This window comes from Salmo salar, chromosome 25 (genome assembly GCF_965601325.2).
Source record: "Salmo salar chromosome 25, fSalSal1, whole genome shotgun sequence".
Taxonomy (NCBI): Eukaryota; Metazoa; Chordata; class Actinopteri; order Salmoniformes; family Salmonidae; genus Salmo; species Salmo salar.
Genome location: NC_138315.1, coordinates 4395018 through 4539196, shown reverse-complemented (window position 1 = coordinate 4539196; position 144179 = coordinate 4395018). Strand labels below are relative to the sequence as shown.

General features: G+C 47.2%; 12 non-coding genes and 8 pseudogenes across 12 annotated transcripts; all 20 read right to left on the bottom strand.

The window, feature by feature from the left end:
* Positions 1–53360: 53360 nt before the first annotated feature.
* LOC123730638 (U5 spliceosomal RNA) lies at positions 53361–53477 on the bottom strand. The gene has a single exon (XR_006762073.2). It is a non-coding gene; the product is annotated as a U5 spliceosomal RNA (small nuclear RNA).
* A 428-nt stretch (positions 53478–53905) lies between these two features.
* Positions 53906–54099, bottom strand: LOC123730576 (U2 spliceosomal RNA). The gene has a single exon (XR_006762032.2). It is a non-coding gene; the product is annotated as a U2 spliceosomal RNA (small nuclear RNA).
* Positions 54100–59539: 5440 nt separating this feature from the next.
* On the bottom strand, positions 59540–59656 carry LOC123730637 (U5 spliceosomal RNA). The gene has a single exon (XR_006762072.1). It is a non-coding gene; the product is annotated as a U5 spliceosomal RNA (small nuclear RNA).
* A 598-nt stretch (positions 59657–60254) lies between these two features.
* LOC145864152 (uncharacterized) lies at positions 60255–60434 on the bottom strand (annotated as a pseudogene).
* A 5664-nt stretch (positions 60435–66098) lies between these two features.
* Positions 66099–66215, bottom strand: LOC145864180 (U5 spliceosomal RNA). Its single transcript, XR_014382762.1, has one exon. It is a non-coding gene; the product is annotated as a U5 spliceosomal RNA (small nuclear RNA).
* A 581-nt stretch (positions 66216–66796) lies between these two features.
* LOC123730597 (uncharacterized) lies at positions 66797–66972 on the bottom strand (annotated as a pseudogene).
* A 5689-nt stretch (positions 66973–72661) lies between these two features.
* LOC123730633 (U5 spliceosomal RNA) lies at positions 72662–72778 on the bottom strand. The gene has a single exon (XR_006762068.1). It is a non-coding gene; the product is annotated as a U5 spliceosomal RNA (small nuclear RNA).
* Positions 72779–73393: 615 nt separating this feature from the next.
* On the bottom strand, positions 73394–73563 carry LOC123730586 (uncharacterized; annotated as a pseudogene).
* A 6070-nt stretch (positions 73564–79633) lies between these two features.
* LOC123730652 (U5 spliceosomal RNA) lies at positions 79634–79750 on the bottom strand. The gene has a single exon (XR_006762087.1). It is a non-coding gene; the product is annotated as a U5 spliceosomal RNA (small nuclear RNA).
* Positions 79751–80128: 378 nt separating this feature from the next.
* On the bottom strand, positions 80129–80308 carry LOC123730694 (uncharacterized; annotated as a pseudogene).
* A 5655-nt stretch (positions 80309–85963) lies between these two features.
* Positions 85964–86080, bottom strand: LOC123730631 (U5 spliceosomal RNA). The gene has a single exon (XR_006762066.1). It is a non-coding gene; the product is annotated as a U5 spliceosomal RNA (small nuclear RNA).
* Positions 86081–86619: 539 nt separating this feature from the next.
* LOC123730562 (uncharacterized) lies at positions 86620–86796 on the bottom strand (annotated as a pseudogene).
* A 5655-nt stretch (positions 86797–92451) lies between these two features.
* LOC123730634 (U5 spliceosomal RNA) lies at positions 92452–92568 on the bottom strand. The gene has a single exon (XR_006762069.1). It is a non-coding gene; the product is annotated as a U5 spliceosomal RNA (small nuclear RNA).
* Positions 92569–92994: 426 nt separating this feature from the next.
* On the bottom strand, positions 92995–93173 carry LOC123740385 (uncharacterized; annotated as a pseudogene).
* Positions 93174–98844: 5671 nt separating this feature from the next.
* Positions 98845–98961, bottom strand: LOC145864178 (U5 spliceosomal RNA). The gene has a single exon (XR_014382760.1). It is a non-coding gene; the product is annotated as a U5 spliceosomal RNA (small nuclear RNA).
* A 696-nt stretch (positions 98962–99657) lies between these two features.
* On the bottom strand, positions 99658–99834 carry LOC145864157 (uncharacterized; annotated as a pseudogene).
* A 1979-nt stretch (positions 99835–101813) lies between these two features.
* LOC123736308 (U5 spliceosomal RNA) lies at positions 101814–101931 on the bottom strand. Its single transcript, XR_006766045.2, has one exon. It is a non-coding gene; the product is annotated as a U5 spliceosomal RNA (small nuclear RNA).
* Positions 101932–102492: 561 nt separating this feature from the next.
* Positions 102493–102672, bottom strand: LOC123736321 (uncharacterized; annotated as a pseudogene).
* A 5666-nt stretch (positions 102673–108338) lies between these two features.
* Positions 108339–108455, bottom strand: LOC123736307 (U5 spliceosomal RNA). The gene has a single exon (XR_006766044.1). It is a non-coding gene; the product is annotated as a U5 spliceosomal RNA (small nuclear RNA).
* A 501-nt stretch (positions 108456–108956) lies between these two features.
* Positions 108957–109139, bottom strand: LOC123736311 (U2 spliceosomal RNA). The gene has a single exon (XR_014382732.1). It is a non-coding gene; the product is annotated as a U2 spliceosomal RNA (small nuclear RNA).
* Between the last annotated feature and the right edge of the window lie 35040 nt (positions 109140–144179).

The window sequence follows — 144179 nt, the reverse complement described above, 5'->3', positions numbered from 1 at the left end:
ACCTCAGTCCAGTAGCCGACAGGGAGAGAGGAACGGAGGGTGTTGGTGGGGAACCCAGGATGCAGGGCACTCAAAGGCCTAACACCATGCCTGCATCCTGGGTTGGAGAGATGGAGGAGGACGGGGGGACGTTGGGAGAGGAGAGGACGTTCCCACCGGATGAGACGGAGCAGGGGAGCATCAGGTGAGCCTCCTGTGTTTTTTTGTTGTTATGGGTTTATTTGTGCTGAAGTAAGGATTTTTGTTTTATAAATGATACATTCTGTTAAGTTTTTTAGTTTAAATGTAAGGGGTTTGAGGGACTTTGTTAAAGTGTGCCGAGTTTGTATTCAGCCTGGCCACGTAGTCCGGAACTGCCATGATTTTTTATGCCGGCGATGCAGAATACAAGGGCATTATGTGAGAGTGCGTCGCGAAAGCGGAAAGACCTTGCAATGGCTGTGGTGAGTGCGGCATCCGCTGCATGTGTACTGGGCCGACAGACGGTGTTGACATTGAACAACAGGAGGAGGTGGTAGAAGAGAGTGTGACAGAGGAGAGGACGGGAGGGAGAAAAAGGAGGCCAGGATGGTGAAGGAGAAGAGGGTGATGAATCTACTGTGGCAGATGGAATTGGGTCTAGCATGAACGGAGAGTTCTTGGACGCCGTCATCGAAGATGGAAAGGAGCCTGAGGGTGGAGGAGGAGTGTTGGCCAAGGATCCGTCTGAAGGTGCAGGAGGTGAAGGGTGAATCCTCTTAGAGGAAGGACTCTGTACGTGACGTGTCGACAGATTGAAGTCCAAAGAGTGAGGAAAGAAGCGAAGGAAAGGAGACTGGTCAAGCGGTGGATGGATTTGCTTTATTTTAATAATGGTAGGGAGAGGACGTGTGGGGTTGCTATTTTAACTTCTTGGGGCGCTAGCGTGCCACCCGTGGTGCATTTCAAGAGCAGCAAATTTGAAACCAAATAAATGTCAAAATTCAAATATCTTACACCCTTTGAAAGATAAACATCTCCTTAATCTAACCACGTTGTCCGATTTCAAAAAGGTTTTACGGCGAAAGCATAAAGTTAGATTATGTTAGGAGAGTACATTGACAATAGCTGTGTGTAATGTTTTGTCAATTCAAAGACAGGCGTCACCAACACCATAAAACCAGCTAAAATGATGCACTAACCTTTGACAATCTCCATCAGATGACACTCCTAGGACATTATGTTAGACAATGCATGCATTTTTAGTTCTATCAAGTTCATATTTATATCCAAAAACAGCGTTTTACTATGGCGTTGATGTTCAGGATATCGTTTCCCTTCAATAACCGGCAGTCAAGTCAGCACCAGAAATTAAATAATTAAAATTAGAAAACATTGGTAAAATATTATATTGTCATTTAAAGAATTATAGATTTACATCTCTTGAACGCAATCGACTTGCCAGATTTAAAAATAACCTTACTGGGAAATCACACTTTTCAATAATCTGAGCACTGCGCCCGGAAAAATACGCTTTGCGATACAGACAAACGGCCATGTTGGAGAGATCTAAAATCGAAAATACTATGTAAATAATCCATTACCTTTGATTCTCTTCATCAGATGTCACTTCCAGGAATCCCAGGTCCATAACGAATGTAGTTTTGTCCAAAAAGCTCCGTGTTGTTAGCACATGATCTAAGCCCGCCGGACTTCACTTCATGAACGAGGGGAAAAAAATATTTACGTTCGTTCAAACATGTCAAACGTTGTATAGCATAAATCATTAGTGCCTTTTTTAACCAGAACATGAATAATATTCAAGGTGGACGAATGCATTTTCTTTTAAAATGTATTGGAACGAGGGTACCCAACATGACCTCGCGAGCAAGAGTCTAATCGGCCATCACCGTTCCAAGGCTCTTGTTCGGTCAGATCTCCTAGTAGAAGATTCAAAACACTTTGTAAAGGCTGGTGACATCTAGTGGAAGCAATAGGAAGTGCCAAAACATTAATCAGCCCCTGTGCGTTTCAATGGCATAGGCTTAAAGGTAATTCAACACATCAGGTATCCACTTCCTGTCAGAAAATGTCTCAGGGTTTTACCTGCCAAATGAGTTCTGTTATACTCAGACACCATTCAAACAGTTTTAGAAACTTTAGGGTGTTTTCTATCCATATATAATAAGTATATGCATATTCTAGTTACTGGGTAGGATTAGTAGACAGATTAAATCGGGTACGTTTTTTTATCCAGCCGTGAAAATACTGCCCCCTAGCCCCAACAGGTTAATAACGACCCAATCAGCTCCACCTGTCCCCAATCTGCAAATATAAACACAGAGAAGGAGGCAGGGAAACCGAGGGGGTGTAACACCCCATCCTATGAAAATCAGGAACTAACAAAGCCCTGAAAACAAAACCCACAACCACACCAATACACCTTGTCAAAAACCATAACTAGTAAAGGTTCAGACACAAAATACTATAAAGGTAAGAGGCCCATCGGATGCCCACGGTACCTGGAAGCAATTTAAGAGAAAGAAATGGAGACCAAGTGACAGGAGAGTAGAAGCCAGAGCAACAGTGTTCGGTCGCGTCAATTCGAATCTGGTATCAGAACAAAATAGTCAGCACATAGTAACTTCTGATTTCTTTGTACTTTAATTAATGCAAACACATTTATGGTAAATATGATGTTCGTATATACGGGGTCGCTGTGTCACCACGCAGGGCAGACAGAGAACTGAGTTACACATCCTTTGCTTCTCATTAAATACTCTGACAGAGATAGTTCCCGATCACTGCTGGCCTGTCAGAGGGAGAATGAGCGTGGTTTAAACTTACTCATCCTACCGTTGGCGTGCAGGTTGGTCCCAACCTCGAGACGCCTCCTGTTGCCGGGCGTAGTTATCTTTGGCAGTCGATTTATCTTGTGACTGCACAATGCACAGTTCTCTAAAACCCCGACACCCCTCTGCATATACATTTCACCCATATCCTGCCGTTATCTTTTAACAAGCTCTTCCACATCCCTGATTTACAGCATCTGCATTCTTTCCATATGACTCACCATCCCATGAGCCCATTCCTCTCACACAGCAGTATGCTCTTATCATATAGAGTATAAACTTAATATTATAGCATAGCTTTTTTGTTATATTATATAGGTTATGCAAACAAATAGTTGGTCAAATCCTAACAACAGGAATGACAAAATAAACCCTGTACAGACCACCAACCAAAAATGAAAACAAACAACGAAGGCGTCCGAAGATCGACTAAATCGGTGCACGGGAAAGCACATCAGCCACCACATTATCCACACTTTTTTACATGTCGTACATCCAAATGGAACGCCTGCAGGAACAAACACCAGCGCATAATCCTGTGATTTGGGCAAAGCATGGTGTGCAGGAAAGTAAGTGGGTTGTGGTCAGTGTAAACCACAATAGGGACCACACATATGCTGCAACGCCCAGATTAAAGCAAGGGCCTCCTTCTCCCCCACTGAATAATTAAACTGATAGTTATTTCTCCCAAAAGTTTAACAGCTAACAGGATGTTCAACACCCCCATCTGCTTGAAGCAACACTATACCTAAGTTACTGGCATCCACATATAGGCTGAAGGCAGTTCCAATCATGGGTCTGCCAACACAGGGTCAGAGCTAAGAAGCAGTTTCACATTTTCAAAAGCACTCTGACAGCAGGAAGACCAGATTCATTCCAAGATGGCGTAGCAGTCAGACGTCTTTGTCTTTTTGTGTGCCTTGTATATATCTTTTTTAAATATTTTCTTAAACCTCAACTTCTAAATACTCTCCTGCATCCCGCCTCACCCAATGTGGCGTGGATCAGTTTTATCCATTTACTTCGGATCTGGAATCCCTCAACTGAAGCTAGCCAGCTAATTTATCTACCTACCTGCTAGCGGTCATCAGCTAAACTTTCGCTCGGAAAGCTCTCGCCAGTTCGTACAACGTAACTCAAACCAGAGCATAACGGACCTATTTTTTTTCTCTCGATATCCCTGGATTCCTACCGCAAACTCAATATTTTCATCTGGATCTTCGCAACTAGCTAACCGCAATCCCGGGTGACGACTCCTGGCTAGCGTTTCCATCCCGGAGCAAGCACCAATTAGCCTGAAGCTAGCCCGCTTGGGCTCCTGGGCTACCGCTGAAGCTACAATATCCGGACCTCTTCTACTGCCGGTACGGGGCACGGAACCCCGCCGATCCACTACGACTGGAATACCGGCATAATCTGCCTGAGGATTCAACAGGCCCCTCAGGCGCAATGTCTGCTGAAGACCAGTAGCTACTTGGAACCCTACTAATCCACGACTGGTCTATAGATGTCACCGCACGAAGAGGCAAAAACAGACTTACCTCCATCGTGACATCCCCCAAAGGCCCTTCTGCTAACTTGCTAGCCCTGGTCAACTAACTGCTAGCTTGTTAGCACCGGCCTGCTGACTGTCTGAATCGCCGTGTCCCCAGCCAGCCCAACCACTCACTGGACACATATGTTCACTTGGCTATGCATGCCTCTCTCTAATATCAATATGCCTCGTCCATTACTGTCCTGGTTAGTGATAACTGTCTTATTTCACTGTAGAGCCCCCTAGTCCTGCTCAATATGCCTTAACCTACCATGTTGTTCCACCTCCTACAAATGCAATGACATCATCTGGTTTAAAAGTCACTAGAGACTATATCTCTCTCATCATTACTCAATGCCTAGGTTTACCTCCAATGCACTCACATCCTACCTTACCTTTGTCTGTACACTATGCCTTGAATCTATGCTATTGTTCCTAGAAACCTGCTCCTTTTACTCTCTGTTCCGAACGTGCTAGACGGCCAGTTCGTATAGCCTTTAGCCGTACCCTTATCCTACTTCTCCTCTGTTCCTCTGGTGATGTGGAGGTTAATCCAGGTCCTGCAGTGCCTAGCTCCGCTCCCCAGGTGCTCTCATTTGTTGACTTCTGTAACCGTAAAAGCCTTGGTTTCATGCATGTTAACATTAGAAGCCTACTCCCTAAGTTTGTTTTATTCACTGCTTTAGCACACTCTGCCAACGCGGATGTCCTAGCCGTGTCTGAATCCTGGCTTAGGAAAACCACCAAAAACCCTGAAATCTCCATCCCTAAATACACTGCTCAAAAAAATAAAGGGAACACTTAAACAACACAATGTAACTCCATGTCAATCACACTTCTGTGAAATCAAACTGTCCACTTAGGAAGCAACACTGATTGACAATAAATTTCACATGCTGTTGTGCAAATGGAATTGGAAATTATAGGCAATTAGCAAGACACCCCCAATAAAGGAGTGGTTCTGCAGGTGGTGACCACAGACCACTTCTCAGTTCCTATGCTTCCTGGCTGATGTTTTGGTCACTTTTGAATGCTGGCGGTGCTTTCACTAGAGTGGTAGCATGAGACGGAGTCTACAACCCACACAAGTGGCTCAGGTAGTGCAGCTCATCCAGGATGGCACATCAATGCGAGCTGTGGCAAGAAGGTTTGCTGTGTCTGTCAGCGTAGTGTCCAGAGCATGGAGGCGCTACCAGGAGACAGGCCAGTACATCAGGAGACGTGGAGGAGGCCGTAGGAGGGCAACAACCCAGCAGCAGGACCGCTACCTCCGCCTTTGTGCAAGGAGGAGCAGGAGGAGCACTGCCACAGGGTTCAATTCTCGGGCCGACTCTTCTCTGTATACATCAATGATGTCGTTCTTGCTGCTGGTGATTCTCTAATCCAGTTCTACGCAGACGTCACCATTCTGTATACTTCTGGCCCCTCTTTGGACACTGTGTTAACAAGACATTTGTGGAGTGGTTGAAAAATGAGTTTTAATGACTCCAACCTATGTGTATGTAAACTTCTGACTTCAACTGTACGTACTGACCCACAAAGGCAGTTTTGGAGGGTCCCGTATGCGAGATTGGGGGCAGAGGACAGTTCAAGTGGATTTCGGTGAGCAAACTCCTTTGGTTCTGGTAATGACGCATTTCCATCTAGATCCGAACATGGTTCATGTGGACAGAATGATGTAAGTAAAATCTGTAATTATTGTCAAGGTAAAGGCCACTGGGAGAATGAATGTCCTGTTCTTGGTAAAAGCTCAGCAGATTGGCCAGCACAAACGTAAAACCTGTTGCGTTAGCTGTGCCTGTTCCTCATGTTAATCCTGTTGTGCAAGCTCAAGAATTGTCCAAACATTTTTAGTACTAATTATTCGCCATTTGTCACAGAGGGTTATGTTTCACTATTGGGAAGTGATGTGCCAGTAAAGATTCTGTGAGACACTGGTGCCTCTGAATCGTTTGTTTTGGAGTCTGTTCTTCCTTTTTCTTTGTAGACAGGAACCAGTGTCCTGATTCAAGGGATAGGTTTGAATACATTGTCTGTACCCTTGCACAAAGTCAAACTTATATCTGACCTAGTGCAAGGTGAAGTTTCCCTTTGGGTGTGTCCCTTTTTGCCCATTAATGTGATTTTCGTAACAACTTTGCCTGTAGTGATGTACCTCCTCTGGTGGTATCTCATACCCCATCCCATGTAGGGATTATCGATGAAAACGTACAGCGAATCCTGGAGGTATTCTCTGCATGCGGTGCTGACACTACGGTCAAAACGGAATTTATACAACACGTAACCGAACAGTTAGGCAAAGGTTAATAATTTAATGGATTATCCATGTCCTGTAGTGATCTTGTGATGGAGCAGTCCGCTGATCCTACCTTAACCTGTTAGGGCTAGGGGGCAGCATTGACACGGCTGGATAAAAAACATACCCGATTTAATCTGGTTACCACTCCTACTCAGTAACTAGAATATGCATATACTTATTACATATGGATAGAAAACACCCTAAATTTTCTAAAACTGTTTGAATGGTGTCTGTGAGTATAACAGAACTCAAATGGCAGGTCAAAACCTGAGAGATTCCTTTACAGGAAGTGGCCTGTCTGACCATTTCTGGAACTTCTTTGCCATCTCTATCATTTACTAAGGATCTCTGCTCTAACGTGACACTTCCCACGTCGTCCATAGGCTCTCAGAGCCCGGGAAAAAAGAGAATGTCGTCATTCCAGCCCCAGGCTGAAACACATTATCGCCTTTCTCAAGTGGCCCATCAAGAGACACTAGCTTATGCGCGTGACCCCGACCGCCCCCGCCTTTGGGATTTTTTCCTCTGTTTGCCGAAAAGGAGATTCCCTGTCGGAATTTTATCGCTTTTCTACGAGAAAAATGACGTAAAAATTGATTTTAAACAGCGGTTGACATGCTTCGACGTACGGCAATGGAATACTTTGAATTTTATTGTCAGGAATTGCGCCAAGCGCGCGACACTTCTTTACTATTTCGGATAGTGTCTGGAACGCACGAACAAAACGCCGCTATTCGGATATAACGATGGATTATTTTGGACCAAACCAACATTTGTTATTGAAGTAGACGTCCTGGGTGTGCATTCTGACGAAGACAACAAAAGGTAATGACATTTTTATAATAGTAAATATGATTATGGTGAGTGCTAAACTTGCCGGGTGTCTAAATAGCGAGCCCGTGATGCCTGGGCTATGTACTTAGAATAAGTGCTTTCACCAAAAAGCTATTTTAAAATCGGACATATCGAGTGCATAGAGGAGGTCTGTATCTATAATTCTTAAAATAATTGTTATGCTTTTTGTGAACGTTTATCGTGAGTAATTTAGTAAAATGTTAGCGAATTCCCCGTAAGTTTGCGGGGGGTATGCTAGTTCTGAACGTCACATGCTAATGTAAAAAGCTGGTTTTTGATATAAATATGAACTTGATTGAACAAAACATGCATGTATTGTATAACATAATGTCCTAGGGTTGTCATCTGATGAAGATCATCAAAGGTGAGTGCTGCATTTAGCTGTCTTCTGGGTTTTGGTGACATTATATGCTGGCTTGAAAAATGGGTGTCTGATTATTTCTGGCTTGGTACTCTGCTGACATAATCTAATGTTTTGCTTACGTTGTAAAGCCTTTTTGAAATCGGACAGTGTGGTTAGATTAACGAGAGTCTTATCTTTAAATGGCTGTAAAATAGTCATATGTTTGAGAAATTGAAGTAATATGATTTTGAAGATTTTGAAAATCGCGCCACAGGATGGCAGTGGCTGTTACGTAGGTGGGACGAATTCGTCCCGCCGGTCCCATAGAGGTTAAGGTTTATTTGATCAAGTACTTCCGGTTGAGGTAAGGAGTATTGCCCAGGGTTACAACGTTCAAGATCAGTTGTTGATGAGGAAATGGACGCCTCACAGCAAAAGTTGTGGGTGATGCTATTGTTCAGATCGCGGTTCCTTCTAAGCTTTGATCTAGTTTTGAAAACATCTCATGACGTTTCTGATCACTTAGGGGTTAGTAAAACCTATGATCCAATTGTACGTCATTTTTATTGGCCTCGTTTAAAGACATTTCCGCTTACATCAAAACATGCCATGTTTGTCAGCTGACTGGGAAGCCTAATCAGATGTTAAGGCCCATCCCGCTACAACCTATTACTGTTACAGGCTAGCCATTTTAGCATTTGCTTATTGATTGTGTTGGACCCCTACCCCGTTCTAAAGCTGGTAGCACCTACATGTTAACTGTGGTGTCAGGCTAAGAGATCCTGCAGCCTATCCACTTCGCAACATTACCACTAAATCGGTTGTGAAGGCTTTGTCACCGTTCATCTACATTTTTGGAATACCTCAGTTGATTCAGAGCCATCAGGGTTCCAACTTCACTTCGCACATATTTTTACAAGTCTTGTGACAATTGTGTTTAAAACATAATCAGGCCAGTGCTTATGTGCAGAGTCAATGGGCCCTTGAGTGTTTATCAGACTTTGAAGTCACTGTTACGTGTGTACTGCACTGAATTAAAACGTGACTGGGAAGAGGGGTTACGCTGGTTGCTACTCGCTGTTAAAGAAGTATCACGAGAGCACTTGTTCTAGTCCTAATGACCTTGTTTTTGGTCATACTGTGCATGGCCCTCTTGCTGTATTAAAGAAGGATTGGAAGGTGGTTGAGGCTCCCCCAAATGTGTTGTCATATGTAGCTTGTGAAATGGCTAAAGAAAAACTAGCTTCCTCTCAGGTGAGGATGAGAAGGTTGCTGAGCCGCGACAATTTAGTCCAGGGGACCAGGTTCTGGCTCTGCTGCCCATTGTTGGTTCTCCTTTTCAGGCCAAATTCAGCAGCCAATTGTCCGATCTGATTGCTACCCCTGAGTGCAGAAAGGCAAATCAGCTCTGCTATGTCAATTTGTAATAGCCTCATTATGCTCGTTTGTCTTCTGAATTGACTAAAGCAGAACTATGTGCTAAAACTGACTTGGTTAGTCCTGTTCTTTTGGTGGAATCCGTTGATCTGAGGTCAGTCACTTCACCTTCACATGCAGTGTGATGAACAGGGGGTGCCGGGCCCTGATGGTGGTATTTTGCAGGGTAGGTTGAATTCAGAGTCCCTTGGGTCACCCGTCTCATTGTCAAGCAGAGTTGACTGAAAATCAGTGATCAAATCAGTTTTGCTTTGCTGACACATTGATATGGTATGAGAAAATCCAAAGGAAAACCAACCTGAATATTATTTTTTTTGAGAGCCCATGCTCTTACAATGGAAAGCATAGGGGCATATCCAATTCCAGCTCCTGTATGGCTTCCGCTAGGTGTCAAGGCTTCAGGCTTGTAACTTGAATAACAAATATGAGTTTTAGTACAACTACACCAGTTTGGAAATCCTTGTTTACACGTGCTTTGAAGAGGACACGAACATACTTCTTTCCGTATGAAATATTATAGTTTAGGGTACCTGAGGACTAAATTGAAACGTGTTTAGCCGCAGATTTTCGAATTCCTTTCTCTGCATGTTGAACGAGTGGATTACTCAAATCGATGGCGCCAACTAAATCGACTTTTTGTGATATGAAGAAGGATTTTATCTAACAGAAGGACAGTACATGTTATAGCTGGGACCCTTTGGATGACAAATCAGAGGAAGATTTTCAAAAAGTGAATATTTAATCGCTGTTTGATGTGGGGCGCCGTCCTCAAACAATCGCATGGCATGCTTTCACTGTAAAGCTGACAGTGCAGTTAGATTAACAAGAATTTAAGCTTTCAACCAATATAAGACACTTGTATGCACCTAAATGTTTAATATCCATAATTTAAGATTATTTATTTGAATTGTGAGCCCTTCAGTTTCAGCGGAAGTTGTCCCGCTAGCGGGACGCCAAGTTTGAAGTTAAGTACATTCTGGTTAATGATATCGGTGTACCATCATTCTCCAGTTGGGCCTCCCCGTGTCTCTTGGTGAGCAAGCCAGATGGTTCTCTGAGATTTTGTACTGACTACCGGAAGGTTAGTGTGACACAACCAGACTGTTATCCACTCCCACGGATGGAAGATTGTGTTTACCAGGTTGGCTGCCTAGTTTTTCGGCAAGTTTCATTTGCTGAAGGGTTACTGGTAGGTGCCTTTGTCATCAAGAGCTCGTGAAATATCTGCTTTTATTATTCCTTCAGGTCTTTTCTCCTATACGGTCAGGAGTTTAGGCCTGCGCAACGCTCCTGCTATTTTTCAGCGTCTTATGAATAGGGTGATATCTGGCCTTGAAGGCTGTGCTGTTTACCTAGATGATGTGGTTGTTTTATAGTGTCACTTTGAAAGTTTGACTGAGGCCTGTCTCAGCCAAATGTGAGTTTGCCCAGGCAACAGTGACCTACCTCGGCAGAGTGGTCGGGCAGGGTCGTGTCCTCCCGGTGCGGGCTAAAGTGGCCGCTATCGATCTGTTTCCACCGCCCACCACCAAGGAGGAGCTGCAACGCTTCCTAGGTATGGTTGGGTATTATTGGCGGTTTTGCTTCAACTTCTCCATGGTTGTTGCACCTCTGACTGATCTGTTGAAGGAGAGGCCTGATTTTATTGTTTTATAATCCATTAGAAAATTTGTGGGCAGAACTGAGAAAGCGGCCAACAAACCTGATTCATTTACACCAGATCGGTCAGGGGGAATGGGCCAAAATTTACCCAACTTATTGTGGAAGGCTACCCAAGTTAACTTCTTTGGGATAGGGGGCAGTATTTTCACGGCCGGATAAAAAAACGTACCCGATTTAATCTGGTTACTACTCCTGCCCAGAAACTAGAATATGCATATAATTAGTACATTTGGATAGAAAACACTCTAACGTTTCTAAAACTGTTTGAATGGTGTCTGTGAGTACAACAGAACTCATATGGCAGGCCAAAACCTGAGAAGATTCCATACAGGAAGTGCCCTGTCTGACAATTTGTTGTCCTTCTGTTGCATCTCTATCGACATTACAGCATCTGTGCTGTAACGTGACACTTTCTAAGGCTTCCATTGGCTCTCTAAAGCCACCAGAAAGTGTAATGGGGTGTCTGCTGTCTCTGGGCAAAGTACAACAGCTCTGTTTGTAAGTGGTCAGCCTGGGGACAGTGAGACTGAGATGCGCGTTCACGAGACTTCTCCATTTTTTTTCTTTCAGCCTTTGAATGAATACAACGTTGCCCGGTTGGAATATTATCGCTATTTCACGAGAAAAATAGCCTAAAAATGGATTTTAAACAGCGTTTGACATGCTTCTATGTATGGTAATGGAATATTTTGAATTTTTTTTGTCACGAAATGCGCTCGCGCGTTACCCTTCGGCTAGTGACCTGAACGCACGAACAAAACGGCGGTATTTGGATATAACTATGGAACCAAAACAACATTTGTTGTTGAAGTAGAAGGAGTCCATTCTGACAAAGAACAGCAAAGGTAATCCAATTTTCCTAATAGTAATTCTGAGTTGTGAGCCCCAAACTTGGTGGATGTCAAATTAGCTAGCCTGTGATTGCCGAGCTATGTACTCAAAATGTGCTTTCGCCAAAAAGCTATTTTAAAATCGGACATAGCGATTATATAAAGGAGTTCTGTATCTATAATTATTAAAATAATTGTTAGGTATTTTGTCAATGTTTATTGTGAGTAATTTAGTAAATTCACCGGAAGTTTTCGGTAGGTATGCTAGTTCTGAACATCACATGCTAATGTAAAAAGCAGTTTTTTGATACAAATATGAACTTGATTGAACAAAACATGCATGTATTCTATAACATAATGTCCTAGGAGTGTCATCTGATGAAGATCAAAGGTTAGTGCTGCATTTAGCTGTGGTTTGGGTTTATGTGACATATATGCTTGCTTGGAAAATGGCTGTGTGATTATTTGTGCCTATGTACTCTCCTAACATAATCTAATGTTTTGCTTTCGCTTTAAAGCCTTTTTGAAATCGGACAATGTGGTTAGATTAACGAGAGTCTTATCTTTAAAATGATGTAAAATAGTTGATTGTTTGAGAAAATTGAATTGTGGTATTTTAGTTGGTTTTGTATTTCATGCCATTGGCTGTTGGCTAGGGGTTCCGCAGGCGGAACGGGGTTCCGCTAGCGGAATGTTTGTCCTCAACAATTTAAAGGCAATGCTACCAAACACTAATTTAGTGTATGTAAACTTCTGACCCACTGGGAATGTGATGAAAGAAATAAAAGCTGAAATGAATCTGTACAATTTTTTCTGACATTTCACATTCTTAAAATAAAGTGGTGATCCTAACTGACCAAAGACATTTTTACTAGGATTAAATGTCAGAAATTGTGAAAAACTGGGTTTACATGTATTTGCCTAAGGTGTATGTAAACTTCCGACTTCAACTGTACTCATCTGCCAAAACAGCAGCTTCAGATGCAGTCCGTATGATGGGTACAATAAACATCATACTCCAACTCATGGTGAGCGTTATCTGTCAATATTAATGAGACTACGACATATGGAAAAGTTAGACCAGACAGTAAGCCTACTTCAGGCTGGTATTTTATGTCTTCAAGAGATACTGGACTGACATTATGATGGATGGAGTAAGAAAGCGGTGGATGGATTTGCTTTATTTTAATAAATGGTAGGGAGAGGACGTGTCGGGTTGCTATTTTAATTAAGCGGGATAGTGTGCAGAATATTAGGGAAGTGCACACGGGTAAGGGTAGGCTTTTGAATGTTTATGCACCTAATAATGAGATTGACCGAGCCGTGATTTTTCAGTCACTTGAGCAACATTGTGTGTGTAACTGTATATTGGTTGTGGGATTTTAACATTCGTTTGACTAAACTGGACACGTCAAGGAGTACATTGTTGTGCTCTGATCCGTCTAGGCTAGTCTTGCTGGGGGTAATGAAGGATCATTGAGTGATGCATGTCGGGGTATACATCCAGGTGAGAGCTTTCTCAAGGAGGCAGGTTGTTTTAAAACGGTCTCAGGCAAAGCCACATTGATTATTGTTTAGCGGCTGTAAATGTGGTGCAATATGTTCACAAGATTTGGTATGATTTACATTTAAGTGATCACCCCTCTCTTGGGTTCCTGCTGGGTCATAGTGTGCCTACTAGAGGGGGTGGTGTACGGTGTTTGAAAGCTGAGCTACTAAAAAAAGAAATATATATTAATATGATTGACGATTGTTTTAAACGTGTTTATATTGGATTGTGGTGGGAGGGTCTAAACGAGAAGATTAGAGGGTTGAGTGTTGACTATTCAAGACAGAGAAATTTTCTTTTAAAGAGGGAGCGTATAGCTTTGAATAAACGACTTGACATTGAGCTGGAAAAAGTCGACACGGTGGAGGGTTATGATGTGGCAGGCTTTATGGAAGCTCAGGTTGCTGTACATAACTTTGAAAAGAGTGCATGTATGGGGGCAATGGGGGGGGTGGCGATCAAGGCTGTAGTGTGGAGGTTTTAGGTTTTATTGATGCTAAATTATCTGATGCTGAACGAAAAATGTATGACAACGATATGACGGTGATTGAGATACGGGAGGCTGTCTTGGCCAGTAATAGGGAGAAAAAAAAAGTCTGGGGTCAGATGGGCTGAAAAGTGAGTTATCATCAATTTGTGGATAATTTAGCACCTGTATTGTTGGACGTGTACATGGAACGGGCACAGGTAGTTCCAGAATCATTGTCCACAAGATCGTTAAATATTATAAAACAAATTGAGCAGGGAGAAGCTGGAAAATTTTAAGCCTTTAAGTTTATGGAATACTGATAAGATTTTGGCAAGGGTTTTCGCTAACCGTGTTAATAAAGCGATGGGGAGTATCATATCTGAGTCAGACGTACAGTGTTCCTGGGAGGGATATTACTTGTACAATAAGGGATGTTGTGAGGCATAGTGCTTAGCCTAGATTTGAACAAGAAAACTAACTTGTGAATGTAGGCATGTGAGGGAAATGCATGGATGAAGGTAAAATGTGTGTAAGTGTTAAAGGTGCACCTAATCAAAAACAATCAACCAGATCAAAACAAAATGGTGCTTGTGGAGAGAGAGAGAGAGAGAGAGAGAGGCAGGACTGGGCATCAGGACCTTTTATCACCTAGTTGATCCCAAACCCAGGTGCAACTTGTCACCTTAATAACGACCCAATCAGCTCCACCTGTCCCCAATCTGCAAATATAAACACAAACACAGAGAAGGAGGCAAGGAAACCGAGGGGGTGTAACACCCCATCCTATGAAAATCAGGAACTAACAAAGCCCTGAAAACAAAACCCACAACCACACCAATACACCTTGTCAAAAACCATAACTAATAAAGGTTCATACACAAAATACTATAAAGGTAAGAGGCCCATCGGATTCCCACGGTACCTGGAAGCAATTTAAGAGAAAGAAATGGAGACCAAGTGACAGGAGAGTAGAAGCCAGAGCAACAGTGTTAGGTCGCGTCAATTCGAATCTGGTATCAGAACAAAATAGTCAGCACATAGTAACTTCTGATTTCTTTGTACTTTAATTAATGCAAACACATTTATGGTAAATATGATCTTCGTATATACGGGGTCGCTGTGTCACCACGCAGGGCAGACAGAGAACTGAGTTACACATCCTTTGCTTCTCATTAAATACTCTGACAGAGATAGTTCCCGATCACTGCTGGCCTGTCAGAGGGAGAATGAGCGTGGTTTAAACTTACTTATCCTACCGTTGGCGTGCAGGTTGGTCCCAACCTCGAGACGCCTCCTGTTGCCGGGCGTAGTTATTATCTTTGGCAGTCGATTTATCTTGTGACTTCGCTATGCACAGTTCTCTAAAACCCCGACACCCCTCCGCATATACATTTCGCCGTTATCTTTTAACAAGCTCTTCCAGATCCCTGATTTACAGCATCTGCATTCTTTCCATATGACTCACCATCCCATGAGCCCCTTCCTCTCACACAGCAGTATGCTCTTATCATATAGAGTATAAACTTAATATTATAGCATAGCTTTTTTGGTATATTATATAGGTTATGCAAACAAATAGTTGGGCAAACCCTAACAACAGGAAGGACAAAATAAACCCTGTACAGACCACCAACCAAAAATGAAAACAAACAACGAAGGCGTCCGAAGATCGACTAAATCGGTGCACGGGAAAGCACATCAGCCACCACATTATCCACACTTTTTACATGTCGTACATCCAAATGGAACGCCTGCAGGAACAAACACCAGCGCATAATCTGGTGATTTGGGCAAAGCATGGTGTGCAGGAAAGTATGTGGGTTGTGGTCAGTGTAAACCACAATAGGGACCACACATATGCTGCAACGCCCAGATTAAAGCAAGGGCCTCCTTCTCCCCCACTGAATAATTAAACTGATAGTTATTTCTCCCAAAAGTTTAACAGCTAACAGGATGTTCAACACCCCCATCTGCTTGAAGCAACACTACACCTAAGTTACTGGCATCCACATATAGGCTGAAGGCAGTTCCAATCATGGGTCTGCCAACACAGGGTCAGAGCTAAGAAGCAGTTTCACATTTTCAAAAGCACTCTGACAGCAGGAAGACCAGATTCATTCCAAGATGGCGTAGCAGTCAGACGTCTTTGTCTTTTTGTGTGCCTTGTATATATCTTTTTTAAATATTTTCTTAAACCTCAACTTCTAAATACACTCCTGCAACCCGCCTCACCCAATGTGGCGTGGATCAGTTTTTTCCTAAAGTATTTCTATTTACTTCGGATCTGGAATCCCTCAACTGAAGCTAGCCAGCCAATTTATCTACCTACCTGCTAGCGGTCATCAGCTAAACTTTAGCTCGGAAAGCTCTCGCCAGTTCGTACAACGTGACTCAAACCAGAGCATAACGGACCTCTTTTTTTTCTCTCGATATCCCCGGATTCCTACCGCAAACTCAATATTTTCATCTGGATCTTCGCAACTAGCTAACCGCAATCCCGGGTGACTACTCCTGGCTAGCGTTTCCATCCCGGAGCAAGCACCAATTAGCCTGAAGCTAGCCCGGCTTGGGCTCCTGGGCTACCGCTGAAGCTACAATATCCGGACCTCTTCTACTGCCGGTACGGGGCACGGAACCCCGCCGATCCACTACGACTGGAATACCGGCATAATCTGCCTGAGGATTCAACAGGCCCCTCAGGCGCAATGTCTGCTGAAGACCAGTAGCTACTTGGAACCCTACTAATCCACGACTGGTCTATAGATGTCACCGCACGAAGAGGCAAAAACAGACTTACCTCCATCGTGACATCCCCCAAAGGCCCTTCTGCTAACTTGCTAGCCCTGGTCAACTAACTGCTAGCTTGTTAGCACCGGCCTGCTGACTGTCTGAATCGCCGTGTCCCCAGCCAGCCCAACCACTCACTGGACACATATGTTCACTTGGCTATGCATGCCTCTCTCTAATATCAATATGCCTCGTCCATTACTGTCCTGGTTAGTGATAACTGTCTTATTTCACTGTAGAGCCCCCTAGTCATGCTCAATATGCCTTAACCAACCATGTTGTTCCACCTCCTACATATGCAATGACATCATCTGGTTTAAAAGTCTCTAGAGACTATATCTCTCTCATCATTACTCAATGCCTAGGTTTACCTCCAATGCACTCACATCCTACCTTACCTTTGTCTGTACACTATGCCTTGAATCTATGCTATTGTTCCTAGAAACCTGCTCCTTTTACTCTCTGTTCCGAACGTGCTAGACGGCCAGTTCGTATAGCCTTTAGCCGTACCCTTATCCTCTGTTCCTCTGGTGATGTGGAGGTTAATCCAGGTCCTGCCTGCAGTGCCTAGCTCCACTCCCCAGGTGTTCTCATTTGTTGACTTCTGTAACTGTAAAAGCCTTGGTTTCATGCATGTTAACATTAGAAGCCTACTCCCTAAGTTTGTTTTATTCACTGCTTTAGCACACTCTGCCAACGCGGATGTCCTAGCCGTGTCTGAATCCTGGCTTAGGAAAACCACCAAAAAGCCTGAAATCTCCATCCCTAAATACACTGCTCAAAAAAATAAAGGGAACACTTAACCTCTATGGGACCGGCGGGACGAATTCGTCCCACCTACGTAACAGCCACTGCCATCCTGTGGCGCGATTTTCAAAATCTTCAAAATCATATTACTTCAATTTCTCAAACATATGACTATTTTACAGCCATTTAAAGATAAGACTCTCGTTAATCTAACCACACTGTCCGATTTCAAAAAGCTTTACAACGAAAGCAAAACATTAGATTATGTCAGCAGAGTACCAAGCCAGAAATAATCAGACACCCATTTTTCAAGCCAGCATATAATGTCACCAAAACCCAGAAGACAGCTAAATGCAGCACTCACCTTTGATGATCTTCATCAGATGACAACCCTAGGACATTATGTTATACAATACATGCATGTTTTGTTCAATCAAGTTCATATTTATATCAAAAACCAGCTTTTTACATTAGCATGTGACGTTCAGAACTAGCATACCCCTCGCAAACTTACGGGGAATTCGCTAACATTTTACTAAATTACTCACGATAAACGTTCACAAAAAGCATAACAATTATTTTAAGAATTATAGATACAGACCTCCTCTATGCACTCGATATGTCCGATTTTAAAATAGCTTTTTGGTGAAAGCACATTTTGCAATATTCTAAGTACATAGCCCAGGCATCACGGGCTCGCTATTTAGACACCCGGCAAGTTTAGCACTCACCATAATCATATTTACTATTATAAAAATGTCATTACCTTTTGTTGTCTTCGTCAGAATGCACACCCAGGACGTCTACTTCAATAACAAATGTTGGTTTGGTCCAAAATAATCCATCGTTATATCCGAATAGCGGCGTTTTGTTCGTGCGTTCCAGACACTATCCGAAATAGTAAAGAAGTGTCGCGCGCTTGGCGCAATTCCTGACAATAAAATTCAAAGTATTCCATTGCCGTACGTCGAAGCATGTCAACCGCTGTTTAAAATCAATTTTTACGTCATTTTTCTCGTAGAAAAGCGATAAAATTCCGACAGGGAATCTCCTTTTCGGCAAACAGAGGAAAAAATCCCAAAGGCGAGGGCGGTCGGGGTCACGCGCATAAGCTAGTGTCTCTTGATGGGCCACTTGAGAAAGGCGATAATGTGTTTCAGCCTGGGGCTGGAATGACGACATTCTCTTTTTTCCCGGGCTCTGAGAGCCTATGGACGACGTGGGAAGTGTCACGTTAGAGCAGAGATCCTTAGTAAATGATAGAGATGGCAAAGAAGTTCCAGAAATGGTCAGACAGGCCACTTCCTGTAAAGGAATCTCTCAGGTTTTGACCTGCCATTTGAGTTCTGTTATACACAGACACCATTCAAACAGTTTTAGAAAATTTAGGGTGTTTTCTATCCATATGTAATAAGTATATGCATATTCTAGTTACTGAGTAGGAGTGGTAACCAGATTAAATCGGGTATGTTTTTTATCCAGCCGTGTCAATGCTGCCCCCTAGCCCTAACAGGTTAAACAACACAATGTAACTCTATGTCAATCACACTTCTGTGAAATCTAACTGTCCACTTAGGAAGCAACACTGATTGACAATACATTTCACATGCTGTTGTGCAAATGGAATTGGAAAATATAGGCAATTAGCAAGACACCCCCAATAAAGGAGTGGTTCTGCAGGTGGTGTCCACAGACCACTTCTCAGTTCCTATGCTTCCTGGCTGATGTTTTGGTCACTTTTGAATGCTGGCGGTGCTTTCACTCTAGTGGTAGCATGAGACAGAGTCTACAACCCACACAAGTGGCTCAGGTAGTGCAGCTCATCCAGGATGGCACATCAATGCGAGCTGTGGCAAGAAGGTTTGCTGTGTCTGTCAGCGTAGTGTCCAGAGCATGGAGGCGCTACCAGGAGACAGGCCAGTACATCAGGAGACGTGGAGGAGGCCGTAGGAGGGCAACAACCCAGCAGCAGGACCGCTACCTCCGCCTTTGTGCAAGGAGGAGCAGGAGGAGCACTGCCAGATCCCTGCAAAATGACCTTCAGCAGGCCACAAATGTGCATGTGTCTGCTCAAATGGTCAGAAACAGACTCCATGAGGGTGGTATGAGGGCCCGACGTCCACAGGTGGGGGTTGTGCTTACAGAACAACACCGTGCAGGACGTTTGACATTTGCCAGAGAACACCAAGATTGGCAAATTTGCCACTGGCACCCTGTGCTCTTCAGATGAAAGCAGGTGCACATGTGACAGAGTCTGGAGACGCCGTGGAGAACGTTCTGCTGCCTGCAACATCCTCCAGCATGACCGGTTTGGCAGAGTGTGTCAGCAGTTCCTGCAAGAGGAAGGCATTGATGCTATGGACTGGCCCGTCCGTTCCCCAGTCCTGAATCCAATTGAGCACATCTGGGACATCATGTCTCGCTCCATCCACCAACACCACGTTGCACCACAGACTGTCCAGGAGTTGGCGGATGCTTTAGTCCAGGTCTGGGAGGAGATCCCTCAGGAGACCATCCGCCACCTCATCAGGAGCATGCCCAGGCGTTGTAGGGAGGTCATACAGGCACGTGGAGGCCACACACACTACCGAGCCTCATTTTGACTTGTTTTAAGGACATTACATCAAAGTTGGATCAGCCTGTAGTGTGGTTTCCCACTTTAATTTTGAGTGTGACTCCAAATCCAGACCTCCATGGGTTGATAAATTGGATTTCCATTGATTCTTTTTGTGTGATTTTGTTGTCAGCACATTCAACTATGTAAAGAAAAATGTATTTAATAAGATTATTTCATTCATTCATATCTAGGATGTGTTATTTTAGTGTTCCCTTTATTTTTTTGAACAGTGTATAACATTTTCCGCCAAGATAGAACTTTCAAAGGGGGCGGAGTTGCAATCTACTGCAAAGATCTGTCTTACTATCCAGGTCTGTACCCAAACAATTTGAACTTCTACTTTTAAAAATCCACCTCTTTAAAAACAAGTCTCTCACCGTTGCCGCTTGCTATATAGACCACCCTCTGCCCCCAGCTGTGCTCTGGACACCATATGTGAACTGATTGCCCCAAATCAATCTTCAGAGCTCATGCTGCTAGGTGACCTAAACTGGGACATGCTTAACACCCCAGCCATCCTTCAATCTAATCTTGATGCCCTCAATCTCACACAAATTATCAATGAACCTACCAGGTACATCCGCAAACACGGGCACCCTGATAGATATCATCCTAACTAACTCGCCCTCCAAATACATCTCTGCTGTTTTCAATCAAGATCTCAGCGATCACTGCCTCATTGCCTGCATCCGTAATGGGTCTGCGACCAAACGACCACCCCTCATCACTGTCAAACGCTCCCTAAAACACTTCTGCGAGCAGGCCTATCTAATCGACCTGGCCGGGGTATCCTGGAATGACAGTAGAGGATGCCTGGTTATTCTTTAAAAGTGCCTTCCTCACCATCTTAAATAAGCATGCCCCATTCAAAAAATTTAGAACCAGGAATAGCTATAGTCCTTGGTTCATTCCAGACCTGTCTGCCCTTGACCAGCACAAAAACATCCTGTGTCATTCTGCATTAGCATCGAATAGCCCCCATGATATGCAACTTTTCAGGGAAGTTAGGAACAAATATGCTAAGGCTAGCTTTTTCAAACAGAAATTTGCATCCTGTAGTACAAACTCGAAAAAGTTCTGGGACACTAAAGAGCATCTCCTCCCAGCTGTCCTGAGGCTAGGAAACACTGTTACCACCGATATATCCACTATATTTGAGAATGCTTTCCACCTGGCTACCCCTACCCTGGTCAACTGCCAGGCACCCTCCACAGCAACCCGCCAAATCCCCCACCATTTCTCATTCACCCAAATCCAGATAGCTGATGTTCTGAAAGAGCTGCAAGATCTGGACCCCTACAAATCAGCCGGGCTAGAAAATCTGGACCCTCTCTTTCTAAAATGATGGCTGAAATTGTTGCAACCCCTATTACTAGCCTGTTCAACCTCTTATCATCTGAGATTCCCAAAGATTGGAAAGCTGCCACGGTGACACTCTAAACCCAAACTGCTACAGACCTATATCTATCCTACCCTGTCTTTCTAAGGTCTTCGAAAGCCAAGTTAACAAACAGATTACCGACCATTTCGAATCCCACCGTACCTTCTCCGCTTTGCAATTTGGTTTCAGAGCTGGTCATGGGTGCACCTCAGCCACGCTCAAGGTCCTAAACGACATCATAACTGCCATTACTGTGCAGCCGTGTTCGTCGACCTGGCCAAGGCTTTCGACTCTGTCAATCACCACATTCTTATTGGCAGACTCGACAGCCTTGGTTTCTCAAATGATTGCCTCGCCTGGTTTACCAACTACTTCTCTGATAGAGTCCAGTGTGTCAAATCGGAGGGCCTGTTGTCCAGACCTCTGGCAGTCTCTATGGGGGTGCCACAGGGTTCAATTCTCGGGCCGACTCTTCTCTGTATACATCAATGATGTGATTCTCTAATCCACTTCTACGCAGACGTCACCATTCTGTATACTTCTGGCCCCTCTTTGGACACTGTGTTAACTAACCTCCAGACGAGCTTCAATGCCATACAACTCTCCTTCCGTGGCCTCCAACTGCTCTTAAATGCAAGTAAAACTAAATGCATGCTATTCAATCGATCACTGCCCGCCCGTCCAGCATCGCTACTCTAGACGGCTCTGACTTAGAATACGTGGACAACTACAAATACCTAGGTGTCTGGTTAGACTGTAAACTCTTTCCAGACTCACATTAAGCATCTCCAATCCAAAATTGAATCGGCTTCCTATATCGCAACAAAGCATCCTTCACTCATGCTGCCAAACATACCCTCGAAAAACGGACCTTCTAACTGATCCTCGACTTCGGCGATGTCATCTATAAAATAGCCTCCAACACTCTACTCATCAAATCTGATACAGTGCCATCTGTTTTGTCACCAAAGCCCCATACACTACCCACCACTGCGACCTGTACGCTCTCGTTGGTTGGCCCTCGCTTCATACTCGTAGGCAAACCCACTGGCTATAGGTTATCTACAAGTCTCTGCTAGGTAAAGCCCCACCTTATCTCAGTTCACTGGTCACCATAGCGTCAGCACCCACTTGTAGCATGCTTATCTCACTGGTCACCCCCAAAACCAATTCCTCCTTTAGTCGCCTTTCCTTCCAGTTCTCTGCTGCCAATGACTGGAACGAACTGCAAAAATCACTGAAGCTGGAGACTCATATCTCCCTCACTAGCTTTGAGCAGCTCACTGCATCTGACAACAGCCCATCTACCTCATCCCCATACTGTATTTATTTATTTATTTATCTTGCTCCTTTGCACCCCAGTATCTCTACTTGCACATTCATCTTCTGCACATCTACCATTCCAGTGTTTAATTACTTTGCCACCATAACTCCCTTATCTTACCTCATTTGCACTAACTGTATATAGACTTTTTTTCTACTGTATTATTGACTCTGTTTTGTTTATTCCATGTGTAACTCTGTGTTGTTGTATGTGTCGAATTGCTATGCTTTATCTTGGCCTGGTCGCAGTTGCAAATGAGAACTTTTTCTCAAATAGCCTACCTGGTTTAAATAAAGGTGAAATTAAAATGAATGATGCTGCCACCGCGTGCTTCATGGTTGGGATGGTGTTCTTTGGAGAAAAAAGGGGGAGGCTAGCAAGCCAAACATAACGATGGTCATTATGGCCAAATAGTTCTATTGTTGTTTCATCAGACCAGAGGACAATTCTCCAAAATGTACGATCTTTGTCCCCATGTGCAGTTGCAAACCGTAGTCTAGCTTTTTTATGGCGGTTTTGGAGCAGTGTCTTCTTCCTTGCTGAGTGGCCTTTCAGGTTATGTCGAAATAGGACTCGTTTTACTGTGGATATAGATGATTTTGTACCTGTTTCCTACAGCAACTTCACAAGGTCATTTGCTGTTGTTCTGGGATTGATTTGCACTTTTCGCACCAAAGTACGTTCATCTCGGCTGCGTGGTCCCATGGTGTTTATACAGATGAACGTGGTACCTTCAGGCATTTGGAAATTGCTCCCAAGGATGAACCAGACTTGTGGAGGTCTACAGTTTTGTTTCTGAGTTCTTGGCTGATTTATTTTGATTTTCCCATGATGTCAAGCAAAGAGGCACTGAGATTGAAGGTAGGCCTTAAAATACATCCACAGGTACACCACCAATTTACTCAAACGATGTCAATTAGCTTATCAGAATCTTCTAAAGCCATGACATAATTTTCTGGAATTTTCCAAGCCGCTTAAAGCTACAGTCAACGTAGTGTATGTAAACTTCTGACCCACTGGAATTGTGATACAGTGAATTATAAGTGAAATAATCTGGCTGTAAACAATTGTTGGAAATATTGTGTCATGCACAAAGTAGATGTCCTAAACCGACTTGCCAAAACGATTGTTTGTTAACAAGACATTTGTGGAGTGGTTGAAAGACGAGTTTTAATGACTCTAACCTATGTGTATGTAAACTTCTGACTTCAACTGTACGTACTGACCCACAAAGGCAGTTTTGGAGGGTCCCGTATGCGAGATTGGGGGCAGAGGACAGTTCAAGTGGATTTCGGTGAGCAAACTCCTTTGGTTCTGGTAATGACGCATTTCCATCTAGATCCGAACATGGTTCATGTGGACAGAATGATGTAAGTAAAATCTGTAATTATTGTCAAGGTAAAGGCCACTGGAAGAATGAATGTCCTGTTCTTGGTAAAAGCTCAGCAGATTGGCCAGCACAAACGTAAAACCTGTTGCGTTAGCTGGGCCTGTTCCTCATGTTAATCCTGTTGTGCAAGCTCAAGAATTGTCCAAACATTTTTAGTACTAATTATTCAACATTTGTCACAGAGGGTTATGTTTCACTATTGGGAAGTGATGTGCCAGTAAAGATTCTGTGAGACACTGGTGCCTCTGAATTGTTTGTTTTGGAGTCTGTTCTTCCTTTTTCTTTGTAGACAGGAACCAGTGTCCTGATTCAAGGGATAGGTTTGAATACATTGTCTGTACCCTTGCACAAAGTCAAACTTATATCTGACCTAGTGCAAGGTGAAGTTTCCCTTGGGGTGTGTCCCTTTTTGCCCATTAATGGGATTTTGGTAACAACTTTGCCTGTAGTGATGTACCTCCTCTGGTGGTATCTCATACCCCATCCCATGTAGGGATTATCGATGAAAACGTACAGCGAATCCTGGAGGTATTCTCTGCATGCGGTGCTGACACTATGGTCAAAACGGAATTTACACAACACGTAACCGAACAGTTAGGCAAAGGTTAATAATTTAATGGATTATCCATGTCCTGTAGTGATCTTGTGATGGAGCAGTCCGCTGATCCTACCTTAAGGTTTATTTGATCAAGTACTTCCGGTTGAGGTAAGGAGTATTGCCCAGGGTTACAACGTTCAAGATCAGTTGTTGATGAGGAAATGGACGCCTCACAGCAAAAGTTGTGGGTGATGCTATTGTTCAGATCGCGGTTCCTTCTAAGCTTTGATCTAGTTTTGAAAACATCTCATGACGTTTCTGATCACTTAGGGGTTAGTAAAACCTATGATCCAATTGTACGTCATTTTTATTGGCCTCGTTTAAAGACATTTCCGCTTACATCAAAACATGCCATGTTTGTCAGCTGACTGGGAAGCCTAATCAGATGTTAAGGCCCGTCCCGCTACAACCTATTACTGTTACAGGCTAGCCATTTTAGCATTTGCTTATTGATTGTGTTGGACCCCTACCCCGTTCTAAAGCTGGTAGCACCTACATGTTAACTGTGGTGTCAGGCTACGAGATCCTGCAGCCTATCCACTTCGCAACATTACCACTAAATCGGTTGTGAAGGCTTTGTCACCGTTCATCTACATTTTTGGAATACCTCAGTTGATTCAGAGCCATCAGGGTTCCAACTTCACTTCGCACATATTTTTACAAGTCTTGTGACAATTGTGTTTAAAACATAATCAGGCCAGTGCTTATGTGCAGAGTCAATGGGCCCTTGAGTGTTTATCAGACTTTGAAGTCACTGTTACGTGTGTACTGCACTGAATTAAAACGTGACTGGGAAGAGGGGTTACGCTGGTTGCTACTCGCTGTTAAAGAAGTACCACGAGAGCACTAGTTCCAGTCCTAATGACCTTGTTTTTGGTCATACTGTGCATGGCCCTCTTGCTGTATTAAAGAAGGATTGGAAGGTGGTTGAGGCTCCCCCAAATGTGTTGTCATATGTAGCTTGTGAAATGGCTAAAGAAAAACTAGCTTCCTCTCAGGTGAGGATGAGAAGGTTGCTGAGCCGCGACAATTTAGTCCAGGGGACCAGGTTCTGGCTCTGCTGCCCATTGTTGGTTCTCCTTTTCAGGCCAAATTCAGCAGCCAATTGTCCGATCTGATTGCTACCCCTGAGTGCAGAAAGGCAAATCAGCTCTGCTATGTCAATTTGTAATAGCCTCATTATGCTCGTTTGTCTTCTGAATTGACTAAAGCAGAACTATGTGCTAAAACTGACTTGGTTAGTCCTGTTCTTTTGGTGGAATCCGTTGATCTGAGGTCAGTCACTTCACCTTCACATGCAGTGTGATGAACAGGGGGTGCCATTTTGCAGGGTAGGTTGAATTCAGAGTCCCTTGGGTCTCATTGTCAAGCAGAGTTGACTGAAAATCAGTGATCAAATCAGTTTTGCTTTGCTGACACATTGATATGGTATGAGAAAATCCAAAGGAAAACCAACCTGAATATTATTTTTTTTGAGAGCCCATGCTCTTACAATGGAAAGCATAGGGGCATATCCAATTCCAGCTCCTGTATGGCTTCCGCTAGGTGTCAAGGCTTCAGGCTTGTAACTTGAATAACAAATATGAGTTTTAGTACAACTACACCAGTTTGGAAATCCTTGTTTACACGTGCTTTGAAGAGGACACGAACATACTTCTTTCCGTATGAAATATTATAGTTTAGGGTACCTGAGGACTAAATTGAAACGTGTTTAGCCGCAGATTTTCGAATTCCTTTCTCTGCATGTTGAACGAGTGGATTACTCAAATCGATGGCGCCAACTAAATCGACTTTTTGTGATATGAAGAAGGATTTTATCTAACAGAAGGACAGTACATGTTATAGCTGGGACCCTTTGGATGACAAATCAGAGGAAGATTTTCAAAAAGTGAATATTTAATCGCTGTTTGATGTGGGGCGCCGTCCTCAAACAATCGCATGGCATGCTTTCACTGTAAAGCTGACAGTGCAGTTAGATTAACAAGAATTTAAGCTTTCAACCAATATAAGACACTTGTATGCACCTAAATGTTTAATATCCATAATTTAAGATTATTTATTTGAATTGTGAGCCCTTCAGTTTCAGCGGAAGTTGTCCCGCTAGCGGGACGCCAAGTTTGAAGTTAAGTACATTCTGGTTAATGATATCGGTGTACCATCATTCTCCAGTTGGGCCTCCCCGTGTCTCTTGGTGAGCAAGCCAGATGGTTCTCTGAGATTTTGTACTGACTACCGGAAGGTTAGTGTGACACAACCAGACTGTTATCCACTCCCACGGATGGAAGATTGTGTTTACCAGGTTGGCTGCCTAGTTTTTCGGCAAGTTTCATTTGCTGAAGGGTTACTGGTAGGTGCCTTTGTCATCAAGAGCTCGTGAAATATCTGCTTTTATTATTCCTTCAGGTCTTTTCTCCTATACGGTCAGGAGTTTAGGCCTGCGCAACGCTCCTGCTATTTTTCAGCGTCTTATGAATAGGGTGATATCTGGCCTTGAAGGCTGTGCTGTTTACCTAGATGATGTGGTTGTTTTATAGTGTCACTTTGAAAGTTTGACTGAGGCCTGTCTCAGCCAAATGTGAGTTTGCCCAGGCAACAGTGACCTACCTCGGCAGAGTGGTCGGGCAGGGTCGTGTCCTCCCGGTGCGGGCTAAAGTGGCCGCTATCGATCTGTTTCCACCGCCCACCACCAAGGAGGAGCTGCAACGCTTCCTAGGTATGGTTGGGTATTATTGGCGGTTTTGCTTCAACTTCTCCATGGTTGTTGCACCTCTGACTGATCTGTTGAAGGAGAGGCCTGATTTTATTGTTTTATAATCCATTAGAAAATTTGTGGGCAGAACTGAGAAAGCGGCCAACAAACCTGATTCATTTACACCAGATCGGTCAGGGGGAATGGGCCAAAATTTACCCAACTTATTGTGGAAGGCTACCCAAGTTAACTTCTTTGGGATAGGGGGCAGTATTTTCACGGCCGGATAAAAAAACGTACCCGATTTAATCTGGTTACTACTCCTGCCCAGAAACTAGAATATGCATATAATTAGTACATTTGGATAGAAAACACTCTAAAGTTTCTAAAACTGTTTGAATGGTGTCTGTGAGTACAACAGAACTCATATGGCAGGCCAAAACCTGAGAAGATTCCATACAGGAAGTGCCCTGTCTGACAATTTGTTGTCCTTCTGTTGCATCTCTATCGACATTACAGCATCTGTGCTGTAACGTGACACTTTCTAAGGCTTCCATTGGCTCTCTAAAGCCACCAGAAAGTGTAATGGGGTGTCTGCTGTCTCTGGGCAAAGTACAACAGCTCTGTTTGTAAGTGGTCAGCCTGGGGACAGTGAGACTGAGATGCGCGTTCACGAGACTTCTCCATTTTTTTTCTTTCAGCCTTTGAATGAATACAACGTTGCCCGGTTGGAATATTATCGCTATTTCACGAGAAAAATAGCCTAAAAATGGATTTTAAACAGCGTTTGACATGCTTCTATGTATGGTAATGGAATATTTTGAATTTTTTTTGTCACGAAATGCGCTCGCGCGTTACCCTTCGGCTAGTGACCTGAACGCACGAACAAAACGGCGGTATTTGGATATAACTATGGAACCAAAACAACATTTGTTGTTGAAGTAGAAGGAGTCCATTCTGACAAAGAACAGCAAAGGTAATCCAATTTTCCTAATAGTAATTCTGAGTTGTGAGCCCCAAACTTGGTGGATGTCAAATTAGCTAGCCTGTGATTGCCGAGCTATGTACTCAAAATGTGCTTTCGCCAAAAAGCTATTTTAAAATCGGACATAGCGATTATATAAAGGAGTTCTGTATCTATAATTATTAAAATAATTGTTAGGTATTTTGTCAATGTTTATTGTGAGTAATTTAGTAAATTCACCGGAAGTTTTCGGTAGGTATGCTAGTTCTGAACATCACATGCTAATGTAAAAAGCAGTTTTTTGATACAAATATGAACTTGATTGAACAAAACATGCATGTATTCTATAACATAATGTCCTAGGAGTGTCATCTGATGAAGATCAAAGGTTATTGCTGCATTTAGCTGTGGTTTGGGTTTATGTGACATATATGCTTGCTTGGAAAATGGCTGTGTGATTATTTGTGCCTATGTACTCTCCTAACATAATCTAATGTTTTGCTTTCGCTGTAAAGCCTTTTTGAAATCGGACAATGTGGTTAGATTAACGAGAGTCTTATCTTTAAAATGATGTAAAATAGTTGACTGTTTGAGAAAATTGAATTGTGGTATTTTAGTTGGTTTTGTATTTCATGCCATTGGCTGTTGGCTAGGGGTTCCGCAGGCGGAACGGGGTTCCGCTAGCGGAATGTTTGTCCTCAACAATTTAAAGGCAATGCTACCAAACACTAATTTAGTGTATGTAAACTTCTGACCCACTGGGAATGTGATGAAAGAAATAAAAGCTGAAATGAATCTGTACTATTTTTTCTGACATTTCACATTCTTAAAATAAAGTGGTGATCCTAACTGACCAAAGACATTTTTACTAGGATTAAATGTCAGAAATTGTGAAAAACTGGGTTTACATGTATTTGCCTAAGGTGTATGTAAACTTCCGACTTCAACTGTACTCATCTGCCAAAACAGCAGCTTCAGATGCAGTCCGTATGATGGGTACAATAAACATCATACTCCAACTCATGGTGAGCGTTATCTGTCAATATTAATGAGACTACGACATATGGAAAAGTTAGACCAGACAGTAAGCCTACTTCAGGCTGGTATTTTATGTCTTCAAGAGATACTGGACTGACAGTATGATGGATGGAGTAAGAAAGCGGTGGATGGATTTGCTTTATTTTAATAAATGGTAGGGAGAGGACGTGTCGGGTTGCTATTTTAATTAAGCGGGATAGTGTGCAGAATATTAGGGAAGTGCACACGGGTAAGGGTAGGCTTTTGAATGTTTATGCACCTAATAATGAGATTGACCGAGCCGTGATTTTTCAGTCACTTGAGCAACATTGTGTGTGTAACTGTATATTGGTTGTGGGATTTTAACATTCGTTTGACTAAACTGGACACGTCAAGGAGTACATTGTTGTGCTCTGATCCGTCTAGGCTAGTCTTGCTGGGTGTAATGAAGGATCATTGAGTGATGCATGTCGGGGTATACATCCAGGTGAGAGCTTTCTCAAGGAGGCAGGTTGTTTTAAAACGGTCTCAGGCAAAGCCGCATTGATTATTGTTTAGCGGCTGTAAATGTGGTGCAATATGTTCACAAGAATTGGTATGATTTAAATTTTTTAAGTGATCACCCCTCTCTTGGGTTCCTGCTGGGTCATAGTGTGCCTACTAGAGGGGGTGGTGTACGGTGTTTGAATGCTGAGCTACTAAAAAAAGAAATATATATTAATATGATTGACGATTGTTTTAAACGTGTTTATATTGGATTGTGGTGGGAGGGTCTAAACGAGAAGATTAGAGGGTTGAGTGTTGACTATTCAAGACAGAGAAATTTTATTTTAAAGAGGGAGCGTATAGCTTTGAATAAACGACTTGACATTGAGCTGGAAAAAGTCGACACGGTGGAGGGTTATGATGTGGCAGGCTTTATGGAAGCTCAGGCTGCTGTACATAACTTTGAAAAGAGTGCATGTATGGGGGCAATGGGGGGGTGGCGATCAAGGCTGTAGTGTGGAGGTTTTAGGTTTTATTGATGCTAAATTATCTGATGCTGAACGAAAAATGTATGACAACGATATGACGGTGATTGAGATACGGGAGGCTGTCTTGGCCAGTAATAGGGAGAAAAAAAAAGTCTGGGGTCAGATGGGCTGAAAAGTGAGTTATCATCAATTTGTGGATAATTTAGCACCTGTATTGTTGGACGTGTACATGGAACGGGCACAGGTAGTTCCAGAATCATTGTCCACAAGATCGTTAAATATTATAAAACAAATTGAGCAGGGAGAAGCTGGAAAATTTTAAGCCTTTAAGTTTATGGAATACTGATAAGATTTTGCGCTAACCGTGTTAATAAAGCGATGGGGAGTATCATATCTGAGTCAGACGTACAGTGTTCCTGGGAGGGATATTACTTGTACAATAAGGGATGTTGTGAGGCATAGTGCTTAGCCTAGATTTGAACAAGAAAACTAACTTGTGAATGTAGGCATGTGAGGGATGTAATGGAAATGCATGGATGAAGGTAAAATGTGTGTAAGTGTTAAAGGTGCACCTAATCAAAAACAATCAACCAGATCACAAAACAAAATGGTGCTTGTGGAGAGAGCGAGAGAGGCAGGACTGGGCATCAGGACCTTTTATCACCTAGTTGATCCCAAACCCAGGTGCAACTTGTCACCTTAATAACGACCCAATCAGCTCCACCTGTCCCCAATCTGCAAATATAAACACAAACACAGAGAAGGAGGCAAGGAAACCGAGGGGGTGTAACACCCCATCCTATGAAAATCAGGAACTAACAAAGCCCTGAAAACAAAACCCACAACCACACCAATACACCTTGTCAAAAACCATAACTAATAAAGGTTCATACACAAAATACTATAAAGGTAAGAGGCCCATCGGATTCCCACGGTACCTGGAAGCAATTTAAGAGAAAGAAATGGAGACCAAGTGACAGGAGAGTAGAAGCCAGAGCAACAGTGTTAGGTCGCGTCAATTCGAATCTGGTATCAGAACAAAATAGTCAGCACATAGTAACTTCTGATTTCTTTGTACTTTAATTAATGCAAACACATTTATGGTAAATATGATGTTCGTATATACGGGGTCGCTGTGTCACCACGCAGGGCAGACAGAGAACTGAGTTACACATCCTTTGCTTCTCATTAAATACTCTGACAGAGATAGTTCCCGATCACTGCTGGCCTGTCAGAGGGAGAATGAGCGTGGTTTAAACTTACTTATCCTACCGTTGGCGTGCAGGTTGGTCCCAACCTCGAGACGCCTCCTGTTGCCGGGCGTAGTTATTATCTTTGGCAGTCGATTTATCTTGTGACTTCGCTATGCACAGTTCTCTAAAACCCCGACACCCCTCCGCATATACATTTCGCCGTTATCTTTTAACAAGCTCTTCCACATCCCTGATTTACAGCATCTGCATTCTTTCCATATGACTCACCATCCCATGAGCCCCTTCCTCTCACACAGCAGTATGCTCTTATCATATAGAGTATAAACTTAATATTATAGCATAGCTTTTTTGGTATATTATATAGGTTATGCAAACAAATAGTTGGGCAAACCCTAACAACAGGAAGGACAAAATAAACCCTGTACAGACCACCAACCAAAAATGAAAACAAACAACGAAGGCGTCCGAAGATCGACTAAATCGGTGCACGGGAAAGCACATCAGCCACCACATTATCCACACTTTTTACATGTCGTACATCCAAATGGAACGCCTGCAGGAACAAACACCAGAGCATAATCCTGTGATTTGGGCAAAGCATGGTGTGCAGGAAAGTAAGTGGGTTGTGGTAGGGGCAAGGGCAGACAGGTCTGGAATGAACCAAGGACTATAGCTATTCCTGGTTCTACATTTTTTGAATGGGGCATGCTTATTTAAGATGGTGAGGAAGGCACTTTTAAAGAATAACCAGGCATCCTCTACTGTCATTCCAGGATACCCCGGCCAGGTCGATTAGATAGGCCTGCTCGCAGAAGTGTTTTAGGGAGCGTTTGACAGTGATGAGGGGTGGTCGTAGACCCATTACGGATGCAGGCAATGAGGCAGTGATCGCTGAGATCTTGATTGAAAACAGCAGAGGTGTATTTGGAGGGCGAGTTAGTTAGGATGATATCTATCAGAGTGCCCGTGTTTGCGGATGTACCTGGTAGGTTCATTGATAATTTGTGTGAGATTGAGGGCATCAAGATTAGATTGAAGGATGGCTGGGGTGTTAAGCATGTCCCAGTTTAGGTCACCTAGCAGCATGAGCTCTGAAGATTGATTTGGGGCAATCAGTTCACATATGGTGTCCAGAGCACAGCTGGGGGCAGAGGGTGGTCTATATAGCAAGCGGCAATGGTGAGAGACTTGTTTTTAAAGAGGTGGATTTTTAAAAGTAGAAGTTCAAATTGTTTGGGTACAGACCTGGATAGTAAGACAGATCTTTGCAGTAGATTGCAACTCCGCCCCCTTTGAAAGTTCTATCTTGGCGGAAAATGTTATACACTGCTCAAAAAAATAAAGGGAACACTAAAATAACACATCCTAGATATGAATGAATGAAATAATCTTATTAAATACTTTTTTCTTTACATAGTTGAATGTGCTGACAACAAAATCACACAAAGAATCAATGGAAATCCAATTTATCAACCCATGGAGGTCTGGATTTGGAGTGGGAAACCACACTACAGGCTGATCCAACTTTGATGTAATGTCCTTAAAACAAGTCAAAATGAGGCTCGGTAGTGTGTATGGCCTCCACGTGCCTGTATGACCTCCCTACAACGCCTGGGCATGCTCCTGATGAGGTGGCGGATGGTCTCCTGAGGGATCTCCTCCCAGACCTGGACTAAAGCATCCGCCAACTCCTGGACAGTCTGTGGTGCAACGTGGTGTTGGTGGATGGAGCGAGACATGATGTCCCAGATGTGCTCAATTGGATTCAGGACTGGGGAACGGACGGGCCAGTCCATAGCATCAATGCCTTCCTCTTGCAGGAACTGCTGACACACTCCGCCAAACCGGTCATGCTGGAGGATGTTGCAGACAGCAGAACGTTCTCCACGGCGTCTCCAGACTCTGTCACATGTGCACCTGCTTTCATCTGAAGAGCACAGGGTGCCAGTGGCAAATTTGCCAATCTTGGTGTTCTCTGGCAAATGTCAAACGTCCTGCACGGTGTTGTTCTGTAAGCACAACCCCCACCTGTGGACGTCGGGCCCTCATACCACCCTCATGGAGTCTGTTTCTGACCGTTTGAGCAGACACATGCACATTTGTGGCCTGCTGAAGGTCATTTTGCAGGGATCTGGCAGTGCTCCTCCTGCTCCTCCTTGCACAAAGGCGGAGGTAGCGGTCCTGCTGCTGGGTTGTTGCCCTCCTACGGCCTCCTCCACGTCTCCTGATGTACTGGCCTGTCTCCTGGTAGCGCCTCCATGCTCTGGACACTACGCTGACAGACACAGCAAACCTTCTTGCCACAGCTCGCATTGATGTGCCATCCTGGATGAGCTGCACTACCTGAGCCACTTGTGTGGGTTGTAGACTCTGTCTCATGCTACCACTAGAGTGAAAGCACCGCCAGCATTCAAAAGTGACCAAAACATCAGCCAGGAAGCATAGGAACTGAGAAGTGGTCTGTGGACACCACCTGCAGAACCACTCCTTTATTGGGGGTGTCTTGCTAATTGCCTATATTTTCCAATTCCATTTGCACAACAGCATGTGAAATGTATTGTCAATCAGTGTTGCTTCCTAAGTGGACAGTTAGATTTCACAGAAGTGTGATTGACATGGAGTTACATTGTGTTGTTTAAGTGTTCCCTTTATTTTTTTGAGCAGTGTATTTAGGGATGGAGATTTCAGGCTTTTTGGTGGTTTTCCTAAGCCAGGATTCAGACACGGCTAGGACATCCGCGTTGGCAGAGTGTGCTAAAGCAGTGAATAAAACAAACTTAGGGAGTAGGCTTCTAATGTTAACATGCATGAAACCAAGGCTTTTACAGTTACAGAAGTCAACAAATGAGAGCACCTGGGGAGTGGAGCTAGGCACTGCAGGCAGGACCTGGATTAACCTCCACATCACCAGAGGAACAGAGGATAAGGGTACGGCTAAAGGCTATACGAACTGGCCGTCTAGCACGTTCGGAACAGAGAGTAAAAGGAGCAGGTTTCTAGGAACAATAGCATAGATTCAAGGCATAGTGTACAGACAAAGGTAAGGTAGGATGTGAGTGCATTGGAGGTAAACCTAGGCATTGAGTAATGATGAGAGAGATATAGTCTCTAGAGACTTTTAAACCAGATGATGTCATTGCATATGTAGGAGGTGGAACAACATGGTTGGTTAAGGCATATTGAGCAGGACTAGGGGGCTCTACAGTGAAATAAGACAGTTATCACTAACCAGGACAGTAATGGACGAGGCATATTGATATTAGAGAGAGGCATGCATAGCCAAGTGAACATATGTGTCCAGTGAGTGGTTGGGCTGGCTGGGGACACGGCGATTCAGACAGTCAGCAGGCCGGTGCTAACAAGCTAGCAGTTAGTTGACCAGGGCTAGCAAGTTAGCAGAAGGGCCTTTGGGGGATGTCACGATGGAGGTAAGTCTGTTTTTGCCTCTTCGTGCGGTGACATCTATAGACCAGTCGTGGATTAGTAGGGTTCCAAGTAGCTACTGGTCTTCAGCAGACATTGCGCCTGAGGGGCCTGTTGAATCCTCAGGCAGATTATGCCGGTATTCCAGTCGTAGTGGATCGGCGGTGTTCCGTGCCCCGTACCGGCAGTAGAAGAGGTCCGGATATTGTAGCTTCAGCGGTAGCCCAGGAGCCCAAGCCGGGCTAGCTTCAGGCTAATTGGTGCTTGCTCCGGGATGGAAACGCTAGCCAGGAGTAGTCACCCGGGATTGCGGTTAGCTAGTTGCGAAGATCCAGATGAAAATATTGAGTTTGCGGTAGGAATCCGGGGATATCGAGAGAAAAAAAAGAGGTCCGTTATGCTCTGGTTTGAGTCACGTTGTACGAACTGGCGAGAGCTTTCCGAGCTAAAGTTTAGCTGATGACCGCTAGCAGGTAGGTAGATAAATTGGCTGGCTAGCTTCAGTTGAGGGATTCCAGATCCGAAGTAAATAGAAATACTTTAGGAAAAAACTGATCCACGCCACATTGGGTGAGGCGGGTTGCAGGAGTGTATTTAGAAGTTGAGGTTTAAGAAAATATTTAAAAAAGATATATACAAGGCACACAAAAAGACAAAGACGTCTGACTGCTACGCCATCTTGGAATGAATCTGGTCTTCCTGCTGTCAGAGTGCTTTTGAAAATGTGAAACTGCTTCTTAGCTCTGACCCTGTGTTGGCAGACCCATGATTGGAACTGCCTTCAGCCTATATGTGGATGCCAGTAACTTAGGTGTAGTGTTGCTTCAAGCAGATGGGGGTGTTGAACATCCTGTTAGCTGTTAAACTTTTGGGAGAAATAACTATCAGTTTAATTATTCAGTGGGGGAGAAGGAGGGCGTTGCAGCATATGTGTGGTCCCTATTGTGGTTTACACTGACCACAACCCACATACTTTCCTGCACACCATGCTTATGCGCTGGTGTTTGTTCCTGCAGGCGTTCCATTTGGATGTACGACATGTAAAAAGTGTGGATAATGTGGTGGCTGATGTGCTTTCCCGTGCACCGATTTAGTCGATCTTCGGACGCCTTCGTTGTTTGTTTTCATTTTTGGTTGGTGGTCTGTACAGGGTTTATTTTGTCCTTCCTGTTGTTAGGGTTTGCCCAACTATTTGTTTGCATAACCTATATAATATACCAAAAAAGCTATGCTATAATATTAAGTTTATACTCTATATGATAAGAGCATACTGCTGTGTGAGAGGAAGGGGCTCATGGGATGGTGAGTCATATGGAAAGAATGCAGATGCTGTAAATCAGGGATGTGGAAGAGCTTGTTAAAAGATAACGGCGAAATGTATATGCGGAGGGGTGTCGGGGTTTTAGAGAACTGTGCATAGCGAAGTCACAAGATAAATCGACTGCCAAAGATAATAACTACGCCCGGCAACAGGAGGCGTCTCGAGGTTGGGACCAACCTGCACGCCAACGGTAGGATAAGTAAGTTTAAACCACGCTCATTCTCCCTCTGACAGGCCAGCAGTGATCGGGAACTATCTCTGTCAGAGTATTTAATGAGAAGCAAAGGATGTGTAACTCAGTTCTCTGTCTGCCCTGCGTGGTGACACAGCGACCCCGTATATACGAACATCATATTTACCATAAATGTGTTTGCATTAATTAAAGTACAAAGAAATCAGAAGTTACTATGTGCTGACTATTTTGTTCTGATACCAGATTCGAATTGACGCGACCTAACACTGTTGCTCTGGCTTCTACTCTCCTGTCACTTGGTCTCCATTTCTTTCTCTTAAATTGCTTCCAGGTACCGTGGGAATCCGATGGGCCTCTTACCTTTATAGTATTTTGTGTATGAACCTTTATTAGTTATGGTTTTTGACAAGGTGTATTGGTGTGGTTGTGGGTTTTGTTTTCAGGGCTTTGTTAGTTCCTGATTTTCATAGGATGGGGTGTTACACCCCCTCGGTTTCCTTGCCTCCTTCTCTGTGTTTGTGTTTATATTTGCAGATTGGGGACAGGTGGAGCTGATTGGGTCGTTATTAAGGTGACAAGTTGCACCTGGGTTTGGGATCAACTAGGTGATAAAAGGTCCTGATGCCCAGTCCTGCCTCTCTCGCTCTCTCCACAAGCACCATTTTGTTTTGTGATCTGGTTGATTGTTTTTGATTAGGTGCACCTTTAACACTTACACACATTTTACCTTCATCCATGCATTTCCATTACATCCCTCACATGCCTACATTCACAAGTTAGTTTTCTTGTTCAAATCTAGGCTAAGCACTATGCCTCACAACATCCCTTATTGTACAAGTAATATCCCTCCCAGGAACACTGTACGTCTGACTCAGATATGATACTCCCCATCGCTTTATTAACACGGTTAGCGCAAAATCTTATCAGTATTCCATAAACTTAAAGGCTTAAAATTTTCCAGCTTCTCCCTGCTCAATTTGTTTTATAATATTTAACGATCTTGTGGACAATGATTCTGGAACTACCTGTGCCCGTTCCATGTACACGTCCAACAATACAGGTGCTAAATTATCCACAAATTGATGATAACTCACTTTTCAGCCCATCTGACCCCAGACTTTTTTTTTCTCCCTATTACTGGCCAAGACAGCCTCCCGTATCTCAATCACCGTCATATCGTTGTCATACATTTTTCGTTCAGCATCAGATAATTTAGCATCAATAAAACCTAAAACCTCCACACTACAGCCTTGATCGCCACCCCCCCCATTGCCCCCATACATGCACTCTTTTCAAAGTTATGTACAGCAACCTGAGCTTCCATAAAGCCTGCCACATCATAACCCTCCACCGTGTCGACTTTTTCCAGCTCAATGTCAAGTCGTTTATTCAAAGCTATACGCTCCCTCTTTAAAAGAAAATTTCTCTGTCTTGAATAGTCAACACTCAACCCTCTAATCTTCTCGTTTAGACCCTCCCACCACAATCCAATATAAACACGTTTAAAACAATCGTCAATCATATTAATATATATTTCTTTTTTTAGTAGCTCAGCTTTCAAACACCGTACACCACCCCCTCTAGTAGGCACACTATGACCCAGCAGGAACCCAAGAGAGGGGTGATCACTTAAATGTAAATCATACCAAATCTTGTGAACATATTGCACCACATTTACAGCCGCTAAACAATAATCAATGTGGCTTTGCCTGAGACCGTTTTAAAACAACCTGCCTCCTTGAGAAAGCTCTCACCTGGATGTATACCCCGACATGCATCACTCAATGATCCTTCATTACCCCCAGCAAGACTAGCCTAGACGGATCAGAGCACAACAATGTACTCCTTGACGTGTCCAGTTTAGTCAAACGAATGTTAAAATCCCACAACCAATATACAGTTACACACACAATGTTGCTCAAGTGACTGAAAAATCACGGCTCGGTCAATCTCATTATTAGGTGCATAAACATTCAAAAGCCTACCCTTACCCGTGTGCACTTCCCTAATATTCTGCACACTATCCCGCTTAATTAAAATAGCAACCCGACACGTCCTCTCCCTACCATTTATTAAAATAAAGCAAATCCATCCACCGCTTTCTTACTCCATCCATCATACTGTCAGTCCAGTATCTCTTGAAGACATAAAATACCAGCCTGAAGTAGGCTTACTGTCTGGTCTAACTTTTCCATATGTCGTAGTCTCATTAATATTGACAGATAACGCTCACCATGAGTTGGAGTATGATGTTTATTGTACCCATCATACGGACTGCATCTGAAGCTGCTGTTTTGGCAGATGAGTACAGTTGAAGTCGGAAGTTTACATACACCTTAGGCAAATACATGTAAACCCAGTTTTTCACAATTTCTGACATTTAATCCTAGTAAAAATGTCTTTGGTCAGTTAGGATCACCACTTTATTTTAAGAATGTGAAATGTCAGAAAAAATAGTACAGATTCATTTCAGCTTTTATTTCTTTCATCACATTCCCAGTGGGTCAGAAGTTTACATACACTAAATTAGTGTTTGGTAGCATTGCCTTTAAATTGTTGAGGACAAACATTCCGCTAGCGGAACCCCGTTCCGCCTGCGGAACCCCTAGCCAACAGCCAATGGCATGAAATACAAAACCAACTAAAATACCACAATTCAATTTTCTCAAACAATCAACTATTTTACATCATTTTAAAGATAAGACTCTCGTTAATCTAACCACATTGTCCGATTTCAAAAAGGCTTTACAGCGAAAGCAAAACATTAGATTATGTTAGGAGAGTACATAGGCACAAATAATCACACAGCCATTTTCCAAGCAAGCATATATGTCACATAAACCCAAACCACAGCTAAATGCAGCAATAACCTTTGATCTTCATCAGATGACACTCCTAGGACATTATGTTATAGAATACATGCATGTTTTGTTCAATCAAGTTCATATTTGTATCAAAAAACTGCTTTTTACATTAGCATGTGATGTTCAGAACTAGCATACCTACCGAAAACTTCCGGTGAATTTACTAAATTACTCACAATAAACATTGACAAAATACCTAACAATTATTTTAATAATTATAGATACAGAACTCCTTTATATAATCGCTATGTCCGATTTTAAAATAGCTTTTTGGCGAAAGCACATTTTGAGTACATAGCTCGGCAATCACAGGCTAGCTAATTTGACATCCACCAAGTTTGGGGCTCACAACTCAGAATTACTATTAGGAAAATTGGATTACCTTTGCTGTTCTTTGTCAGAATGGACTCCTTCTACTTCAACAACAAATGTTGTTTTGGTTCCATAGTTATATCCAAATACCGCCGTTTTGTTCGTGCGTTCAGGTCACTAGCCGAAGGGTAACGCGCGAGCGCATTTCGTGACAAAAAAAATTCAAAATATTCCATTACCATACATAGAAGCATGTCAAACGCTGTTTAAAATCCATTTTTAGGCTATTTTTCTCGTGAAATAGCGATAATATTCCAACCGGGCAACGTTGTATTCATTCAAAGGCTGAAAGAAAAAAAATGGAGAAGTCTCGTGAACGCGCATCTCAGTCTCACTGTCCCCAGGCTGACCACTTACAAACAGAGCTGTTGTACTTTGCCCAGAGACAGCAGACACCCCATTACACTTTCTGGTGGCTTTAGAGAGCCAATGGAAGCCTTAGAAAGTGTCACGTTACAGCACAGATGCTGTAATGTCGATAGAGATGCAACAGAAGGACAACAAATTGTCAGACAGGGCACTTCCTGTATGGAATCTTCTCAGGTTTTGGCCTGCCATATGAGTTCTGTTGTACTCACAGACACCATTCAAACAGTTTTAGAAACTTTAGAGTGTTTTCTATCCAAATGTACTAATTATATGCATATTCTAGTTTCTGGGCAGGAGTAGTAACCAGATTAAATCGGGTACGTTTTTTTATCCGGCCGTGAAAATACTGCCCCCTATCCCAAAGAAGTTAACTTGGGTAGCCTTCCACAATAAGTTGGGTAAATTTTGGCCCATTCCCCCTGACCGATCTGGTGTAAATGAATCAGGTTTGTTGGCCGCTTTCTCAGTTCTGCCCACAAATTTTCTAATGGATTATAAAACAATAAAATCAGGCCTCTCCTTCAACAGATCAGTCAGAGGTGCAACAACCATGGAGAAGTTGAAGCAAAACCGCCAATAATACCCAACCATACCTAGGAAGCGTTGCAGCTCCTCCTTGGTGGTGGGCGGTGGAAACAGATCGATAGCGGCCACTTTAGCCCGCACCGGGAGGACACGACCCTGCCCGACCACTCTGCCGAGGTAGGTCACTGTTGCCTGGGCAAACTCACATTTGGCTGAGACAGGCCTCAGTCAAACTTTCAAAGTGACACTATAAAACAACCACATCATCTAGGTAAACAGCACAGCCTTCAAGGCCAGATATCACCCTATTCATAAGACGCTGAAAAATAGCAGGAGCGTTGCGCAGGCCTAAACTCCTGACCGTATAGGAGAAAAGACCTGAAGGAATAATAAAAGCAGATATTTCACGAGCTCTTGATGACAAAGGCACCTACCAGTAACCCTTCAGCAAATGAAACTTGCCGAAAAACTAGGCAGCCAACCTGGTAAACACAATCTTCCATCCGTGGGAGTGGATAACAGTCTGGTTGTGTCACACTAACCTTCCGGTAGTCAGTACAAAATCTCAGAGAACCATCTGGCTTGCTCACCAAGAGACACGGGGAGGCCCAACTGGAGAATGATGGTACACCGATATCATTAACCAGAATGTACTTAACTTCAAACTTGGCGTCCCGCTAGCGGGACAACTTCCGCTGAAACTGAAGGGCTCACAATTCAAATAAATAATCTTAAATTATGGATATTAAACATTTAGGTGCATACAAGTGTCTTATATTGGTTGAAAGCTTAAATTCTTGTTAATCTAACTGCACTGTCAGCTTTACAGTGAAAGCATGCCATGCGATTGTTTGAGGACGGCGCCCCACATCAAACAGCGATTAAATATTCACTTTTTGAAAATCTTCCTCTGATTTGTCATCCAAAGGGTCCCAGCTATAACATGTACTGTCCTTCTGTTAGATAAAATCCTTCTTCATATCACAAAAAGTCGATTTAGTTGGCGCCATCGATTTGAGTAATCCACTCGTTCAACATGCAGAGAAAGGAATTCGAAAATCTGCGGCTAAACACGTTTCAATTTAGTCCTCAGGTACCCTAAACTATAATATTTCATACGGAAAGAAGTATGTTCGTGTCCTCTTCAAAGCACGTGTAAACAAGGATTTCCAAACTGGTGTAGTTGTACTAAAACTCATATTTGTTATTCAAGTTACAAGCCTGAAGCCTTGACACCTAGCGGAAGCCATACAGGAGCTGGAATTGGATATGCCCCTATGCTTTCCATTGTAAGAGCATGGGCTCTCAAAAAAAATTATATTCAGGTTGGTTTTCCTTTGGATTTTCTCATACCATATCAATGTGTCAGCAAAGCAAAACTGATTTGATCACTGATTTTCAGTCAACTCTGCTTGACAATGAGACGGGTGACCCAAGGGACTCTGAATTCAACCTACCCTGCAAAATACCACCATCAGGGCCCGGCACCCCCTGTTCATCACACTGCATGTGAAGGTGAAGTGACTGACCTCAGATCAACGGATTCCACCAAAAGAACAGGACTAACCAAGTCAGTTTTAGCACATAGTTCTGCTTTAGTCAATTCAGAAGACAAACGAGCATAATGAGGCTATTACAAATTGACATAGCAGAGCTGATTTGCCTTTCTGCACTCAGGGGTAGCAATCAGATCGGACAATTGGCTGCTGAATTTGGCCTGAAAAGGAGAACCAACAATGGGCAGCAGAGCCAGAACCTGGTCCCCTGGACTAAATTGTCGCGGCTCAGCAACCTTCTCATCCTCACCTGAGAGGAAGCTAGTTTTTCTTTAGCCATTTCACAAGCTACATATGACAACACATTTGGGGGAGCCTCAACCACCTTCCAATCCTTCTTTAATACAGCAAGAGGGCCATGCACAGTATGACCAAAAACAAGGTCATTAGGACTGGAACAAGTGCTCTCGTGATACTTCTTTAACAGCGAGTAGCAACCAGCGTAACCCCTCTTCCCAGTCACGTTTTAATTCAGTGCAGTACACACGTAACAGTGACTTCAAAGTCTGATAAACACTCAAGGGCCCATTGACTCTGCACATAAGCACTGGCCTGATTATGTTTTAAACACAATTGTCACAAGACTTGTAAAAATATGTGCGAAGTGAAGTTGGAACCCTGATGGCTCTGAATCAACTGAGGTATTCCAAAAATGTAGATGAACGGTGACAAAGCCTTCACAACCGATTTAGTGGTAATGTTGCGAAGTGGATAGGCTGCAGGATCTCTTAGCCTGACACCACAGTTAACATGTAGGTGCTACCAGCTTTAGAACGGGGTAGGGGTCCAACACAATCAATAAGCAAATGCTAAAATGGCTAGCCTGTAACAGTAATAGGTTGTAGCGGGATGGGCCTTAACATCTGATTAGGCTTCCCAGTCAGCTGACAAACATGGCATGTTTTGATGTAAGCGGAAATGTCTTTAAACGAGGCCAATAAAAATGACGTACAATTGGATCATAGGTTTTACTAACCCCTAAGTGATCAGAAACGTCATGAGATGTTTTCAAAACTAGATCAAAGCTTAGAAGGAACCGCGATCTGAACAATAGCATCACCCACAACTTTTGCTGTGAGGCGTCCATTTCCTCATCAACAACTGATCTTGAACGTTGTAACCCTGGGCAATACTCCTTACCTCAACCGGAAGTACTTGATCAAATAAACCTTAACCTCTATGGGACCGGCGGGACGAATTCGTCCCACCTACGTAACAGCCACTGCCATCCTGTGGCGCGATTTTCAAAATCTTCAAAATCATATTACTTCAATTTCTCAAACATATGACTATTTTACAGCCATTTAAAGATAAGACTCTCGTTAATCTAACCACACTGTCCGATTTCAAAAAGGCTTTACAACGTAAGCAAAACATTAGATTATGTCAGCAGAGTACCAAGCCAGAAATAATCAGACACCCATTTTTCAAGCCAGCATATAATGTCACCAAAACCCAGAAGACAGCTAAATGCAGCACTCACCTTTGATGATCTTCATCAGATGACAACCCTAGGACATTATGTTATACAATACATGCATGTTTTGTTCAATCAAGTTCATATTTATATCAAAAACCAGCTTTTTACATTAGCATGTGACGTTCAGAACTAGCATACCCCCCGCAAACTTACGGGGAATTCGCTAACATTTTACTAAATTACTCACGATAAACGTTCACAAAAAGCATAACAATTATTTTAAGAATTATAGATACAGACCTCCTCTATGCACTCGATATGTCCGATTTTAAAATAGCTTTTTGGTGAAAGCACTTATTCTAAGTACATAGCCCAGGCATCACGGGCTCGCTATTTAGACACCCGGCAAGTTTAGCACTCACCATAATCATATTTACTATTATAAAAATGTCATTACCTTTTGTTGTCTTCGTCAGAATGCACACCCAGGACGTCTACTTCAATAACAAATGTTGGTTTGGTCCAAAATAATCCATCGTTATATCCGAATAGCGGCGTTTTGTTCGTGCGTTCCAGACACTATCCGAAATAGTAAAGAAGTGTCGCGCGCTTGGCGCAATTCCTGACAATAAAATTCAAAGTATTCCATTGCCGTACGTCGAAGCATGTCAACCGCTGTTTAAAATCAATTTTTACGTCATTTTTCTCGTAGAAAAGCGATAAAATTCCGACAGGGAATCTCCTTTTCGGCAAACAGAGGAAAAAATCCCAAAGGCGGGGGCGGTCGGGGTCACGCGCATAAGCTAGTGTCTCTTGATGGGCCACTTGAGAAAGGCGATAATGTGTTTCAGCCTGGGGCTGGAATGACGACATTCTCTTTTTTCCCGGGCTCTGAGAGCCTATGGACGACGTGGGAAGTGTCACGTTAGAGAAGAGATCCTTAGTAAATGATAGAGATGGCAAAGAAGTTCCAGAAATGGTCAGACAGGCCACTTCCTGTAAAGGAATCTCTCAGGTTTTGACCTGCCATTTGAGTTCTGTTATACTCACAGACACCATTCAAACAGTTTTAGAAAATTTAGGGTGTTTTCTATCCATATGTAATAAGTATATGCATATTCTAGTTACTGAGTAGGAGTGGTAACCAGATTAAATCGGGTATGTTTTTTTATCCAGCCGTGTCAATGCTGCCCCCTAGCCCTAACAGGTTAAGGTAGGATCAGCGGACTGCTCCATCACAAGATCACTACAGGACATGGATAATCCATTAAATTATTAACCTTTGCCTAACTGTTCGGTTACGTGTTGTATAAATTCCGTTTTGACCGTAGTGTCAGCACCGCATGCAGAGAATACCTCCAGGATTCGCTGTACGTTTTCATCGATAATCCCTACATGGGATGGGGTATGAGATACCACCAGAGGAGGTACATCACTACAGGCAAAGTTGTTACGAAAATCACATTAATGGGCAAAAAGGGACACACCCAAAGGGAAACTTCACCTTGCACTAGGTCAGATATAAGTTTGACTTTGTGCAAGGGTACAGACAATGTATTCAAACCTATCCCTTGAATCAGGACACTGGTTCCTGTCTACAAAGAAAAAGGAAGAACAGACTCCAAAACAAACGATTCAGAGGCACCAGTGTCTCACAGAATCTTTACTGGCACATCACTTCCCAATAGTGAAACATAACCCTCTGTGACAAATGGCGAATAATTAGTACTAAAAATGTTTGGACAATTCTTGAGCTTGCACAACAGGATTAACATGAGGAACAGGCACAGCTAACGCAACAGGTTTTACGTTTGTGCTGGCCAATCTGCTGAGCTTTTACCAAGAACAGGACATTCATTCTTCCAGTGGCCTTTACCTTGACAATAATTACAGATTTTACTTACATCATTCTGTCCACATGAACCATGTTCGGATCTAGATGGAAATGCGTCATTACCAGAACCAAAGGAGTTTGCTCACCGAAATCCACTTGAACTGTCCTCTGCCCCCAATCTCGCATACGGGACCCTCCAAAACTGCCTTTGTGGGTCAGTACGTACAGTTGAAGTCAGAAGTTTACATACACATAGGTTGGAGTCATTAAAACTCATTTTTCAACCACTCCACAAATGTCTTGTTAACACAGTGTCCAAAGAGGGGCCAGAAGTATACAGAATGGTGACGTCTGCGTAGAACTGGATTAGAGAATCACCAGCAGCAAGAACGACATCATTGATGTATACAGAGAAGAGTCGGCCCGAGAATTGAACCCTGTGGCAGTGCTCCTCCTGCTCCTCCTTGCACAAAGGCGGAGGTAGCGGTCCTGCTGCTGGGTTGTTGCCCTCCTACGGCCTCCTCCACGTCTCCTGATGTACTGGCCTGTCTCCTGGTAGCGCCTCCATGCTCTGGACACTACGCTGACAGACACAGCAAACCTTCTTGCCACAGCTCGCATTGATGTGCCATCCTGGATGAGCTGCACTACCTGAGCCACTTGTGTGGGTTGTAGACTCCGTCTCATGCTACCACTCTAGTGAAAGCACCGCCAGCATTCAAAAGTGACCAAAACATCAGCCAGGAAGCATAGGAACTGAGAAGTGGTCTGTGGTCACCACCTGCAGAACCACTCCTTTATTGGGGGTGTCTTGCTAATTGCCTATAATTTCCAATTCCATTTGCACAACAGCATGTGAAATTTATTGTCAATCAGTGTTGCTTCCTAAGTGGACAGTTTGATTTCACAGAAGTGTGATTGACATGGAGTTACATTGTGTTGTTTAAGTGTTCCCTTTATTTTTTTGAGCAGTGTATTTAGGGATGGAGATTTCAGGGTTTTTGGTGGTTTTCCTAAGCCAGGATTCAGACACGGCTAGGACATCCGCGTTGGCAGAGTGTGCTAAAGCAGTGAATAAAACAAACTTAGGGAGTAGGCTTCTAATGTTAACATGCATGAAACCAAGGCTTTTACGGTTACAGAAGTCAACAAATGAGAGCACCTGGGGAGCGGAGCTAGGCACTGCAGGACCTGGATTAACCTCCACATCACCAGAGGAACAGAGGAGAAGTAGGATAAGGGTACGGCTAAAGGCTATATGAACTGGCCGTCTAGCACGTTCGGAACAGAGAGTAAAAGGAGCAGGTTTCTAGGAACAATGGCATAGATTCAAGGCATAGTGTACAGACAAAGGTAAGGTAGGATGTGAGTGCATTGGAGGTAAACCTAGGCATCAAGTAATGATGAGAGAGATATAGTCTCTAGTGACTTTTAAACCAGATGATGTCATTGCATTTGTAGGAGGTGGAACAACATGGTAGGTTAAGGCATATTGAGCAGGACTAGGGGGCTCTACAGTGAAATAAGACAGTTATCACTAACCAGGACAGTAATGGACGAGGCATATTGATATTAGAGAGAGGCATGCATAGCCAAGTGAACATATGTGTCCAGTGAGTGGTTGGGCTGGCTGGGGACACGGCGATTCAGACAGTCAGCAGGCCGGTGCTAACAAGCTAGCAGTTAGTTGACCAGGGCTAGCAAGTTAGCAGAAGGGCCTTTGGGGGATGTCACGATGGAGGTAAGTCTGTTTTTGCCTCTTCGTGCGGTGACATCTATAGACCAGTCGTGGATTAGTAGGGTTCCAAGTAGCTACTGGTCTTCAGCAGACATTGCGCCTGAGGGGCCTGTTGAATCCTCAGGCAGATTATGCCGGTATTCCAGTCGTAGTGGATCGGCGGGGTTCCGTGCCCCGTACCGGCAGTAGAAGAGGTCCGGATATTGTAGCTTCAGCGGTAGCCCAGGAGCCCAAGCGGGCTAGCTTCAGGCTAATTGGTGCTTGCTCCGGGATGGAAACGCTAGCCAGGAGTCGTCACCCGGGATTGCGGTTAGCTAGTTGCGAAGATCCAGATGAAAATATTGAGTTTGCGGTAGGAATCCAGGGATATCGAGAGAAAAAAAATAGGTCCGTTATGCTCTGGTTTGAGTTACGTTGTACGAACTGGCGAGAGCTTTCCGAGCGAAAGTTTAGCTGATGACCGCTAGCAGGTAGGTAGATAAATTAGCTGGCTAGCTTCAGTTGAGGGATTCCAGATCCGAAGTAAATGGATAAAACTGATCCACGCCACATTGGGTGAGGCGGGATGCAGGAGAGTATTTAGAAGTTGAGGTTTAAGAAAATATTTAAAAAAGATATATACAAGGCACACAAAAAGACAAAGACGTCTGACTGCTACGCCATCTTGGAATGAATCTGGTCTTCCTGCTGTCAGAGTGCTTTTGAAAATGTGAAACTGCTTCTTAGCTCTGACCCTGTGTTGGCAGACCCATGATTGGAACTGCCTTCAGCCTATATGTGGATGCCAGTAACTTAGGTATAGTGTTGCTTCAAGCAGATGGGGGTGTTGAACATCCTGTTAGCTGTTAAACTTTTGGGAGAAATAACTATCAGTTTAATTATTCAGTGGGGGAGAAGGAGGCCCTTGCTTTAATCTGGGCGTTGCAGCATATGTGTGGTCCCTATTGTGGTTTACACTGACCACAACCCACTTACTTTCCTGCACACCATGCTTTGCCCAAATTACAGGATTATGCGCTGGTGTTTGTTCCTGCAGGCGTTCCATTTGGATGTACGACATGTAAAAAAGTGTGGATAATGTGGTGGCTGATGTGCTTTCCCGTGCACCGATTTAGTCGATCTTCGGACGCCTTCGTTGTTTGTTTTCATTTTTGGTTGGTGGTCTGTACAGGGTTTATTTTGTCATTCCTGTTGTTAGGATTTGACCAACTATTTGTTTGCATAACCTATATAATATAACAAAAAAGCTATGCTATAATATTAAGTTTATACTCTATATGATAAGAGCATACTGCTGTGTGAGAGGAATGGGCTCATGGGATGGTGAGTCATATGGAAAGAATGCAGATGCTGTAAATCAGGGATGTGGAAGAGCTTGTTAAAAGATAACGGCAGGATATGGGTGAAATGTATATGCAGAGGGGTGTCGGGGTTTTAGAGAACTGTGCATTGTGCAGTCACAAGATAAATCGACTGCCAAAGATAACTACGCCCGGCAACAGGAGGCGTCTCGAGGTTGGGACCAACCTGCACGCCAACGGTAGGATGAGTAAGTTTAAACCACGCTCATTCTCCCTCTGACAGGCCAGCAGTGATCGGGAACTATCTCTGTCAGAGTATTTAATGAGAAGCAAAGGATGTGTAACTCAGTTCTCTGTCTGCCCTGCGTGGTGACACAGCGACCCCGTATATACGAACATCATATTTACCATAAATGTGTTTGCATTAATTAAAGTACAAAGAAATCAGAAGTTACTATGTGCTGACTATTTTGTTCTGATACCAGATTCGAATTGACGCGACCGAACACTGTTGCTCTGGCTTCTACTCTCCTGTCACTTGGTCTCCATTTCTTTCTCTTAAATTGCTTCCAGGTACCGTGGGCATCCGATGGGCCTCTTACCTTTATAGTATTTTGTGTCTGAACCTTTACTAGTTATGGTTTTTGACAAGGTGTATTGGTGTGGTTGTGGGTTTTGTTTTCAGGGCTTTGTTAGTTCCTGATTTTCATAGGATGGGGTGTTACACCCCCTCGGTTTCCCTGCCTCCTTCTCTGTGTTTATATTTGCAGATTGGGGACAGGTGGAGCTGATTGGGTCGTTATTAACCTGTTGGGGCTAGGGGGCAGTATTTTCACGGCTGGATAAAAAAACGTACCCGATTTAATCTGTCTACTAATCCTACCCAGTAACTAGAATATGCATATACTTATTATATATGGATAGAAAACACCCTAAAGTTTCTAAAACTGTTTGAATGGTGTCTGAGTATAACAGAACTCATTTGGCAGGTAAAACCCTGAGACATTTTCTGACAGGAAGTGGATACCTGATGTGTTGAATTACCTTTAAGCCTATGCCATTGAAACGCACAGGGGCTGATTAATGTTTTGGCACTTCCTATTGCTTCCACTAGATGTCACCAGCCTTTACAAAGTGTTTTGAATCTTCTACTAGGAGATCTGACCGAACAAGAGCCTTGGAACGGTGATGGCCGATTAGACTCTTGCTCGCGAGGTCATGTTGGGTACCCTCGTTCCAATACATTTTAAAAGAAAATGCATTCGTCCACCTTGAATATTATTCATGTTCTGGTTAAAAAAGGCACTAATGATTTATGCTATACAACGTTTGACATGTTTGAACGAACGTAAATATTTTTTTCCCCTCGTTCATGAAGTGAAGTCCGGCGGGCTTAGATCATGTGCTAACAACACGGAGCTTTTTGGACAAAACTACATTCGTTATGGACCTGGGATTCCTGGAAGTGACATCTGATGAAGAGAATCAAAGGTAATGGATTATTTACATAGTATTTTCGATTTTAGATCTCTCCAACATGGCCGTTTGTCTGTATCGCAAAGCGTATTTTTCCGGGCGCAGTGCTCAGATTATTGAAAAGTGTGATTTCCCAGTAAGGTTATTTTTAAATCTGGCAAGTCGATTGCGTTCAAGAGATGTAAATCTATAATTCTTTAAATGACAATATAATATTTTACCAATGTTTTCTAATTTTAATTATTTAATTTCTGGTGCTGACTTGACTGCCGGTTATTGAAGGGAAACGATATCCTGAACATCAACGCCATAGTAAAACGCTGTTTTTGGATATAAATATGAACTTGATAGAACTAAAAATGCATGCATTGTCTAACATAATGTCCTAGGAGTGTCATCTGATGGAGATTGTCAAAGGTTAGTGCATCATTTTAGCTGGTTTTATGGTGTTGGTGACGCCTGTCTTTGAATTGACAAAACATTACACACAGCTATTGTCAATGTACTCTCCTAACATAATCTAACTTTATGCTTTCGCCGTAAAACCTTTTTGAAATCGGACAACGTGGTTAGATTAAGGAGATGTTTATCTTTCAAAGGGTGTAAGATATTTGAATTTTGACATTTATTTGGTTTCAAATTTGCTGCTCTTGAAATGCACCACGGGTGGCACGCTAGCGCCCCAAGAAGTTAAAATAGCAACCCCACACGTCCTCTCCCTACCATTATTAAAATAAAGCAAATCCATCCACCGCTTGACCAGTCTCCTTTCCTTCGCTTCTTTCCTCACTCTTTGGACTTCAATCTGTCGACACGTCACGTACAGAGTCCTTCCTCTAAGAGGATTCACCCTTCACCTCCTGCACCTTCAGACGGATCCTTGGCCAACACTCCTCCTCCACCCTCAGGCTCCTTTCCATCTTCGATGACGGCGTCCAAGAACTCTCCGTTCATGCTAGACCCAATTCCATCTGCCACAGTAGATTCATCACCCTCTTCTCCTTCACCATCCTGGCCTCCTTTTTCTCCCTCCCGTCCTCTCCTCTGTCACACTCTCTTCTACCACCTCCTCCTGTTGTTCAATGTCAACACCGTCTGTCGGCCCAGTACACATGCAGCGGATGCCGCACTCACCACAGCCATTGCAAGGTCTTTCCGCTTTCGCGACGCACTCTCACATAATGCCCTTGTATTCTGCATCGCCGGCATAAAAAATCATGGCAGTTCCGGACTACGTGGCCAGGCTGAATACAAACTCGGCACACTTTAACAAAGTCCCTCAAACCCCTTACATTTAAACTAAAAAACTTAACAGAATGTATCATTTATAAAACAAAAATCCTTACTTCAGCACAAATAAACCCATAACAACAAAAAAACACAGGAGGCTCACCTGATGCTCCCCTGCTCCGTCTCATCCGGTGGGAACGTCCTCTCCTCTCCCAACGTCCCCCCGTCCTCCTCCATCTCTCCAACCCAGGATGCAGGCATGGTGTTAGGCCTTTGAGTGCCCTGCATCCTGGGTTCCCCACCAACACCCTCCGTTCCTCTCTCCCTGTCGGCTACTGGACTGAGGTCGAGAGCAGGGGACCCCAACTCCCCAAGCAGGAGTTGAGATCCCCCCTCAGACACCCAGCCCAGCGCCATGCCCTGGGAGTCTCCCTCCACCAGCTGCTGAGGGGCCGAGGAGAACAGCGAGGACAAGGGCGTTCTTCCCTCCCCCATCACTCGCTTGCCCCCCTCCTCCCCCCCACAGCCTGCCGAGCCGCTCCTCCTCTTCCCTTTCTTCTTCGGTGTTGGAGGCAGCGGGGAGACACCCCCCTCCCTCCCCGCTAGCTCCTCCACCATTACCCTCATCTCTTCCACGAGGGAGCTCGACATACTGCCCCCCCACTCCCTCACACCCTCTCCCCCCTCCTCCCTCCCCCCAATCCCTACCCCTGGCTCACCCCCCACCCCCTCTCCCTCCACTGTTGCTCTCGCCTGCTCATTGCTTCCTTCTTACTCTTTTCCTTCCTGTCCTTCTGTTTCTTCTGCTCCCGTGCCTTCTCTTCCTCCCTCGCCTCCTGCTGCCACCTCCTTCTCCTCCTCCTTCCGTGTGGCCGTCTTCTCTGGGCCTGTGCTTGGGTCTTTGTCACCTCCCCTGTCTCTTCTTCCTCCATCCCCCGCTCCTGCTCCCCCTCCTGCCGCAGACGCGTATGACCGCTGACGAGCCGGGCACTCCCGCCACAGGTGCGCTGTTGAGCCACACCCGTGGCAAGCCTTCGGCTCGTCACAATCCTTAGCCTCGTGCTCCCCAGATCCGCAAAATCTGCACTTTCTAGTGCTGCACGAGGCCAGGATGTGTCCATAGGCCATACAGCGCCTGCAGAACGGGGGCTGACGTGCATAAGACAATGTCCCCTTGTCAGCCCCCAGGGAGAACATAGCTGGGGGATGAAGGTACCCACCCAGTCCTTTAGGATCCTCCCTGAGGAGGGCCTGAAAACCTCTCCTCCCGTTCCAAAACCCAAGAGAATCCTTGAGGTGCCTTGCCGACGATACATTGTCCATGTACCGCCCCAAGAAGGCCCTCACCTCCTCATCCTTCACGTATGGGTTATAAATGTTGACAGTTACAACCCGGAAATTGTTTCTTGCCAAACTCTTCACCTCATAATGGCACATCGGCCTCGTATCTCCCACCGCTCTCACCTTTTTAAGGATCTCATCGTGCTTACTTTCCGTGAAAAAAGCTCCTTCCAACGAGTTGCCTTGGAGGCAAAACACGTCCCGTACCGTCAGCTTTAGTATTCCCATCAGGATTGTCCTTCCAAATGGATCAACATCCTTCTCTTTCCATGCAAACCTGATGGTATTCGCCAGTCCGATCCCTGGGACCGACCTATTTGCAGAATTTTGCGTCATCTCCGCAAGGAGAATGACACTCTCGACTCCGCTCCTCTCTTGCTGTCTTCCAGAAAAAAGAAAAAATTATAACAAAAAACACAAAATGGCAGAATTGTGATATTTTTACAAAAATATTCAAAAATACTTTCTATCGCCCTCCTACCTTCGACCTTTTGACTCAGCAGGCTTTGGGGCACCTCGGTACCAAGCTTGATCTGAGCCAAAAGGCCGAGAAGCGATAACCCACAAATTGACCCCTGCACCCGCCGGGCCCCCGGGGGCCTCGGCAGACCTCATCGGTTTGGCAAAAGTTGGCTCCTCCTCACCCAACGCTTCCCTGGTGACAGGCGGGTGTGTTTTTTTTTAAAAGTCGCTAATGCGTCGTTAGGTCACTAGCTCTTTAATCCTAGTGCGACTATTTGTTCAATGCCCGGCAAATACACCAGTCATCGTCGGGCTTGAACTCAATTGCCCGAGCGACTACTTTGAGTGGAAAAAATACGCCGGTCGGTCAGCCGGCTTCAAGTCAAACGCCTGAGCAAAAAGTCTCGGCGTCATCTCTGTCAATTTCTCTTGAAACAAGATACCGGGCTCTGCCAGAAGCAAAGCCCTTCCAAAAATACATTGAACTCGTAAGTGTTCCTCTCCACGGAAGTCTTTAGTAAAAGGCGAAAGGCTTGTGCGTAATGAAGAGAAACCAGAGTCGTATGGAAGTCAGAGGTCGGGGCCCGAGACACACACGGTGGACTCTAGGCCGGGTCCCCGCGGGTGGTCCCCGAACCCACTCTTCCAAGTTTTCGAGGGCTGTGGGTAAAAAGTCACAGACAGACAGACAGACAATCCTGGTGAAGTGATTGTATTTTTGGGGGGGGCTCAAAAAAACACACACACACACACACACACACAATCCTGGTGAAGTGATTGTATTTTTGGGGGGGGCTCAAAAACACACACACACACAATCCTGGCCAATGTTTTTTTTTAAAGTAAAATGGCGGGAAAACGGGGGACCCCCATGAAGGGGGCTTCGCACTTGTTTCAGTTTGGATGATTCTTCTTTTTTCATTCCTTCTCTTCTTCTGCTAGCTGTTTTACATAGCTTGGTGTATTTCTTTTTCCTTGACAATGGGAGAAAAGTGTTGCACCGTTCCCGGAGGTACTGCAATACCGGGTCGATGCGTGGAGCGGACGGAGCAAGCCCCATTTCCGACTCCCTGTTCGAAAAATCCATTTAATATGTAGTCCCCCGATGGGGGACGTATCAGATATTAAACTGATAAGAACAGATTTTTTATTTTTTTTATTTTTTATTTATTTAACCAAACCATTCATTGTAAACACTTTACATTTCCCAAAATACTGGACATTTCAAAACCGGGACATGGAAAAAAACCACATAATCAAGCAAACAGTACATACACTTTGGCCAACCACTGCAACAAGGCCTCTTACTCATAAAGGTACTTCCAGCGTTCCTTAGAGGCATGGAAGCCATATTTGTCCACATCGAAATCAAACCTTTTCCTCAGGTCAGCTCTAACCCTACTTACCACTCCACCCACTCCCCAGTCCACATTGGATTTAACCAAAACCGCCCTTGAATCCCACAGAGCTACCTTCCCCAAGGAAATCAAGAGCCAGATTAAAAAGGATCCCCTCCCGCTCCTGATCCCCAAACCCCTCCTCAACATAATTGCATCAAAGGATAGAATCCCCAGCATCTGGAAGAAGGAGCCCAAATCCCCCCAAACCCTCCTGGCAAAGGAGCACTCCCAAAAAGTGTGACGGAGCGTCTCCTCGCCTTCACACCCTTCCCTTGGGCATATCTTGACCTTTGACAGGCCGTGCCTGTAAAGGACCTCCCTAACTGGCAGACGCCCATGTATACACAACCAATTTAGATCCTTCAACCTGTTAGAGAGACCCTTTTGCTGAATTGCCTGCCATACCACCGGCCCTACCCCATAGACACCGACAGGACCCCGCTTAGCCACCAAGGTCCTGTATAAAGCCCTGTGGTCCATGCAGAGCAGACCCTCCTGGCACTCAGTGTGCCTTCTGCTCCACTTCACCGCATGTTCAAAATGAGCCGGGAGGGATTCCGCCTTAGGTCGAGAGTTGTCCCAGGCTATCAACCTCCGCAGAGGGAAAGATAGCCAAAACAAAGCAAAAGCCTTGTAACCATGGTTACAAGGGTTAACCAGACTTTTACATATTGAAGAAAAGAAAATAGTGTCTAACTTCAGAGGGATGTCAGGAACTCCCCTTCCTCCCTCCTCCACTGATTGCACCATCCAGTCCCTTTTTATATACTCATAGCCCCCCCAAACAAAAGAAAAAATGGTTCGCACTAAATCCTTCCTGTAACGAGGAGGTAAAGGAAAAACATAGGCCAAATAAACCAAGGACGGAAGAATGTCTGCTTTAATGACTAGAACCCGTCCACTCATAGAGAGCCGACGAGCTTTCCAGAGGCCCACCTTGGTGCGCACTTTCGCGATCCTCTGCCCCCAGTTAATTCCCTCACTACCTGTCACTTCAAAATCCACTCCCAGGACCCTCATAGGCCCCGAGCAGAGCGGGAGGCCACTGAGGCCTTCCTCTCTCCCTGCCCATGGTCCAAAAAACTTGACTGAGGATTTCCCCAGGTTGACCCTAGCCCCGGATGCCAGTCCGAACTCCCCCAGGACCTCCACCGCCCTGGCGACACTCCCCTCGGATGTCAGAAACAAAGTCATGTCGTCCGCATACTGGGAGATCTTGACCTCTGAAGAGCCCCCACCAGGGGGCCGGAGGCCCCTAATACGTGCATCTGCCCGAATGGCTGCTGCCAGCGGCTCCATGTACAACACAAAGAGCAGTGGAGACAACGGGCAGCCTTGACGTACCCCAGTCTGCTGAGGAACCACCTCTCCTGCATGCCCATTTACCAAAACCCTACTTCCCACTGCAGTGTATAGAATCTCCACCCACCTCATAAACCCAGCCCCAAAACCCATCCTTTCCAACACTGAAAAGAGGAACCCATGGTGCACCTTATCAAAAGCTTTTTCCATGTCTAAGCCCACCAACATGAGGTGCACCCCTCTGTCCTGGGCCCAAGCAATACAGTCCCTCACCAGACTCAGGTTCCATTGTATGGACCTCCCCTCCACCCCACAGGTCTGGTCCTCATGTATGACATGGGGCAGAGCCTTCCTTAGGCGGCCCGCAAGGACACGGGCTACCACCTTATAGTCTGCACACAGTAGCGTAATGGGCCTGTAATTCCCCAGGTTATCCCTTTCCCCTTTCTTGTAAAGCAGCGTCAAAATCCCCTCCCTCATTGAAGACCCCAGGAGCCCTGAATCATATACCGCCTTATCTACCAACAGAAAATCTCTGCCCAAAATCTCCCAAAAGGTAACATAAAACTCCCGGGGAAGCCCATCGCAACCTGGCACTTTGTTGGTTGGTAAACCCCGCAAAGCAGCCTCAACCTCGAAAGGGCGATCGAGATCAGAGGCTTCCTCCGGGGGAACCTTTTCCCTCAAAAACCCCAGAAAGACGTGTTCTTTCGACCCATCTATGTCCTTTTCCCTAAAGGACTCTTGGTAGAAAGATGACGCTGCTTCCACCATCCCCTTTGGGTCCGATACCATTCCCCCCTTTTCTGTTCGCAGCTGAGCAATAACTGCTTTGGCATGGGCAGCTTTTACCTGTTTGAAAAAATATGAACTGCTAGCCTCACCAAACTCGAACTTATCTCGTTGACACCTAAAGAGAAAGTCCCTGGCCTTACCCTGAAAATACAGGCCCAACTTACTTTTTAAAACCTCCATCCTCTCCACATCCCTCCCCTCACCCTTATTCTCGGCTGACACCAAAGCAGTCAGCTCCCCCTGAAGCCGCCGAAAAACCTCCCTGTCTGCTCGGGCCTTAGCGACACAGTGCGAAATAGCCAGGGTGCGCACATTGCGCTTTACGCACTCCCCCCATAGCTCATAATGGGATCTAAAAGCCTCCCTAAAGGAAAGATCCGCCAAAATTTGGGAATTTAATTTCCAAAACCCTCTTCCAAATATTGGCACGTCTACCGAGAACACTACCTGGACTTGGCAATGGTCAGAAAACCAGACCGGAGAAACAGTGACTTGCGATATTGGCACAGATACAGGTAAAAAAATGAAATCTATACGACTACGGGAACCCCTTGAATTTGCCCATGTCATACCCTCCCCCTTGGGGTCGCAGACTCTGAAGGAGTCCCTAAAAGAAAAATCTTTAACCACAGAAACCAAATAGGGAAGGCTAAAGTCCCCCGTACCTTCGAAAGAGACATTGAAATCCCCGCCCAAAACCACAGTTCGGTTAGTAACACAAATATCTGGCAGAGCCAAAAAAAGATCTTTCCTACCTCGAGGCTCTGCAGGTGCATAAATGTTAATAAAACGAAACTTCGCCCCCCCTCCAATCTGCATCAACCACTAAAACCCTCCCCTGTATAACAGAAAAGGAACCCACCACACAAAAGTCCCTATCCCCAAACAAAATCCCCACCCCAGAGGAGTGCACCCCCCCATCCCCCATCTGGACTCTCCCTTCGCCCACTCCTTTGAAAAAACAGGAACATCCCCCATATCCCTTAAATGAACTTCTTGTAGAAAACAAACCTGGAAGGAGACACAGGAAAGGTACTGAAACACCCCTCCTCTCTTCCCCATATCCCTTAATCCCCTTACATTCACTGTTATTACTGTGAAAAGTGCCATAAGAAATAAACAAGGAAATAAGCAAGATCACCCAGCGTCTCCATACAGTCTGTCAGATAGGAGCCTCCCCCATCCCGCTGTCACTCACCCCTTCCAGGTACCGGTCACTGTTCGGCGTGCCTGGTGCCACGAAAGAGCGTTCAGGGCTGGAAAAGTTCACACAGGCTGATACCTGTCCGCAGACCAACGACTCTTCCCCAGGACTGGAAGTGTGGTCTCCCCCTGACAGTACCTGTGCACAGTCCATTGAGGCCTCCTCAGGATTGGTGTCCATCTCCGTGGTGCCTGTCCCAGGAAGCGCAGGAACCAAGCAGATCCCCTGGACCTGCTCCCTAGACCTCCCCACCGAGGCTTCAGAGGCTGCTAATGCAGGAACCTTCAAGATAACAGAATCCTGTGTCTCGGCCCCCACATCTGACCCTTCATCCCCGGTATCAGGATTCAGCACTGTGAACCGGTTGGAGATGGCCACCAAAGGCCTCCTGTGTTCTTCCATCGCTACCCGACCAGCGACCCTCCTCCTCTTCTTTCTTTTCCCCTTGTACACCTTCCCGGACTCTCCATTGTCTGAAGATGCCGATCCAGTCGACCCGCCCCCCGAAGATGACCTCATCTTCCGCGAGAGGGTTCGGGTAGCCGAGTCGTCTGACATCTCACTCAGTATACTATCCTCCCAGGCTCCCGTCAGCAGTTCCATCTCCTCCACAGTCCCCTTCGGACTGCCCTCCTTTACTTTACTTTCCCCTGGGGCTTTCGCCACCTCCTCTGCTGCCGCTCGGATTTCCTCAAAGACCTCCTCTATTGGCCGGAGGGGAGAGCCCGCAGCACCTTCCTCGGGGCCATCACCGGCTGCCTCCGCATAGGTCCGTTGCCTATTTGGACAGTCTTTAAACAAGTGGCCCTGCTTCCCACAGCCATTGCATACTCGAGCCTCCCTGCAGTTGGCTGCCCCGTGACCTGGTTTCCCGCAGTTTCTGCACTTCAGCAGATTGCACCCCGTGGCCAAATGACCGAAGCTACGGCAGTGCCTGCAAAAACTTGGTTGGCCTGAATAAAAAAGGTACCCCCGGTCCACTCCAATGGAGAAATAGGCTGGTGGGTGCACCAACTTATCTGCTCCTTCCGGATCTCTGTTCAGTGCGACACGGAATTGCCTCCTCCCTGACCAGATCCCATACCCGTCCCTTAGGTACCGCACCCCGGGACTCACTTTCCCAAACCGGCCTAGGAACGCCACGATGCTGTCATCCCCCACATAGGGATTGTAGATATGCACGGCAATCACCTTTAGATCCAACCGGCACAAGGGGACAACCTGAAAGTTTGAGAATGGCTCACTGGCTTCCTTCTCTTTGCAGGTGTCCATACACCGCCTGTACAAGGCCTCGCCATTTAGAGACAGGTCGTAGCCCTCCGCCGCCATGTTCCGCTGCAAGCAGAAAACTTGCCCTGGGTCCACCTTTAACCCTTCAATGATCACCGTCCTGATGAACCATTCTCTATTGCCAATTTGCTTGCCCTTGTTCTTCCAAACGAACTGCAACGTATTGCGCAGTCCAGCCCCTCTGGCTGACTGTGGATCCTGCCCTCCGGCCATCGGCTTTGGACTAAGAGTGTTATGGCACCTCGGTACACAACCTGATCTTAGCCAAAAGGCCGAGAAGCGATAACCCACAAATTGACCCCTGCACCCGCCGGGCCCCCGGGGGCCTCGGCAGACCTCATCGGTTTGGCAAAAGTTGGCTCCTCCTCACCCAACGCTTCCCTGGTGACAGGCGGGTGTGTTTTTTTTTAAAAGTCGCTAATGCGTCGTTAGGTCACTAGCTCTTTAATCCTAGTGCGACTATTTGTTCAATGCCCGGCAAATACACCAGTCATCGTCGGGCTTGAACTCAATTGCCCGAGCGACTACTTTGAGTGGAAAAAATACGCAGGTCGGTCAGCCGGCTTCAAGTCAAACGCCTGAGCAAAAAGTCTCGGCATCATCTCTGTCAATTTCTCTTGAAACAAGATACCGGGCTCTGCCAGAAGCAAAGCCCTTCCAAAAATACGTTGAACTCGTAAGTGTTCCTCTCCACGGAAGTCTTTAGTAAAAGGCGAAAGGCTTGTGCGTAATGAAGAGAAACCAGAGTCGTATGGAAGTCAGAGGTCGGGGCCCGAGACACACACGGTGCACTCTAGGCCGGGTCCCCGCGGGTGGTCCCCGAACCCACTCTTCCAAGTTTTCGAGGGCTGTGGGTAAAAAGTCACAGACAGACAGACAGACAGACAGACAGACAGACAGACAGACAGATAGACAATCCTGGTGAAGTGATTGTATTTTGGGGGGGGGCTCAAAAACACACACACACACACACAATCCTGGTGAAGTGATTGTATTTTTTGGGGGGGGGCTCAAAAACACACACACACACACACACACACACACACACACACACACACACACACACACACACACACACACACACACACACACACAATCCTGGTGAAGTGATTGTATTTTTTGGGGGGGGCTCAAAAACACACACACACACACACACACACACACACACTCCTGGCCAATGTTTTTTTTATTTTTTTTTACGTAAAATGGCGGGAAAACGGGGGACCCCCATGAAGGGGGCTTCGCACTTGTTTCAGTTTGGATGATTCTTCTTTTTTCATTCCTTCTCTTCTTCTGCTAGCTGTTTTACATAGCTTGGTGTATTTCTTTTTCCTTGACAATGGGAGAAAAGTGTTGCACCGTTCCCGGAGGTACTGCAATACCGGGTCGATGCGTGGAGCGGACGGAGCAAGCCCCATTTCCGACTCCCTGTTCGAAAAATCCATTTAATATGTAGTCCCCCGATGGGGGACGTATCAGATTTTAAACTGATAAGAACAGATTTTTTTTATTAGAAAAAATAATTTATTACGTTCAATACCATTCATTCTTTACAAAATCATATATTCCTTCAAACTCAAATAATGGTATTTTAATTTATAAAACAAACCAAAAAACCCCAAAACAAAACTCAGGGGAGCATCATCCCTCCCCGTCATCCTAAACACTAACTTTCCCTATCTTCCCGTCCCTAATCTAAAATAACCCCAGCCCTAATCCCCCCTTCCATCTCTCCCGGGCAGCGTGCTGCCCCCACTTCCTCTCCTCCCTCTTCATCCTCCCTCTCAAATCTGCTTCCACCCTCCTCACTATTCCTTCCACCCCCCAATCTTTCCCTGTCTTAACCATGTTCTGCCTGGCTTCCCACAGCCCCCGCTTAAAGAGGCTCATGAGAAGCCAGAGCAGAAACCTATCCCTATCCGTCCCCCTCGCTCTCCCTACACCTCTCTCTAGCCTAGCCCAAGTCAAAACAAAATCCCCTCTAACCCTTCCTAACAACACCCGTGCCTTTGCCCATACTACTCCGGCAATGGCACAGTCCCAAAAGACATGGCGCACAGTCTCCTCCCTGCCACAAGAAAGCCTTGGGCAGGTGGGGGATCGCGCCAAGCTATGCCGGTACATGGTGGAGCGTACCGGCAAACACCTGTGGAGGCTCAACCAATTCAGGTCCTTGAGCCTGTTGTCTAGACCCCGCGCCTGCACTCCCTCCCAGACCACCGCCGGGATGCCCACTACAGGTGCCGGACTTACTGCCCGTCTGACCTCCTCGTACAGGTGCCTGTGATCTAAACCTACTCGGGCGACTTCAACCTCGGGGTGCGCACGCAGCCACTTGGCCGCATGGCCAAAGTGCCACGGCAGCTGTTCCGCCCGAGGACCCGTGTTAGACCACACCATTACGCTTCTCGCCTGATACGAGAAGAACACCCGCAGGAGGTAACCGGACGGGTGCAGTACCAGCTGAGCAAGCTCCGTTAACAGAAAAGAAACAAAAATTGCGTCCAGTTTGAGGGGGAGATGTGGTACCCCCCTACCTCCCTCCCCGATGGGACAGATCATGCGTGCCCTGGCGACCCACTCGTACCTGCCACCCCACATGAACTGAAACACTAGCCTCACTAGAGGCCTCCTCAGACAAGCCGGCAATGGGTAGATGTACGCTAAATACAAAAGAGATGGCAGTACATCCACCTTGAGAACCAGGACCTTGCCTAAAAAGGACAAAGACCTAGCCCTCCACATCGCTAGCTTCCTCTGTACCACTGCGATGCCCATGTTCCAGTTCAGCGTCGCTGAGCCGGAGGTCTCAAAGTGGACCCCGAGAACCCTCAGGGCCCCGTTACAGAGAGAACCCTCCGGGCACATCCGTCCTACCACTCCATCTTCCGAAAAACTTAACGGAAGACTTCGCGTGGTTAAGAACCGCCCCCGACGCTCGGGTGAAGTCCCCAATGATGGCAAGGGACCTTGTCAGGCACGAGTCCTTGCAAAGCAGCAAGGAGGTGTCGTCGGCGTACTGTGTCAACTTTACACGGAGACCGCCACTTCCAGGAATCAGCAAGCCTTCCACCCCTGTGTCTGCCCTAATGGCAGCCCCCAGAGGCTCCATGTACAGAACGAAAAGGAGTGCCGAGAGCGGGCATCCCTGCCTGACCCCAGACGAGAGGTCAAAAACATCACCTAAGTGACTGTTTACGCTGACCCGGCACCCCGCTCCGACATATAAAGTACGGATCCATCCTATAAACTTTTCCCCAAATCCTAATCTACCTAACACCCTGAATAGAAATGATCTATTCACGTGATCAAAGGCTTTCGCCTGATCAAGCGCTGCTACCATTAAAGGCAGCCCTCTGTCTTCTACCCAAGCGATGGAGTCCCTGATCAACTGTAGGTTCCACCTAATAGAGCGGCCCTCTACCCCGCACGTCTGATCCTCATGGACGACGTAGGGAAGGGCTGTGCGTAACCGGTCCGCTAAGACCTTTGCTAACAGCTTATAGTCTACGCACAGCATGGTCAACGGCCGCCAGTTGCCAAGGTCTGTTACTTCCCCCTTCTTGTAAAGAAGTGACAGCACACCAACAGCCATTGATCCCCCCGGGACCCCCGTCTCAAGGATGGCCTTCAAGACTTCAAGGACCACTGGTCCAAGTATCCCCCAAAACTTGAGGTAAAACTCGGCCGGCAGCCCATCCATCCCAGGCACCTTCCCTTTTCCCATCCTCCTGAGAGCACTCTCAACCTCTTCGAGGGAGATCTGAGCCTCCATCACATTTCTAATGTCCTCCGGCAATCGCCGGGACAAGTGTTCTAAAAACACATTTCCCTGCTCTACATCTATTACCCTCTCTTTAAATAAACCTCGGAAATGATCAGTTGTTACCCTGACCATTTCCTCCGGTTTTCTAACTATGCTACCATCTTCTTTCCTCACCCCATGCATTATCTTCCTACTCTGTCTGGCCCTAACCGACTTAAAGAACATAGAGGAACAAGTCTCATTATGTTCTAAAAAGCCATTATGCGCACGCTCCAGGAAAGCTCGAGCCTTCCGCTCCTGCAGCTCCCTGAGCTGCGCCTTCAGGGCTGTGGATCTCTCCCAGTCAATCGACCCGCCGAGGTTGCCTGCCTCGTTCTCGAGTTCAATCAACCTTTGGATACGATCCGCCTCCCTCCTTTCCTCCCTTTTTTTCCTCTTACAATATCCTATTATAAAGGCCCTAATCCTTACCTTAACTAAATCCCACCACTCTAACACCCCCTCGCACATGGACCGGAGGCCTTCAAGCCCCCGAAAGAAACCAAAAAAGGTGTCGACGAAAGCTTGCTCCTCCAGCACATCCCGATCTAATTTCCAGTACCCCCTACCGAAGAGGCAGACTGGCGACCCCACCTGCAGGAGCACCCCGTCGTGATCTGAGAAGAACACAGGCAACAGCCGCCCAGACAACTGACCCAAAGACCTAGATAGGAAAATGTAGTCGAGCCTCCGCGCAACCCCCCGGGAGTTGCGCCATGTGGGACCAGCCATTGTCGGAGTAGAGTGCAGGCCTCCATCAACCAGACCATGGCAAGCCATTAGCCCGGTGATGGCGCCTGCACTACTATCACCCACTAACCCTAAATCTATATTGAAATCCCCTCCTATCACCAAGTGCCTATTTGTGACACACAGGGGCGCCAGACAGTCCACCATCTCCCTCCTGTCTGCCGCCACCTGTGGCCCATACACCCCAATTAACCTATATCTACCCTCCCTATATGTTACATCTACCCCCAACACCCTCCCCTGCATTATACAAAAAGTGCTTTCTATTTTAACCTCCCTATTCCCACACAAAATCCCTACTCCTGTTGAGTGCACCCCTCCTATACCCCAATATGATTCTCCCTTATCCCACTCCCTCCTAAATCTATTTACGTCCCCTCCATCCCTCAGGTGAACCTCCTGTAAAAAACAGAAATCAAACCCCACACCCTCTAAATAACTAAAAACCGCCCTCCTTTTAACAAAATCCCTTAAACCCCTTACATTTAAACTAAGAAAAGTAACAGAAATATTCATTATAAAATAAAACAAAGAAACCCTCACCCCCAAAACACAAAATTAAAAGAGGAGGCTCACCCGATGCTCCCCTGCTCCATCTCATCCAGCGGGGACGTCCTCTCCTCTCCTGGCGTCGCCCCCTCTTCCTCCATCTCCCCAATCCAGGATGCGGGAATGGTATTGGGCACCCGAGTGCCCTGCACCCCGGATTGGACACCCAACTCCTCCATTTCCCCCTCCCCACTGCTTACTGGGCAGAAAAAAAGGGGCCCTGTATCACTGAAAGGGGGCTGCGACTCCCCAGGCGGCCTCTCCTGAGCCCCACCTGTGTGATCCAGTTCCCCCCGCAGATCAGAGTCCGGGGGAGCCAATGAGGGTGCTGAAGCATCTCCGGCCTTACTCCCCTTTTCCCCCATTGCTCTCTTGGCCTCCCCCTCCTCCCCCCCACCGCTCTCCTTCTTGCCTTCCCTGTAGCTCCCCCTCCTCTTCGCTTTCCTCTTCGGTGTGGGCGGCACAGGGGAGACATCGCCCCCCCTCCCCGCCAGCTTCTCCACCATTCCCCTCATCTCCTCCACCAGGGCACTCGACATGTCACTGTCCCCCCACTCCTTCCCACCTTCCCCCCTCTCCAAATCCCCCTCTGGGCCTTCCTTCTTGTCCTTCTCCACCTCCTCTCCCACTGCTGTCGCCGTCTCCTTCCTCGCCGCTCCCTTGACTCCGTCCTCTTCCTTCCCCTTCTCTCCATCTTCTCCGACCTTCTCTCTCCTCTGCCCCTCTCCTCTCGGGACCGCCGTCTCCTTCCTTGGTGTCTCTCCACTCGGGCCCGCTCCGGTGTCCTGATCTTCTTTTCCTCCTCTTCCCCCATCCCCTGCTCTCCCTCCAGCTGCAGACGCGTATGACCTGTGACGAGCCGGGCAGTCCCGCCACAGGTGCGCAGACGAGCCACACCCGTGGCACGCCTTGGGCTCGTCACAGTCCCTGGCCTCGTGCTCACCCGATCCACAGAATCTGCACTTCCTAGTGCTGCACGAGGCCACGGTATGACCGTAGGCCATACAACGCCTGCAGAAAGGAGGCTGACGGGCGTAAAATAACGTCCCCCTGTCAGCCCCCAGGGAGAACATTGCAGGAGGATGGAGGTAGCCACCCAAACCCTTAGGGTCCTCCCTGAGCAAAGCCTGGAATCCCCTCCTCCCATTCCAGAAGCCCAGGGAGTCCCTGAGGAGCCTTGCTGATGATACATTGTCCATATACCTCCCGAGGAAAGACCTCACCTCCTCGTCTTTCACATGTGGGTTGTATATGTTTACTGTCACCACCCTAAAGTTGTTCCTCGCCAGGCTTGTGACTTCATAGTGGCACATAGGTCGGTCTCCTCCCACTTCTTTCGCCATCTTCATGACCTCGTCATGTCTCCCCTCTGTGTAGAAGGTTACATCAAAAGCACCCTCCACCGGGTTCCCCTGTAGACAAAAAACGTCCTTCACTGACAGTTTCAGCACTCCCATAAGGACAGTCCTCCCGAAGGTTTCTCTTCCCGATGGCTCCAGCTCCTTATCCCTCCACGCAAAACGAACTGTATTTGCTAGTCCCATCCCTGGGACCGACCTTCTTGATGGATTGAGCGCCATCTCCTCCTGGATAATTGTGCGCTCAAAAAAATAGTTAGAAAAAAAAATACTTTTCAAACAAAAAACCGTATCGCCCTCCTACCTCCGACCTTTTGACTCAGCGAGCTCTGGGGCACCTCGGTACCAAGCTTGATCTGAGCCAAAAGGCCGAGAAGCGATAACCCACAAATTGACCCCTGCACCCGCCGGGCCCCCGGGGGCCTCGGCAGACCTCATCGGTTTGGCAAAAGTTGGCTCCTCCTCACCCAACGCTTCCCTGGTGACAGGCGGGTGTGTTTTTTTTTAAAAGTCGCTAATGCGTCGTTAGGTCACTAGCTCTTTAATCCTAGTGCGACTATTTGTTCAATGCCCGGCAAATACACCAGTCATCGTCGGGCTTGAACTCAATTGCCTGAGCGACTACTTTGAGTGGAAAAAATACTCCGGTCGGTCAGCCGGCTTCAAGTCAAACGCCTGAGCAAAAAGTCTCGGCGTCATCTCTGTCAATTTCTCTTGAAACAAGATACCGGGCTCTGCCAGAAGCAAAGCCCTTCCAAAAATACGTTGAACTCGTAAGTGTTCCTCTCCACGGAAGTCTTTAGTAAAAGGCGAAAGGCTTGTGCGTAATGAAGAGAAACCAGAGTCGTATGGAAGTCAGAGGTCGGGGCCCGAGACACACACGGTGCACTCTAGGCCGGGTCCCCGCGGGTGGTCCCCGAACCCACTCTTCCAAGTTTTCGAGGGCTGTGGGTAAAAAGTCACAGACAGACAGACAGACAGACAGACAGACAGACAGACAATCCTGGTGAAGTGATTGTATTTTGGGGGGGGGCTCAAAAACACACACACACACACACAATCCTGGTGAAGTGATTGTATTTTTTGGGGGGGGGCTCAAAAACACACACACACACACACACACACACACACACACACACACAATCCTGGTGAAGTGATTGTATTTTTTTGGGGGGGCTCAAAAACACACACACACACACACACACACACACACACACACACACACACACACACACACTCCTGGCCAATGTTTTATTTTATTTTTTTTATTTTTTTTTAAAGTAAAATGGCGGGAAAACGGGGGACCCCCATGAAGGGGGCTTCGCACTTGTTTCAGTTTGGATGATTCTTCTTTTTTCATTCCTTCTCTTCTTCTGCTAGCTGTTTTACATAGCTTGGTGTATTTCTTTTTCCTTGACAATGGGAGAAAAGTGTTGCACCGTTCCCGGAGGTACTGCAATACCGGGTCGATGCGTGGAGCGGACGGAGCAAGCCCCATTTCCGACTCCCTGTTCGAAAAATCCATTTAATATGTAGTCCCCCGATGGGGGACGTATCAGATATTAAACTGATAAGAACAGATTTTTTTTTTTAGAAAAAATAATTTATTACTCTCAATACCATTCATTCTTTACAAACTCATATAATTCATTCAAAATCAATTAATAATGGTATTTTAACTTATAAACAAACCAAAAACCACAAAACAAAAACTCAGGGGAGCATCATCCCTCCCCGTCATCCTACAATCTATCTTTCCCTATCTTCCCGTCCCTAATCTAAAATAACCCCAGCCCTAATCCCCCCTTCCATCTCTCCCGGGCAGCATGCTGCCCCCACTTCGTCTCCTCCCTCTTCATCCTCCCCCTCAAATCTCCTTCCACCCTCCTCACTATTCCTTCCACCCCCCAATCTCTCCCTGTCTTGACCATGTTCTGCCTGGATTCCCACAGCCCTCGCTTAAAGAGGCTCATGAGAAGCCAGAGCAGAAACCTATCCCTATCCGTCCCCTCGCTCTCCCTACACCTCTCTCTAACCTAGCCCAAGTCAAAATAAAATCCCCTCTAACCCTTCCTAACAACACCCGTGCCTTTGCCCATACTACTCCGGCAATGGCACAGTCCCAAAAGACATGGCGCACAGTCTCCTCCCTGCCACAAGAAAGCCTTGGGCAGGTGGGGGATCGCGCCAAGCTATGCCGGTACATGGTGGAGCGTACCGGCAAACACTTGTGGAGGCTCAACCAATTCAGGTCCTTGAGCCTGTTGTCTAGACCCCGCGCCTGCACTCCCTCCCAGACCACCGCCGGGATGCCCACTACAGGTGCCGGACTTACTGCCCGTCTAACCTCCTCGTACAGGTGCCTGTGATCTAAACCTACTCGGGCGACTTCAACCTCGGGGTGCGCACGCAGCCACTTGGCCGCATGGCCAAAGTGCCACGGCAGCTGTTCCGCCCGAGGACCCGTGTTAGACCACACCATTATGCTTCTCGCCTGATACGAGAAGAACACCCGCAGGAGGTAACCGGACGGGTGTAGTACTGGCTGAGCAAGCTCCGTCAACAAAAAAGAAACAAAAATTGCATCCAGCTTGAGGGGGAGATGTGGTACCCCCCTACCTCCCTCCCCGATGGGACAGATCATGCGTGCCCTGGCGACCCACTCGTACCTGCCACCCCACATGAACTGAAACACCAGCCTCACTAGAGGCCTCCTCAGACTAGCCGGCAATGGGTAGATGTACGCCAAATACAATAGAGATGGCAATACATCCACCTTGAGAACCAGGACCTTGCCTAAAAAGGACAAAGACCTAGCCCTCCACATCGCTAGCTTCTTCTGTACCACTGCGATGCCCATGTTCCAGTTCAGCGTCGCTGAGCCCGAGGTCTCAAAATGGACCCCGAGTATCCTCAGGGCCCCGTTACAGAGAGATAACCCTCCGGGCACATCCGTCCTACCACTCCATCTTCCGAAAAACTTAACGGAAGACTTCGCGTGGTTAAGAACCGCCCCCGACGCTCGGGTGAAGTCCCCAATAATGGCAAGGGACCTTGTCAGGCACGAGTCCTTGCAAAGCAGCAAGGATGTGTCGTCGGCGTACTGTGTCAACTTGACACGGAGACCGCCACTTCCAGGGATCAGCAAGCCCTCCACCCCTGTGTCTGCCCTAATGGCAGCCCCCAGAGGCTCCATGTACAGAACGAAGAGGAGAGCCGAGAGCGGGCATCCCTGCCTGACCCCAGACGAGAGGTCAAAAACGTCACCTAAGTGACTGTTTACACTAACTCGGCACCCTGCTCCGACATATAATGTACGGATCCATCCTATAAACTTCTCCCCAAATCCTAATCTACCTAACACCCTGAATAGAAAGGATCTATTCACGCGATCAAAGGCTTTCGCCTGATCTAGCGCTGCTACCATTAAAGGCAGCCCCCTATCTTCTACCCAAGCGATGGAGTCCCTGATCAACTGTAGGTTCCATCTGATCGAGCGACCCTCTACCCCGCACGTCTGATCCTCATGGACGACGTAGGGAAGGGCTGTGCGCAACCGGTCCGCTAAAACCTTTGCAAGTAGCTTGTAATCTACGCACAGCATGGTCAACGGCCGCCAGTTGCCAAGGTCAGTTGCTTCCCCCTTCTTATAAAGAAGTGACAGCACACCGACCGCCATTGATCCCCCCGGGACCCCCGTCTCAAGGATGGCCTTCAAGACTTCGAGAACCACTGGTCCAAGTATACCCCAAAACTTGAGGTAAAACTCGGCCGGCAGCCCATCCATCCCAGGCACCTTCCCTTTTCCCATCCTCCTGAGAGCGCTCTCAACCTCCTCGAGGGAGATCTGAGCCTCCATCACATCTCTAATGTCCTCCGGCAATCGCCGGGACAAGTGTTCTAAAAACACATTTCCCTGCTCTACATCTATTACCCTCTCTTTAAATAAACCTCGGAAATGATCAGTTGTTACCCTGACCATTTCCTCCGGTTTTCTAACTATGCTACCATCTTCTTTCCTCACCCCATGCATTATCTTCCTACTCTGTCTGCCCCTAACCGACTTAAAGAACATAGCGGAACAAGTCTCATTATGTTCTAGAAAGCCATTATGCGCACGCTCCAGGAAAGCTCGAGCCTTCCGCTCCTGCAGCTCCCTGAGCTGCGCCTTCAGGTCAGTGGATCTCTCCCAGTCAATCGACCCGCCGAGGTTGCCTGCCTCATACTCGAGTTCGAGCAACCTTTGGATACGATCCACCTCCCTCCTTTCCTCCCTTTTTTTCCTCTTACAATATCCTATTATAAAAGCCCTAATCCTTACCTTAACTAAATCCCACCACTCTAACACCCCCTCGCACATGGACCGGAGTCCTTCAAGCCCCCGAAAGAAACCAAAAAAGGTATCAACGAAAGCTTGCTCCTCCAGCACATCCCGATCTAATTTCCAGTACCCCCTACCGAAGAGGCAGACTGGCGACCCCACCTGCAGGAGCACCCCGTCGTGATCTGAGAAGGACACAGGCAACAGCCGCCCAGACAACTGACCCAAAGACCTAGATAGGAAAATGTAGTCCAGCCTCCGCGCAACCCCCCGGGAGTTGCGCCATGTGGGACCAGCCATTGCCGGAGTAGAGTGCAGGCCTCCATCAACCAGACCATGGCAAGCCATTAGCCCGGTGATGGCGCCTGCACTACTATCTCCCCCTACCCCTAAATCTATATTAAAATCACCCCCTATCACTAAGTGCCTATTTGTAACACACAGGGGCGTCAGACAGTCCACCATCTCCCTCCTGTCTGACGCCACCTGCGGCCCATACACCACCACTAACCTATACCTACTATCCCTAAAAGTGACATCCACCCCTATAACCCTTCCTTGCATCACAACAAACGTGCCCTCCACCTTCACCTCCCTATTTCCAAACAAAATCCCCACCCCTGTAGAATGAACCCCACCTATACCCCAAACTGACTCCCCGTTATCCCACTCCCTACTAAACCTGATGACATCCCCTCCATCCCTCAGGTGAACCTCCTGCAAAAAACAAACATCAAAACCCACCCCTTCCAAAAAACTAAAAACCGCCCTCCTCTTTACAAAATCCCTCAAACCCCTTACATTTATACTAAAAATATTAACAGAAAATGTCATTTAAAAATAATACCCTACATCAACAAAATTAAGCCCCAAAATAACAAAAAACAGGAGACTCACCCGATGCTCCCCTGCTTCATCTCATCCGGAGGGGACGTCTCCTCCTCTCCTGACGTCCCCCCGTCCTCCTCCATCTCTCCAACCCAGGATGCAGGTATGGTGTTAGGCCTTGGAGTTCCCTGCATCCTGGGTTCCCCACCAACACCCTTCGTTCCTCTCTCCCTGTAGGCTGCTGGACTGAGGTCGAGAGCAGGGGACCCCACCTCCCCAAGCAGGAGTTGAGATCCCCCCTCAGACACCCAGCCCAGCGCCACGCCCTGGGAGTCCCCCTCCACCAGATGTTGAGGGGCCGAGGAAAATAATGAGGATAAGGGCATTCTTCCCTCCCCCATTACACGCTCGGCCTCCCCCTCCACACCCCCCTCCCTCTCACAGCATGCCGAGCCCCCCCTCCTCTTCCCTTTCTTCTTTGGCGTTGGAGGCAGCGGAGAGACACCACTCCCCCTCTCCGCCAGCTCCTCCACCATTCCCCTCAACTCTTCAACGAGGGCGCTCGACATGCTGTCCCCCCACTCCTTCTTTTGGTCCCGTCTTCTCGTCTCCCTCCATTTCTGTCACTGTTCCCTCCTCCACCTCCTCTCTCTCCACCGTCCCAGTCTCCTTCTTCTCCGCTCCTCCACCTCCTTCCACCTCCTTCCCCTCCTCTCCTTTTGTTCCGACCTTCTCTGCTCCTCGCCTCTCTCCTCTCGCAGCCTCCTTCCTCCCGTCCTCTTCCTGTGCCGTCCTTTCACCTGTGTCATTACTTTCATCCGCTCCCTTTCGTTCTCTCCTCCCTCCATCCCCCGCTCCCCCTCCAGCTGCAGAGGCGTATGACCTTTGACGAGCCGGGCAATCACGCCACAGGTGTGCTGATGAACCACACCCGTGGCAAGCCTTGGGCTCGTCACAATCCTTGGCCTCGTGCTCTCCCGACCCACAGTACCTGCACTTTCTGGTGTTGCACGAGGCCAGGATATGACCGTAGGCCATACACCTCCTGCAGAACGGAGGCTGACGGGCATAAAACAATGTCCCCCTGTCAGCCCCCAGGGAGAACATTGCCGGGGGATGGAGGTAGCCACCCAATCCCTTCGGGTCCTCCCTGAGAAGCATCTGGAACCCTCTCCTCCCGTTCCAGAATCCCAGGGAGTCCCTGAGGTGCCTTGCTGAGGAGACGTTGTCCGCGTATCTCCCCAGAAAGGCCCTCACCTCCTCGTCCTTCACATGCGGATTGTACATATTGACGGTGACCACCCTGAAATTGTTCTTTGCCAGGCTGGTCACCTCGTAATGACACAGGGGCTTTGCACCTTTCCCTTCCTTCACTTTCTTCATTACCTCCTCATGTTTCTCCTCCGTGTGGAAGGTCACGTCGTAGGCTCTCTCCATTGGGTTACCTTGTAGGCAGAGGACATCTTTTACTGCTAATTGTAGATTCCCCATCAGGATGGTCCTTCCAAATGTCTCCCTCCCAAATGGTTCCACATCCTTTTCCTTCCACGCAAACCTCACCGTATTTGCCAGTCCAATCCCCGGAACGGACCTGTTCTGTCTGTTGTTTTCCATCTTTCCAAAAAAGCTCTCTTTTACAAAGAAGCCAAAAAATAAGGATACCCGGGAAAAAAATCAACCGATTCCTAGAAAAAAAATCTTTCCTCCCTCCTGCCTTCCTTCGACCTTCTGGCTCAGCGGGCTTTGGGGCACCTCGGTACCAAGCTTGATCTGAGCCAAAAGGCCGAGAAGCGATAACCCACAAATTGACCCCTGCACCCGCCGGGCCCCCGGGGGCCTCGGCAGACCTCATCGGTTTGGCAAAAGTTGGCTCCTCCTCACCCAACGCTTCCCTGGTGACAGGCGGGTGTGTTTTTTTTTTAAAGTCGCTAATGCATCGTTAGGTCACTAGCTCTTTAATCCTAGTGCGACTATTAGTTCAATGCCCGGCAAATACACCAGTCATCGTCGGGCTTGAACTCAATTGCCCGAGCGACTACTTTGAGTGGAAAAAATACGCAGGTCGGTCAGCCGGCTTCAAGTCAAACGCCTGAGCAAAAAGTCTCGGCGTCATCTCTGTCAATTTCTCTTGAAACAAGATACCGGGCTCTGCCAGAAGCAAAGCCCTTCCAAAAATACGTTGAACTCGTAAGTGTTCCTCTCCACGGAAGTCTTTAGTAAAAGGCGAAAGGCTTGTGCGTAATGAAGAGAAACCAGAGTCGTATGGAAGTCAGAGGTCGGGGCCCGAGACACACACGGTGCACTCTAGGCCGGGTCCCCGCGGGTGGTCCCCGAACCCACTCTTCCAAGTTTTCGAGGGCTGTGGGTAAAAAGTCACAGACAGACAGACAGACAGACAGACAGACAGACAGACAGACAGACAGACAGACAGACAGACAGACAGACAGACAGACAGACAGACAGATAGACAATCCTGGTGAAGTGATTGTATTTTGGGGGGGGGCTCAAAAACACACACACACACACACAATCCTGGTGAAGTGATTGTATTTTTTGGGGGGGGCTCAAAAACACACACACACACACACACACACACACACACACAATCCTGGTGAAGTGATTGTATTTTTTGGGGGGGGCTCAAAACACACACACACACACACACACACACACACACACTCCTGGCCAATGTTTTTTTTGTTGTTGTTTTTAAAAAAATTTTTTTTAAGTAAAATGGCGGGAAAACGGGGGACCCCCATGAAGGGGGCTTCGCACTTGTTTCAGTTTGGATGATTCTTCTTTTTTCATTCCTTCTCTTCTTCTGCTAGCTGTTTTACATAGCTTGGTGTATTTTTTTTTCCTTGACAATGGGAGAAAAGTGTTGCACCGTTCCCGGAGGTACTGCAATACCGGGTCGATGCGTGGAGCGGACGGAGCAAGCCCCATTTCCGACTCCCTGTTCGAAAAATCCATTTAATATGTAGTCCCCCGATGGGGGACGTATCAGATATTAAACTGATAAGAACAGATGATGATTCAAAGCTTTTATTCTAACTTTTCAAGCATTTACACAGTGAACAATTCATATGTCTTTTAACCTTTTAGTTGCCCCTATCCAAACAAAACTAGTAACAAAAAACAACCCATCAGTTTTTCAAAAACTCTGAAACCCTCTCTCTCTTGGAAGAGATGGGCAACCAACACCCTCCCACAACTTTTCTAGGGGGCTGCAGCAAAAAATCAAATACAAACACAAGCCATCAATAAACATAAGTAATCCAAAACCCCAAAAACCTACCAACCTGCCTTCTAAACCTTAACTACCTGACCAGCCCCAACCCCCCTTTCCACCGCTCTAAGGCAGCATGGTGACCCCACTTCCTCTCCTCCCTTCTTATCCTCCCTCTCAAATCTCCCTCCACTCTCCTCACTATTCCCTCCACCCCCCAGTCTGCTCCTGACTTAACCAGGCCCTGCCTGGCATCCCACAGCCCTTTCTTAAAAAGACTGATAAGCAGCCACAACAGAAAACGATCCCTACCTACCCCCCCTGCTCTCCCCACCCCTCTCTCCACCCTCACCCATGTTAAAACAAAACCCTCCTTCACTCTCCCTAGCAACCCCTGAGCCCTGGCCCACACTACTCCTGCGAAAGCACAGTCCCAGTACATGTGGCGTATTGTCTCCTCCCCACCACAAGTTGGTCTCGGGCACTGGGGGGACCGTGCCAAGCTATGCCGGTACATGATGGATCTTACCGGCAAGCACTTGTGGAGGCTTAACCAATTTAGATCCTTAAGACGATTGTCTAGGCCCCGCGCCTGTATGGTCTCCCAGACCACAGCAGGGGTACCCACCACAGGGGGCGCACAAACGGTCCGTCTGACCTCTTCGTACAGGCGTCTGTGGTCCAAACCTACTCGGGCGACTTCAACCTCGGGATGCGCACGTAGCCACTTTGCCGCATGGCTGAAGTGCCACGGCAGCTGTTCAGCCCGAGGACCCGTGTTGGACCACACCATTATGCTTCTCGCCTGGTACGAGAAAAACACCCGCAGGAAATAACCGGAGGGATGAATCACTGGATTAGCGAGCTCATTCAATAAAAACGAAACAAAAATCGAGTCCAGCTTGAGTGGGAAGTGTGGAACTCCTCTCCCTCCCTCCCCGATGGTTGAGAGCATGCGAGCCCTGGCGACATACTCATACCTGCCCCCCCACATGAACTGAAACACGAGCCTTACTAGCCCCCTCCTCATGCTCGCTGGCAAAGGATAGATGTATGCCAAGTACAGAAGGGAAGGCAGTACATCCACTTTCAGGACCAGGACCTTGCCCAAGAAAGACAAGGATCTGGCCTTCCACATTGCCATCTTCCTCTGTACCACAGCAACTCTCATGTTCCAGTTCAGTGTCGCGGAGCCGGAGGTCTCAAAAAGGACCCCAAGAATCCTCAGGGCCCCATTACAGAGAGATAGTCCCCCGGGCACGTCCGTCCTGCCCCGCCATCTGCCGAAATACTTAACAGACGACTTGGCGAGGTTAAGGACCGCTCCCGACGCGCGGGTAAAGTCTCCAATTATGGCCAGAGACCTTAGCAGGCATGAGTCCTTGCACAAAAGCAAGGTGGTGTCATCTGCGTACTGTGTCATCTTAACATGCAAACCGCCGCTTCCAGGGACCAGCAAGCCCTCCACCCCTGCGTCAGCCCTAATGGCAGCTGCCAGGGGCTCCATATAGAGCACGAAAAGGAGTGCCGAGAGCGGGCATCCCTGCCTGACCCCTGATGAGAGGCCAAACACGTCACCCAGATGGCTGTTTATGCTCACCCGGCACCCCGCTCCCACATACAAAATCTTGATCCACTTTATAAAGCGATCACTAAACCCTAACCTACCTAATACTCTGAAAAGAAAAGCCCTACTGACGCGATCAAAAGCCTTGGCCTGATCAAGCGCCGCTACCATCAGAGGTAGACTTCTATCCTCAACCCAGGCGATGGAGTCCCTGATCAGTTGGAGGTTCCACCTAATGGAACGGCCTTCCACCCCACACGTTTGATCCTCATGGACAACGTAGGGAAGGGCTGTGCGCAAACGGTCTGCCATGACCTTAGCTAGTATCTTGTAATCTACGCACAGCATGGTCAACGGCCGCCAGTTGCTAAGGTCGGCGGCGTCCCCCCTCTTGTAGAGGAGGGACAGCACACCTACAGCCATCGACCTGCCCGGGACTCCAGTCTCAAGAACGGCCGTCAGGACTTCGAGGACCACCGGTCCAAGCATACCCCAAAACTTGAGGTAAAACTCAGCCGGCAGCCCATCCATCCCAGGCACCTTCCCTTTCCCCATCCTCTTGAGGGCGCTCTCCACCTCCTCTAGTGTTATTGGGGCTTCCATCGCCTTTCTAATGTCCTCCGGCACACGCCGGGACAAGTGTTCTAAGAACACGGTACCCTGCTCTTTTTCTACTACCCTCTCCTGGAAAAACCCCCGGAAATGGTCAGTTGCCACCCTGACCATCTGCTCCGGCTCCCTAACCACCCTACCCTGTCCATCCCTCACCCCATAAAAAACCTGTCTTATCTGCTTTTCCCTAACTGATTTGAAAAACACTGCAGAGCAGGTCTCATTCTGCTCTATAAACTCAGAGTGTGCGCGCTGCAGGAAAGCACGGGCCTTCCGCTCGTGCACCTCCCTGAGCTGAGCCTTGAGGCTGGTAGCGTGCTCAACGTCCATCGAAGTACCGAGGTTACCAGCCTCGTACTCAAGATCGAGTAAACGTTGGAGCTGCTCCACCTCCCTTCTCTCCTCTCTCCCCTTCCTCTTACAAAAACCAATAATAAATACCCTAATTCTTACCTTAACTACCTCCCACCATTCCAAAACCCCTCCGCACATTGGCCGGAGACCCTCAAGCCCCCGAAAAAAAACAGAAAAAACATTTACAAAAGCCCGCTCCTCCAGGATATCCCGGTCGAGCTTCCAGTACCCCCTACCGAAAAGGCAGACAGGCGCCTTGACCCGAAGGAGTACCCCGTCGTGATCCGAGAAAAACACAGGCAGCAGACGCCCAGACAAAAGCCCCAAGGATTTGGGTAGAAATACATAGTCCAGCCTCCGCTCGACCCCCCGAGAGTTACGTCACGTGGGACCTGCTAGCGCCGGAGTAGTGTTAAGGCCTCCATCCACCAGACCATGGCTTGCCATAAGTCCGGTGATGGCCCCCACGCTACTATCCCCTACCCCTCCTAATTCTACATTAAAATCCCCTCCCACTATCAAAACTCTGTTTGTGGCACACAGAGGTGCCAGACTCTCCACCATCTCCCTTCTCTCTGGCACCGTCTGTGGCCCGTATACCCCTATAATCCTAAGTCTAAAATCCCCTAACGTTATGTCCACCCCCAAAACCCTCCCCTGCATTGCAACGTACGTGCCTTCCACCTTCACCTCCCTAGTCCCAAACAAAATCCCAACCCCTGATGAGTGGACACCCCCCACACTCCACACCGACTTCCCTTTTACCCACTCTTTTTTAAACTGCTCTACATCCCCCCCATCTCTTAAATGTACCTCCTGCAAGAAACAAAAGGTAAAACATATGTTTGATAAACAACTAAAAACAGCAGTTCTCTTTACAGTGTCCCTTAGACCCCGAACATTCATAGTCATTATTTGAATGTTTGCCATGGTTGCACATTTAAAAAGAAAAATCAACCAGGTGCAGGGTTCAAGTACTCACTCTGTCTGGTGGGTAAAGGTCCTCATCGATCATGGACGCTGGACCAGCAGCCCCCGAGGCCCCCCCAACCCTCCCACCCCCCATACCGTCCTCCTGAGAACCCCATGACGCAGGGAAGGGGTTGGGGATGGGGGGTCCCGGCGTCCCAGAATTAACCTGAGACACCCCATCCCCATCTGGCAAAAACAGCCCCGGGGACGACAGGTCCGCGTCCATCCGGATGATTGGGAGAGATGGACCCCGCGAGGACAGGGAAGACACCTCGGCAGTACTGACCATCTCCCCAACCCCTCGTACATCCACGGACAAAAACCCTTGACCCGCTACCTCTGAGGCCTCCCCATCCACTGCGTCCCCCCTCTGAGAAGCCCAAGATGCAGGTAAGGGGTTGGGGTTGTGGATGGGGGGTCCCGGCGTCCCTGAAAAAGCCTGAGACACCCCATCACCATCGGGCATACACAGCGCAGGGGTCACCAGATCTATTTCCATCTGGGTGGGTGTGAGAGATGAGACCCGCGGTGACAGGGGAGTCACCTCTGTGGCACTGTCCCCAAATACCCTCCCCACCCCTTCCAGCCCACTCTGGCCCTCTCCCGTCTCGAGAGAAAGCCTCTTTTTCTTTTTCTTCCTCCGGGCCTCACCCGATTCCAATAACAGCCCTGACTCCTGCTGGGCCTGCTGTGCTGTGGATGCGTCCCTCTTCGTTCTTGGAGTGGCTGGCAATGGCGAGATGGACCCCCATTCCGCCGTCCTCGTTTGTGAGACCTGGATCTCCTCCACCATCTCCCTCATCTCCCCCACGAGGGCCCCGAAAGCCTCTTCATCTATGAAGACTTCGTCGAGGGATGAGCCCAACTCTCCCGTTGCTCCACCAACCTCTCCCGGCGGCCTACTGATGGATTGAGTACACGTTGACACCTGGGTCTCCGGGACCACCTCCACCGATGACCTCTCCAAAACGACCTTACCCCCGACGTTTGGAGCTGGCAAGGACCGGGCTTGCTTCTCCGGTTCCCCACTCACCATCCTCCTTGCTGCCTCTTCCGGCCTGTGACCTAGGTCCCCTTCTCCTAGCCTCCTCTTCTCCTCCACGCCCTTTCCTCCGGCCATCCTTCCCCCAGCAGCCGCTGCCGCGTATGTTTGTTGCCTCGCCGGGCACTCTCGAAACAGGTGCTGCTTACTGCCACACCCATGACATTCTTTTGGTGCCGTACAATTTTTGGCCTCATGTTCCTCCGACATGCAAAACCTGCATTTTACCAGCCCACATGAAGCTGTTCCATGCCCGTACTCCCTGCATTTCCTGCAGAAAGGTGGCTGACGAGCATAGAACAGCATGCCTCTGTCCGACCCTAAAGAAAACACCGCAGGGGGATGCAAAAAGCCCTCAAACCCCCCCGGATCTTCCCTTAGGAGCACCTGGAATTGGCGGCGGCCGTTCCAGAAGCCCAGCGAGTCCTTTACATATCTGGCTCCCGATGTTACCTCGCAGTAGCGACCCAAAAAGGCTGCCACTGCCATATCCGTCACGTGTGGATTATACATATGTATATTTATTGTTCTAAAATTCCTTCTTGCCAGGCACACGATGTTGAAAAAGGACAGAGGTCTCTCCCCCTTTGCCTCCTTTACCTTCTCCATTACTTCATCACTCTTACTTTCCGTGTAGAAAGTTACATCGTATGCCTCCTCCATTGAGTTCCCCTGCAGGCACATCACATCTGGGACTTTCAGAGATAGCGCCCCCATCAACACGGTCCTCGCAAAGGTGTCCCTCGGCATCCTTACATCTCCTTCTTGCTTCCATGCAAATCTTACTGTGTTCTTTAGTCCGGCCCTCGGAACCGACCCTGTGTTCCCACTACCCGCCATTTCGGTATGGCTGTATTTTAAATTTGTTTTGATTTTTCCCGCCAAAAATCTAAAACTCTCTCACCGCCCTCCGGCCATCGGCTTTTAACTCAGCGAGCTTTGAGGCACCGCAGTACCGAGCTTGATCTGAGCCAAAAGGCCGAGAAGCGATAACCCACAAATTGACCCCTGCACCCGCCGGGCCCCCGGGGGCCTCGGCAGACCTCATCGGTTTGGCAAAAGTTGGCTCCTCCTCACCCAACGCTTCCCTGGTGACAGGCGGGTGTGTTTTTTTTTTAAAGTCGCTAATGCATCGTTAGGTCACTAGCTCTTTAATCCTAGTGCGACTATTAGTTCAATGCCCGGCAAATACACCAGTCATCGTCGGGCTTGAACTCAATTGCCCGAGCGACTACTTTGAGTGGAAAAAATACGCAGGTCGGTCAGCCGGCTTCAAGTCAAACGCCTGAGCAAAAAGTCTCGGCGTCATCTCTGTCAATTTCTCTTGAAACAAGATACCGGGCTCTGCCAGAAGCAAAGCCCTTCCAAAAATACGTTGAACTCGTAAGTGTTCCTCTCCACGGAAGTCTTTAGTAAAAGGCGAAAGGCTTGTGCGTAATGAAGAGAAACCAGAGTCGTATGGAAGTCAGAGGTCGGGGCCCGAGACACACACGGTGCACTCTAGGCCGGGTCCCCGCGGGTGGTCCCCGAACCCACTCTTCCAAGTTTTCGAGGGCTGTGGGTAAAAAGTCACAGACAGACAGACAGACAGACAGACAGACAGATAGACAATCCTGGTGAAGTGATTGTATTTTGGGGGGGGGCTCAAAAACACACACACACACACACAATCCTGGTGAAGTGATTGTATTTTTGGCGGGAAAACGGGGGACCCCCATGAAGGGGGCTTCGCACTTGTTTCAGTTTGGATGATTCTTCTTTTTTCATTCCTTCTCTTCTTCTGCTAGCTGTTTTACATAGCTTGGTGTATTTCTTTTTCCTTGACAATGGGAGAAAAGTGTTGCACCGTTCCCGGAGGTACTGCAATACCGGGTCGATGCGTGGAGCGGACGGAGCAAGCCCCATTTCCGACTCCCTGTTCGAAAAATCCATTTAATATGTAGTCCCCCGATGGGGGACGTATCAGATATTAAACTGATAAGAACAGATTTTTTTTTTTTTTTAGAAAAAATAATTTATTACATTCAATGCCATTCATACAATACAACACAAAATCATACACTCCATTCAAACGCAAATAATAATGGCATTTTTAATTCACAAACCAAACGAAAACCCAAAACAAAAACTCAGGGGAGCATCATCCCTCCCCGTCATCCTAAACCCTAACTTTCCCTATCTTCCCGTCCCTAATCTAAAATAACCCCAGCCCTAATCCCCCCTTCCATCTCTCCCGGGCAGCATGCTGCCCCCACTTCCTCTCCTCCCTCTTCATCCTCCCTCTCAACTCTCCTTCCACCCTCCTCACTATTCCTTCCACCCCCCAATCTTTCCCTGTCTTAACCATGTTCTGCCTGGCTTCCCACAGCCCCCGCTTAAAGAGGCTCATGAGAAGCCAGAGCAGAAACCTATCCCTATCCGTCCCCCTCGCTCTCCCTACACCTCTCTCTAGCCTAGCCCAAGTCAAAACAAAATCCCCTCTAACCCTTCCTAACAACACCCGTGCCTTTGCCCATACTACTCCGGCAATGGCACAGTCCCAAAAGACATGGCGCACAGTCTCCTCCCTGCCACAAGAAAGCCTTGGGCAGGTGGGGGATCGCGCCAAGCTATGCCGGTACATGGTGGAGCGTACCGGCAAACACTTGTGGAGGCTCAACCAATTCAGGTCCTTGAGCCTGTTGTCTAGACCCCGCGCCTGCACTCCCTCCCAGACCACCGCCGGGATGCCCACTACAGGTGCCGGACTTACTGCCCGTCTGACCTCCTCGTACAGGTGCCTGTGGTCTAAACCTACTCGGGCAACTTCAACCTCGGGGTGTGCACGCAGCCACTTGGCCGCATGACCAAAGTGCCACGGCAGCTGTTCCGCCCGAGGACCCGTGTTAGACCACACCATTACGCTTCTCGCCTGATACGAGAAGAACACCCGCAGGAGGTAACCGGACGGGTGTAGTACCGGCTGAGCAAGCTCCGTCAACAGAAAGGAAACAAAAATTGCGTCCAGCTTGAGGGGGAGATGTGGTACCCCCCTACCTCCCTCCCCGATGGGACAGATCATGCGTGCCCTGGCGACCCACTCGTACCAGCCTCACTAGATGCCTCCTCAGACAAGCCGGCAATGGGTAGATGTACGCCAAGTACAATAGAGATGGCAATACATCCACCTTGAGAACCAGGACCTTGCCTAAAAAGGACAACGACCTAGCCCTCCACATTGCTAGCTTCCTCTGTACCACTGCGATGCCCATGTTCCAGTTCAGCGTCGCTGAGCCGGAGGTCTCAAAATGGACCCCGAGTATCCTCAGGGCCCCGTTACAGAGAGATAACCCTCCGGGCACATCCGTCCTACCACTCCATCTTCCGAAAAACTTAACAGAAGACTTCGCGTGGTTAAGAACCGCCCCCGACGCTCGGGTGAAGTCCCCAATGATGGCAAGGGACCTTGTCAGGCACGAGTCCTTGCAAAGCAACAAGGAGGTGTCGTCGGCGTACTGTGTCAACTTTACACGGAGACCACCACTTCCAGGAATCAGCAAGCCTTCCACCCCTGTGTCTGCCCTAATGGCAGCCCCCAGAGGCTCCATGTACAGAACGAAGAGGAGTGCCGAGAGCGGGCATCCCTGCCTGACCCCAGACGAGAGGTCAAAAACGTCACCTAAGTGACTGTTTACGCTAACTCGGCACCCCGCTCCGACATATAATGTACAGATCCATCCTATAAACTTCTCCCCAAATCCTAATCTACCTAACACCCTGAATAGAAAGGATCTATTCACGCGATCAAAGGCTTTCGCCTGATCTAGCGCTGCTACCATTAAAGGCAGCCCCCTATCTTCTACCCAAGCGATGGAGTCCCTGATCAACTGTAGGTTCCATCTGATCGAGCGACCCTCTACCCCGCACGTCTGATCCTCATGGACGACGTAGGGAAGGGCTGTGCGCAACCGGTCTGCTAAAACCTTTGCAAGTAGCTTGTAATCTACGCACAGCATGGTCAACGGCCGCCAGTTGCCAAGGTCAGTTGCTTCCCCCTTCTTATAAAGAAGTGACAGCACACCGACCGCCATTGATCCCCCCGGGACCCCCGTCTCAAGGATGGCCTTCAAGACTTCGAGGACCACTGGTCCAAGTATACCCCAAAACTTGAGGTAAAACTCGGCCGGCAACCCATCCATCCCAGGCACCTTCCCTTTTCCCATCCTCCTGAGAGCACTCTCAACCTCCTCGAGGGAGATCTGAGCCTCCATCACATTTCTAATGTCCTCCGGCAATCGCCGGGACAAGTGTTCTAAAAACACATTTCCCTGCTCTACATCTATTACCCTCTCTTTAAATAAACCTTGGAAATGATCAGTTGTTACCCTGACCATTTCCTCCGGTTTTCTAACTATGCTACCATCTTCTTTCCTCACCCCATGCATTATCTTCCTACTCTGTCTGGCCCTAACCGACTTAAAGAACATAGAGGAACAAGTCTCATTATGTTCTAAAAAGCCATTATGCGCACGCTCCAGGAAAGCTCGAGCCTTCCGCTCCTGCAGCTCCCTGAGCTGCGCCTTCAGGGCTGTGGATCTCTCCCAGTCAATCGACCCGCCGAGGTTGCCTGCCTCGTACTAGAGTTCAATCAACCTTTGGATACGATCCGCCTCCCTCCTTTCCTCCCTTTTTTTCCTCTTACAATATCCTATTATAAAGGCCCTAATCCTTACCTTAACTAAATCCCACCACTCTAACACCCCCTCGCACATGGACCGGAGGCCTTCAAGCCCCCGAAAGAAACCAAAAAAGGTGTCGACGAAAGCTTGCTCCTCCAGCACATCCCGATCTAATTTCCAGTACCCCCTACCGAAGAGGCAGACTGGCGACCCCACCTGCAGGAGCACCCCGTCGTGATCTGAGAAGAACACAGGCAACAGCCGCCCAGACAACTGACCCAAAGACCTAGATAGGAAAATGTAGTCGAGCCTCCGCGCAACCCCCCGGGAGTTGCGCCATGTGGGACCAGCCATTGTCGGAGTAGAGTGCAGGCCTCCATCAACCAGACCATGGCAAGCCATTAGCCCGGTGATGGCGCCTGCACTACTATCACCCACTAACCCTAAATCTATATTGAAATCCCCTCCTATCACCAAGTGCCTATTTGTGACACACAGGGGCGCCAGACAGTCCACCATCTCCCTCCTGTCTGCCGCCACCTGTGGCCCATACACCCCAATTAACCTATATCTACCCTCCCTATATGTTACATCTACCCCCAACACCCTCCCCTGCATTATACAAAAAGTGCTTTCTATTTTAACCTCCCTATTCCCACACAAAATCCCTACTCCTGTTGAGTGCACCCCTCCTATACCCCAATATGATTCTCCCTTATCCCACTCCCTCCTAAATCTATTTACGTCCCCTCCATCCCTCAGGTGAACCTCCTGTAAAAAACAGAAATCAAACCCCACACCCTCTAAATAACTAAAAACCGCCCTCCTTTTAACAAAATCCCTTAAACCCCTTACATTTAAACTAAGAAAAGTAACAGAAATATTCATTATAAAATAAAACAAAGAAACCCTCACCCACAAAACACACAAAATAAAAGAGGAGGCTCACCCGATGCTCCCCTGCTCCATCTCATCCAGCGGGGACGTCCTCTCCTCTCCTGACGCCGCCCCCTCTTCCTCCATCTTCCCAATCCAGGATGCGGGAATGGTGTTGGGCACCCGAGTGCCCTGCACCCTGGATTGGTCTCCCAGCTCCTCCATTTCCCCCTCCCCACTGCTTTCTGGGCAGAAAAAAAGGGGCCCTGTATCACAAAAAGGGGGCTGCGACCCCCCAAGCGCCCTCTCCTGAGCCCCACCTGGGTGATCCAGTTCCCCCAGCAGATCAGAGTCCGGGGGAGCCAATGAGGTTGCTGAGGCATCTCCGGCCTTACTCCCCTTTTCCCCCATTGCTCTCTTGGCCTCCCCCTCCTGCCCCCCACCACTCTCCTTCTTGCCTTCCCTGTAGCTCCCCCTCCTCTTCGCTTTCCTCTTTGGTGTGGGCGTCAAAGGGGAGACATCGTCCCCCCTCCCCGCCAGCTTCTCCACCATGCCCCTCATCTCCTCCACCAGGGCACTCGACATGTCACTGTCCCCCCACTCCTTTCCTCCTTCCCCCCTCTCCAAATCCCCCTCTGGGCCTTCCTTCTTGTCCTTCTCCACCTCCTCTCCCACTGCTGTCGCCGTCTCCTTCCTCGCCGCTCCCTTGACTCCGTCCTCTTCCTTCCCCTTCTCCCCATCTTCTCTGACCTTCTCTCTCCTCTGCCTCTCTCCTCTCGGGACCGCCGTCTCCTCCCTTGGTGTCTGTCCATCCAGGCCCGCTCCGGTGTCCTGGTCCTCTTTTCCTCCTCTACCCCCATCCCCTGCTCTCCCTCCAGCTGCAGACGCGTATGACCTGTGACGAGCCGGGCAGTCCCGCCACAGGTGCGCAGACGAGCCACACCCGTGGCACGCCTTGGGCTCGTCACAGTCCCTGGCCTCGTGCTCACCCGATCCGCAGAATCTGCACTTCCTAGTGCTGCACGAGGCCACGGTATGACCGTAGGCCATACAACGCCTGCAGAATGGAGGCTGACGGGCGTAAAATAACGTCCCCCTATCAGCCCCCAGGGAGAACATTGCAGGAGGATGGAGGTAACCACCCAAACCCTTAGGGTCCTCCCTGAGCAAAGCCTGGAATCCCCTCCTCCCATTCCAGAAGCCCAGGGAGTCCCTTAGGAGCCTTGCTGTTGATACATTGTCCATATACCTCCCGAGGAATGCCCTCACCTCCTCGTCTTTCACATGCGGGTTGTACAGGTTCACTGTCACCACCCTAAAATTGCTCCTTGCAAGGCTTGAGACTTCATAATGGCCCATCGGCTTATCTCCTCCCACTTCTCTCACCTTCTTCAAGACCTCGTCATGTTGCACCTCCGTGTAGAAGGTCACGTCGAATGCTCCTTCCATTGGGTTCCCCTGGAGGCAAAAAACGTCCTTTACTTCCAGCTTCAGCACTCCCATTAGGATCGTCCTCCCGAAGGTCTCTCTCCCAGACGGCTCCTTCTCCTTATCTCTCCAAGCAAAACGCACAGTATTTGCCAATCCCATCCCAGGGACTGATCTGCTCGATACATTTGGCGCCATTTTCTCTTGGATACTTGTGTTCTCGAAAAAAATATTGTTGGGAAAAAAATTCCAAAACAAAAAACTTTCCTCCCTCCTGCCTTCCTTCGACCTATTGGCTCAGCGGGCTTTGGGGCACCTCGGTACCAAGCTTGATCTGAGCCAAAAGGCCGAGAAGCGATAACCCACAAATTGACCCCTGCACCCGCCGGGCCCCCGGGGGCCTCGGCAGACCTCATCGGTTTGGCAAAAGTTGGCTCCTCCTCACCCAACGCTTCCCTGGTGACAGGCGGGTGTGTTTTTTTTTTAAAGTCGCTAATGCATCGTTAGGTCACTAGCTCTTTAATCCTAGTGCGACTATTAGTTCAATGCCCGGCAAATACACCAGTCATCGTCGGGCTTGAACTCAATTGCCCGAGCGACTACTTTGAGTGGAAAAAATACGCAGGTCGGTCAGCCGGCTTCAAGTCAAACGCCTGAGCAAAAAGTCTCGGCGTCATCTCTGTCAATTTCTCTTGAAACAAGATACCGGGCTCTGCCAGAAGCAAAGCCCTTCCAAAAATACGTTGAACTCGTAAGTGTTCCTCTCCACGGAAGTCTTTAGTAAAAGGCGAAAGGCTTGTGCGTAATGAAGAGAAACCAGAGTCGTATGGAAGTCAGAGGTCGGGGCCCGAGACACACACGGTGCACTCTAGGCCGGGTCCCCGCGGGTGGTCCCCGAACCCACTCTTCCAAGTTTTCGAGGGCTGTGGGTAAAAAGTCACAGACAGACAGACAGACAGACAGATAGACAATCCTGGTGAAGTGATTGTATTTTGGGGGGGGGCTCAAAAACACACACACACACACACACAATCCTGGTGAAGTGATTGTATTTTTTGGGGGGGGGCTCAAAAACACACACACACACACACACACACACACACACACACACACACACACACAATCCTGGTGAAGTGATTGTATTTTTTGGGGGGGGCTCAAAAACACACACACACTCCTGGCCAATGTATATTTTTTTTTTTTTTTTTTTTTTTAAGTAAAATGGCGGGAAAACGGGGGACCCCCATGAAGGGGGCTTCGCACTTGTTTCAGTTTGGATGATTCTTCTTTTTTCATTCCTTCTCTTCTTCTGCTAGCTGTTTTACATAGCTTGGTGTATTTCTTTTTCCTTGACAATGGGAGAAAAGTGTTGCACCGTTCCCGGAGGTACTGCAATACCGGGTCGATGCGTGGAGCGGACGGAGCAAGCCCCATTTCCGACTCCCTGTTCGAAAAATCCATTTAATATGTAGTCCCCCGATGGGGGACGTATCAGATATTAAACTGATAAGAACAGATTTTTTTTTTTTTGAAAAAATAATTTATTACAATCAATGCCATTCATACAATACAAACTCACTCACATTCCATCCAAACACAAATAATAATGGCATTTTTAAATTCACAACCAAACGAAAACCCAAAACAAAAACTCAGGGGAGCATCATCCCTCCCCGTCATCCTAAACACTAACTTTCCCTATCTTCCCGTCCCTAATCTAAAATAACCCCAGCCCTAATCCCCCCTTCCATCTCTCCCGGGCAGCATGCTGCCCCCACTTCCTCTCCTCCCTCTTCATCCTCCCTCTCAAATCTCCTTCCACCCTCCTCACTATCCCTTCCACCCCCCAATCTTTCCCTGTCTTAACCATGTTCTGCCTGGCTTCCCACAGCCCCCGCTTAAAGAGGCTCATGAGAAGCCAGAGCAGAAACCTATCCCTATCCGTCCCCCTCGCTCTCCCTACACCTCTCTCTAACCTAGCCCACGTCAATACAAAATCACCTCTAACCCTTCCTAACAACACCCGTGCCTTTGCCCATACTACTCCGGCAATGGCACAGTCCCAAAAGACATGGCGCACAGTCTCCTCCCTGCCACAAGAAAGTCTTGGACAGGTGGGGGATCGCGCCAAGCTATGCCGGTACATGGTGGAGCGTACCGGCAAACACTTGTGGAGGCTCAACCAATTCAGGTCCTTGAGCCTGTTGTCCAGGCCCCGCGCCTGCACTCCCTCCCAGACCGCCGCCGGGATGCCCACTACAGGTGCCGGACTTACTGCCCGTCTAACCTCCTCGTACAGGTGCCTGTGATCTAAACCTACTCGGGCGACTTCAACCTCGGGGTGCGCACGCAGCCACTTGGCCGCATGGCCAAAGTGCCACGGCAGCTGTTCCGGCCGAGGACCCGTGTTAGACCACACTATTATGCTTCTCGCCTGATACGAGAAGAACACCCGCAGGCGGTAACCGGACGGGTGTAGTACTGGCTGAGCAAGCTCCGCCAACAGAAAATAAACAAAAATTGCGTCCAGCTTGAGGGGGAGATGTGGTACCCCCCTACCTCCCTCCCCGATGGGACAGATCATGCGTGCCCTGGCGACCCACTCGTACCTGCCACCCCACATGAACTGAAACACCAGCCTCACTAGAGGCCTCCTCAGACAAGCCGGCAATGGGTAGATGTACGCCAAGTACAATAGAGATGGCAATACATCCACCTTTAGAACCAGGACCTTGCCTAAAAAAGACAAAGACCTAGCCCTCCACATCGCTAGCTTCCTCTGTACCACTGCGATGCGCATGTTCCAGTTCAGCGTCGCTGAGCCGGAGGTCTCAAAATGGACCCCGAGAATCCTCAGGGCCCCGTTACAGAGAGATAACCCTCCGGGCACATCCGTCCTACCACTCCATCTTCCGGAAGACTTCACGTGGTTAAGAACCGCTCCCGACGCTTGGGTGAAGTCCCCAATGATGGCAAGGGACCTTGTCAGGCACGAGTCCTTGCAAAGCAGCAAGGAGGTGTCGTCGGCGTACTGCGTCAACTTGACACGGTGACCGCCACTTCCAGGGATCAGCAATCCCTCCACCCCTGTGTCTGCCCTAATGGCAGCCCCCAGAGGCTCCATGTACAGAACGAAGAGGAGAGCCGAGAGCGGGCATCCCTGCCTGACCCCAGACGAGAGGTCAAAAACGTCACCTAAGTGACTGTTTACGCTAACTCGGCACCCCGCTCCGACATATAAAGTACGGATCCATCCTATAAACTTTTCCCCAAATCCTAATCTACCTAACACCCTGAATAGAAAGGATCTATTCACGCGATCAAAGGCTTTCGCCTGATCTAGCGCTGCTACCATTAAAGGCAGCCCTCTGTCTTCTACCCACGCGATGGAGTCCCTGATCAACTGTAGGTTCCACCTAATAGAGCGGCCCTCTACCCCGCACGTCTGATCCTCATGGACGACGTAGGGAAGGGCTGTGCGCAACCGGTCCGCTAAGACCTTTGCTAACAACTTATAGTCTACGCACAGCATGGTCAACGGCCGCCAGTTGCTAAGGTCTGTTACTTCCCCCTTCTTGTAAAGAAGTGACAGCACACCGACAGCCATTGATCCCCCCGGGACCCCCGTCTCAAGGATGGCCTTCAAGACTTCAAGGACCACTGGTCCAAGTATACCCCAAAACTTGAGGTAAAACTCGGCCGGCAGCCCATCCATCCCAGGCACCTTCCCTTTTCCCATCCTCCTGAGAGCGCTCTCAACCTCCTCGAGGGAGATCTGAGCCTCCATCACGTCTCTAATGTCCTCCGGCAAACGCCGGGACAAGTGTTCTAAAAACACATTTCCCTGCTCTACATCTATTACCCTCTCTTTAAATAAACCTCGGAAATGATCAGTTGTCACCCTGACCATCTCCTCCGGCTTTCTAACTATACTGCCATTTTCTTCCCTAACCCCATGCATTACCTTCCTACTCTGCCTGCCCCTAACTGACTTAAAGAACATAGCGGAACAAGTCTCATTGTGTTCTAAAAAGCCATTATGCGCACGCTCCAGGAAAGCTCGAGCCTTCCGCTCCTGCAGCTCCCTGAGCTGCGCCTTCAGGGCTGTGGATCTCTCCCAGTCAATCGACCCGCCGAGGTTGCCTGCCTCATACTCGAGTTCAATCAACCTTTGGATATGATCCACCTCCCTCCTTTCCTCCCTTTTTTTCCTCCTGCAATACCCTATTATAAAAGCCCTAATCCTTACCTTAACTAAATCCCACCACTCTAACACCCCCTCGCACATGGACCGGAGGCCTTCAAGCCTCCGAAAGAAACCAAAAAAAGCGTTGACGAAAGCTTGCTCCTCCAGCACCTCCCGATCTAACTTCCAGTACCCCCTACCGAAGAGGCAGACTGGCGACCCCACCTGCAGGAGCACCCCGTCGTGGTCTGAGAAGAACACAGGCAACAGCCGCCCAGACAACCGACCCAAAGACCTTGATAGAAAAATATAGTCGAGCCTCCGCGCAACCCCCCGGGAGTTGCGCCATGTGGGACCAGCCATTGTCGGAGTAGTGTGCAGGCCTCCATCAACCAGACCATGGCAAGCCATTAGCCCAGTGATGGAGCCTGCACTACTATCCCCCCCTACCCCTAAATCTATATTAAAATCCCCTCCTATCACTAAGTGCCTATTTGTAACACACAGGGGCGCCAGACAGTCCACCATCTCCCTTCTGTCTGCCGCCACCTGTGGCCCGTACACCACCACTAATCTAAATTTACAATCTCTTACAGTGACATCCACCCCCAACACCCTCCCCTGCATAACCACAAAATAACCCTCCACCTTTACCTCCCTATGCCCACACAAAATCCCTACCCCCGATGAGTGCACCCCCCCTATACTCCAAACCGACTCCCCCTTGTCCCACTCCCTCCTAAACCTACTGATATCCCCTCCATCCCTCAGGTGAACCTCCTGCAAAAAACAAAAATCAAAACCCACACCTTCCAAATAACTAAAAACCACCCTCCTCTTAACAAAATCCCTTAATCCCCTTACGTTTAAACTAACAAACGTAAAATTTAACCCCATGAATAATTATAATAAATAAAACAAATCAACCTTTACTCAAGAAAAAAACTAAACCCCAACAGAAAAACAAAAAACAGGAGACTCACCCGATGCTCCCCTGCTCCATGTCTACCGGCGGGAGCGCCGTCCGTACACCCGACGTGTCCTCCATTTCACCAACCCAGGATGCAGGAATGGTGTTTGGCACCGGGGTGCCCTGCATCCTGGGTCTACCCGCACACTCCTCCCCCTCCCCAGCGCTATAGCTGGTCTGAAAGAGAATAGGGGAGACGGAGTCCCCAAACAAAAAACTCCCCACCTCCTCATCCACCCAGCCCTGGGCCTTGTTAGGTGGGTCCCCCCCCCACCAGAAGTTGAGGGTTTGGGGAATCCAGCGGCAACCCAGAGGTCTCTCCCGCCCCCATCGGTCTCTTGGCCTCCCTCTCACTGTCAGCCAAACGCACCCTCCTCTTCGCCCTCTTCTTTGGTGATGGTGGTAGAGGAGAGATACCCCCCTCTGTCCCCGCCAGCTCCTCCACCATACCCCTCATCTCTTCCACCAGGGCACTTTCCCCCCACTCCCGCCTCCCCCCCTCCTCCTCCTCCTCCACTGGTCCTTCCACCGTCTCCTTCGCCACCACCCCCCCCTCGCGCTCTTCTCTCTCAGGCTCCTCCACTCTCTTGCATTCCTCCTCCTCCTCTCTTCCCAGTTCTTTTGCTCCCGTTCCTTCCTTGTCTGCCTCCACTCCTGTTGCCGCTCCTTGTTCCTCCTCCTTCCTTGTGGCCTTCCCCTCGGGGCCTGTGCTCACGTCCTGAGCCGGCCTTCCATCCCCTCCTCTTCTTCCCCCATCCCCCGCTCCTGCTCCCCCCCCAGCTGCAGACGCGTATGACCTCTGGCGAGCCGGGCACTCCCGCCACAGGTGTGCAGACGAGCCACACCCGTGGCACGCCTTCGGCACGTCGCAGTCCCTCGCCTCGTGCTCTCCAGATCCACAAAATCTGCACTTTTTTGTACTGCACGAGGCGAGGGTATGGCCGTAGGCCATACAACGCCTGCAAAACGGGGGCTGACGTGCATAAAACAACGTCCCCCTGTCAGCCCCCAGGGAGAACATAGCGGGGGGATGGAGGTAGCCACCCTGTCCCTTTGGGTCCTCCCTGAGTAGGGCCTGGAACCCTCTCCTCCCATTCCAAAACCCCAGGGAGTCCCTGAGGAGCCTTGCTGAGGATACCTTGTCCATATACCTCCCCAGAAAGGCCCTCACCTCTTCGTCCTTGACATGGGGGTTATAGATGTTTACGGTTACCACCCTGAAATTATTCCTCGCCAAGCTTGTGACCTCGTAATGGCACATCGGCCTTCCAGCTCCAACTTCTCTCACCTTCTGCATGATCTCATCATGTTTTTCCTCATTGTAAAAAGTCACATCATAAGCGGCTTCTGTGGGATTCCCCTGGAGGCAAAAAACGTCTTTAACCGCCAGCTTCAATACCCCCATCAGGATCGTCCTCCCAAAGGTTTCTCTCCCGGCTGGCTCCAACTCCTTATCCCTCCATGCAAACCGTACCGTGTTTGCTAGACCCATACCAGGAACCGATCTGCTGCTTGAAATCCGCGCCATTTTTCTTGATAAATGAGCTCCAAAAAAAAAATTTGGAGGGAAAATTAAAGAAGTTTCCAACCCAAGAAAACTCTCCTCCCTACCACCTTCGACCTTCTGACTCAGCGAGCTCTGGGGCACCTCGGTACCAAGCTTGATCTGAGCCAAAAGGCCGAGAAGCGATAACCCACAAATTGACCCCTGCACCCGCCGGGCCCCCGGGGGCCTCGGCAGACCTCATCGGTTTGGCAAAAGTTGGCTCCTCCTCACCCAACGCTTCCCTGGTGACAGGCGGGTGTGTTTTTTTTTAAAAGTCGCTAATGCGTCGTTAGGTCACTAGCTCTTTAATCCTAGTGCGACTATTTGTTCAATGCCCGGCAAATACACCAGTCATCGTCGGGCTTGAACTCAATTGCCCGAGCGACTACTTTGAGTGGAAAAAATACGCCGGTCGGTCAGCCGGCTTCAAGTCAAACGCCTGAGCAAAAAGTCTCGGCGTCATCTCTGTCAATTTCTCTTGAAACAAGATACCGGGCTCTGCCAGAAGCAAAGCCCTTCCAAAAATACGTTGAACTCGTAAGTGTTCCTCTCCACGGAAGTCTTTAGTAAAAGGCGAAAGGCTTGTGCGTAATGAAGAGAAACCAGAGTCGTATGGAAGTCAGAGGTCGGGGCCCGAGACACACACGGTGCACTCTAGGCCGGGTCCCCGCGGGTGGTCCCCGAACCCACTCTTCCAAGTTTTCGAGGGCTGTGGGTAAAAAGTCACAGACAGACAGACAGACAGACAGACAGACAGACAGATAGACAGATAGACAATCCTGGTGAAGTGATTGTATTTTTGGGGGGGGGCTCAAAACACACACACACACACACACACACACACACACACACACACTCCTGGCCAAGGTTTTTTTTTTTTTTTTTTTTAAGTAAAATGGCGGGAAAACGGGGGACCCCCATGAAGGGGGCTTCGCACTTGTTTCAGTTTGGATGATTCTTCTTTTTTCATTCCTTCTCTTCTTCTGCTAGCTGTTTTACATACTTGGTGTATTTCTTTTTCCTTGACAATGGGAGAAAAGTGTTGCACCGTTCCCGGAGGTACTGCAATACCGGGTCGATGCGTGGAGCGGACGGAGCAAGCCCCATTTCCGACTCCCTGTTCGAAAAATCCATTTAATATGTAGTCCCCCGATGGGGGACGTATCAGATATTAAACTGATAAGAACAGATTTTTTTATAGAAAAAAATAATTTATTACATTCAATGCCATTCATACAATACAAAACAATACAAACTCATACATTCAATCCAAACACAAATAATAATGGCATTTTTAATTCAAAAACCAAACGAAAACCCAAAACAAAAACTCAGGGGAGCATCATCCCTCCCCGTCATCCTAAACACTAACTTTCCCTATCTTCCCGTCCCTAATCTAAAATAACCCCAGCCCTAATCCCCCCTTCCATCTCTCCCGGGCAGCATGCTGCCCCCACTTCCTCTCCTCCCTCTTCATCCTCCCTCTCAAATCTCCTTCCACCCTCCTCACTATTCCTTCCACCCCCCCATCTTTCCCTGTCTTAACCATGTTCTGCCTGGCTTCCCACAGCCCCCGCTTAAAGAGGCTCATGAGAAGCCAGAGCAGAAACCTATCCCTATCCGTCCCCCTCGCTCTCCCTACACCTCTCTCTAGCCTAGCCCAAGTCAAAACAAAATCCCCTCTAACCCTTCCTAACAACACCCGTGCCTTTGCCCATACTACTCCGGCAATGGCAAAGTCCCAAAAGACATGGCGCACAGTCTCCTCCCCGCCACAAGAAAGCCTTGGGCAGGTGGGGGATCGCGCCAAGCTATGCCGGTACATGGTGGAGCGTACCGGCAAACACTTGTGGAGGCTCAACCAATTCAGGTCCTTGAGCCTGTTGTCTAGACCCCGCGCCTGCACTCCTTCCCAGACCACCGCCGGGATGCCCACTACAGGTGCCGGACTTACTGCCCGTCTGACCTCCTCGTACAGGTGCCTGTGGTCTAAACCTACTCGGGCGACTTCAACCTCGGGATGTGCACGCAGCCACTTGGCCGCATGACCAAAGTGCCACGGCAGCTGTTCCGCCCGAGGACCCGTGTTAGACCACACCATTACGCTTCTCGCCTGATACGAGAAGAACACCCGCAGGAGGTAACCGGACGGGTGTAGTACTGGCTGAGCAAGCTCCGTCAACAGAAAGGAAACAAAAATTGCGTCCAGCTTGAGGGGGAGATGTGGTACCCCCCTACCTCCCTCCCCGATGGGACAGATCATGCGTGCCCTGGCGACCCACTCGTACCTGCCACCCCACATGAACTGAAACACCAGCCTCACTAGATGCCTCCTCAGACAAGCCGGCAATGGGTAGATGTACGCCAAGTACAATAGAGATGGCAATACATCCACCTTGAGAACCAGGACCTTGCCCAAAAAGGACAACGACCTAGCCCTCCACATTGCTAGCTTCTTCTGTACCACTGCGATGCCCATGTTCCAGTTCAGCGTCGCTGAGCCGGAGGTCTCAAAATGGACCCCGAGTATCCTCAGGGCCCCGTTACAGAGAGATAACCCTCCGGGCACATCCGTCCTACCACTCCATCTTCCGAAAAACTTAACGGAAGACTTTGCGTGGTTAAGAACCGCCCCCGACGCTCGGGTGAAGTCCCCAATGATGGCAAGGGACCTTGTCAGGCACGAGTCCTTGCAAAGCAGCAAGGAGGTGTCGTCGGCGTACTGTGTCAACTTTACACGGAGACCGCCACTTCCAGGAATCAGCAAGCCTTCCACCCCTGTGTCCGCCCTAATGGCAGCCCCCAGAGGCTCCATGTACAGAACGAAGAGGAGTGCCGAGAGCGGGCATCCCTGCCTGACCCCAGACGAGAGGTCAAAAACATCACCTAAGTGACTGTTTACGCTAACCCGGCACCCCGCTCCGACATATAAAGTACGGATCCATCCTATAAACTTTTCCCCAAATCCTAATCTACCTAACACCCTGAATAGAAAGGATCTATTCACGCGATCAAAGGCTTTCGCCTGATCAAGCGCTGCTACCATTAAAGGCAGCCCTCTGTCTTCTACCCAAGCAATGGAGTCCCTGATCAACTGTAGGTTCCACCTAATAGAGCGTCCCTCTACCCCGCACGTCTGATCCTCATGGACGACGTAGGGAAGGGCTGTGCGCAACCGGTCCGCTAAGACCTTTGCTAAGAGCTTATAGTCTACACACAGCATGGTCAATGGCCTCCAGTTGCCCAGGTCAGTTGCTTCCCCCTTCTTATAAAGAAGTGACAGCACACCGACAGCCATTGATCCCCCCGGGAGCCCCGTCTCGAGGATGGCCTTCAAGACTTCGAGGACCACTGGTCCAAGTATACCCCAAAACTTGAGGTAAAACTCGGCCGGCAACCCATCCATCCCAGGCACCTTCCCTTTTCCCATCCTCCTGAGAGCACTCTCAACCTCCTCGAGGGAGATCTGAGCCTCCATCGCATCTCTAATGTCCTCCGGCAATCGCCGGGACAGGTGTTCTAAAAACACATTTCCCTGCTCTACATCTATTTCCCTCTCCTTAAATAAACCTCGGAAATGATCAGTTGTCACCCTGACCATCTCCTCCGGCTTTCTAACTATACTGCCATTTTCTTCCCTAACCCTATGCATTACCTTCCTACTCTGCCTACCCCTAACTGACTTAAAGAACATAGCGGAACAAGTCTCATTATGTTCTAAAAAGCCATTATGCGCACGCTCCAGGAAAGCTCGAGCCTTCCGCTCCTGCAGCTCCCTGAGCTGCGCCTTCAGGTCAGTGGATCTCTCCCAGTCAATTGACCCGCCGAGGTTGCCTGCCTCGTACTCGAGTTCAATCAACCTTTGGATACGATCCACCTCCCTCCTTTCCTCCCTTTTTGTCCTCCTACAATATCCTATTATAAAAGCCCTAATCCTTACCTTAACTAAATCCCACCACTCTAACACCCCCTCGCACATGGACCGGAGGCCTTCAAGCCCCCGAAAGAAACCAAAAAAGGTGTCAACGAAAGCTTGCTCCTCCAGCACATCCCGATCTAATTTCCAGTACCCCCTACCGAAGAGGCAGACTGGCGACCCCACCTGCAGGAGCACCCCGTCGTGATCCGAGAAGAACACAGGCAACAGCCGCCCAGACAACTGACCCAAAGACCTAGATAGGAAAATGTAGTCGAGCCTCCGCGCAACCCCCCGGGAGTTGCGCCATGTGGGACCAGCCATTGTCGGAGTAGAGTGCAGGCCTCCATCAACCAGACCATGGCACGCCATTAGCCCGGTGATGGCGCCTGCACTACTCTCTCCCCCTACGCCTAAATCTATATTAAAATCCCCCCCTATCACTAAGTGCCTATTTGTAACACACAGGGGCGTCAGACAGTCCACCATCTCCCTCCTGTCTGCCGCCACCTGCGGCCCATACACCACCACTAACCTATACCTACTATCCCTAAAAGTGACATCCACCCCCATAACCCTTCCTTGCATCACAACAAACGTGCCCTCCACCTTCACCTCCCTATTCCCAAACAAAATCCCCACCCCTGTAGAATGAACCCCACCTATACACCAAACTGACTCCCCCTTATCCCACTCCCTACTAAACCTGATGACATCCCCTCCATCCCTCAGGTGAACCTCCTGTAAAAAACAAACATCAAAACCCACCCCTTCCAAAAAACTAAAAACCGCCCTCCTCTTAACAAAATCCCTCAAACCCCTTACATTTATACTAAAAATATTAACAGAAAATGTCATTTAAAAATAAAATTCTACATCAACATAATTAAGCCAAAAAATAACAAAAAACAGGAGACTCACCCGATGCTCCCCTGCTTCGTCTCATCCGGCGGGGACGTCTTCTCCTCTCCTGACGTCCCCCCGTCCTCCTCCATCTCTCCAACCCAGGATGCAGGTATGGTGTTAGGCCTTGGAGTTCCCTGCATCCTGGGTTCCCCACCAACACCCTCCTCTCCTCTCTCCCTAAAGGCAGCTGGACTGAGGTCGAGAGCAGGAGATCCCACCTCCCCAAGCAGGAGTTGAGATCCCCCCTCCGACACCCAGCCCAGCGCCACGCCCTGGGAGTCTCCCTCCACCAGCTGTTGGGGGGCTGAGGCAAACAGCGATGCCAAAGGCGTTCTTCCCTCCCCCATCACACGCTTGGCCACCCCCTCCCCCCCCTCACCCCCCTCCCTCTCACAGCATGCCGAGCTCCCCCTCTTCCCTTTCTTCTTCTGCTTTGGAGGCAGCGGAGAGACACCACTCCCCCTCTCCGCCAGCTCCTCCACCATTCCCCTCAACTCCTCCACTAGGGCGCTCGACATGCTGTCCCCCCACTCCCTCACCCCCCTTCCCTCCTCCTCCTCCCCAGCCCCCGCCACCGGCACCCCCTCCACCACCTCTCCCTCCCTTGTCGGTGTCTCTCGCTCCTCCACTCCCTTTCTTCCTTTCAAATCTTCTCCTTTTTCTGCTCCCGTGTCTTCTTTCTCCCCCTGCCCTCCTGCTGTCGCTCCTTGCTCCTCTTCTTTCCGTTCTTTTCTCTTGTCCTTTTCCTGTGATGTCCTTCCTTCCCCTCTTCTTCCCCCATCCCCCGCTCCTGCTCCCCCCCCAGCTGCAGACGCGTATGACCTCTGACGAGCCGGGCACTCCCGCCACAGGTGTGCTGACGAGCCACACCCGTGGCACGCCTTAGGCTCGTCGCAGTCCCTCGCCTCGTGCTCCGCAGATCCACAAATTCTGCACTTTTTTGTGCTGCACGAGGCGAGGATATGACCGTAGGCCATACAACGCCTGCAGAACGGGGGCTGACGTGCGTAAAACAACGTCCCCCTGTCAGCCCCCAGGGAGAACATCGCAGGAGGATGGAGGTATCCACCCAATCCCGTAGGGTCCTCCCTGAGGAGTGCCTGGAAACCCCGCCTGCCATTCCAGAACCCCAGGGAGTCCCTGAGGAGTCTCGCCGATGATACGTTGTCCATAAACCTCCCCAGGAATGCCCTTACCTCCTCGTCCTTGACGTGCGGGTTGTATATATTAACAGTTACCACCCTAAAGTTATTCTTCGCCATACTTGAGACCTTGTAGTAACTCAAAGGCCTCGTATCTCCCACAGCCTTCACCTTCTTCATGATTTCGTCATGCATTGCCTCGGTGTAAAAGGTGACATCATAGGCTTTCTCTATTGGGTTACCCTGAAGGCATAAAACGTCTTTAACCGTCAGATTCAGGATCCCCATCAAGACAGATCTCCCAAATGTTTCTCTCCCGATTGGCTCCATGTCTTTGCTGCTCCATGCAAACCTCACCGTGTTTACAAGTCCAATCCCAGGAACCGATCTTTTTGGAACATTTTCTGCCATCTTGTCCGGTAAAGCTCTCTTCCAATAAAAAAGAAGCCGCTTGGTGAAAAACCAAATCCTCACAAAAATAATTACCGCCCTCCTACCTCCGACCTTTTGACTCAGCGAGCTCTGGGGCACCTCGGTACCAAGCTTGATCTGAGCCAAAAGGCCGAGAAGCGATAACCCACAAATTGACCCCTGCACCCGCCGGGCCCCCGGGGGCCTCGGCAGACCTCATCGGTTTGGCAAAAGTTGGCTCCTCCTCACCCAACGCTTCCCTGGTGACAGGCGGGTGTGTTTTTTTTAAAAAGTCGCTAATGCGTCGTTAGGTCACTAGCTCTTTAATCCTAGTGCGACTATTTGTTCAATGCCCGGCAAATACACCAGTCATCGTCGGGCTTGAACTCAATTGCCCGAGCGACTACTTTGAGTGGAAAAAATACGCCGGTCGGTCAGCCGGCTTCAAGTCAAACGCCTGAGCAAAAAGTCTCGGCGTCATCTCTGTCAATTTCTCTTGAAACAAGATACCGGGCTCTGCCAGAAGCAAAGCCCTTCCAAAAATACGTTGAACTCGTAAGTGTTCCTCTCCACGGAAGTCTTTAGTAAAAGGCGAAAGGCTTGTGCGTAATGAAGAGAAACCAGAGTCGTATGGAAGTCAGAGGTCGGGGCCCGAGACACACACGGTGCACTCTAGGCCGGGTCCCCGCGGGTGGTCCCCGAACCCACTCTTCCAAGTTTTCGAGGGCTGTGGGTAAAAAGTCACAGACAGACAGACAGACAGACAGACAGACAGACAGACAGACAGACAGACAGACAGACAATCCTGGTGAAGTGATTGTATTTTTGGGGGGGGCTCAAAAACACACACACACACACACACACAATCCTGGTGAAGTGATTGTATTTTTTGGGGGGGGCTCAAAAACACACACACACACACACACACACACACACACACACACACACACACACACACACACACACAATCCTGGTGAAGTGATTGTATTTTTTGGGGGGGGCTCAAAAACACACACACACACACACACACACACACACACACAAACAATCCTGGTGAAGTGATTGTATTTTTTGGGGGGGGCTCAAAAACACACACACACACACACACACACACACACACACACACACACTCCTGGCCAATGTATTTTATTTTTTTTTTATTTTTTTATTTTTTAAGTAAAATGGCGGGAAAACGGGGGACCCCCATGAAGGGGGCTTCGCACTTGTTTCAGTTTGGATGATTCTTCTTTTTTCATTCCTTCTCTTCTTCTGCTAGCTGTTTTACATAGATTTGGTGTATTTCTTTTTCCTTGACAATGGGAGAAAAGTGTTGCACCATTCCCGGAGGTACTGCAATACCGGGTCGATGCGTGGAGCGGACGGAGCAAGCCCCATTTCCGACTCCCTGTTCGAAAAATCCATTTAATATGTAGTCCCCCGATGGGGGACGTATCAGATATTAAACTGATAAGAACAGATTTTTTTTTTTTTGAAAAAATAATTTATTACAATCAATGCCATTCATTCAATAAGCGCTCCCCTCTTTTCGACCTCTTGTGTGGTGGAGTAAAAGGCAAAATGTTTTCATAGCTTGCCTCCTTCTCCACCTCCACCCGTGATTTCACCTCTTTACTGTCCCCCCACTCCTTCACTCCTTCTCCTACTGGTCCCGCCACCACTACCTTCTCTGTCTCCTCCCTTTCTGTCTTTTCCTTCTCCACCACCTTCTTCCCTGTCCTCCTTCCTTTCTGTCTCTTTCTTCTCCACCACCTTCTTCCCTGTCTCCTTCCTTTCTGTCTCTTTCTTCTCCACCGCCGTCTTCCCTGTCTCCCTCCCTTTCTGTCTCTTTCTTCTCCACCGCCTTCTTCCCTGTCTCCTTCCTTTCTGTCTCTTTCTTCTCCACCGCCGTCTTCCCCAGTCTCCTCCCTCTCTGTTGCCTTCTCCGTCTCCTTCCTCTCCCCAGCCGTCTTCTCTGGCCCCTTCACTCTCCTGTCTCCTTCCTCCTCCTGCTCTCCTTCAGCCTCCTGCCCTTCCGTTTCCACTATGCTGTTGTCTTCTTTTTTCTCCTCCCGCTTCCGTTTTTCTCCTCCTCTTCCACCCGTGTGTCCCGCTCCCTCTGTTCCAGTACTTGGTTCTTGGTCCCTCCTACCCCCATCCCCGGCTCTCGCTCCCCCCCCAGCTGCAGACGCGTATGGACCTCTGACGCGCCGGGCATTCACGCCACAGGTGCGTTAACATACCACACCCGTGACATGCCTTCGGCGCGTCACAGTCCCTCGCCTCGTGCTCCGCAGATCCACAATACCCTGCACTTCTTTGTGCCGCACGAGGCGAGGATATGACCCATAGGCCATACAGCGCCTGCAGAACGGGGGCTGACGTGCCATAGTACAACGTCCCCCTGTCAGCCCCCAGGGAGAACATCGCCGGCGGATGGAGGTAACCCCCCCAACCCCCCAGGGTCCTCCCTGAGGAGTGCCTGGAAACCCCGCCTGCCATTCCAGAACCCCAGGGAGTCCCTGAGGAGGCCTTGCCATTGAGACATTGTCCATATAGCGCCCCAAAAAGGCCCTCACGTCCTCATCCTTAACATGTGGATTAAACATGGTCACTGTGGACCACCCTGTAGTTGTTCTTCACCAGGCTGGTCACCTGGTAATGGCACAGGGGCCTCTCCTTCTCCACCTCTCTCACCCTCCTCATTACCTTCTCGTACATATCCTCCTTGTGAAACGTCACATCATAGGCACCCTCCATCAAATTCTCTTGGAGGCATAGCACGTCCTTTACCTCAAGTTCCAGGGTCCCCATGAGAATTGTCCTCCCAAAGGTCTCTCTCCCGAACTGCTCCATATCTTTATCCTTCCAAGCAAAACGCACCGTGTTTGCCATGCCTATTCCTGGCACCCCCTTGTAGCGTGCCATTTTCCGTCCAGGCTAATTGACACGCTTCTTAATACCAAACCAACTCTCTTTCAAAAGAAGCCAAAAAAAACTGGAAAAACAAAAACTATTTTCCTCTCAAAACCAAAAAAAACTACCGCCCTCCTATCTCCGACCTTTTGACTCAGCGAGCTCTGGGGCACCTCGGTACCAAGCTTGATCTGAGCCAAAAGGCCGAGAAGCGATAACCCACAAATTGACCCCTGCACCCGCGCCGGGCCCCCGGGGGCCTCGGCAGACCTCATCGGTTTGGCAAAAGTTGGCTCCTCCTCACCCAACGCTTCCCTGGTGACAGGCGGGTGTGTTTTTTTTTAAAAGTCGCTAATGCGTCGTTAGGTCACTAGCTCTTTAATCCTAGTGCGACTATTTGTTCAATGCCCGGCAAATACACCAGTCATCGTCGGGCTTGAACTCAATTGCCCGAGCGACTACTTTGAGTGGAAAAAATACGCCGGTCGGTCAGCCGGCTTCAAGTCAAACGCCTGAGCAAAAAGTCTCGGCGTCAATCTCTGTCAATTTCTCTTGAAACAAGATACCGGGCTCTGCCAGAAGCAAAGCCCTTCCAAAAATACGTTGAACTCGTAAGTGTTCCTCTCCACGGAAGTCTTTTAGTAAAAGGCGAAAGGCTTGTGCGTAATGAAGAGAAACCAGAGTCGTATGGAAGTCAGAGGTCGGGGCCCGAGACACACACGGTGCACTCTAGGCCGGGTCCCCGCGGGTGGTCCCCGAACCCACTCTTCCAAGTTTTCGAGGGCTGTGGGTAAAAAGTCACAGACAGACAGACAGACAGACAGACAGACAATCCTGGTGAAGTGATTGTATTTTGGGGGGGGGCTCAAAAACACACACACACCACACACCACACACACAATCCTGGTGAAGTGATTGTATTTTTTTGGGGGGGGGGGCTCAAAAACACACACACACACCACACACACACACAATCCTGGTGAAGTGATTGTATTTTTGGGGGGGGGGCTCAAAAAACACACACACACACCACACACACACACACACACACTCCTGGCCAATGTTTTTTTTTTATTTTTTTTTATTTATTTTTTTTAAGTAAAATGGCGGGGAAAACGGGGGACCCCCATGAAGGGGGCTTCGCACTTGTTTCAGTTTGGATGATTCTTCTTTTTTCATTCCTTCTCTTCTTCTGCTAGCTGTTTTACATAGCTTGGTGTATTTCTTTTTCCTTGACAATGGGAGAAAAGTGTTGCACCGTTCCCGGAGGTACTGCAATGCCGGGTCGATGCGTGGAGCGGACGGAGCAAGCCCCATTTCCGACTCCCCTGTTCGAAAAATCCATTTAATATGTAGTCCCCCCGATGGGGGACGTATCAGATATTAAACTGATAAGAACAGATTTTTTTTTTTTTTGAAAAAATAATTTATTACAATCCATACCATTCATACCATACAAATCAAAATTTTCATTCAAAGTAAATCCATCATGGTATTTTTAATTCACAAAACAAAGAAAAAACCCAAAACAAAAACTCAGGGGAGCATCATCCCTCCCCGTCATCCTACACACTACCTTTCCCTATCTCCCCATCCCTATTCTAGAATAACCCCAGCCCTAATCCCCCCTTCCATCTCTCCCGTGCAGCATGCTGCCCCCACTTCCTCTCCTCCCTCTTCATCCTCCCCCTCAAATCACCTTCCACCCTCCTCACTATTCCTTCCACCCCCCAATCTCTCCCTGTCTTGACCATGTTCTGCCTGGCTTCCCACAGCCCCCGCTTAAAGAGGCTCATGAGAAGCCAGAGCAGAAACCTATCCCTATCCGTGCCCCTCGCTCTCCCTACACCTCTCTCTAGCCTAGCCCACGTCAATACAAAATCACCTCTAACCCTTCCTAACAACACCCGTGCCTTCGCCCATACTACTCCGGCAATGGCACAGTCCCAAAAGACATGGCGCACAGTCTCCTCCCTGCCACAAGAAGGTCTTGGGCAGGTGGGGGATCGCGCCAAGCTATGCCGGTACATGGTGGAGCGTACCGGCAAACACTTGTGGAGGCTCAACCAATTCAGGTCCTTGAGCCTGTTGTCCAGGCCCCGCGACTGCACTCCTTCCCAGACCGCCGCCGGGATGCCCACCACAGGTGCCGGACTTACTGCCCGTCTAACCTCCTCGTACAGGTGCCTGTGATCTAAACCTACTCGGGTGACTTCAACCTCGGGGTGCGCACGCAGCCACTTGGCCGCATGGCCAAAGTGCCACGGCAGCTGTTCCGCCCGAGGACCCTTGTTAGACCACACCATTACGCTTCTCGCCTGATACGAGAAGAACACCCGCAGGAGGTAACCGGACGGGTGTAGTACTGGCTGAGCAAGCTCCGTCAACAGAAATGAAACAAAAATTGCGTCCAGCTTGAGGGGGAGATGTGGTACCCCCCTACCTCCCTCCCCGATGGGACAGATCATGCGTGCCCTGGCGACCCACTCGTACCTGCCACCCCACATGAACTGAAACACCAGCCTCACTAGAGGCCTCCTCAGACTAGCCGGCAATGGGTAGATGTACGCCAAATACAATAGAGATGGCAATACATCCACCTTGAGAACCAGGACCTTGCCTAAAAAGGACAAAGACCTAGCCCTCCACATCGCTAGCTTCTTCTGTACCACTGCGATGCCCATGTTCCAGTTCAGCGTCGCTGAGCCGGAGGTCTCAAAATGGACCCCGAGTATCCTCAGGGCCCCGTTACAGAGAGATAACCCTCCGGGCACATCCGTCCTACCACTCCATCTTCCGAAAAACTTAACGGAAGACTTCGCGTGGTTAAGAACCGCCCCCGACGCTCGGGTGAAGTCCCCAATAATGGCAAGGGACCTTGTCAGGCACGAGTCCTTGCAAAGCAGCAAGGATGTGTCGTCGGCGTACTGTGTCAACTTGACACGGAGACCGCCACTTCCAGGGATCAGCAAGCCCTCCACCCCTGTGTCTGCCCTAATGGCAGCCCCCAGAGGCTCCATGTACAGAACGAAGAGGAGAGCCGAGAGCGGGCATCCCTGCCTGACCCCAGACGAGAGGTCAAAAACGTCACCTAAGTGACTGTTTACACTAACTCGGCACCCTGCTCCGACATATAATGTACGGATCCATCCTATAAACTTCTCCCCAAATCCTAATCTACCTAACACCCTGAATAGAAAGGATCTATTCACGCGATCAAAGGCTTTCGCCTGATCTAGCGCTGCTACCATTAAAGGCAGCCCCCTATCTTCTACCCAAGCGATGGAGTCCCTGATCAACTGTAGGTTCCATCTGATCGAGCGACCCTCTACCCCGCACGTCTGATCCTCATGGACGACGTAGGGAAGGGCTGTGCGCAACCGGTCCGCTAAAACCTTTGCAAGTAGCTTGTAATCTACGCACAGCATGGTCAACGGCCGCCAGTTGCCAAGGTCAGTTGCTTCCCCCTTCTTATAAAGAAGTGACAGCACACCGACCGCCATTGATCCCCCCGGGACCCCCGTCTCAAGGATGGCCTTCAAGACTTCGAGAACCACTGGTCCAAGTATACCCCAAAACTTGAGGTAAAACTCGGCCGGCAGCCCATCCATCCCAGGCACCTTCCCTTTTCCCATCCTCCTGAGAGCGCTCTCAACCTCCTCAAGGGAGATCTGAGCCTCCATCACATCTCCGGGACAAGTGTTCTAAAAACACATTTCCCTGCTCTACATCTATTACCCTCTCTTTAAATAAACCTCGGAAATGATCAGTTGTTACCCTGACCATTTCCTCCGGTTTTCTAACTATGCTACCATCTTCTTTCCTCACCCCATGCATTATCTTCCTACTCTGTCTGCCCCTAACCGACTTAAAGAACATAGCGGAACAAGTCTCATTATGTTCTAGAAAGCCATTATGCGCACGCTCCAGGAAAGCTCGAGCCTTCCGCTCCTGCAGCTCCCTGAGCTGCGCCTTCAGGTCAGTGGATCTCTCCCAGTCAATCGACCCGCCGAGGTTGCCTGCCTCGTACTCGAGTTCGAGCAACCTTTGGATACGATCCACCTCCCTCCTTTCCTCCCTTTTTTTCCTCTTACAATATCCTATTATAAAAGCCCTAATCCTTACCTTAACTAAATCCCACCACTCCAACACCCCCTCGCACATGGACCGGAGGCCTTCAAGCCCCCGAAAGAAACCAAAAAAGGTGTCAACGAAAGCTTGCTCCTCCAGCACATCCCGATCTAATTTCCAGTACCCCCTACCGAAGAGGCAGACTGGCGGCCCCACCTGCAGGAGCACCCCGTCGTGATCTGAGAAGAACACAGGCAACAGCCGCCCAGACAACTGGCCCAAAGACCTAGATAGAAAAATATAGTCGAGCCTCCGCGCAACCCCCCGAGAGTTACGCCATGTGGGACCCGCCATTGTCGGAGTAGTGTGCAGGCCTCCATCAACCAGACCATGGCAAGCCATAAGCCCGTTGATGGCGCCTGCACTACTATCCCCCGCTAACCCTAAATCTATGTTAAAATCCCCACCTATCACCAAGTGCCTATTTGTGACACACAGGGGCGCCAGACAGTCCACCATCTCCCTCCTGTCTGCCGCCACCTGTGGCCCATACACCACCACTAACCTATATCTACTATCCCTAAAAGTGACATCCACCCCCAACACCCTCCCCTGCATTACAACAAAAGTGCTCTCTACTCTAACCTCCCTATTCCCAAACAAAATACCCACCCCCGTAGAGTGAACCCCACCTATACCCCAAATTGACTCCCCCTTATCCCACTCCCTACTAAACCTGATGACATCCCCTCCATCCCTCAGGTGAACCTCCTGTACAAAACAAACATCAAAACCCACCCCTTCCAAAAAACTAAAAACCGCCCTCCTCTTAACAAAATCCCTCAAACCCCTTACATTTAAACTAAAAATATTAACAGACAGTTTATTTATAAATTAAATCCTAACCCTAATTTCAACAAAATAACTTCAAAACAAAATTAACAAAAACAGGAGACTCACCCGATGCTCCCCTGCTTCAGCCTATCCGGCGGGAACGCCTTCTCTCCTGACGTCCCCCCGTCCTCCTCCATCTCTCCAACCCAGGATGCAGGCATGGTGTTAGGCCTTGGAGTGCCCTGCATCCTGGGTTCCCCACCAACACCCTCCGTTCCTCTCTCCCTGGAGGCTTCTGGACTGAGGTCGAGAGCAGGGGACCCCAACTCCCCAAGCAGGAGTTGAGATCCCCCCTCAGACACCCAGCCCAGCGCCACGCCCTGGGAGTCTTCCTCCACCAGATGTTGAGGGGCTGAGGAGAACAGCGAGGACAAGGGCGTTCTTCCCTCCCCCATCACTCGCTTGCCCCCCTCCTCCCCCCCACAGCCCGCCGAGCCGCTCCTCCTCTTCCCTTTCTTCTTTGGTGTTGTATGTAACGGAGAGACATCACCCCCCCTCCCTGCTATCTCTTGCACCATTTCCCTCATCTCTTCAATGAGGGCACTCGCCACACTGTCCCCCCACTCCCTCACCCCCTCCTCCCCATCCACAGTCCCTGCCACCGGCACCCCCTCCACTGTCGTTCTCTCTCGCTCCCCCACTTCTTTTCTTCCTTCCACCTCTTTTCCTCCTTCTCCTTCCGGTCCTTCTTCTTCCGTTCCTTCTCTGTTTCCTTTGCCTCCTGATGCCACCTCTTCCTCCTCCTCCTTTCGTTCGGCCGTCTTCTCAGGGCCTGTGTTCCCTTCTTTCCCCTGTTCTTCTCCCCTTCCTCTTCTTCCCCCATCCCCCGCTCCTGCTCCCCCTCCAGCTGCAGACGCGTATGACCCCTTACGAGCCGGGCATTCCCGCCACAGGTGCGCTGACGAACCGCACCCGTGGCATGCCTTCGGCTCGTCACAATCCTTCGCCTCGTGCTTTCCAGATCCACAAAATCTGCACTTTCTTGTGCTGCACGAGGCGAGGATGTGGCCGTAGGCCATACAGCGCCTGCAGAAAGGGGGCTGACGTGCATAGTACAACGTCCCCCTGTCAGCCCCCAGGGAGAACATCGCAGGAGGATGGAGGAATCCACCCAGTCCCTCAGGGTCCTCCCTGAGGAGTGCCTGGAACCCTCTCCTTCCGTTCCAGAACCCCAGGGAGTCCCTGAGGAGCCTTGCTGATGAAACGTTGTCCATAAACCTCCCCAAAAATGCCCTTACCTCCTCGTCCTTTACATGCGGGTTATAGATATTCACCGTCACAACTCTGAAATTGTTCTTTGCCAAACTTGAGACCTCATAATTACTCATGGGCCTCACACCTCCCACAGCCTTCGCCTTCTTCATGATATCATCATGCATTGCCTCTGTATAGAAAGTTACATCATAGGCTTTTTCAATTGGGTTAGCCTGAAGGCATAACACGTCTTTCACCATTAGCTTCAGGATCCCCATTAAAACAGATCTCCCAAAACTTTCTCTCCCGATTGGCTCCATTTCCTTGTTGCTCCATGAAAACCTCACCGTGTTTGCAAGCCCAATCCCTGGAACCGATCTTCTTGGTCTACTTTCCGCCATCTTGTCCAGTATAAAGCTCTCTTCCAACAAAAAAGAAGCTACTAGTTAAAGAAAAGGAAATAGTGGAAATCCAAATCCTTCAAAAACAAAAAATACCGCCCTCCTATCTCCGACCTTTTGACTCAGCGAGCTCTGGGGCACCTCGGTACCAAGCTTGATCTGAGCCAAAAGGCCGAGAAGCGATAACCCACAAATTGACCCCTGCACCCGCCGGGCCCCCGGGGGCCTCGGCAGACCTCATCGGTTTGGCAAAAGTTGGCTCCTCCTCACCCAACGCTTCCCTGGTGACAGGCGGGTGTGTTTTTTTTTAAAAGTCGCTAATGCGTCGTTAGGTCACTAGCTCTTTAATCCTAGTGCGACTATTTGTTCAATGCCCGGCAAATACACCAGTCATCGTCGGGCTTGAACTCAATTGCCCGAGCGACTACTTTGAGTGGAAAAAATACGCCGGTCGGTCAGCCGGCTTCAAGTCAAACGCCTGAGCAAAAAGTCTCGGCGTCATCTCTGTCAATTTCTCTTGAAACAAGATACCGGGCTCTGCCAGAAGCAAAGCCCTTCCAAAAATACGTTGAACTCGTAAGTGTTCCTCTCCACGGAAGTCTTTAGTAAAAGGCGAAAGGCTTGTGCGTAATGAAGAGAAACCAGAGTCGTATGGAAGTCAGAGGTCGGGGCCCGAGACACACACGGTGCACTCTAGGCCGGGTCCCCGCGGGTGGTCCCCGAACCCACTCTTCCAAGTTTTCGAGGGCTGTGGGTAAAAAGTCACAGACAGACAGACAGACAGACAATCCTGGTGAAGTGATTGTATTTTTGGGGGGGGCTCAAAAACACACACACACACACACACACAATCCTGGTGAAGTGATTGTATTTTTTGGGGGGGGGGCTCAAAAACACACACACACACACACACACACAATCCTGGTGAAGTGATTGTATTTTTTGGGGGGGGGCTCAAAAACACACACACACACACACTCCTGGCCAATGTTTTTTTTTTTAAGTAAAATGGCGGGAAAACGGGGGACCCCCATGAAGGGGGCTTCGCACTTGTTTCAGTTTGGATGATTCTTCTTTTTTCATTCCTTCTCTTCTTCTGCTAGCTGTTTTACATAGCTTGGTGTATTTCTTTTTCCTTGACAATGGGAGAAAAGTGTTGCACCGTTCCCGGAGGTACTGCAATACCGGGTCGATGCGTGGAGCGGACGGAGCAAGCCCCATTTCCGACTCCCTGTTCGAAAAATCCATTTAATATGTAGTCCCCCGATGGGGGACGTATCAGATATTAAACTGATAAGAACAGATTTTTTTTTTTTTTTTTTAGAAAAAATAATTTATTACGTTCTATGCCATTCATTCAATACAAAATCATACCTTTCATACAAAATCAATAGAATGGCATTTTAATTTACAAAACAAAACAAACCAAAAACCCCAAAACAAAACTCAGGGGAGCATCGTCCCTCCCCGTCATCCTACACACTACCTTTCCCTATCTCCCCCGTCCCTATTCTAAAATAACCCCAGCCCTAATCCCCCCTTCCATCTCTCCCGTGCAGCGTGCTGCCCCCACTTCGTCTCCTCCCTCTTCATCCTCCCCCTCAAATCTGCTTCCACCCTCCTCACTATTCCTTCCACCCCCCAATCTCTCCCTGTCTTGACCATGTTCTGCCTGGCTTCCCACAGCCCTCGCTTAAAGAGGCTCATGAGAAGCCAGAGCAGAAACCTATCCCTATCCGTGCCCCTCGCTCTCCCTACACCTCTCTCTAACCTAGCCCACGTCAAAACAAAATCACCTCTAACCCTTCCTAACAACACCCGTGCCTTTGCCCATACTACTCCGGCAATGGCACAGTCCCAAAAGACATGGCGCACAGTCTCCCCCCTGCCACAAGAAGGTCTTGGGCAGGTGGGGGATCGCGCCAAGCTATGCCGGTACATGGTGGAGCGTACCGGCAAACACTTGTGGAGGCTCAACCAATTCAGGTCCTTGAGCCTGTTGTCCAGGCCCCGCGCCTGCACTCCCTCCCAGACCGCCGCCGGGATGCCCACTACAGGTGCCGGACTTACTGCCCGTCTAACCTCCTCGTACAGGTGCCTGTGATCTAAACCTACTCGGGCGACTTCAACCTCGGGGTGCGCACGCAGCCACTTGGCCGCATGGCCAAAGTGCCACGGCAGCTGTTCCGCCCGAGGACCCGTGTTAGACCACACCATTACGCTTCTCGCCTGATACGAGAAGAACACCCGCAGGAGGTAACCGGACGGGTGTAGTACCGGCTGAGCAAGCTCCGTTAACCTGTCTGGGCTAGGTGGGACGATTTCGTCCCACTTGGCTAACATCCGGTGAAAATGCATAGCTTCACATTTCTAAATCCACTATCGTTATATTAAACATTTATGTAAATACATGTAGGTTACAGTTTTTAAAAGCTTAACATCTTGTTAATCCAGCCAGTATGTCAGATATCAAAAATGTTTTGCGGCGAAAGCATACATTATAATAATCCGAGGACAGCTCCCGCACACACAAGCATTACTGGCATTTTCCAACCAAGCATTAGCGTCACTAAAGTCAGAAATGGCAATAAAATAATCAATTACCTTTGAAGATCTTCTTCTGGTGGCAATGCCAAGTGTCCTAACTACTTAGTGAATGTCAATTATGTTTGATCAAATCCATTTTTATAGCCTAACACGAAACATTTGTAAACCGCTTGCGTCGTGATTTCCGTCTCCTTCAACTTTGGACGTGACATTCGTGGTAATTACACTCACAAAACAAACGTGTATCTAGTCAAGGTTGGCTTCAATGCAATCCTCTGATTGTTAGTGACACATCAACCTTGATGGTTTTTTTCCTGGGACGTATTGACCGAAAGAAGCCGATTTGAAGACAGCGATCAATGACAGCTTTACGCACCAGTGGAAGGAGCGGTCTATCGTTGATTGACTGTATTTTGGCCCAATGACCACTGATCATCTTGAAATCTAGCTTGGAAGATAGCCAATGAGCTAAGGTAAATGACGGTGTATAATGGTTATAGGTTTGAAGACCAGCCTTCGTCGTAAACTCTGGCGTAAAAGAGGTTCTCCAGTCATTGCGAATTCTACTTGACGGAGCCACGAGTGTTACGCATAGCGGTACATAATCAATAGCGTTTTCAGCAAGTTTATTTAGTGAAATTATGGCGAATAAATCAGGAAAGTCTAAAACAAAGTCTAGGTATACAGATTTGACCGAGATTTTAGACGAAATTGATAGAGAAAGCGAGACAGAATTTCTAGAGGAAGATGATTCTTTCAGTGAAGATAGCTTTGACTCCAGGACTGAAGATATGTTTCTACATGGTGAAGACGCCGTGCTGGATAAGTAAGTGGTCATGTTATTGTTTGAAATGAATAATATGAAATATAATTATTTTTTTATTGAGATTTTTTTATTTTATTTGCAATATATAAAAATTCCATCAGTAACGCAATGTCTTCCCTGTGGCTCAGTCGGTAGCGCATGGTGTGTGTATAATGCCATGGCTATGGGTTCAATTCTCACGGGGGACCAATACAAAAAAAAATAATAATGCGTGAAATGTATACATTCACTACTGTACGTCGCTCTGGATAAGCGCATCTGCTAAATGACTAAAATGTAAATGTATAAAGTACACCTTGGCTGTACTGTGTGTTTATATATATATATATATATTTTTTTAATTGAATTTACATAAACGTGGAATGGAACAGCAATTCACCATAATGTTCCCTGTACTCTATATAATACACATATGTTTATTTTACATGTTGATACAGGGCTCATATGTGAAAGTATTCTTACTGAGTTTTGCCTTTCATTCACAGTGGGAGTGATTCTGATAATGAGCCACCAGTGGCTAGGTGCCCATCCCCCTCTGAAGCTGGTTCATCCAGACGGACCCCTGCTGTCTCTGGCTCCACACCTACCCGGCCATCTAGAGGTGTGAAGTCAGTGACAAAGAAACGGAGGTGGGGCAGAGAGAAACCTTCAAACAAAGGGACAGAGGGTCGTTGGCACTCTGTGTCAGAAGAAGATGTGGAACCAATTCCACCAGTTTTCAGACCCAAAAGGCAGCCAGGACCTCAACTTGACATGACTGCAAAGTATAGCCCCCTTCAACTTTTCCAACTGTTTTTCACCTCGTCAGTTGTAGATTCCCTGGTGTCAAACACCAATAAGTATGGGGCTAAGAAGCAGTCAGGAAAGAAAGAGGCATGGAAGCCCATTTCCATTTCAGACCTTTTCTGCTTTCTTTCACTGGTCATTTACATGGGGCTGGTGAAGTTGAAAACTCTGAAGGACTACTGGAAGACGTCAGCCCTCTACCAACTGCCTTTCCCCTCGACTGTGATGTCTTGCAAACGGTTTCTGTCTATCTCACGGGCACTTCACATCAGTGACCCAGAAGTTGATGGGGAGAATGACAAGCAGAGAGGCACACCAAGGTTTGATAGACTATGTAAGATCAAACCTCTCTACCCCAACATCGTTGAGGCCTGCAAGACCTATTTTCAGCCTGCCCAGAACCTGTCCATTGATGAGAGGATGGTAGCCTCAAAGGCCCGAATCAGCCTAAAACAATACATGCGTAACAAGCCGACCAAGTGGGGTTACAAACTGTTTGTTTTGGCTGATTCTGTGTGTGCCTACACCTGTAATTTTTTTGTTTATGAGGGGAAGAGCAGTTTTGCAACCGGTAATGGACTGAGTTATGATTCCGTTATGGAATTACTGGATTTTCAACTGCTGGGGAAGGGCTACAAACTATTTGTAGACAACTTCTACACAAGCCCTACCCTGTTCAGAGACCTGAGGCAGCGTGATGTGTGGGCTTGTGGGACCATTCGGACCAACAGGGTGGGCTTTCCGAAAACCAAGGAAAACGACATGCCTAAGCGGGCTGAGCGGGGTACCATGCGATGGATCCGTGAAGATGGCCTGCTGTTTGTGAAGTGGATGGATACCAGGGAGGTGGTCATGTGCTCCACTATCCACAAGTCCTTCAGTGGAGATCAGGTCATCAGGCGTGTCAAGGACGGTAGCGGGGCATGGAACACCAAAAATGTCCCCATTCCAATAGCTGTCAAAGACTACAACAAGAGCATGGGGGGTGTGGACCTGTCAGATGCACTGATAGGGTACTACAATGTGCTACACAAGACCATGAAATGGTACAAAACATTTTTTTATCATTTTATTGATATTGGTGTGGTTAATTCTTTCATTCTACAGAAGGAAATGGCCAAGAGCTGTGGACAGCCCCCCATCTCTCAGCTTGCATTCAGAGAGGTGCTCATCCAGGAGCTTGCTGCCTATAGCAAGTCCACTGAAGCACCTTCTGTCCCCTCTACCTCTGTCTCTTCTGCTCCAAACTGTGGTGTTCACCTGCCCAGATACATCTCTGCAGGCATGGATGTGCCTCCGGGCAAAAAGGCCACAGTGGGGAGACGTCGCTGTGCCCTTTGTCACAGAAAATGTGCCATCACCTGCACCACCTGCGCAGTAAGCCTCTGCTTTACTGCAGAAAGAAACTGCTATGTGCCATGGCACCATCAGCACAATATTGTGGACTGAGGGTCTTCACAGTATTGTAAATATAAAGTGTAAATAGTTCCCAATGTTGATTTTTTACTTTTTTTGGGGGGGGGGAGTGTTAGAATGACATTTGTATTTTGTATATAGTTGTTTCTTTCAATATGTATCACTGTACCAATTTGGCCACTTGGGTACATTTGGGTACATTGGTGTGGGACACCTGGGGGACCTCATGATCAATGGCATGTGGCTCGCTCATTTTTGGAGTTAATTTTCCAAAACTTTGCTCAGCTATTGTTGCCATCTTATTTTCTGCAATCAAACCATCCCCAGCATCCCATCTGTATGTTTGTCTGTTCTTCTTTATTTGAAAGATGATACAGCAACAATAAAAAACAGAAAACGTATGTTTGTTTCCTTGTATTTTCTTCTACCAGATCTATTGTGTTATATTCTCCTACATTCAATTCACATTTCCACAAACTTCAGAGTGTTTCCTTTCAAATGAAACCAAGAACATGCATATCCTTGCTACTGGGCCTGAGCTACAGACAGTTAGATTTGGGTATGTCTTTAGGCGGAAATTAAGAGAAGTGGGGGGGTAGCCCTAACAGGTTAAGTGATCACCCCTCTCTTGGGTTCCTGCTGGGTCATAGTGTGCCTACTAGAGGGGGTGGTGTACGGTGTTTGAAAGCTGAGCTACTAAAAAAAGAAATATATATTAATATGATTGACGATTGTTTTAAACGTGTTTATATTGGATTGTGGTGGGAGGGTCTAAACGAGAAGATTAGAGGGTTGAGTGTTGACTATTCAAGACAGAGAAATTTTCTTTTAAAGAGGGAGCGTATAGCTTTGAATAAACGACTTGACATTGAGCTGGAAAAAGTCGACACGGTGGAGGGTTATGATGTGGCAGGCTTTATGGAAGCTCAGGTTGCTGTACATAACTTTGAAAAGAGTGCATGTATGGGGGCAATGGGGGGGGTGGCGATCAAGGCTGTAGTGTGGAGGTTTTAGGTTTTATTGATGCTAAATTATCTGATGCTGAACGAAAAATGTATGACAACGATATGACGGTGATTGAGATACGGGAGGCTGTCTTGGCCAGTAATAGGGAGAAAAAAAAAGTCTGGGGTCAGATGGGCTGAAAAGTGAGTTATCATCAATTTGTGGATAATTTAGCACCTGTATTGTTGGACGTGTACATGGAACGGGCACAGGTAGTTCCAGAATCATTGTCCACAAGATCGTTAAATATTATAAAACAAATTGAGCAGGGAGAAGCTGGAAAATTTTAAGCCTTTAAGTTTATGGAATACTGATAAGATTTTGCGCTAACCGTGTTAATAAAGCGATGGGGAGTATCATATCTGAGTCAGACGTACAGTGTTCCTGGGAGGGATATTACTTGTACAATAAGGGATGTTGTGAGGCATAGTGCTTAGCCTAGATTTGAACAAGAAAACTAACTTGTGAATGTAGGCATGTGAGGGATGTAATGGAAATGCATGGATGAAGGTAAAATGTGTGTAAGTGTTAAAGGTGCACCTAATCAAAAACAATCAACCAGATCACAAAACAAAATGGTGCTTGTGGAGAGAGCGAGAGAGGCAGGACTGGGCATCAGGACCTTTTATCACCTAGTTGATCCCAAACCCAGGTGCAACTTGTCACCTTAATAACGACCCAATCAGCTCCACCTGTCCCCAATCTGCAAATATAAACACAAACACAGAGAAGGAGGCAAGGAAACCGAGGGGGTGTAACACCCCATCCTATGAAAATCAGGAACTAACAAAGCCCTGAAAACAAAACCCACAACCACACCAATACACCTTGTCAAAAACCATAACTAATAAAGGTTCATACACAAAATACTATAAAGGTAAGAGGCCCATCGGATTCCCACGGTACCTGGAAGCAATTTAAGAGAAAGAAATGGAGACCAAGTGACAGGAGAGTAGAAGCCAGAGCAACAGTGTTAGGTCGCGTCAATTCGAATCTGGTATCAGAACAAAATAGTCAGCACATAGTAACTTCTGATTTCTTTGTACTTTAATTAATGCAAACACATTTATGGTAAATATGATGTTCGTATATACGGGGTCGCTGTGTCACCACGCAGGGCAGACAGAGAACTGAGTTACACATCCTTTGCTTCTCATTAAATACTCTGACAGAGATAGTTCCCGATCACTGCTGGCCTGTCAGAGGGAGAATGAGCGTGGTTTAAACTTACTTATCCTACCGTTGGCGTGCAGGTTGGTCCCAACCTCGAGACGCCTCCTGTTGCCGGGCGTAGTTATTATCTTTGGCAGTCGATTTATCTTGTGACTTCGCTATGCACAGTTCTCTAAAACCCCGACACCCCTCCGCATATACATTTCGCCGTTATCTTTTAACAAGCTCTTCCACATCCCTGATTTACAGCATCTGCATTCTTTCCATATGACTCACCATCCCATGAGCCCCTTCCTCTCACACAGCAGTATGCTCTTATCATATAGAGTATAAACTTAATATTATAGCATAGCTTTTTTGGTATATTATATAGGTTATGCAAACAAATAGTTGGGCAAACCCTAACAACAGGAAGGACAAAATAAACCCTGTACAGACCACCAACCAAAAATGAAAACAAACAACGAAGGCGTCCGAAGATCGACTAAATCGGTGCACGGGAAAGCACATCAGCCACCACATTATCCACACTTTTTACATGTCGTACATCCAAATGGAACGCCTGCAGGAACAAACACCAGCGCATAATCTGGTGATTTGGGCAAAGCATGGTGTGCAGGAAAGTATGTGGGTTGTGGTCAGTGTAAACCACAATAGGGACCACACATATGCTGCAACGCCCAGATTAAAGCAAGGGCCTCCTTCTCCCCCACTGAAAAATTAAACTGATAGTTATTTCTCCCAAAAGTTTAACAGCTAACAGGATGTTCAACACCCCCATCTGCTTGAAGCAACACTACACCTAAGTTACTGGCATCCACATATAGGCTGAAGGCAGTTCCAATCATGGGTCTGCCAACACAGGGTCAGAGCTAAGAAGCAGTTTCACATTTTCAAAAGCACTCTGACAGCAGGAAGACCAGATTCATTCCAAGATGGCGTAGCAGTCAGACGTCTTTGTCTTTTTGTGTGCCTTGTATATATCTTTTTTAAATATTTTCTTAAACCTCAACTTCTAAATACACTCCTGCAACCCGCCTCACCCAATGTGGCGTGGATCAGTTTTTTCCTAAAGTATTTCTATTTACTTCGGATCTGGAATCCCTCAACTGAAGCTAGCCAGCCAATTTATCTACCTACCTGCTAGCGGTCATCAGCTAAACTTTAGCTCGGAAAGCTCTCGCCAGTTCGTACAACGTGACTCAAACCAGAGCATAACGGACCTCTTTTTTTTCTCTCGATATCCCCGGATTCCTACCGCAAACTCAATATTTTCATCTGGATCTTCGCAACTAGCTAACCGCAATCCCGGGTGACTACTCCTGGCTAGCGTTTCCATCCCGGAGCAAGCACCAATTAGCCTGAAGCTAGCCCGGCTTGGGCTCCTGGGCTACCGCTGAAGCTACAATATCCGGACCTCTTCTACTGCCGGTACGGGGCACGGAACCCCGCCGATCCACTACGACTGGAATACCGGCATAATCTGCCTGAGGATTCAACAGGCCCCTCAGGCGCAATGTCTGCTGAAGACCAGTAGCTACTTGGAACCCTACTAATCCACGACTGGTCTATAGATGTCACCGCACGAAGAGGCAAAAACAGACTTACCTCCATCGTGACATCCCCCAAAGGCCCTTCTGCTAACTTGCTAGCCCTGGTCAACTAACTGCTAGCTTGTTAGCACCGGCCTGCTGACTGTCTGAATCGCCGTGTCCCCAGCCAGCCCAACCACTCACTGGACACATATGTTCACTTGGCTATGCATGCCTCTCTCTAATATCAATATGCCTCGTCCATTACTGTCCTGGTTAGTGATAACTGTCTTATTTCACTGTAGAGCCCCCTAGTCCTGCTCAATATGCCTTAACCAACCATGTTGTTCCACCTCCTACATATGCAATGACATCATCTGGTTTAAAAGTCTCTAGAGACTATATCTCTCTCATCATTACTCAATGCCTAGGTTTACCTCCAATGCACTCACATCCTACCTTACCTTTGTCTGTACACTATGCCTTGAATCTATGCTATTGTTCCTAGAAACCTGCTCCTTTTACTCTCTGTTCCGAACGTGCTAGACGGCCAGTTCGTATAGCCTTTAGCCGTACCCTTATCCTCTGTTCCTCTGGTGATGTGGAGGTTAATCCAGGTCCTGCCTGCAGTGCCTAGCTCCACTCCCCAGGTGCTCTCATTTGTTGACTTCTGTAACTGTAAAAGCCTTGGTTTCATGCATGTTAACATTAGAAGCCTACTCCCTAAGTTTGTTTTATTCACTGCTTTAGCACACTCTGCCAACGCGGATGTCCTAGCCGTGTCTGAATCCTGGCTTAGGAAAACCACCAAAAAGCCTGAAATCTCCATCCCTAAATACACTGCTCAAAAAAATAAAGGGAACACTTAAACAACACAATGTAACTCCATGTCAATCACACTTCTGTGAAATCTAACTGTCCACTTAGGAAGCAACACTGATTGACAATACATTTCACATGCTGTTGTGCAAATGGAATTGGAAAATATAGGCAATTAGCAAGACACCCCCAATAAAGGAGTGGTTCTGCAGGTGGTGTCCACAGACCACTTCTCAGTTCCTATGCTTCCTGGCTGATGTTTTGGTCACTTTTGAATGCTGGCGGTGCTTTCACTCTAGTGGTAGCATGAGACAGAGTCTACAACCCACACAAGTGGCTCAGGTAGTGCAGCTCATCCAGGATGGCACATCAATGCGAGCTGTGGCAAGAAGGTTTGCTGTGTCTGTCAGCGTAGTGTCCAGAGCATGGAGGCGCTACCAGGAGACAGGCCAGTACATCAGGAGACGTGGAGGAGGCCGTAGGAGGGCAACAACCCAGCAGCAGGACCGCTACCTCCGCCTTTGTGCAAGGAGGAGCAGGAGGAGCACTGCCAGATCCCTGCAAAATGACCTTCAGCAGGCCACAAATGTGCATGTGTCTGCTCAAACGGTCAGAAACAGACTCCATGAGGGTGGTATGAGGGCCCGACGTCCACAGGTGGGGGTTGTGCTTACAGAACAACACCGTGCAGGACGTTTGACATTTGCCAGAGAACACCAAGATTGGCAAATTTGCCACTGGCACCCTGTGCTCTTCAGATGAAAGCAGGTGCACATGTGACAGAGTCTGGAGACGCCGTGGAGAACGTTCTGCTGTCTGCAACATCCTCCAGCATGACCGGTTTGGCGGAGTGTGTCAGCAGTTCCTGCAAGAGGAAGGCATTGATGCTATGGACTGGCCGGTCCGTTCCCCAGTCCTGAATCCAATTGAGCACATCTGGGACATCATGTCTCGCTCCATCCACCAACACCACGTTGCACCACAGACTGTCCAGGAGTTGGCGGATGCTTTAGTCCAGGTCTGGGAGGAGATCCCTCAGGAGACCATCCGCCACCTCATCAGGAGCATGCCCAGGCGTTGTAGGGAGGTCATACAGGCACGTGGAGGCCACACACACTACCGAGCCTCATTTTGACTTGTTTTAAGGACATTACATCAAAGTTGGATCAGCCTGTAGTGTGGTTTCCCACTCCAAATCCAGACCTCCATGGGTTGATAAATTGGATTTCCATTGATTCTTTGTGTGATTTTGTTGTCAGCACATTCAACTATGTAAAGAAAAAAGTATTTAATAAGATTATTTCATTCATTCATATCTAGGATGTGTTATTTTAGTGTTCCCTTTATTTTTTTGAGCAGTGTATAACATTTTCCGCCAAGATAGAACTTTCAAAGGGGGCGGAGTTGCAATCTACTGCAAAGATCTGTCTTACTATCCAGGTCTGTACCCAAACAATTTGAACTTCTACTTTTAAAAATCCACCTCTTTAAAAACAAGTCTCTCACCATTGCCGCTTGCTATATAGACCACCCTCTGCCCCCAGCTGTGCTCTGGACACCATATGTGAACTGATTGCCCCAAATCAATCTTCAGAGCTCATGCTGCTAGGTGACCTAAACTGGGACATGCTTAACACCCCAGCCATCCTTCAATCTAATCTTGATGCCCTCAATCTCACACAAATTATCAATGAACCTACCAGGTACATCCGCAAACACGGGCACTCTGATAGATATCATCCTAACTAACTCGCCCTCCAAATACACCTCTGCTGTTTTCAATCAAGATCTCAGCGATCACTGCCTCATTGCCTGCATCCGTAATGGGTCTACGACCACCCCTCATCACTGTCAAACGCTCCCTAAAACACTTCTGCGAGCAGGCCTATCTAATCGACCTGGCCGGGGTATCCTGGAATGACAGTAGAGGATGCGTGGTTATTCTTTAAAAGTGCCTTCCTCACCATCTTAAATAAGCATGCCCCATTAAAAAAATGTAGAACCAGGAATAGCTATAGTCCTTGGTTCATTCCAGACCTGTCTGCCCTTGCCCTTACCACAACCCACTTACTTTCCTGCACACCATGCTTTGCCCAAATCACAGGATTATGCTCTGGTGTTTGTTCCTGCAGGCGTTCCATTTGGATGTACGACATGTAAAAAGTGTGGATAATGTGGTGGCTGGTGTGCTTTCCCGTGCACCGATTTAGTCGATCTTCGGACGCCTTCGTTGTTTGTTTTCATTTTTGGTTGGTGGTCTGTACAGGGTTTATTTTGTCCTTCCTGTTGTTAGGGTTTGCCCAACTATTTGTTTGCATAACCTATATAATATACCAAAAAAGCTATGCTATAATATTAAGTTTATACTCTATATGATAAGAGCATACTGCTGTGTGAGAGGAAGGGGCTCATGGGATGGTGAGTCATATGGAAAGAATGCAGATGCTGTAAATCAGGGATGTGGAAGAGCTTGTTAAAAGATAACGGCGAAATGTATATGCGGAGGGGTGTCGGGGTTTTAGAGAACTGTGCATAGCGAAGTCACAAGATAAATCGACTGCCAAAGATAATAACTACGCCCGGCAACAGGAGGCGTCTCGAGGTTGGGACCAACCTGCACGCCAACGGTAGGATAAGTAAGTTTAAACCACGCTCATTCTCCCTCTGACAGGCCAGCAGTGATCGGGAACTATCTCTGTCAGAGTATTTAATGAGAAGCAAAGGATGTGTAACTCAGTTCTCTGTCTGCCCTGCGTGGTGACACAGCGACCCCGTATATACGAACATCATATTTACCATAAATGTGTTTGCATTAATTAAAGTACAAAGAAATCAGAAGTTACTATGTGCTGACTATTTTGTTCTGATACCAGATTCGAATTGACGCGACCTAACACTGTTGCTCTGGCTTCTACTCTCCTGTCACTTGGTCTCCATTTCTTTCTCTTAAATTGCTTCCAGGTACCGTTGGAATCCGATGGGCCTCTTACCTTTATAGTATTTTGTGTATGAACCTTTATTAGTTATGGTTTTTGACAAGGTGTATTGGTGTGGTTGTGGGTTTTGTTTTCAGGGCTTTGTTAGTTCCTGATTTTCATAGGATGGGGTGTTACACCCCCTCGGTTTCCTTGCCTCCTTCTCTGTGTTTGTGTTTATATTTGCAGATTGGGGACAGGTGGAGCTGATTGGGTCGTTATTAAGGTGACAAGTTGCACCTGGGTTTGGGATCAACTAGGTGATAAAAGGTCCTGATGCCCAGTCCTGCCTCTCTCTCTCTCTCTCTCTCTCTCTCTCTCTCTCTCTCTCTCCCCACAAGCACCATTTTGTTTTGATCTGGTTGATTGTTTTTGATTAGGTGCACCTTTAACACTTACACACATTTTACCTTCATCCATGCATTTCCATTACATCCCTCACATGCCTACATTCACAAGTTAGTTTTCTTGTTCAAATCTAGGCTAAGCACTATGCCTCACAACATCCCTTATTGTACAAGTAATATCCCTCCCAGGAACACTGTACGTCTGACTCAGATATGATACTCCCCATCGCTTTATTAACACGGTTAGCGCAAAATCTTATCAGTATTCCATAAACTTAAAGGCTTAAAATTTTCCAGCTTCTCCCTGCTCAATTTGTTTTATAATATTTAACGATCTTGTGGACAATGATTCTGGAACTACCTGTGCCCGTTCCATGTACACGTCCAACAATACAGGTGCTAAATTATCCACAAATTGATGATAACTCACTTTTCAGCCCATCTGACCCCAGACTTTTTTTTTCTCCCTATTACTGGCCAAGACAGCCTCCCGTATCTCAATCACCGTCATATCGTTGTCATACATTTTTCGTTCAGCATCAGATAATTTAGCATCAATAAAACCTAAAACCTCCACACTACAGCCTTGATCGCCACCCCCCCATTGCCCCCATACATGCACTCTTTTCAAAGTTATGTACAGCAGCCTGAGCTTCCATAAAGCCTGCCACATCATAACCCTCCACCGTGTCGACTTTTTCCAGCTCAATGTCAAGTCGTTTATTCAAAGCTATACGCTCCCTCTTTAAAATAAAATTTCTCTGTCTTGAATAGTCAACACTCAACCCTCTAATCTTCTCGTTTAGACCCTCCCACCACAATCCAATATAAACACGTTTAAAACAATCGTCAATCATATTAATATATATTTCTTTTTTTAGTAGCTCAGCATTCAAACACCGTACACCACCCCCTCTAGTAGGCACACTATGACCCAGCAGGAACCCAAGAGAGGGGTGATCACTTAAAAAATTTAAATCATACCAATTCTTGTGAACATATTGCACCACATTTACAGCCGCTAAACAATAATCAATGCGGCTTTGCCTGAGACCGTTTTAAAACAACCTGCCTCCTTGAGAAAGCTCTCACCTGGATGTATACCCCGACATGCATCACTCAATGATCCTTCATTACCCCCAGCAAGACTAGCCTAGACGGATCAGAGCACAACAATGTACTCCTTGACGTGTCCAGTTTAGTCAAACGAATGTTAAAATCCCACAACCAATATACAGTTACACACACAATGTTGCTCAAGTGACTGAAAAATCACGGCTCGGTCAATCTCATTATTAGGTGCATAAACATTCAAAAGCCTACCCTTACCCGTGTGCACTTCCCTAATATTCTGCACACTATCCCGCTTAATTAAAATAGCAACCCGACACGTCCTCTCCCTACCATTTATTAAAATAAAGCAAATCCATCCACCGCTTTCTTACTCCATCCATCATACTGTCAGTCCAGTATCTCTTGAAGACATAAAATACCAGCCTGAAGTAGGCTTACTGTCTGGTCTAACTTTTCCATATGTCGTAGTCTCATTAATATTGACAGATAACGCTCACCATGAGTTGGAGTATGATGTTTATTGTACCCATCATACGGACTGCATCTGAAGCTGCTGTTTTGGCAGATGAGTACAGTTGAAGTCGGAAGTTTACATACACCTTAGGCAAATACATGTAAACCCAGTTTTTCACAATTTCTGACATTTAATCCTAGTAAAAATGTCTTTGGTCAGTTAGGATCACCACTTTATTTTAAGAATGTGAAATGTCAGAAAAAATAGTACAGATTCATTTCAGCTTTTATTTCTTTCATCACATTCCCAGTGGGTCAGAAGTTTACATACACTAAATTAGTGTTTGGTAGCATTGCCTTTAAATTGTTGAGGACAAACATTCCGCTAGCGGAACCCCGTTCCGCCTGCGGAACCCCTAGCCAACAGCCAATGGCATGAAATACAAAACCAACTAAAATACCACAATTCAATTTTCTCAAACAATCAACTATTTTACATCATTTTAAAGATAAGACTCTCGTTAATCTAACCACATTGTCCGATTTCAAAAAGGCTTTACAGCGAAAGCAAAACATTAGATTATGTTAGGAGAGTACATAGGCACAAATAATCACACAGCCATTTTCCAAGCAAGCATATATGTCACATAAACCCAAACCACAGCTAAATGCAGCAATAACCTTTGATCTTCATCAGATGACACTCCTAGGACATTATGTTATAGAATACATGCATGTTTTGTTCAATCAAGTTCATATTTGTATCAAAAAACTGCTTTTTACATTAGCATGTGATGTTCAGAACTAGCATACCTACCGAAAACTTCCGGTGAATTTACTAAATTACTCACAATAAACATTGACAAAATACCTAACAATTATTTTAATAATTATAGATACAGAACTCCTTTATATAATCGCTATGTCCGATTTTAAAATAGCTTTTTGGCGAAAGCACATTTTGAGTACATAGCTCGGCAATCACAGGCTAGCTAATTTGACATCCACCAAGTTTGGGGCTCACAACTCAGAATTACTATTAGGAAAATTGGATTACCTTTGCTGTTCTTTGTCAGAATGGACTCCTTCTACTTCAACAACAAATGTTGTTTTGGTTCCATAGTTATATCCAAATACCGCCGTTTTGTTCGTGCGTTCAGGTCACTAGCCGAAGGGTAACGCGCGAGCGCATTTCGTGACAAAAAAAATTCAAAATATTCCATTACCATACATAGAAGCATGTCAAACGCTGTTTAAAATCCATTTTTAGGCTATTTTTCTCGTGAAATAGCGATAATATTCCAACCGGGCAACGTTGTATTCATTCAAAGGCTGAAAGAAAAAAAATGGAGAAGTCTCGTGAACGCGCATCTCAGTCTCACTGTCCCCAGGCTGACCACTTACAAACAGAGCTGTTGTACTTTGCCCAGAGACAGCAGACACCCCATTACACTTTCTGGTGGCTTTAGAGAGCCAATGGAAGCCTTAGAAAGTGTCACGTTACAGCACAGATGCTGTAATGTCGATAGAGATGCAACAGAAGGACAACAAATTGTCAGACAGGGCACTTCCTGTATGGAATCTTCTCAGGTTTTGGCCTGCCATATGAGTTCTGTTGTACTCACAGACACCATTCAAACAGTTTTAGAAACTTTAGAGTGTTTTCTATCCAAATGTACTAATTATATGCATATTCTAGTTTCTGGGCAGGAGTAGTAACCAGATTAAATCGGGTACGTTTTTTTATCCGGCCGTGAAAATACTGCCCCCTATCCCAAAGAAGTTAACTTGGGTAGCCTTCCACAATAAGTTGGGTAAATTTTGGCCCATTCCCCCTGACCGATCTGGTGTAAATGAATCAGGTTTGTTGGCCGCTTTCTCAGTTCTGCCCACAAATTTTCTAATGGATTATAAAACAATAAAATCAGGCCTCTCCTTCAACAGATCAGTCAGAGGTGCAACAACCATGGAGAAGTTGAAGCAAAACCGCCAATAATACCCAACCATACCTAGGAAGCGTTGCAGCTCCTCCTTGGTGGTGGGCGGTGGAAACAGATCGATAGCGGCCACTTTAGCCCGCACCGGGAGGACACGACCCTGCCCGACCACTCTGCCGAGGTAGGTCACTGTTGCCTGGGCAAACTCACATTTGGCTGAGACAGGCCTCAGTCAAACTTTCAAAGTGACACTATAAAACAACCACATCATCTAGGTAAACAGCACAGCCTTCAAGGCCAGATATCACCCTATTCATAAGACGCTGAAAAATAGCAGGAGCGTTGCGCAGGCCTAAACTCCTGACCGTATAGGAGAAAAGACCTGAAGGAATAATAAAAGCAGATATTTCACGAGCTCTTGATGACAAAGGCACCTACCAGTAACCCTTCAGCAAATGAAACTTGCCGAAAAACTAGGCAGCCAACCTGGTAAACACAATCTTCCATCCGTGGGAGTGGATAACAGTCTGGTTGTGTCACACTAACCTTCCGGTAGTCAGTACAAAATCTCAGAGAACCATCTGGCTTGCTCACCAAGAGACACGGGGAGGCCCAACTGGAGAATGATGGTACACCGATATCATTAACCAGAATGTACTTAACTTCAAACTTGGCGTCCCGCTAGCGGGACAACTTCCGCTGAAACTGAAGGGCTCACAATTCAAATAAATAATCTTAAATTATGGATATTAAACATTTAGGTGCATACAAGTGTCTTATATTGGTTGAAAGCTTAAATTCTTGTTAATCTAACTGCACTGTCAGCTTTACAGTGAAAGCATGCCATGCGATTGTTTGAGGACGGCGCCCCACATCAAACAGCGATTAAATATTCACTTTTTGAAAATCTTCCTCTGATTTGTCATCCAAAGGGTCCCAGCTATAACATGTACTGTCCTTCTGTTAGATAAAATCCTTCTTCATATCACAAAAAGTCGATTTAGTTGGCGCCATCGATTTGAGTAATCCACTCGTTCAACATGCAGAGAAAGGAATTCGAAAATCTGCGGCTAAACACGTTTCAATTTAGTCCTCAGGTACCCTAAACTATAATATTTCATACGGAAAGAAGTATGTTCGTGTCCTCTTCAAAGCACGTGTAAACAAGGATTTCCAAACTGGTGTAGTTGTACTAAAACTCATATTTGTTATTCAAGTTACAAGCCTGAAGCCTTGACACCTAGCGGAAGCCATACAGGAGCTGGAATTGGATATGCCCCTATGCTTTCCATTGTAAGAGCATGGGCTCTCAAAAAAAATAATATTCAGGTTGGTTTTCCTTTGGATTTTCTCATACCATATCAATGTGTCAGCAAAGCAAAACTGATTTGATCACTGATTTTCAGTCAACTCTGCTTGACAATGAGACCCAAGGGACTCTGAATTCAACCTACCCTGCAAAATGGCACCCCCTGTTCATCACACTGCATGTGAAGGTGAAGTGACTGACCTCAGATCAACGGATTCCACCAAAAGAACAGGACTAACCAAGTCAGTTTTAGCACATAGTTCTGCTTTAGTCAATTCAGAAGACAAACGAGCATAATGAGGCTATTACAAATTGACATAGCAGAGCTGATTTGCCTTTCTGCACTCAGGGGTAGCAATCAGATCGGACAATTGGCTGCTGAATTTGGCCTGAAAAGGAGAACCAACAATGGGCAGCAGAGCCAGAACCTGGTCCCCTGGACTAAATTGTCGCGGCTCAGCAACCTTCTCATCCTCACCTGAGAGGAAGCTAGTTTTTCTTTAGCCATTTCACAAGCTACATATGACAACACATTTGGGGGAGCCTCAACCACCTTCCAATCCTTCTTTAATACAGCAAGAGGGCCATGCACAGTATGACCAAAAACAAGGTCATTAGGACTGGAACTAGTGCTCTCGTGGTACTTCTTTAACAGCGAGTAGCAACCAGCGTAACCCCTCTTCCCAGTCACGTTTTAATTCAGTGCAGTACACACGTAACAGTGACTTCAAAGTCTGATAAACACTCAAGGGCCCATTGACTCTGCACATAAGCACTGGCCTGATTATGTTTTAAACACAATTGTCACAAGACTTGTAAAAATATGTGCGAAGTGAAGTTGGAACCCTGATGGCTCTGAATCAACTGAGGTATTCCAAAAATGTAGATGAACGGTGACAAAGCCTTCACAACCGATTTAGTGGTAATGTTGCGAAGTGGATAGGCTGCAGGATCTCGTAGCCTGACACCACAGTTAACATGTAGGTGCTACCAGCTTTAGAACGGGGTAGGGGTCCAACACAATCAATAAGCAAATGCTAAAATGGCTAGCCTGTAACAGTAATAGGTTGTAGCGGGACGGGCCTTAACATCTGATTAGGCTTCCCAGTCAGCTGACAAACATGGCATGTTTTGATGTAAGCGGAAATGTCTTTAAACGAGGCCAATAAAAATGACGTACAATTGGATCATAGGTTTTACTAACCCCTAAGTGATCAGAAACGTCATGAGATGTTTTCAAAACTAGATCAAAGCTTAGAAGGAACCGCGATCTGAACAATAGCATCACCCACAACTTTTGCTGTGAGGCGTCCATTTCCTCATCAACAACTGATCTTGAACGTTGTAACCCTGGGCAATACTCCTTACCTCAACCGGAAGTACTTGATCAAATAAACCTTAAGGTAGGATCAGCGGACTGCTCCATCACAAGATCACTACAGGACATGGATAATCCATTAAATTATTAACCTTTGCCTAACTGTTCGGTTACGTGTTGTGTAAATTCCGTTTTGACCGTAGTGTCAGCACCGCATGCAGAGAATACCTCCAGGATTCGCTGTACGTTTTCATCGATAATCCCTACATGGGATGGGGTATGAGATACCACCAGAGGAGGTACATCACTACAGGCAAAGTTGTTACCAAAATCCCATTAATGGGCAAAAAGGGACACACCCCAAGGGAAACTTCACCTTGCACTAGGTCAGATATAAGTTTGACTTTGTGCAAGGGTACAGACAATGTATTCAAACCTATCCCTTGAATCAGGACACTGGTTCCTGTCTACAAAGAAAAAGGAAGAACAGACTCCAAAACAAACAATTCAGAGGCACCAGTGTCTCACAGAATCTTTACTGGCACATCACTTCCCAATAGTGAAACATAACCCTCTGTGACAAATGTTGAATAATTAGTACTAAAAATGTTTGGACAATTCTTGAGCTTGCACAACAGGATTAACATGAGGAACAGGCCCAGCTAACGCAACAGGTTTTACGTTTGTGCTGGCCAATCTGCTGAGCTTTTACCAAGAACAGGACATTCATTCTTCCAGTGGCCTTTACCTTGACAATAATTACAGATTTTACTTACATCATTCTGTCCACATGAACCATGTTCGGATCTAGATGGAAATGCGTCATTACCAGAACCAAAGGAGTTTGCTCACCGAAATCCACTTGAACTGTCCTCTGCCCCCAATCTCGCATACGGGACCCTCCAAAACTGCCTTTGTGGGTCAGTACGTACAGTTGAAGTCAGAAGTTTACATACACATAGGTTAGAGTCATTAAAACTCGTCTTTCAACCACTCCACAAATGTCTTGTTAACAAACAATCGTTTTGGCAAGTCGGTTTAGGACATCTACTTTGTGCATGACACAATATTTCCAACAATTGTTTACAGCCAGATTATTTCACTTATAATTCACTGTATCACAATTCCAGTGGGTCAGAAGTTTACATACACTACGTTGACTGTAGCTTTAAGCGGCTTGGAAAATTCCAGAAAATTATGTCATGGCTTTAGAAGATTCTGATAAGCTAATTGACATCGTTTGAGTAAATTGGTGGTGTACCTGTGGATGTATTTTAAGGCCTACCTTCAATCTCAGTGCCTCTTTGCTTGACATCATGGGAAAATCAAAATAAATCAGCCAAGAACTCAGAAACAAAACTGTAGACCTCCACAAGTCTGGTTCATCCTTGGGAGCAATTTCCAAATGCCTGAAGGTACCACGTTCATCTGTATAAACACCATGGGACCACGCAGCCGAGATGAACGTACTTTGGTGCGAAAAGTGCAAATCAATCCCAGAACAACAGCAAATGACCTTGTGAAGTTGCTGTAGGAAACAGGTACAAAATCATCTATATCCACAGTAAAACGAGTCCTATTTCGACATAACCTGAAAGGCCACTCAGCAAGGAAGAAGACACTGCTCCAAAACCGCCATAAAAAAGCTAGACTACGGTTTGCAACTGCACATGGGGACAAAGATCGTACATTTTGGAGAATTGTCCTCTGGTCTGATGAAACAACAATAGAACTATTTGGCCATAATGACCATCGTTATGTTTGGCTTGCTAGCCTCCCCCTTTTTTCTCCAAAGAACACCATCCCAACCATGAAGCACGCGGTGGCAGCATCATTCATTTTAATTTCACCTTTATTTAAACCAGGTAGGCTATTTGAGAAAAAGTTCTCATTTGCAACTGCGACCAGGCCAAGATAAAGCATAGCAATTCGACACATACAACAACACAGAGTTACACATGGAATAAACAAAACAGAGTCAATAATACAGTAGAAAAAAAGTCTATATACAGTTAGTGCAAATGAGGTAAGATAAGGGAGTTATGGTGGCAAAGTAATTAAACACTGGAATGGTAGATGTGCAGAAGATGAATGTGCAAGTAGAGATACTGGGGTGCAAAGGAGCAAGATAAATAAATAAATAAATACAGTATGGGGATGAGGTAGATGGGCTGTTGTCAGATGCAGTGAGCTGCTCAAAGCTAGTGAGGGAGATATGAGTCTCCAGCTTCAGTGATTTTTGCAGTTCGTTCCAGTCATTGGCAGCAGAGAACTGGAAGGAAAGGCGACTAAAGGAGGAATTGGTTTTGGGGGTGACCAGTGAGATAAGCATGCTACAAGTGGGTGCTGACGCTATGGTGACCAGTGAACTGAGATAAGGTGGGGCTTTACCTAGCAGAGACTTGTAGATAACCTATAGCCAGTGGGTTTGCCTACGAGTATGAAGCGAGGGCCAACCAACGAGAGCGTACAGGTCGCAGTGGTGGGTAGTGTATGGGGCTTTGGTGACAAAACAGATGGCACTGTATCAGATTTGATGAGTAGAGTGTTGGAGGCTATTTTATAGATGACATCGCCGAAGTCGAGGATCAGTTAGAAGGTCCGTTTTTCGAGGGTATGTTTGGCAGCATGAGTGAAGGATGCTTTGTTGCGATATAGGAAGCCGATTCAATTTTGGATTGGAGATGCTTAATGTGAGTCTGGAAAGAGTTTACAGTCTAACCAGACACCTAGGTATTTGTAGTTGTCCACGTATTCTAAGTCAGAGCCGTCTAGAGTAGCGATGCTGGACGGGCGGGCAGTGATCGATTGAATAGCATGCATTTAGTTTTACTTGCATTTAAGAGCAGTTGGAGGCCACGGAAGGAGAGTTGTATGGCATTGAAGCTCGTCTGGAGGTTAGTTAACACAGTGTCCAAAGAGGGGCCAGAAGTATACAGAATGGTGACGTCTGCGTAGAAGTGGATTAGAGAATCACATCATTGATGTATACAGAGAAGAGTCGGCCCGAGAATTGAACCCTGTGGCACCCCCATAGAGACTGCCAGAGGTCTGGACAACAGGCCCTCCGATTTGACACACTGGACTCTATCAGAGAAGTAGTTGGTAAACCAGGCGAGGCAATCATTTGAGAAACCAAGGCTGTCGAGTCTGCCAATAAGAATGTGGTGATTGACAGAGTCGAAAGCCTTGGCCAGGTCGACGAACACGGCTGCACAGTAATGGCAGTTATGATGTCGTTTAGGACCTTGAGCGTGGCTGAGGTGCACCCATGACCAGCTCTGAAACCAAATTGCAAAGCGGAGAAGGTACGGTGGGATTCGAAATGGTCGGTAATCTGTTTGTTAACTTGGCTTTCGAAGACCTTAGAAAGACAGGGTAGGATAGATATAGGTCTGTAGCAGTTTGGGTTTAGAGTGTCACCGTGGCAGCTTTCCAATCTTTGGGAATCTCAGATGATAAGAGGTTGAACAGGCTAGTAATAGGGGTTGCAACAATTTCAGCCATCATTTTAGAAAGAGAGGGTCCAGATTTTCTAGCCCGGCTGATTTGTAGGGGTCCAGATCTTGCAGCTCTTTCAGAACATCAGCTATCTGGATTTGGGTGAATGAGAAATGGTGGGGGATTTGGCGGGTTGCTGTGGAGGGTGCCTGGCAGTTGACCAGGGTAGGGGTAGCCAGGTGGAAAGCATTCTCAAATATAGTGGATATATCGGTGGTAACAGTGTTTCCTAGCCTCAGGACAGCTGGGAGGAGATGCTCTTTAGTGTCCCAGAACTTTTTCGAGTTTGTACTACAGGATGCAAATTTCTGTTTGAAAAAGCTAGCCTTAGCATATTTGTTCCTAACTTCCCTGAAAAGTTGCATATCATGGGGGCTATTCGATGCTAATGCAGAATGACACAGGATGTTTTTGTGCTGGTCAAGGGCAGACAGGTCTGGAATGAACCAAGGACTATAGCTATTCCTGGTTCTAAATTTTTTGAATGGGGCATGCTTATTTAAGATGGTGAGGAAGGCACTTTTAAAGAATAACCAGGCATCCTCTACTGTCATTCCAGGATACCCCGGCCAGGTCGATTAGATAGGCCTGCTCGCAGAAGTGTTATAGGGAGCGTTTGACAGTGATGAGGGGTGGTCGCAGACCCATTACGGATGCAGGCAATGAGGCAGTGATCGCTGAGATCTTGATTGAAAACAGCAGAGATGTATTTGGAGGGCGAGTTAGTTAGGATGATATCTATCAGGGTGCCCGTGTTTGCGGATGTACCTGGTAGGTTCATTGATAATTTGTGTGAGATTGAGGGCATCAAGATTAGATTGAAGGATGGCTGGGGTGTTAAGCATGTCCCAGTTTAGGTCACCTAGCAGCATGAGCTCTGAAGATTGATTTGGGGCAATCAGTTCACATATGGTGTCCAGAGCACAGCTGGGGGCAGAGGGTGGTCTATATAGCAAGCGGCAACGGTGAGAGACTTGTTTTTAAAGAGGTGGATTTTTAAAAGTAGAAGTTCAAATTGTTTGGGTACAGACCTGGATAGTAAGACAGATCTTTGCAGTAGATTGCAACTCCGCCCCCTTAGAACTTTCAATCTTGGCGGAAAATGTTATACACTGTTCAAAAAAATAAAGGGAACACTAAAATAACACATCCTAGATATGAATGAATGAAATAATCTTATTAAATACATTTTTCTTTACATAGTTGAATGTGCTGACAACAAAATCACACAAAAAGAATCAATGGAAATCCAATTTATCAACCCATGGAGGTCTGGATTTGGAGTCACACTCAAAATTAAAGTGGGAAACCACACTACAGGCTGATCCAACTTTGATGTAATGTCCTTAAAACAAGTCAAAATGAGGCTCGGTAGTGTGTGTGGCCTCCACGTGCCTGTATGACCTCCCTACAACGCCTGGGCATGCTCCTGATGAGGTGGCGGATGGTCTCCTGAGGGATCTCCTCCCAGACCTGGACTAAAGCATCCGCCAACTCCTGGACAGTCTGTGGTGCAACGTGGTGTTGGTGGATGGAGCGAGACATGATGTCCCAGATGTGCTCAATTGGATTCAGGACTGGGGAACGGACGGGCCAGTCCATAGCATCAATGCCTTCCTCTTGCAGGAACTGCTGACACACTCCGCCAAACCGGTCATGCTGGAGGATGTTGCAGGCAGCAGAACGTTCTCCACGGCGTCTCCAGACTCTGTCACATGTGCACCTGCTTTCATCTGAAGAGCACAGGGTGCCAGTGGCAAATTTGCCAATCTTGGTGTTCTCTGGCAAATGTCAAACGTCCTGCACGGTGTTGTTCTGTAAGCACAACCCCCACCTGTGGACGTCGGGCCCTCATACCACCCTCATGGAGTCTGTTTCTGACCGTTTGAGCAGACACATGCACATTTGTGGCCTGCTGAAGGTCATTTTGCAGGGATCTGGCAGTGCTCCTCCTGCTCCTCCTTGCACAAAGGCGGAGGTAGCGGTCCTGCTGCTGGGTTGTTGCCCTCCTACGGCCTCCTCCACGTCTCCTGATGTACTGGCCTGTCTCCTGGTAGCGCCTCCATGCTCTGGACACTACGCTGACAGACACAGCAAACCTTCTTGCCACAGCTCGCATTGATGTGCCATCCTGGATGAGCTGCACTACCTGAGCCACTTGTGTGGGTTGTAGACTCTGTCTCATGCTACCACTAGAGTGAAAGCACCGCCAGCATTCAAAAGTGACCAAAACATCAGCCAGGAAGCATAGGAACTGAGAAGTGGTCTGTGGACACCACCTGCAGAACCACTCCTTTATTGGGGGTGTCTTGCTAATTGCCTATATTTTCCAATTCCATTTGCACAACAGCATGTGAAATGTATTGTCAATCAGTGTTGCTTCCTAAGTGGACAGTTAGATTTCACAGAAGTGTGATTGACATGGAGTTACATTGTGTTGTTTAAGTGTTCCCTTTATTTTTTTGAGCAGTGTATTTAGGGATGGAGATTTCAGGCTTTTTGGTGGTTTTCCTAAGCCAGGATTCAGACACGGCTAGGACATCCGCGTTGGCAGAGTGTGCTAAAGCAGTGAATAAAACAAACTTAGGGAGTAGGCTTCTAATGTTAACATGCATGAAACCAAGGCTTTTACAGTTACAGAAGTCAACAAATGAGAGCACCTGGGGAGTGGAGCTAGGCACTGCAGGCAGGACCTGGATTAACCTCCACATCACCAGAGGAACAGAGGATAAGGGTACGGCTAAAGGCTATACGAACTGGCCGTCTAGCACGTTCGGAACAGAGAGTAAAAGGAGCAGGTTTCTAGGAACAATAGCATAGATTCAAGGCATAGTGTACAGACAAAGGTAAGGTAGGATGTGAGTGCATTGGAGGTAAACCTAGGCATTGAGTAATGATGAGAGAGATATAGTCTCTAGAGACTTTTAAACCAGATGATGTCATTGCATATGTAGGAGGTGGAACAACATGGTTGGTTAAGGCATATTGAGCAGGACTAGGGGGCTCTACAGTGAAATAAGACAGTTATCACTAACCAGGACAGTAATGGACGAGGCATATTGATATTAGAGAGAGGCATGCATAGCCAAGTGAACATATGTGTCCAGTGAGTGGTTGGGCTGGCTGGGGACACGGCGATTCAGACAGTCAGCAGGCCGGTGCTAACAAGCTAGCAGTTAGTTGACCAGGGCTAGCAAGTTAGCAGAAGGGCCTTTGGGGGATGTCACGATGGAGGTAAGTCTGTTTTTGCCTCTTCGTGCGGTGACATCTATAGACCAGTCGTGGATTAGTAGGGTTCCAAGTAGCTACTGGTCTTCAGCAGACATTGCGCCTGAGGGGCCTGTTGAATCCTCAGGCAGATTATGCCGGTATTCCAGTCGTAGTGGATCGGCGGGGTTCCGTGCCCCGTACCGGCAGTAGAAGAGGTCCGGATATTGTAGCTTCAGCGGTAGCCCAGGAGCCCAAGCCGGGCTAGCTTCAGGCTAATTGGTGCTTGCTCCGGGATGGAAACGCTAGCCAGGAGTAGTCACCCGGGATTGCGGTTAGCTAGTTGCGAAGATCCAGATGAAAATATTGAGTTTGCGGTAGGAATCCGGGGATATCGAGAGAAAAAAAAGAGGTCCGTTATGCTCTGGTTTGAGTCACGTTGTACGAACTGGCGAGAGCTTTCCGAGCTAAAGTTTAGCTGATGACCGCTAGCAGGTAGGTAGATAAATTGGCTGGCTAGCTTCAGTTGAGGGATTCCAGATCCGAAGTAAATAGAAATACTTTAGGAAAAAACTGATCCACGCCACATTGGGTGAGGCGGGTTGCAGGAGTGTATTTAGAAGTTGAGGTTTAAGAAAATATTTAAAAAAGATATATACAAGGCACACAAAAAGACAAAGACGTCTGACTGCTACGCCATCTTGGAATGAATCTGGTCTTCCTGCTGTCAGAGTGCTTTTGAAAATGTGAAACTGCTTCTTAGCTCTGACCCTGTGTTGGCAGACCCATGATTGGAACTGCCTTCAGCCTATATGTGGATGCCAGTAACTTAGGTGTAGTGTTGCTTCAAGCAGATGGGGGTGTTGAACATCCTGTTAGCTGTTAAACTTTTGGGAGAAATAACTATCAGTTTAATTATTCAGTGGGGGAGAAGGAGGGCGTTGCAGCATATGTGTGGTCCCTATTGTGGTTTACACTGACCACAACCCACATACTTTCCTGCACACCATGCTTTGCCCAAATCACCAGATTATGCGCTGGTGTTTGTTCCTGCAGGCGTTCCATTTGGATGTACGACATGTAAAAAGTGTGGATAATGTGGTGGCTGATGTGCTTTCCCGTGCACCGATTTAGTCGATCTTCGGACGCCTTCGTTGTTTGTTTTCATTTTTGGTTGGTGGTCTGTACAGGGTTTATTTTGTCCTTCCTGTTGTTAGGGTTTGCCCAACTATTTGTTTGCATAACCTATATAATATACCAAAAAAGCTATGCTATAATATTAAGTTTATACTCTATATGATAAGAGCATACTGCTGTGTGAGAGGAAGGGGCTCATGGGATGGTGAGTCATATGGAAAGAATGCAGATGCTGTAAATCAGGGATGTGGAAGAGCTTGTTAAAAGATAACGGCGAAATGTATATGCGGAGGGGTGTCGGGGTTTTAGAGAACTGTGCATAGCGAAGTCACAAGATAAATCGACTGCCAAAGATAATAACTACGCCCGGCAACAGGAGGCGTCTCGAGGTTGGGACCAACCTGCACGCCAACGGTAGGATAAGTAAGTTTAAACCACGCTCATTCTCCCTCTGACAGGCCAGCAGTGATCGGGAACTATCTCTGTCAGAGTATTTAATGAGAAGCAAAGGATGTGTAACTCAGTTCTCTGTCTGCCCTGCGTGGTGACACAGCGACCCCGTATATACGAACATCATATTTACCATAAATGTGTTTGCATTAATTAAAGTACAAAGAAATCAGAAGTTACTATGTGCTGACTATTTTGTTCTGATACCAGATTCGAATTGACGCGACCTAACACTGTTGCTCTGGCTTCTACTCTCCTGTCACTTGGTCTCCATTTCTTTCTCTTAAATTGCTTCCAGGTACCGTGGGAATCCGATGGGCCTCTTACCTTTATAGTATTTTGTGTATGAACCTTTATTAGTTATGGTTTTTGACAAGGTGTATTGGTGTGGTTGTGGGTTTTGTTTTCAGGGCTTTGTTAGTTCCTGATTTTCATAGGATGGGGTGTTACACCCCCTCGGTTTCCTTGCCTCCTTCTCTGTGTTTGTGTTTATATTTGCAGATTGGGGACAGGTGGAGCTGATTGGGTCGTTATTAAGGTGACAAGTTGCACCTGGGTTTGGGATCAACTAGGTGATAAAAGGTCCTGATGCCCAGTCCTGCCTCTCTCGCTCTCTCCACAAGCACCATTTTGTTTTGTGATCTGGTTGATTGTTTTTGATTAGGTGCACCTTTAACACTTACACACATTTTACCTTCATCCATGCATTTCCATTACATCCCTCACATGCCTACATTCACAAGTTAGTTTTCTTGTTCAAATCTAGGCTAAGCACTATGCCTCACAACATCCCTTATTGTACAAGTAATATCCCTCCCAGGAACACTGTACGTCTGACTCAGATATGATACTCCCCATCGCTTTATTAACACGGTTAGCGCAAAATCTTATCAGTATTCCATAAACTTAAAGGCTTAAAATTTTCCAGCTTCTCCCTGCTCAATTTGTTTTATAATATTTAACGATCTTGTGGACAATGATTCTGGAACTACCTGTGCCCGTTCCATGTACACGTCCAACAATACAGGTGCTAAATTATCCACAAATTGATGATAACTCACTTTTCAGCCCATCTGACCCCAGACTTTTTTTTTCTCCCTATTACTGGCCAAGACAGCCTCCCGTATCTCAATCACCGTCATATCGTTGTCATACATTTTTCGTTCAGCATCAGATAATTTAGCATCAATAAAACCTAAAACCTCCACACTACAGCCTTGATCGCCACCCCCCCATTGCCCCCATACATGCACTCTTTTCAAAGTTATGTACAGCAGCCTGAGCTTCCATAAAGCCTGCCACATCATAACCCTCCACCGTGTCGACTTTTTCCAGCTCAATGTCAAGTCGTTTATTCAAAGCTATACGCTCCCTCTTTAAAATAAAATTTCTCTGTCTTGAATAGTCAACACTCAACCCTCTAATCTTCTCGTTTAGACCCTCCCACCACAATCCAATATAAACACGTTTAAAACAATCGTCAATCATATTAATATATATTTCTTTTTTTAGTAGCTCAGCATTCAAACACCGTACACCACCCCCTCTAGTAGGCACACTATGACCCAGCAGGAACCCAAGAGAGGGGTGATCACTTAAAAAATTTAAATCATACCAATTCTTGTGAACATATTGCACCACATTTACAGCCGCTAAACAATAATCAATGCGGCTTTGCCTGAGACCGTTTTAAAACAACCTGCCTCCTTGAGAAAGCTCTCACCTGGATGTATACCCCGACATGCATCACTCAATGATCCTTCATTACACCCAGCAAGACTAGCCTAGACGGATCAGAGCACAACAATGTACTCCTTGACGTGTCCAGTTTAGTCAAACGAATGTTAAAATCCCACAACCAATATACAGTTACACACACAATGTTGCTCAAGTGACTGAAAAATCACGGCTCGGTCAATCTCATTATTAGGTGCATAAACATTCAAAAGCCTACCCTTACCCGTGTGCACTTCCCTAATATTCTGCACACTATCCCGCTTAATTAAAATAGCAACCCGACACGTCCTCTCCCTACCATTTATTAAAATAAAGCAAATCCATCCACCGCTTTCTTACTCCATCCATCATACTGTCAGTCCAGTATCTCTTGAAGACATAAAATACCAGCCTGAAGTAGGCTTACTGTCTGGTCTAACTTTTCCATATGTCGTAGTCTCATTAATATTGACAGATAACGCTCACCATGAGTTGGAGTATGATGTTTATTGTACCCATCATACGGACTGCATCTGAAGCTGCTGTTTTGGCAGATGAGTACAGTTGAAGTCGGAAGTTTACATACACCTTAGGCAAATACATGTAAACCCAGTTTTTCACAATTTCTGACATTTAATCCTAGTAAAAATGTCTTTGGTCAGTTAGGATCACCACTTTATTTTAAGAATGTGAAATGTCAGAAAAAATAGTACAGATTCATTTCAGCTTTTATTTCTTTCATCACATTCCCAGTGGGTCAGAAGTTTACATACACTAAATTAGTGTTTGGTAGCATTGCCTTTAAATTGTTGAGGACAAACATTCCGCTAGCGGAACCCCGTTCCGCCTGCGGAACCCCTAGCCAACAGCCAATGGCATGAAATACAAAACCAACTAAAATACCACAATTCAATTTTCTCAAACAATCAACTATTTTACATCATTTTAAAGATAAGACTCTCGTTAATCTAACCACATTGTCCGATTTCAAAAAGGCTTTACAGCGAAAGCAAAACATTAGATTATGTTAGGAGAGTACATAGGCACAAATAATCACACAGCCATTTTCCAAGCAAGCATATATGTCACATAAACCCAAACCACAGCTAAATGCAGCAATAACCTTTGATCTTCATCAGATGACACTCCTAGGACATTATGTTATAGAATACATGCATGTTTTGTTCAATCAAGTTCATATTTGTATCAAAAAACTGCTTTTTACATTAGCATGTGATGTTCAGAACTAGCATACCTACCGAAAACTTCCGGTGAATTTACTAAATTACTCACAATAAACATTGACAAAATACCTAACAATTATTTTAATAATTATAGATACAGAACTCCTTTATATAATCGCTATGTCCGATTTTAAAATAGCTTTTTGGCGAAAGCACATTTTGAGTACATAGCTCGGCAATCACAGGCTAGCTAATTTGACATCCACCAAGTTTGGGGCTCACAACTCAGAATTACTATTAGGAAAATTGGATTACCTTTGCTGTTCTTTGTCAGAATGGACTCCTTCTACTTCAACAACAAATGTTGTTTTGGTTCCATAGTTATATCCAAATACCGCCGTTTTGTTCGTGCGTTCAGGTCACTAGCCGAAGGGTAACGCGCGAGCGCATTTCGTGACAAAAAAAATTCAAAATATTCCATTACCATACATAGAAGCATGTCAAACGCTGTTTAAAATCCATTTTTAGGCTATTTTTCTCGTGAAATAGCGATAATATTCCAACCGGGCAACGTTGTATTCATTCAAAGGCTGAAAGAAAAAAAATGGAGAAGTCTCGTGAACGCGCATCTCAGTCTCACTGTCCCCAGGCTGACCACTTACAAACAGAGCTGTTGTACTTTGCCCAGAGACAGCAGACACCCCATTACACTTTCTGGTGGCTTTAGAGAGCCAATGGAAGCCTTAGAAAGTGTCACGTTACAGCACAGATGCTGTAATGTCGATAGAGATGCAACAGAAGGACAACAAATTGTCAGACAGGGCACTTCCTGTATGGAATCTTCTCAGGTTTTGGCCTGCCATATGAGTTCTGTTGTACTCACAGACACCATTCAAACAGTTTTAGAAACTTTAGAGTGTTTTCTATCCAAATGTACTAATTATATGCATATTCTAGTTTCTGGGCAGGAGTAGTAACCAGATTAAATCGGGTACGTTTTTTTATCCGGCCGTGAAAATACTGCCCCCTATCCCAAAGAAGTTAACTTGGGTAGCCTTCCACAATAAGTTGGGTAAATTTTGGCCCATTCCCCCTGACCGATCTGGTGTAAATGAATCAGGTTTGTTGGCCGCTTTCTCAGTTCTGCCCACAAATTTTCTAATGGATTATAAAACAATAAAATCAGGCCTCTCCTTCAACAGATCAGTCAGAGGTGCAACAACCATGGAGAAGTTGAAGCAAAACCGCCAATAATACCCAACCATACCTAGGAAGCGTTGCAGCTCCTCCTTGGTGGTGGGCGGTGGAAACAGATCGATAGCGGCCACTTTAGCCCGCACCGGGAGGACACGACCCTGCCCGACCACTCTGCCGAGGTAGGTCACTGTTGCCTGGGCAAACTCACATTTGGCTGAGACAGGCCTCAGTCAAACTTTCAAAGTGACACTATAAAACAACCACATCATCTAGGTAAACAGCACAGCCTTCAAGGCCAGATATCACCCTATTCATAAGACGCTGAAAAATAGCAGGAGCGTTGCGCAGGCCTAAACTCCTGACCGTATAGGAGAAAAGACCTGAAGGAATAATAAAAGCAGATATTTCACGAGCTCTTGATGACAAAGGCACCTACCAGTAACCCTTCAGCAAATGAAACTTGCCGAAAAACTAGGCAGCCAACCTGGTAAACACAATCTTCCATCCGTGGGAGTGGATAACAGTCTGGTTGTGTCACACTAACCTTCCGGTAGTCAGTACAAAATCTCAGAGAACCATCTGGCTTGCTCACCAAGAGACACGGGGAGGCCCAACTGGAGAATGATGGTACACCGATATCATTAACCAGAATGTACTTAACTTCAAACTTGGCGTCCCGCTAGCGGGACAACTTCCGCTGAAACTGAAGGGCTCACAATTCAAATAAATAATCTTAAATTATGGATATTAAACATTTAGGTGCATACAAGTGTCTTATATTGGTTGAAAGCTTAAATTCTTGTTAATCTAACTGCACTGTCAGCTTTACAGTGAAAGCATGCCATGCGATTGTTTGAGGACGGCGCCCCACATCAAACAGCGATTAAATATTCACTTTTTGAAAATCTTCCTCTGATTTGTCATCCAAAGGGTCCCAGCTATAACATGTACTGTCCTTCTGTTAGATAAAATCCTTCTTCATATCACAAAAAGTCGATTTAGTTGGCGCCATCGATTTGAGTAATCCACTCGTTCAACATGCAGAGAAAGGAATTCGAAAATCTGCGGCTAAACACGTTTCAATTTAGTCCTCAGGTACCCTAAACTATAATATTTCATACGGAAAGAAGTATGTTCGTGTCCTCTTCAAAGCACGTGTAAACAAGGATTTCCAAACTGGTGTAGTTGTACTAAAACTCATATTTGTTATTCAAGTTACAAGCCTGAAGCCTTGACACCTAGCGGAAGCCATACAGGAGCTGGAATTGGATATGCCCCTATGCTTTCCATTGTAAGAGCATGGGCTCTCAAAAAAAATAATATTCAGGTTGGTTTTCCTTTGGATTTTCTCATACCATATCAATGTGTCAGCAAAGCAAAACTGATTTGATCACTGATTTTCAGTCAACTCTGCTTGACAATGAGACCCAAGGGACTCTGAATTCAACCTACCCTGCAAAATGGCACCCCCTGTTCATCACACTGCATGTGAAGGTGAAGTGACTGACCTCAGATCAACGGATTCCACCAAAAGAACAGGACTAACCAAGTCAGTTTTAGCACATAGTTCTGCTTTAGTCAATTCAGAAGACAAACGAGCATAATGAGGCTATTACAAATTGACATAGCAGAGCTGATTTGCCTTTCTGCACTCAGGGGTAGCAATCAGATCGGACAATTGGCTGCTGAATTTGGCCTGAAAAGGAGAACCAACAATGGGCAGCAGAGCCAGAACCTGGTCCCCTGGACTAAATTGTCGCGGCTCAGCAACCTTCTCATCCTCACCTGAGAGGAAGCTAGTTTTTCTTTAGCCATTTCACAAGCTACATATGACAACACATTTGGGGGAGCCTCAACCACCTTCCAATCCTTCTTTAATACAGCAAGAGGGCCATGCACAGTATGACCAAAAACAAGGTCATTAGGACTGGAACTAGTGCTCTCGTGGTACTTCTTTAACAGCGAGTAGCAACCAGCGTAACCCCTCTTCCCAGTCACGTTTTAATTCAGTGCAGTACACACGTAACAGTGACTTCAAAGTCTGATAAACACTCAAGGGCCCATTGACTCTGCACATAAGCACTGGCCTGATTATGTTTTAAACACAATTGTCACAAGACTTGTAAAAATATGTGCGAAGTGAAGTTGGAACCCTGATGGCTCTGAATCAACTGAGGTATTCCAAAAATGTAGATGAACGGTGACAAAGCCTTCACAACCGATTTAGTGGTAATGTTGCGAAGTGGATAGGCTGCAGGATCTCGTAGCCTGACACCACAGTTAACATGTAGGTGCTACCAGCTTTAGAACGGGGTAGGGGTCCAACACAATCAATAAGCAAATGCTAAAATGGCTAGCCTGTAACAGTAATAGGTTGTAGCGGGACGGGCCTTAACATCTGATTAGGCTTCCCAGTCAGCTGACAAACATGGCATGTTTTGATGTAAGCGGAAATGTCTTTAAACGAGGCCAATAAAAATGACGTACAATTGGATCATAGGTTTTACTAACCCCTAAGTGATCAGAAACGTCATGAGATGTTTTCAAAACTAGATCAAAGCTTAGAAGGAACCGCGATCTGAACAATAGCATCACCCACAACTTTTGCTGTGAGGCGTCCATTTCCTCATCAACAACTGATCTTGAACGTTGTAACCCTGGGCAATACTCCTTACCTCAACCGGAAGTACTTGATCAAATAAACCTTAAGGTAGGATCAGCGGACTGCTCCATCACAAGATCACTACAGGACATGGATAATCCATTAAATTATTAACCTTTGCCTAACTGTTCGGTTACGTGTTGTGTAAATTCCGTTTTGACCATAGTGTCAGCACCGCATGCAGAGAATACCTCCAGGATTCGCTGTACGTTTTCATCGATAATCCCTACATGGGATGGGGTATGAGATACCACCAGAGGAGGTACATCACTACAGGCAAAGTTGTTACCAAAATCCCATTAATGGGCAAAAAGGGACACACCCCAAGGGAAACTTCACCTTGCACTAGGTCAGATATAAGTTTGACTTTGTGCAAGGGTACAGACAATGTATTCAAACCTATCCCTTGAATCAGGACACTGGTTCCTGTCTACAAAGAAAAAGGAAGAACAGACTCCAAAACAAACAATTCAGAGGCACCAGTGTCTCACAGAATCTTTACTGGCACATCACTTCCCAATAGTGAAACATAACCCTCTGTGACAAATGTTGAATAATTAGTACTAAAAATGTTTGGACAATTCTTGAGCTTGCACAACAGGATTAACATGAGGAACAGGCCCAGCTAACGCAACAGGTTTTACGTTTGTGCTGGCCAATCTGCTGAGCTTTTACCAAGAACAGGACATTCATTCTTCCAGTGGCCTTTACCTTGACAATAATTACAGATTTTACTTACATCATTCTGTCCACATGAACCATGTTCGGATCTAGATGGAAATGCGTCATTACCAGAACCAAAGGAGTTTGCTCACCGAAATCCACTTGAACTGTCCTCTGCCCCCAATCTCGCATACGGGACCCTCCAAAACTGCCTTTGTGGGTCAGTACGTACAGTTGAAGTCAGAAGTTTACATACACATAGGTTAGAGTCATTAAAACTCGTCTTTCAACCACTCCACAAATGTCTTGTTAACAAACAATCGTTTTGGCAAGTCGGTTTAGGACATCTACTTTGTGCATGACACAATATTTCCAACAATTGTTTACAGCCAGATTATTTCACTTATAATTCACTGTATCACAATTCCAGTGGGTCAGAAGTTTACATACACTACGTTGACTGTAGCTTTAAGCGGCTTGGAAAATTCCAGAAAATTATGTCATGGCTTTAGAAGATTCTGATAAGCTAATTGACATCGTTTGAGTAAATTGGTGGTGTACCTGTGGATGTATTTTAAGGCCTACCTTCAATCTCAGTGCCTCTTTGCTTGACATCATGGGAAAATCAAAATAAATCAGCCAAGAACTCAGAAACAAAACTGTAGACCTCCACAAGTCTGGTTCATCCTTGGGAGCAATTTCCAAATGCCTGAAGGTACCACGTTCATCTGTATAAACACCATGGGACCACGCAGCCGAGATGAACGTACTTTGGTGCGAAAAGTGCAAATCAATCCCAGAACAACAGCAAATGACCTTGTGAAGTTGCTGTAGGAAACAGGTACAAAATCATCTATATCCACAGTAAAACGAGTCCTATTTCGACATAACCTGAAAGGCCACTCAGCAAGGAAGAAGACACTGCTCCAAAACCGCCATAAAAAAGCTAGACTACGGTTTGCAACTGCACATGGGGACAAAGATCGTACATTTTGGAGAATTGTCCTCTGGTCTGATGAAACAACAATAGAACTATTTGGCCATAATGACCATCGTTATGTTTGGCTTGCTAGCCTCCCCCTTTTTTCTCCAAAGAACACCATCCCAACCATGAAGCACGCGGTGGCAGCATCATTCATT